Source organism: Oryx dammah, unplaced genomic scaffold, assembly GCF_014754425.2.
Source record: "Oryx dammah isolate SB20612 unplaced genomic scaffold, SCBI_Odam_1.1 HiC_scaffold_19, whole genome shotgun sequence".
NCBI lineage: Eukaryota > Metazoa > Chordata > Mammalia > Artiodactyla > Bovidae > Oryx > Oryx dammah.
Genome location: NW_024070203.1, coordinates 32,916,528 through 33,053,316, shown reverse-complemented (window position 1 = coordinate 33,053,316; position 136,789 = coordinate 32,916,528). Strand labels below are relative to the sequence as shown.

The window sequence follows — 136,789 nt, the reverse complement described above, 5'->3', positions numbered from 1 at the left end:
TCACAAAAAGTCAGATACAACCGAATGACTGAATAAGTATTCCACTGTGTGTATGTACCACATCATCTTCTCTGGCACCCTTTTAATTGTTTCCTGTTGTGTTGTTTTTTCCAGGCTCAGAAGCAGCCATCCGATCTGTGGTCCACACAGTGTCGCCAGAAGTCACCACCACCATTTTCCTGTTTAAAGATGAAGCCAGGCTCCAGCTCAGCACTTTGCTCCCTGGGTATGTGGACAGATGAGCCATCCTGCAAGTGTGGGACTTTGAGTGACCTCCTGGCCTCTTCCCATGAGATGCCCCTAGTGCCATCAGCTCTGGTTGTAACCAACAGCCATAGCTGCCCATGTTGCGAAACGTCCTTTGTTCCTGAATTGAAACCACTTGTCTAGCTTGAGCGTGCATGTCTGTTTCTTAAGCTAATTTTCAATTTATTCACACTGCTGCTGCTGCTGCTGCTGTTAAGTCACTTCAGTCGTGTCCGACTCTGTGTGACCCCACAGATGGCAGCCCACCAGGCTCCTCCGTCCCTGGGATTCTCCAGGCAAGAATAATGTTTTTATAATGAAAATTTCATTAAGGAATTCCCTTTCTTTAGGGCTTCTTTGGTGGCTCAATGGTAAGAATTTGCCTGCCAATGCAGGAGGAATGAATTCGACCCCTGGTCCTGGAGGATCCCACAGCGGTGGAGCAGCTGAGCCTATGTGCCACAACAACTGAGCCTGCTAGAGTCCAGGATCTTCAGGAATGGGGCCCGCACTACCTAGAGCCCACGCTCTGCAACAAGAGGAGCCACTGCAATGAGAAACCCTCACCCCACAACTGAAGAGTAGCCCCCTCTCACCACAAGCAGAGAGAGGCCCATGCGGCAGCCAGGAACCCGTGCAGCCAAATAAATAAATTTTAAAAAGAAGTTCCTTTTCTTTGAACCATTCAGTGTGCCCTGATGACTTTCATGGTTAAATTCAAGCTTCCTTGTTGAGCACGAAAGAGATGAGTGGTCTCCCTGCTCAGCTTATCATCCTGAAGCTCTGAAGCTCTTAGGCCCCTGACTCACTCCTTCTGTTCTGTAGGAGTCATCACCTTCCTGCCTCAGTGCCCCCATAGGCTTGTCTTCCCACTTCTTAAACTGTCTTTCCTCTTTCACATCCAGTAAGCACAGCTTGTCCATAAAAACTAGCTAAAGAATCCTATTCTCTACACACCTTTATCTTTAAATCAGATTCAAGTCGTCTGTCCTCTTGTGGTCTTCTTTGCATCCCATAGATGTGATCATCGATTTCTTGTCTTTTTCCTCTTGCCAGACTCTAATGTCTGAGAAGGTCAAGATCTTGTCCCACACTTCACAGACACTCAGTTTAGCTCACTAGTGTTTAATATGCTAGAGGATCAAGGAAAGTGAAGTTACCTTTGGCATGAGCAATCATCTAGCTCTCAGTGGAGAGAGTACCATTTGAATTGAGCCTAAATGCATGAGAAAATATTTTAAGCTTTAGACCTTGTAGAAAGAAAAGAGTCAGGTAGATTCAGATATAGGCACATAGAAATTTTGTTAGAGCAGTTATTAGACCATGAGGGTGAGAGGAGTCACATGTTGGCACTAGATCTTGGGGACCCTTCACTCCAGTGGAAGATGTTGGGGAGACATTTGTAATCCTAAGACCATGGTATCATGAGCATGTGTTCTGCCAGAGTTACCAGATAATCCAATATGGCAGACGGGGAAGAAGAGATGGTTCAGATGGACCATTTATAGCTATTCAGTTAGTCAGTTCAGTCACTCAGTTGTGTCCGACTCTTTGTGACCCTGTGGACTGCAGCGTGCCAGGCTTCCCTGTCCATCACCAACTCCTGGAGCTTGCCCAAACTCATGTCCATCAAGTCAGTTATAGCTATTAGTTCAAGCAAAACGAAATACAGACTTGAAATAAGAGGGTGAAGCACTTTTTACAACTCTCAATTGGACTATAGCTAAAGTGTGTTAGAATCATGACGTTTTTGATAACTATTCTGATTTCGGATTGAAGTAAGTTCTTGAGGAGTCCAACTTGTGTGATTTTTAACTGATGTTAACTATTTAAGCATAAACACAGTCCTTGTAGGATACATCTTGATAGTGTCCCCTGCCATTGATTCTGGCACAGCATGCAAACAAGATACTAGAAAGCTTTTCTCTTGAACCTAATGGATAATGATAATTCAGTCTATTTTTTCCTTTAAACTCACTTAGAATAATTTACTGTGCTCTGAAAGAAGGATCTCCATTCAGAAGCCTAATTAACTTCTAAACTGTATGAATAATTTATTGCTCTAACACATTGTTCTTGCTTGCTGTTGTCCAGTGAAGCTTGAAAATGCATATTTTAATGTTACCTGATTTGTATGGAGACTTGGAGTCACAGGGCACATCCAGCATGTGGAAGTGGGAACGGAACGCAGTGGATCCCCAGGTCAGCTGCCTCCTCGGTGCTCCTTCTCAGTGACTTTGCTGTTCAGTCTCTCAATCGCTGTCCGACTCTTTGCGACCCCATGGACTGTAGCCTGCCAGGCTCCTCTGTCCATGGGATTCTCCAGGCAAGAATACTGGAATCGATTGCCATTTCCTTCTTCAAGGGATCTTCCTGACCCAGGGATCGAACCCATGTCTCTTGGGTCTCCTGCATTGGCAAGCAGATTCTTTACTACTGAGCCCCTGGGAAATAGGATGCTGCGCCTCTGTTAATTTTTTATTAAGGTTCATAAACCCATCTTCTGTTTTATTCCATAGGATGTGGCTGAGTTCATGCTTGTGAAGGTGAAGCTTGTGTAAAAACCCTGGCTGGTTATTCGTTCTCTGTTAAGTTGAGGGCTGTCTACTAAGCCTGTGCTAAGACCCTGGGGATGTGGAAATGAGCTTACCCCTGGTGTGGCCTGTCTTCATGGAGCTTGGAATCTAGTTAGGGGAGAGAGATGGGGGTCAGAGACTCGCTCGGGTAGAATAAATCCACAGCCGTGTGTTGCTATGAGAGCCAGGAGTAGGGGACTTGACAAGCACTCAGGGAGGGCTTACCAGAGGAGATGACACAGAGGAGACCCACAGCCTGGGTAAGAATTCACCAGGCAAACAAGGAGGGACTGGTAACCAGGCTGAGAAGACAGTTGTGCAGAGTATGGCAAACACAAGACTGAGAGACCAGGGTGGAGTGGGAAGAGGCAAGAGACGATGGAGAGAAGGCTGGAGAAGCATGTTTGGGCAGGATTATGAAGAGGCTTGGGCTCCGTCAAGGAATTAATTGTACCTTTGTTATAAAGTGAAAGCTTTAAGAGCTTCAAGAAGTGTTTGCACAGGAGAGGGGCACAAGGATATGGGACCAATAGGCTGGTTCTTATGTCACAGCACTGGAGAGGAGGCTTGGTCTAGACTGGAAGCAGTGGGTGGGAGGAGACTGGGATGCATTCAGAGAGGTGTGGAGGCAAAAATCAAAGTGATATGGAGCCAAATAGAAAAACGGAGTGAGGGAAGAGGTGGTGATGCTTCTTTTTCACTTGCACACGTGGCTACATGGTGGTTCCACTGACTAGACAGTAACAGCTGAGCAAAGCAGGTGCCGTGAAGAAGGATGATGACCTGGTTTTAGACACACTGGGTTTGAGGCACCATGGTAGGTATCCAGGGAATATGGAAGAAGCTGTTGGGTGTATGAATCTAGATCTTAGGGGTTAATCTGGAGATGTATTTTGTGCGCCTGCTGAATAGAGATATTAACTGAAGCCATGGGTATAAATGAAATTATCTGAGGAGACTGTATTTGGAAAAATATAAAATGACACCAGTGATGATTTTCTGCCTTCCCAGGTGGCTTAGACAGTAAAGAGTCTCCCTGCAATGTGGGAGACATGATTTTGATCCATGGGTCAGGAAAATTCTCTGGAGAGGGGAATGGCTACCCATACTGGTATTCTTGCCCGGAGAATTCCATGGACAGAGAAGCCTGCTGGGCTGCAGTCCAGGTGATGGCAAAGAGTTGGACACGACTTAGAGACTCACACTTTCACTTTCAAAATGACATGAGTGATGGCTTTCTGCTTTCAACATATGAAGAAATAGCTACTAATTCATTAATGTCTAAATTCTTTGAAATGATTTAAACAGATTTCAGATTCTTTCAAGTCACCATTTACATTTATCTATTTGTAATGTATGCCTAGAAATGTCAGGATTTTCAATAGCATAGTAAAAATAAGGTTATAGGAGAAGGTAGGCTGGCTATGTTATCAAGTTGAGAAGAGAGTGAAAACTGAAGTTAAATCTTTCCTTACGTGACAAGACTAAAGCCATAACATACGTCAAACAAACCAAACTGGAAATATCATATGCAACACAGTCCAGTATTTTTGCCTAGAGAATTCCATGGACAGAAGAGCCTGGTGGGCTACAGTCTCTGGCATCACAAACAGTAGGACACAACTGAATGACTAACACTTTAGAATTAGTATAAAGTAATAACATATTTTTTGAAAAATTTTGTTAGAAAATTTGTCAAATTATATGGACAAACAGTTTAAAGACGTCTGGTTTATAATCAGATAGAACTCTCTGGGTTGTCTTATTTCCCTGCTGAGAACAAAATCTGCTTTTGTGCATTTTCCACATTCATTAGTAGTGAATTCAAACACTAGTGGCGTATCCTACCGTGTATCAGATTGAAGTCCAGCAGAAAGCATTCAACCTACCAGCCATCCCGGTAGGTGAGTCTGGAACTAGGGAGATTTATTCCAGGGGCACATTGGAGGAAACAAATAGGCTGTGATTAGCAGGTTCTTAGTAGTCTGTGCTGGAAGAAGTTATGCGTTCCTTATGAAGGACTTAGTATAAATTGCTCACATAAAATATTCAACTGTGAAAATTAATATTTGTTGATTCTTTTCATTACTGTGGAATACAATTCTATTGATGAGAAGTGTAACTGTATCACTTGTTCCAGACATCACGGTATGATATTGAATAAAACATTGCGTTCTCTTTTAACCCTTCCATTGTCCCTGGCCCTGCTTGTAGTAGGCTCGGCGTGTGAGTTACCCTCCCAGCAGACAGCTCTATTGATTTTGTGACCTTCAGTTTGGGGACCACGTACCTATGCAGACCACACAGTGTGCATGGCTGATGGTGGTGGAGGGAATAGTGTTAGTGAAAAGTACCTCTGCTAAACTTCAGTTTTATTTATGGTGATAATTCTAATAAAGAATTTGTTCAAACGAAGGTTAAAAAGTGGGAAAGAGGAAAAGCAGGCCTAGGTTGTTCATAAACCAGCAAATTCACTTTTACAATCTGGACGAGGCATTAAGTGGTGACTTGGCTTGCATCCTGAAAATATGGTATGTTTTCCAAAAAGAACGCAAATGAAGAATTACACAGCTCAACTTAATTGGGAATCTATCTAAATTAAAATAGATCTGAAAAACAGTCTTAGTTAGTAGTTTGAAGGTTTCTACAAGGATGTCCTTTAATGTTAATATACAAAATAGTAAAATTAAAAGCTAGTTAGCCACTTCCTCAAGCCTTTGTTCCAGTCATGCATGTTTGCATAAAGAAGCAGAGGAATCATAATGCATATAATCACATCCTTTAGTTTAAATTTTTTTTTTATTTTTTACTTAATTAATTTATTTTAATACATCCTTCAGTTTTGTTTGTCTTGCTGGAGTCCTGTGATGAAGGGTATGGTCAGCTGTGAAGAAAGGAATTTCCACACAGGGATGGAAAGCAGTGAAACAAGTAGAGAGTTTATTGGGAGGAAAAGGGTACAGTGTGTATGGAGAGACACATGGGTGAACTCAGAGAGTCGTGCCTAGATTTTCTTCTTTCTGTCTTGGCCTGTCTTTGTCCTGGTCCTGACCAGCCTGCTCTTTCTTGCTCTCCTCAGTTGTCTGTTCATACTTGAAGATACTGGGCAGGTGGTCTCAATGTCTCCTGCCCTCTGTTAGGCAGGTCTGTTTTCTCACAAAATTTTCCCTTGGTGGGAGTTTTAGTTTGGATAATTAGGTGGGAAAATGGCAGATTTCTTCTTCCAACATACTAAGAGGGGATTTCTCTCAAGTCCAGCTTCACCCCAAATCCATTACTTTTCTTTTGTCAGTTTGTCGAGCTTCTTTAGAGAGGCATTTATACTAACAATAAGGATTATATATGTATATTTTCCTATTGGGCTTGCCTGGTGACTCAGCGGTAAAGAATCTGCCTACCATGCAGGAGACTTGGGTTTGATCCCTTGGGTTGGAAAGACGCCCTGGTGAAGGAAATGGCAATCTGCTTTAGTACTCTGGCCTGGAGAATCCCCATGAACACAGGAGCCTTGCTGGCTATAGTCCATAGGGTTGCAAAGTGTCAGACACGACTAAAGCAACTGGGCAACATATATTTTCCTGTTAGCAGCTGGTGTCCTTATAGGTGTGCCAGGTACAGTTAGCTGTATTTCTCCACCAAGGGCTTTGTGAGCCCTTCTGTTTGCAGCCCCTCCTCCATGCCTGCCCCCACCCTCAAGGGCGAGGTCTCTGCCCAGATAGTCAGGTGCTTCCTGCCTCAGGGCTCTCTCTAAGCAGGAGCATCTCATCCATTTCATCTGTCATCCTTGTCCCATGAATTTTATGTTTTTCCAGAGTTTGCTGAAATCTTCTGCCTGTTGGTGACCTCCTCCATTCTGGCCTTTTGATTGATATGTGTTTATTTATTTGCATTGACCATCTGGGCTGTTATTTCCGTGGAATCTCGAAAGAGAATGAGGCGAATTGGTGTACACAGCTCAGTTTCAAATCAGAATATTTTTTCCCTGTAACTTTGAAATTGTTTGTTGAAATAAGACCTTAAATATTAAAGTAAAATTATTCTATTAAGGTATTTCTCAGTTCAGTTCAGTCGCTCCGTCGTGTCTGACAGTTTGCAACCCTGTGAACTGCAGCACACCAGGCTTCCCTGTCCATCACCAACTCCCAGAGCTTGCTCAAACTCATGTCCATTGAGTCGGTGATGCCATCCAATCATCTCATCCTCTGTCGTTCCCTTCTCCTCCTGCCTTCAGTCTTTTCCAGATCCAGGTCTTTTCTAATGAGTCAGTTCTTCTCATCAGGTGAGAAGTATTGGAGCTTCAGCACCAGTTCTTCCAATGAATATTCAGGACTGATTTCCATTAGGATTGACTGGTTGGATCTCCTTGCAGTCCAAGGGACTCTCAAGAGTCTTCTCTAACACCAAAGTTCAAAAGCATCGGTTCTTTGGTGCTCAGCTTTCTTTATGGTCCATCTCTCAAATCCATACATGATTACTGGAAAAACCATAGCTTTGACTAGACAGACCTTTGTCAGCAAAGTAACATCTCTGCTTTTTAATATGCTGTCTAGGTTTGTCATAGCTTTTCTTTTCAGTCTGGAGAAATTCAGGATGACTCTGCCTGTCACCCCACATCCTCGTGTAACTAGTTTAGCAGCAGCAGGGTACAGAAACTAGGTCCACGTTGGTGGGACTTGATGGAAGCCCCTGTGGGACAATCCTGTGACAGGTTCCCCCCCCCCCAACTTGCATGAGAACAGCCTTCTAAGGGAGGCAGGAGGCCCACACAGGCAGCACAAAACCCATGTCTTCATCTTCCCTGTGAACAGAAGGAATGAGTGGAAAATCCTGGAACTTTACCAAAGTTGGGCTTTTCTCTGGTAGATAAGCCGTATCTTTAAGTGTCATAAACTATTTTTTAAAAAAATCTTATTGCCAAGGAAAGGAATCTCTGCACATTTGGTGGAGCCACATGGCTTGAAATGCTCAAGCAGGTTTAGAGCTTGATGCACAGGCAGGAAATTGCAGGAAGGCCTCTGCCAAACTGCTCAGGATTCTGATGTTTGGTCTAATAACTCCCGATTGGTGTTGGGGACCCTGACAGCTGGGCTGTTCTTCTCCAATGGCACGTGCAGTTTGCAGATTGCTGAGATCTGGGCATCCTTGGTTTATCGGCTCCTTGTGTTTATCTTGCACGTGCACACTGACCTCCTCAAATCATAGTTTGTGTTTTGCATGCTTCTTTTTTTCTTTTTTGTGTATGTACTTTTATTCTGTTTTTGATACATATTTACATAGCCTTTTATTTTTATACAATTGAAACAATATTGCTTTAGTGCCCTATTTTTTTTCTTTTTTTTCCTCTCTCTTTATTGGAGAAGGCAATGGCACCCCACTCCAATACTCTTGCCTGGAAAATCCCATGGATGGAGGTGCCTGGTGGGCTGCAGTCCATGGGGTCGAGACTGAGCAACTTCACTTTCACTTTTCACTTTCATGCGTTGGAGAAGGAAATGGCAACCCACTCCAGTGTTCTTGCCTGGAGAATCTCAGGGATGGCGGAGCCTGATGGGCTGCTATCTATAGGGTCGCACAGAGTCGGACACGACTGAAGTGACTTAGCACTTCGCCCTATTGGAGTATGGTTGCTTTAGAATGTTGTGTTAGTTCTTGCTGTACAACAGTGTGAATCAGCCATATGTATACTGATATTCCCTCCCTCTTGAGCCTCCCTGCCACCCTCCCCCCTGGATCCCACCAGTCTGCTCCTGCAGCTGCTAAGTCACTTCAGTCGTGTCCGACTCTGTGTGACCCCACAGGCCCACCAGGTCATCACAGAACACCGAGATGAGCTCCCTGTGCTCTACAGCAGCTTCGCACTAGCCGTCTTTTTTGCGCATGGAAATGTATTTATGTCAGTGCCACTCTCCCAATTCATCCCACCCTCACCCCCTCCATGTCCACACGCCCATTCTTACATTTGCATCTCTATTGCTGTATGCTTCTTTTGGAATCTTTAGTGATTCTGTCTGTAAAAAAGTTTAACAAGTAAAACATCAAGAAGAAGACCTTGGTATTCTGTGTCCAGAAGGAACACTGGTTGTGCCTGCAAACACATTGATTTTGTTTTTGTTGGCTTGGAGAGAACAGACTCCTAACTACATCCTGCTAGGGGTTTATGGAGTGGCGTGGATGGACCCAGAGCCGGCCAGCCCGGGAGATGACATCATTGCCAGGCATTCACCTTACCAAGGCCGAGGCATCTTTGAGAGGCTTTCTCTGGGAGTCTTAGCTGAGTATGAAGTTTTCTCTCCTTCTCAGAAGTCTCTTTAATTTCCAGTGGGTGCTTTTTGGAACATTCACCTAAAATTCAGGTCGAAGATTCATTTTTCTCTCCTTCTCAGAACTTTTTTCTAAGAAAACTCATTCACAGTTTTCCTTTCTTAACAACATGTATGTTTCTGTTCCAGGAGAGAGGTCAGTCCTTATATTAATTTCCAGGCAGAGGATGTTGCCAAAATATTATTTTTTTGACCAAGTATCTTTGACAGACGACATCAGCAGCAAATAATTACACAACCCTCCCCCAATACAGGAAGAAGTGCTCTTTAGGTCTATGTTGGGAGTAAAGCAATCAAAGGAAAACTTCTGCAAGCAGAAATCACCAGAAATATTGCAGAAATGTTCTGAAGAGTAACTTCAGGAAGTTGGACAAGAGAAAGAAAAAACAGAACACAGACATACATTTTTGCATCCCTGCTAAACAGACTCCCAAAACAATATAGCTCTTTTAGTGCTATCACTGAGATAGTAGTATAGGGGGTATATAATAATTATTATTATCATATCGTGTCCCAATTTTATAGAAAAAGATACTGAGACTTAAAGAGTCATCGTTAATCTGTTGGAGACAAGCAGTCACAGAATTAACAAGTAGAAGTAATCTCCTATTTGGGGAACATAATAGAGTGTATGACACAGACTAATGCTGAAATAACATGAATTTGGAACATTTTGTCACCATTTACATAAAATTAAGAAAAAGTTTTGACAGTGATTTTTCAATATTTATATACCTTGATTCAAAATCAGTAACAATGGAAATGCTGTTTTGTTTTTTTTTTAACCTTGATTTGTTTTGCTGGATAAACAGTTAATTCTGGTCTACTGTCAGGAGACCTGGGTTTGATTCCTGGGTCAGGAAGAACCACTGGAGAAGGAAATGACAACCCATTCCAGTATTCTTGCCTGGAGAATCCCGTGGACAGAGAATCCTCGCAGGCTATGGTCCATTGGATCGCAAGAGTCAGACACGACTTAGCGACTAAACCACCATCACCCACTGTCTCAGAAAGTAGATACCATCTTCCACTCTCTGATTACTGATGCAATTTCCAGCCTCTTAAAGATGGTGAGAGAATGAACAACAGTTATTGTTCTGTTGTTATCACATTGAACTACACTAGCTGTAAAATAATGAAGTGAGCTTGTAGCCTGGCAGAAATGAAACATGCATAAATTGTCCAAATGATGTGGCTTTCCCCAAGGTTGAGCCACAATGTGCTATGAACTATTTCCCCATCCATCCACTGTTGAGATTCTGTTCCAGTATTCCCTGAGATAGGGTTAGGTTTTGTGGTGGGGAAGGAATTTCATGCACACCTTCCCTAACCTAACTGCCCACAAGTTCTTCTACAGTCATTGCTTATGAGTTTGGTGAATGGGGTGGTGTGGGAGAAGGTGAGTATAAGGAATCAAAATAGAAAGAGTCAGGGGAAAAGATTTATCTACTCAGCTGTGCATCGTGTGTCTAAACCCATAAAAAGAATGGCCCTGGTGGCTGCCAGAGTGAAGCTACAGGCAGAACACTGATGAGAGAGCATGGTCAGATGACCTCACTTCATTTTGAGGCGGAAACACTTGTTGTGAAGGAGGACTCAGTGAGAGGCTGATGTGGCTGACTGTTGGCATCTTTTAGACATGTCTGAGGGTCTCTGCTCCCACCCTCCAGCCTCCAGAGGTGAGTGGCATGGGGCTGTCTTTCCTCTGTGCTGTGGAGACTGCTGTCTTGTCCCCCTTCATCCCCATGTTTTCTGTGGAAGATGCGTTCTCTGGTGCTTGAGACCCATCAGTCCCTAGCTGATCCCAGTGCAGCCATAGTTTCTCTGGTCACAGTAGGGGAAGTGGGATGGCCAGACGGTGCAGGGATATCCGGGGAGCAGAGAGGAGGAAGTCCTGTGTTCTGGGTCTCCACTGCTTTTGACTTCCTCCATCACCTCCTTGTGGAAGCTGACCAGGGAGAGGAAGCCTGGAGGCACCCTGGATAGCATAACCAGGCCCTGGGAGGGGACTGGCCTGGAGGGACCAGCGGCTGCAGCAGCACCAGCTGGGACTCTAGTTTAGTAAAACCTCAGCTGGCTGAAAGCTGAAGTGCACAGGGCTGCCATCCACCGCATCCCCGTAACCAGGACTCCTCTGCAGGCTCCTGCATCATGAATGTTTTATTGTGCTGTTCTTTTTGATGAATACACCATCCATCTTGATTTCCTATCTGTTTAAAACCTTATTTCTGTGAATTTTTCTTCAGCGTTTGTGATCTCTAAGCAAAACAAAAAACTCAAAGGAGCAAGGAGAAAATATCAACTAGTGAGAGATGAGTACTCTTTAAAACAAATCCTTGCATAGTTGACATTTGCTTTGTTTTCACCCTTTCTCCCCAAAATACTTTTGTTGTTGTTGTAATTGAACTTTTTAAATTATCAAAGATTATAAATGTACAATATTGAGAAGTATAAGACAATACTTTTAAATGTATTTATGTTCATAATTAGGTGAAAAAAAAATTACCCCTTAAACTCATCATTACTCAGTGGTAGCTAAAAGTTATTTTTCATTTTTCAGATTTCCGCATAATAACAAATTGTCTAACATCCTGCTGGGAGCTCTTTTCACGTGGACTCATTAAAGAGATTGTAAGTGAAAGCAAATGCATAAGTACAAAAACCTATGATTTTCTCCAAAATAAATAAATCCCGGTCTATGGTGTGCCTTCATCTCCTTTCGCCAAGAGAGGTTATTGTGAGTCCAGTGTGTTAGGGAGAAAGCTTTTGTTATGAGCTCCAGATTCATGCAGGACCCAGATCGTCCGCTGCACTTTCATGAGTTCTCTTAGAAGTGACTTTCAAAGGGAATGGTGAAGACAGACATTTTCCTCGGTTCTCAGCAATTTCCTTGCTGATAAATCTAAAGATTCCCAAGACTTCCTTTTTCTTTAACTTTTTATTAAAGAAGAGATGAGAGAAGTTCCGAAGATAGCCCGACCCTCTGGCCAAGCCTCGAAGCTTTCCTCATCTCTCATGGGGATGTCAGTTCAGTTCCTTTCTTCCTTCATTAAACAGACTGAATGAAATCCCCATCCAGACCCCTCGTCTCACAGCTCTGCCAGGTGACTCTCACTCCTCTGCTCTGATCTGTCCTTCACCCCATCTGTGTGTACATTTAGCATTGTTGGTGTCTTCTTGTTTGTGATTTTTCCCTGCACACCAAAAAACCCACTAATTATCAGGTGACAGTCAGCGTCCTGCTCCTGATGCTAGCTGCTGGGTGCCACGTGGAATAAGTGAGCATAGCGGGCGTCTCCCACCCGAGGCCACTCTGCCACCCTTGCCCTTAAGATGTCATATGCCCAGATCCAGGACCATTAGTACATGGAGGTGAAGGTAGTTGTTGTTCAGTTGCTAAGTCGTGTCCAACTTTTTGAAACCCCATGGACTGCAGCATTTTTGAAATTTCCTGCTGGGCAGTGAAGAGGCCCAGTGAGTCAGTCTTTGCGTGCGGTGACTGTTGACTGGACACTGTCAAAAGGCAGATGCCTTCTGTTCAGCACAGCTGGCGTGATAAGGAGGCAGGAGCACCTTTAACAAAGTGTGTGTTCGTTTCATCTTAGTTTTTTATCTATAATCAATGAATACAGTGCTTTACAAAAATCACATGAACACAGAAATGTAGGACTTCTCTGGTGGCTCAGTGGTAAAGAATCTGCCTGCCAATGCAGAAGTCACAGGTTCGATCCCTGGTCTGGGAAGATCCCACATGTCTTGGAGCAGATAAGCCCAGGCGCCATAACCATTGAGCTTGTACTCTGGAGCCCGAGGGCTGCAACTACTGGAGGCTGCACGCCCTAGAACTCATACCGTGCAACAAGAGAAGCCAGCATAAAGAGATCCCGTGCACTGCAACTAGAGAGCAGCCCCACTCACTGCCACTGGAGAAAAAGCCCTTGAAATAATGAAGACCCAGCACAGCCAGAAATATATAAATTAAAAATTATAGAAAAGAACTTAAAAATACAGAAACGTATCTACTCTGTTGAGAATATGTCACCAGGTGAGCCTCTGTTTTATCTGTTGATTGGTAACTAAAACTGGAGTCAAAACAGAGAGAGAAGGTAAACTAGAAGAAATCAAGTACTTTAACTCAGGAGATCTAAAACAAACATAGATACTCACTTTTAAGAGTTGAAAGCCTTGCATACAAGCCCAAGCATCTGGGTTCAGGGCTGTAGCATGACCATGACTTCCTGTGACCGGGGGAGCTAGTTGAGACTGTGCTCAAAGTGGCCACGTGTGAGCAGCCCAGAGGACTGCACTGACAGCCGCGCCTGTTGGTTACAGTGGAGGAATTCAACGGCAGTGTGTAATTTTCTTTGTGCCTGTAAAATGCCTTTCTTTGTCCTCATTCTATGAAGTGTATTATATAAAGTTGCATTTGGAAGGGCATCATGTCAGAAATGATTTTTTAGTGATTTAGTGAAAAATTTGGTCAATTTCCTTTTTATCATCTGCATTTTTTATTTAAGGAATTTTTTCTTTTTATCATCATAAACTGTAAAAACTGAGAGAATGTTAGAGGATCATTTAATCCAACTCCCAAGTTTCAAAGGAAAAAAATCTTGAGGAAAATTATGTTTCAACAAGATCATAGGACATTGTGACCAATATTAAAGGCTCCATTTATAACTTAGTATCACTTAGTGCTAATAATTAATTATATTTCCCAACTGTAGGTCGAATAGCATAAATATTCATTGCTAGGAGAAACATCCAAGAAATCCATGTTTTCTTTCATGTAAGATAGGACCACAGATATCATTAAAGTATGAAAATTTGTTTTAATCTCACTTTGTATATTTTAGATAATGCGAATTTTGGGTTAAGCAAGCATGTGTTTTCAACAGCTTTATTTAAGCTATCAGATCTTTCTTAAAGAGCTGAGTATTACTTCTTAAGATATTATTTGATTCTCATTTTAAGCTCTTAATATAAATTAGAAATTTTCTATCTACCTTTTTATATATTCTTATATTTAATATTATTGCCTGGAGAATTCCATAGACAGAGGAGGTTAGCAGGCTACAGTCCATGGGGTCGCAAAGAGTTGGACATGACTGACTAGCTAACACATCACTTCATATGTAGTTTTAAATATGAATCAATGAATATAAATGCATACATACATGCTTGTGTGTGTATGTGTATATGTGCCCATGTGTATGTATGAGTGTGACATTTGGGATCTTTGGAAGCTTACTTCTATGGTAGCTCTTGATGGAAATTTGTTTTCTAATGCTCCATTTACTGACAAGTCAGCATATAATCAACTATGAATTTTTATGCTTTTCTTCATGTAATATTCTAAGATATATTATAAATAGTTTGTATTTTTTTGTATATAATTTTAATTTATAATTGTAGTCAGAAACTCAGACTTGTTTGTAGAATGTGTCTTTAATTCTTACAAAAAACAAATGTAGGTTAAAAACAATTTGGCAAGAAGGTGATTATGAATATTATTAAATCTGGCATCTAGCCCAGGAAAAAGACTTCAACTGATAGAAGACTCCAATTTATTTCCATCTGGAGAGTGTTCAGGAGTGCTTGGAAAACAAAAACTGCTGCTTATAACGTCCTAAAACTGCTTGCTCTGGCTTCTTATAGTTTAAATTCAGTCATTATGTGTTCAAGGTTACAAGGGCACTGACTACTGTTCAGAAAGGGACAAGTCAAGAATCATGTTGCCTGATGGAGAGTAGGATGTAAAGGTTTTAAATACAATGAGTAAAGAAACTAAAATCATTAAAAAGGAAACTAAGACATTTAAAAGGAAGAAATAAAATGAGGGGAAAAGTGAAGTAGAAGTGGAAATATGTGTTAAAACACTAACCATGTCATATAGAAAAATTACAGGTGAAAGGGAAGGATTTATATCAAGGAATGTCTAATATCCAGATATCATCTTAACTTACTGTTATTATTGAGCATTTTTTTCATAGATAAACCACATACTGAAAGTTCATGAAAGGTCAAATATAGTGTAGAAAATTGTTATTGTTCAGTCACTAAGTCATGTCTAACTCTTCTGCGACCCCACAGGCTGTATAGAGCCCACCAGGCTTCTCTGTCCATGGAATTTCCCAGGCAAGAATACGAGAGTGGGTTTGCCATTTCCTTCTCCAGGGGATCTTCCTGACTTAGGGATCGAACCCATGTCTTCCGCATTGGGAGGCAGATTCTTTACCACCGAGCCACCAGGGAAGCCAGAGCAATTACTTTGAGTAAATATCTGCTTAACATAAGCAGGTGGAAAAAAACACACTGTCAATTCATTAGAAGCTACTAATTCATTCATAAGCTACACTGTCAGTTCATTAGAAGCTTAGGGTATGTGCTAAAAGTACTAGAAATAGTGTCTCAGTAAGTAGGAAACTGAGCCCATAAGAAGATATGATATGCAGGAAGCAAAGGTGGAAGCGGGAGCAGAGCATTTTTAAACACGCTGATAAATATGAATGAACTGAGATTAAGCGCTGATCAAGTTTAAGCGAGGGAGACATGAACAGTTAGACCACATGAAAGAAACACTGTCAGGACAGAGTTCAGTTCAGTTCAGTTCAGTTCAGTCGCTCAGTTGTGTCTGACTTTTTGCGACCCCATGAATCACAGCATGCCAGGCCTCCCTGTCCATCACCAACCCCCAGAGTTCATTCAGACTCACGTCCATCGAGTCGGTGATGCCATCCAAGACATCACTAAATCATTGCCATGCCTCTTTTCTGTGGTGGAGAGTGATACTAACTCTGGATTTTGGTAACTCAGGATGGCTTCCTAAAAATTATGGTAAGATACTAAAAAATAAGAAGAGAATAACACTTCCATGCTAGGAGGGGAGAAAGAGTTCATAAAGAAAACTGTGTCAACATAAGCAAAGGGAAATGTCGATCGTTCAGCTGTGTCCGACTCTTTGCGACCCCGTGGACGGTAGTTCGCCAGGCTCCTCTGTCTGTGGAATTCTCCAGGCAAGAATACTAGAGTGGGTTGCCATTCCTTTTTCCTGGGGAATCTTCCCAACCCAGGGATCAAACCTGGGTCTCCTGCCTTCCAGGAAGATTCTTTACTGTCTGAGCCACCAGGGAAGGAGAGATAATTTTAAACTGATTAAGAACAGATATTGCATTTGATCTTGGCCAAAAGGCTAAGAAGCAATGAGGGAGAGAGATAATTTTAAAGATAAAATGTCTGATGTAAAAACACTCAGGTTTGTGTAAGTAGAATTTACTTAGTGGCTTTTTTTTCCTTGAAAATATGCCAGTAAGCATATTTGGTTTAATGAAGAAGGATCAATAACTGTTTTTAAAGGCAGTCATCCTCTCAGCTACCTTTTCTTCATCAAGTCCCTAGAAGTTTAATTCTGACACATATCGGCTTGTCTTCCTTTCCACCTCTGGTGTCAGGCACTCACGTCCAAGCCTTTCTACCTGGGTTATTAGTAGCTTTCTCTGTGCTCTCCCTTCCCGTCTGCTGGCCCTTTATTTCTCTGCAGCAGCTTACACTGCAGCCTAACACGCTGATGGCCAAGCAGTACTGTAGTCTTACAGGCTGTGTCCTGTCCTGTGTCCCTGTGGCTGCAGCGGGAGCATGTGAGGGAAGGTCTTTGTGATCTTCATCTCTGTCCAGTATCCATCATTTCACTAATATGCATAAGGCATTAATATTGTCAAAATCCATTAAGTTTTTATTGCTGAAACAGGTTAAGTCAATATATCTCTACTCTTCAGTGTATATCCATCTCAGGAATTAAAGACTCCCCCAAACTTAGACCCCCAAATTAGGCATTTTAACACTCTGTCTGCGAGTGTGTGTGCTAAGTCTGTTCAGTCGTGTCTGACTTTTTGCAGTCCCATGGATTATATACGCCTACTAGGCTCCTCTATCCATGGGATTCTCCAGGCAAGAATACTGGAGTGGGTTTTCATGCCCTCCTCCAGGAACTATTTCCCGATCCAGGGCTTGAACCCGCATCTCTTATGTCTCCTACATTGGCAGGTGGGCCCTGTACAACTAGTGCCCCCTGGAAAGCCCTTTAACACCGTAATAAGTCTTTAATTTCTGCTTGACATTCCCAGAAAAGGTGAAACTCCATTCATGAATCAGTCTACACCTTATATGGAAATTGAAACTTACGTGTTTTCAAGAATACTTGGTGAATCAGTTTGCAGTATGTTTGGCTGAGAGTAACTGAGAACTTGATGAGATGGCTTAACGCATGGTGTGTGTGTGTATGTGTGTCTGTGTGTCCATGTGTGTGGTTTATTCATATGCCCCTCATAGAGCTGGGTAAGTCTACTTAGAGTTGTTGCATTACCCAAGGTGCAGTGATATTTTTTCCTTATTCAGTCCCTTTCATGTTGGCCTCTTTTTCCTCCTCATAGTAGTTGCTTCTTGGCCACAAAGTAGCTCCTGTAACCCAGCTTCATGCCTACATCCCAGGTGCAGTACTGCAACCAGCCTGGATCAACTCACCAGTCAGTGTTTTCTGCACTGAACTGTTTCTCAAAGCATCAATTCTCTGGTGGCTCAGCGGTAAAGAAACTGCCTGCAGTGCAGGAGACCTGGGTTCAATCCCTGACTCAGGAAGATTCTCTGGAGAACGGAATGGCTACCCACTCTGGTATTCTTGCCTGGAGATTTCTGCCTGGCGGACTACAGTCCACGGGATCACAAGGAGCTGGACACGACTGAGCGACTAACTCACACTGTAAGTAGCAATATATCAATAATTTCTTGTTTCCACTGACATGTTTGAGTAAAGAATTGTTTTTCTCCTGGAAATGTTAATATCATGAAAACTTTTTCTGTGCTCTGAAAAGAAGGTACAGAAATCAATTTTTTTCCTGGTAACTCCTGGGGGAAATTACTTTCAAAAGACCCAGACATTATTTTCAGACTTTCAATGTGTCGAGACTGAAAAATCCTTTTGGAGGAATGGTGCCGGCTTTTGTTTCACTTGCATTATTTTGTATTTAATGGGTGCTTTTGGGAGGCAAGGTGCCTGTTTAGACGTCTGTCCTGTGAATGGCTCCTTCGTTTCACACCCAGCTAGTCCTTTCCCTTCTTACTTTCTTGCATTAGTTTCTGTTTTTTTTTTTTCCTGTTTGCTCATCTGCATCAGCTGATGTCTAACTGAACTCTGACCACCTTTCTGGTCCTATTCATTTTTCAAGCTACAATATGCTAATGGTTTCTTTCTGCCAGTCAGTTGGCACTGAAATTGCCATCTGCTTATCCTTTGTCTCTTGCAGCCATGCACTTGTATTGCTTGTAGATCTGTGTATCGAGATTTTTAATTGGCCTTGAAATGGCCCATTAATCATTCACTACATTTATAAAAGAGGATTCTTTTATTTCACTGGTGCATAGACTAAATATTTTAAGATGTACCCTTTTTGTGTCATCCTAACAGATGTTCTATCTATTTTCTTTAGTTCTTTTAATGTCCTTTTAAGCCAAGATCACAATTACCCAAAGATGAATTTCCTTCCCTAGACTGGCTGAGCACAGGATAAATAAAATTAAAAATTAAAAGAGCTTCAAAGAGAGGTGTGAATCCTAGGGTGGGCACTTTGGCGAACAAGCCTATAGTCATCAACAGTGTGAATAATAAAAATACTCTTCTGGGAGAGGCATCATGGTCATAGATTTTGTAAAATCCCCCAAAAGAGTGAGTTTTAATAAAATAGCATTGAGGGTGGGGCTCCTGGCCACTATCATGAGAGGAAAAGATCCAGAATTGTCAGCACACCATTCCAGTCTAATTCCTCCAGCCCATACTTCCCGCTTTCCATGTTTAGATCTTTTGGATTTTCTCACCATTATATCAAAATTTCTTCAATGATCTAGCAAGTTGGTCATTTTAGTGGTTTTTTTCTTTCTTTCTATTTTTGGTAGGAAGTAGAGTCCAGGAAATTAAAAAAAAATATTTTGTGTATGAGACCACATTGACTAATAAGAGTTTCATCCTGACTTGGCTTATGAGTTTTAGTTACCATTAAAAAGTTGAAATTGCATTTCCCAAGGCAGAACACTGATGCCTTGACTAGATGACTATTTACCACCTGCTTTCATTGTGTCATTAATCCGCTTTTTAACGTAGAAATATTTTTGTTCATTGGAAGTGATTCCGGTAATTCTAAGAGCGAGTGTAATGTTCCGGAAAGAGCAGCAGGCCGGGAGTTGAGTGACCTAGATTCTCACACTGTCTTTGCTGTGGATTAGCTGTGAGGGTTGTTCTCCAGCCTCCCCAGGCCTGAATTCCTTCATCCGTGGAGCAGGGACCATGTCAGCTCTTCTGGGACCTGATTCCTAATATCTTGCAGGCATTCCTAGGGGCTTTCGGGGAGCTGGGACCTGAGACTCTTGTCTGCCATCAGAATTGGAGATTTTTAAAAAGCTTTATTACTTGCACACAAGGTGAAACTTGAAACAAGTACACTTTGCTGAATATTATTTATCTTGTCATTTTCTTGTATTTCCAGAGGGTGTGCAAGAGCAAGGAGTGGCAGGGATTGTGGGAAGATGGAGCAACAAAGACAACGGATCTCTCAGGTCGTCTCAGAAAGTTCTCTGGGAAAGTCATCACTTAGATATTATTATTGATCATAGAGTCCTTGTTAAATGGCCCCTGTGGATTTATTTTCTATATTAATTCAGGAGTCATGAACAGATTTTATAACTGTCTATGTAGCTATTGGCTATTCACAAAAAAATTCAAGTGTAAAAGATCTGAATATTTGGAAATCCTTAGAATTTGACTTGAATGTGATTTATTCAAAAGGATCCTGTCATTTGTTGGATGGATGGACATTCATTCATCTTAAGGAGCATGTTTGTTCTTTCTGAAATAAATAGGGCAAATTGTTTTAAATTTTACTGTGTGAGAATCTATAGAAAATTTTGTCAATGATTCAATTATGATTTGTATTTAAATGTCTATCATTTAAGTAGACATTTAAATAAATAACAACTGTGAGTATTCAATCATATGAGCAGCTCCCATAAGATTTAGGAATAATTCCTTCTTATCGATGACTGCTTTTATGCTTGCAAACCAGATATGTATTTTTCTGGTTTCCCTAGTGACTGGGTGGGATGTTGAGCATTTTTCGTGCCTATTTGTCATCTGAATAGTCTGTTCATGGCAAGGTCATACCTTTTGTCCATTTTCTTTGTAAATTGTTTGGTCTTCTACTGTTGAATTTTAAGGTTTCTCTGTATATACTAGATATTAACTGTTTGTTGTGTACGTGGTTGGCAAACATTTCCTCTTAGTTGGTAACTTGTCTTTTCATCCTCTTAACAAGGTCTATCACAACACAAAAGGTTTTTTAAAATTAAAATAGAATTGTAAAGTAAAATAAAAAATAAATTAAAAAAATAAAAAAATAAAATTAAAATAAAATTTTTTTAATTGAAGGATAATTGTTTTACAAAATTTTGTGGTTTGCTGTCATACATCAAGAAGAAGCAGCTATAGGTACACCCATGTCCACTCCCTTCTGAACCTCCCTCCCTTCTTCCTCCCCATCCCACCCTTCTAAATTGTCACAGAGCCCCTGTTTGTGTTTCCTGAGTCATGTAGAAAATTCCCATCAGCTATCTATTTTACATATAGTATTGTAAACTTCCATAGTATTCTCTCCATACATCTCACCCTCTCTCACTCCCCCTCTCCCTGTGTCCATAGGTCTGTTTTCTATGTCTATTTCTCCATTGCTGCCTTGAAAATTAATCTATGAGTATCATCTTTTTAGATTCCATATATATGTGTCTGTATTAGATATTTATATTTGTCTTTCTGACTTATTTCACTCTGCATAATAGGCTCTGGGTTCATCCACCTCATTAGAACTGACTCAAATGTGTTCCTTTTTATGGCTGAGAAGGCAATGGCAACCCACTCCAGTACTCTTACCTGGAAAATCCCATGGATGGAGGAGCCTGGTAGGCTGCAGTCCATGGGGTCGCAAAGAGTCGGACATGACTGAGCGACTTCACTTTCACTTTTCACTTTCACGCACTGGAGAAGGAAATGGCAACCCACTCCAGTGTTCTTGCCTGGAGAATCCCAGGGACGGGGGAGCCTGGTGGGCTGCCGTCTGTGGGGTCGCACAGAGTCGGACACGACTGAAGCGACTTAGCAGTAGTAGCAGTAGTATTCCATTGTGTGTACAAACCAGTTTATTTATCCATTCATCTGTTGATGGACATCTAGGCTGCTTCCATGTTCTGCTGCTGCTGCTGCTGCTAAGTCACTTCAGTCATCTCCGACTCTGTGTGACCCCATAGACGGCAGCCCACCAGGCTCCCCCGTCCCTGGGATTCTCCAGGCAAGAACACTGGAGTGAGTTGCCATTTCCTTCTCCAATGCGTGAAAGTGAAAAGTGAAAGGGAAGTCACTCAGTTGTGTCTGTTAGCGACCCCATGGTCTGCAGCCTACCAGGCTCCTCCGTCCATGGGATTTGCCAGGCAAGAGTACTGGAGTGGGGTGCCATCGCCTTCTCCGCTTCCATGTTCTAGTTACTGTAAATAATGCTGCAATGAACATTGGGGTACATGTGTCTTTTTCAATTTTGGTTTCCTCAGGATATATGCCTATGAGTGGGATTGCTGAGGGTGGTTTTATTCCTAGCTTTTTAAGGAATTTCCCTACTGTCTTCCATAGTGGCTGTATCAATTTACATTCCCACCAGCAATGCAAGAAGCTTCCTTTTTCTCCACACCCTCTCCAACATTTATTGTTTGTAGACTTTTTGATGATGGCCATTCTCACTGGTGTGAGGTGATATCTTCTAATAGTTTTGATTTTCATTTCTCTAATAATAAGTGATTTTGAGCATTTTTTTCATGTGTTTGTTAGCCATCTGTATGTCTTTTTTGGAGAAATGTCTGTTTAGGACTTTCCCCTGCTTTTTGATTGGGTTGTTTATTTTTCTGGTATTGAGTTGTATGAGCTGCTTGTATATTTTGGAAATTAATTCTTTGTCAGTTGTTTCATTTGCTCTTATTTTATCCCATTCTGAGGGTTGTATTTTCATCTTATTTGTAGTTTCCTTTGCTGTGCAAAAGTTTTTGGTTTAATTAGGTCCCACTTGTTTATTCTTGTTTTTATTTCCATTACTATGCAAGATGGGTCATAGAAGATCTTGCTTTGATTTATGTCACTGAGTGTTCTGCCTATGTTTTCCTCAAAGAGTTTTATAATTTCTGGTCTTATGCTTAGGTCTTTAATCCATTCTGAGTTTATCTTTGTGTATGGCATTAGGAAGTGTTCTAATTTCATTCTTTTGGATGTAGCTGTCCAGTTTTACCAGCACCAATTATTGAAGAGGCTGTCTTTGCCTCATTGTATATTCTTGCCTCCTTTGTCAAAACTAAGGTACCCATAGTTGCATGGGTTTATCTCTGGGCTCTCTATCTCATTCCATTGGTCTACATTTCTGTTTTTCTGCCAGTACCATACTGACTTGATGGCTATAGCTTTGTAGTATAGTCTGAAGTCAGGATAGTTGATTCTTCCAGCTCCATTTTTTTTTCTCAAGACTGATTTGGCTATTTGGGGTCTTTTGTATTTCCATATGAGTTGTGAAATTTTTTTGTTCTAGTTCTGTGAAAAATGCCATTGGTAATTTGATAGGGATCACATCGAATCTGTAGATTGCGTTTGGTAGTATAGCCATTTTCACAATATTGATTTTTCCTACCTAGGAATATGGAATAGCTCTCCATCTGTTTGTATCATCTTTGATTTCTTTTATCAATGTCTTATAATTTTCCATATACAGGTCTTATGTCTCCTTAAGTAGATTTATTCCTAGATATTTTATTCTTTTTGTTGCAATGGTGAATGGGATTGATTCCTTAATTTCACTTTGTGATTTTTCATTGTTCTTATATTGGAATGCAAGAGATTTCCATGTATTGATTTTGTATTGTGCACCTTTGCTGAATTCACTGATTAGCTCTAGTAATTTTCTGATAGTTTATTTTGGGTTTTCTATGTATAGTATCATGTCATCTGCAAACAGTGAGAGTTTTATTTCTTCTTTTTTAAACTGGATTCCTTTTATTTCTTCTTCTTCTCTAATTGCCATAGCTAGGACTATGTTGAATAATAGTAGTGAGAGTGGATACCCTTGTCTTGTTCCTGATGTTAGAGGGAATACTTTTAGTTTTTCACCATTGAGAATAATGTTTGCTATGGGCTTATTGTATCGTATATGGTCTTTACTGTGTTGAAGTAAGTTCCTTCTCTGCCCATTTTTTGAAGTGTTTTAATCATAAATGGGTGCTGAATTTTGTCAAAGGCTTTTTTTTCTGCATCTTTTGAGATTATCATATGTTTTTTATCTTTCAATTTGTTAATATGGTGTATCACACTGATTGATTTGCATGTATTAAAGAATCCTTGCATCCTTGGAATAAATCTGACTTGATAATGGTGTATGAGCCTTTTAATGTGTTGTTAAATTTTGTTTGCTAGACTTCTGTTGAAGATTTTTGCATCTATATTCCTCAGTGATATTGGTCTGTAATTTTCTTTTTTTGTATTGTCTTTGCCTGGTTTTGGTATCAGGGTGATTGTGGCCTTGTAGAATGAGTTTTCAAGTGTTCCTTCCTTTGCAATTTTTTGGAAGAGTTTCAGAAAAACAAGACTTAGTTCTTCTCTAAATGTTTGATAGAATTCCTCTGTGAAGCCATCTGGCCCTGGGCTATTGTCTTTTGGGAGGTTTTTTATCACAGCTTTGATTTCAGCGTTTGTAATTGGCCTGCTCATTACTTCTGTTTCTTCCCGGTTCAGGCTTGGGAGGTTGAACTTTTCTAAGAATCTGTCCATTTCCTCTAGGTTGTCCATTTTATTAGCATATAGTTGCTCATAATATTCTCTTATGACCCTTTGTCTTTCTGTGTTGTCTATTGTAACCTCTCTTTTTTCATTTTTCATTTTGTTGATTTGATTTCTCCCTTTTTTTCTTGATGAGTCTGGCTAGTGGTTTGTCAATTTTATCTTTTCAAAGAACCAGCTTTTAGTTTTATTAATGTTTGCTATTGTTTCCTTCATTTCTTTTTCATTTATTTCTGCCCTTACCTTTTTAATTTCTTTCCTTCTGCTGACTTGCTGACTTTAGGGTTTTTTTTGGTTCTTCTTTTTCCAGTTGCTTTAGATGTAGAGTTAGGTTGTCTAGTCAATGCTTTTCTTGTTTCTTGAGATAGGATTGTATCATTATAAACTTCCCTCTTAGAACTGCTTTTGCTGAATCCCATAGGTTTTGGGTCATCGTGTTTTTATTGACATTTGTTTCTAGGAATCTTTTGATTTCTTTTATTTCTTTAGTAACCTCTTTGTTATTTAGTAATGTATTGTTTAATCTCCATGAGTTTGTGTGTTTTTTGCAGCTTTTTCCCTGTAGTTGATATCTAGTCTCATAGTGTCATCATCAGAGAAGATGCTTGATAAGATTTTCTAAAATTTATTGAGGCTTGATTTGTGGCCCAAGATGTGGTCTATCCTGCAGAATGCTCCATGTGCACTTGAGAAGAAAGTATATTCTGCATTTGGATGAAAAGTCCTGAAGATATAAATTAGATCCATTTGGTCTAATGTTTCATTTAAGGTTTGTGTTTCCTTATTGATTCTCTGTTTTGATGATTTTTCCATTGGTGTAAGTGGGATGTTAAAGTCCCCTTCCATTACTATGTTACTTTTGATTTTCCCTCTTATGCCTGTTAATGTTTGCCTTATGTATTGAGGTGCTCCTATGTTGGGTGTATATTTACAATTGTTATGTCTTCTTCTTGGATTGATCCATTGATCATTATGTAGTGTCCTTCTTTGTCTCTTATAATATTCTTTATTTTAAAGTTTACTTATTCTGAAATAAGGATTACCACTCTGATTTTTTCACATGGAATATCTTTTCCCATCCTTTTACTTTCAGTCTGTATGTGTCTCTAGGTCTGAAGTGGGTCTTTTGTAGACAATATATATATGGGTCTTGTTTTTTTATCCATTCAGTCAGTCTATATCTTTTGGTTGGTGCATTCTATCCATTTACATTTAAGGTAATTATTGATACGTATGTTCCTATTGGCATTTTCTTGATTGTTTTGGCTTTGTTTTTGCAGGTTTTTCTTTCCTGTTGTGTTTACTGGCTATATAAGTCTCTTTAGTATTTACGAAAGCCTGGTTTGGTGGTGCTAAATTCTCTTAACTTCTGCTTGTCTGTAAAACTTTTGATTTCTCCATCAATTTTGAATGAGATCTTTGCTGGGTATAGTAATCTTTGTTGCAGATTTTTCTCTTTCAATACTTTAAATATATCCTGCCATACCCTTCTGCCCTGCAGAGTTTCTGCTGAAAGATCTGCTATTAATTGTATGGGTTTTCCCTTGTATGCTACTTGTTCTTTTTTCCTTGCTGCTTTTAATATTCTTTTTTTGTGCTTAATCTCTGTTAGCTTGATTAATATGTGTCTTGATGTGTTTCTTCTTGGGTTTGTCCTGTAAGGGACTGTCTGCACTTCTTGGAATTGTTGACTATTTCCTTTCACATGTTGCAGAACTTTTCAACTATAATTTTTTCAAATTTTTTCTCAGTGCCTTTCTTTTTTTCTTCTTCCTCTGGGACCCTATAACTTGAATGTTGGTACATTTAATATTGTCCTAAAGGTCTCTGAGGCTATCCTCAATTCTTTTCCCTTTATTCTGCTCTTCAGCAGTTATTTCCACCGTTCACTCTTCCTGCTCCCCCCTCATTCAGAGGAATAACCTCAATTATTCTGCTCTTGGTTCCTTCTAGAGTATTTTAAATTTCAGTAATTGTGTTATTCATCTCTGTTTGCTTATTGTTTATTTCTTCTGTGTTCTTTGTGATCATATTAACTGTGTTAAATAGTTCTTACATTTTCTCCATCCTTTTTTCAAGTCTTTGGAGCATCTTTACTCCAAATTATTCTGAATTCTCTTCCAGATAGGTTGCTTATTTCCTCTTTGTTTATTTGATCTTGTGAGTTTCTATCTTGTTCTTTGCTTTGTGCTGTATTTCTCTGTCTTTTCTTTTTTTTTTTCTTAACATGCTCCTCTTGAGGTCTCATTTTCCCAGGCTTTAGTGTTGTATTCCCTCTTCCTTTTGGTTTTTGCCCTTGGAGGGAAAGGTTGACTGAGTGGTTTGTGTTGATTTCTTGTTAGGGTGACTTGTGCCTGTGTTCTAATGGGAGGAAATCAAGCAGATCAAGCAGGTAATTATAGACATCATGGGGCATGTACACACACTTCTACACATACAATTATAACCAAAGTATTCTAAAGAAAAGAGTACAGGACATTGACTTGGTGAACAAGGGAAACCAAAAATGATATTAGCCAATTAACAGCAGAGCTAGCTAACGCTCAATCTGGAAATCTGAGAATGAGCAGAGGGCCAACTGGGGAATACAGCAAAGAGAGCTCAACAATTTAACTTATTTGGTGAAAAAAGAAAGAGTGAAGGAAACAAGGGAGAAGACAAGAAGAGGAAAAAAAAGGAGAGGGGAGGGAACAGAGAAAATGAGGGAGTGAAAAAGTGGATAAAAAAAGAGAGAGAAAAAACAATAGAAAAGCAAAGATAAATAGACATATGTGAAAAAGATTTATATATATTCATGAATAGCTACAGCCAGTAAAGAACTATAGGAAAAACAGTTGAATATATAAAAAACAAAATCAAAGAACTCATAAAAAAAAAGGAGAACAAAAAGAAAAAAAAAATCTTAAAATGATTGTTTTTTAACAAAAAAAATAAAAAGGAAAACCCCACAGCACCACAAAAGGCTAATATGAAGGTAGAAATATTCAGGGGGAATAAACAGTGTGCTTTATTAAAAAAAAAAAAAAAGGTTCTCAAAGTCGTAGTTCTTGGTTGTGGAGTCTGCCCGTGTTGCTGGGGTTGGGTGGTGTCCTGTGTTGTTTTCCTGGTTGGGGGAGCTTGTGTCTGTGTTCTGGTTGATGGAGCTGGATCTCATCTCTCTGAAGAGCAGTTCAGTGTCCAATAGTAGGTTTTCTGGTGTCTATGGGTTCAGTATGTCTTTGGGTAGTCCTTCTGGTTTTGGTCGTGTTAGACACATCTATTTCTGCAGCTGCTTCAAAGTGGCCCTCTCAGCATACCTTCACAGCCGCCAGCCCCTCACTTGTCTCTGGGATCATTGCTGGTGCTTCTGTTCTGCCCTGCACTGCTGGCTGAAGCCTGCTAGGTAGGGTCTTGGGTGGATCTTTTCTCAGCTCCCCAACTGTGCCCTCTGCATCAGGGAGGCTTGTGTGCACTTGTTCTGTCTCACCAGCCTGCCCTTTTTGTCGTGGGGCTTATGTGTTCCCCTCTCAACATACACCCCCAGCCGGCCCTTTGCACCTCAAGGCTTGTGTGTGCTGGCAGGGTTTATACACCTCCCCACTCTCGGTTCCCCGAGCCTGCCGTCTGGTTGGGGCCACAGTCTGTGAGCTATTAACGGGCTGAGAAGTGCAGCTTTCTCTGTTTTCTGCCCTCCAAGTCCCTGCTTTGTTCAGTTTTCCAAGATTCCACAGCTCCCCCTTAGGCCTGCCTGCAAGAGAGCTTCCCCGTTCATGCGAACTCTTGTTTCAGGCCTCCCTCCCTCCCTCAGGGCACAAGTTCCTTTCCAGAAATTCTCCATGTTTTCCCTTTTTCTGTCTCCATCCTCTCTCCCATCTCATTTCAGGGAGCTTAGCCTGTCCCCCTGGAGGTCTGGGGTCTTCTGCTGTTGCCTAGAGGTTGCTTTGTAGGGGTTGTTCCATATCTTGATGAATTTTTGATGTATTTGTGGGGAGGCTGGTGATCTCCCCATCTTACTCCTCCATCATCTTCTTCTGCCCTGCACAAAAGATTTTAATTTTGGTAAAGTCCACTTTATCATTTTTATCTTTGGTGAACTGTGATTTAATGCAAAGCGTTTGCCTGGCCCTAGATTCCAATGATTTCTCCTATTTTTTTTCTAAAAGTTTTCTGTTTTATATTTAAGTTTTTTGTCCTTTTTGAGTTAATTTTTTTTAGCTCTCATTTTATTTTTTATTTTTTTACTTTATTTTACTTTACAATACTGTATTGGTTTTGCCATACATCAACATGAATCCCCCACAGGTGTACACGTGTTCCCAATCCTGAACCCCACCTCCCCCGCTCCCTCCCCATACCATCCCTCTGGGTCATCCCAGTGCACCAGCCCCAAGCATCCTGTATCCTGTATCGAAACTAGACTGGTGATTCATTTCTTATATGATATTATACATGTTTCAATGCCATTCTCTCAAATCATCCCACCCTCTCCCTCTCCCACAGAGTCCAAAAGACTGTTCTATACATCTGTGTCTCTTTTGCTGTCTCGCATACAGGGTTATCATTACCATCTTTCTAAATTCCATACATATGTGTTAGTATACTGTATTGGTGTTTTTCTTTCTGGCTTACTTCACTCTGTATAATCAGCTCCAGTTTCATCCACCTCATTAGAACTGATTCAAATGTATTCTTTTTAATGGCTGAGTAATACTCCATTGTGTATATGTACCACAGCTTTCTTATCCATTCATCTGCTGATGGACATCTAGGTTGCTTCCATGTCCTGGCTATTATAAACAGTGCTGTGATGAACATTGGGGTACAGGTGTCTCTGAATTCTGGTTTTCTCGGTGTGTATGCCCAGCAGTGGGATTAATTTTTGAGTAAGGGGTGAGACTTACTTTGCTGTTCATTATTTTGCTTATGGATACCCAGTCACTCCAGCATCATTGTTTGAAAGGCTTCCATGGAGTTGTTTTAGTACCTTTGTCAAAACCAGTTGGGCATATTTGTGTGGTTCTTTACCCTGTTCCATTGATGTACATGTCTGTGTCTACCATTCATCAATACCATACAGTGTTGATTACTGCAGCTATAGAATCAGTCTTAAAATCTGGTGAGCTGGTTCCTCTCACTTTATTCTTCTTGGTCAAAATTATTTACCTCTTCCAGTTCCTTTGCATTTCTATATAAATTTTAGAATAATCTTATCTATTCTTCAAATAATGTCTTGCTAAAATTTTGATAAGAATTGTGTTAAACCTAGTATCAACTTATGGAGAAATGACTTCTTTATTATCTTGAGACTTCCAAGCCTTGACAATGTGTCTATTTATTTAGCCTTTGATTTCTTACATCAGCATTTTTCAGTTTTCAGCAAATAATTTCTATATATGTTTTGTTAAGTTTATATATTGCCTAAACATTTTAATGTTTTAAACACTTGTAAATGGTATTTTAAAATGTCTGTGTCCATATGCTCATTGCTTGAATATACACATGATTGATTTTTCCTTTCCACTTATCTTCTATCCTGCAATCTTGCTGAGCTTACTTTGAAGTATTTTTATAGATTTCTTAGGATTTTGTACACAGACGATGATATCACCTGCAAATAAATAGAGTCTCTTGGTCATAGTGTATAAATCTTTTCCAATTAATGGATTTTATATTTGTATACTTATTTCTTAGCTGAGTAGTGGATACAAGGATTTTCATTATGAAAGAATAATGCGCTATGCTAATGAATTTTGTGTCTGCACTCATGAGAAGTCCTAATTCTGTATCTTCTTTTTCTGCTTATTTTTCTTCCTGTCTTCATGTCCTCAAGAGTCAGGAAGATGCCTTCCTCTTTTATTCTCTAGATGAGATTGTATAGAATCAGTGTTTATTCTTTTTATTTATTTTTAAACTTTTTAGTTTGTATTGGAGTATAGCCAATTAACAATATTGTGATAGCTTCAGGTGGACATAAAAGGTACTCAACCATATATATCATTCATTTTAAATTGTTGGGTAAAATTCTCCAGTAAAAAGATTTTCCTGGAGATTTATTTTTTGTGTGTTTAAAAAATTACAAATTTGATTTTCTAAGTAGCAATAGGACTATTTCAGCTATCTATTTCATTATTAGGTGAGTCATGGTAATTTGTATTTTTTGTGGAAATAAAGTAAGATTAAATCTTTTCATCCTAGCCAGCAATAAATTTTTGATGTTACCATATACCTTTATTTCAAAGATAAAAAAGATGCTGAGAAAGAATAATGAAAATCCTCGTGTCCACTTCTCAGCTAAGAAATAAATAGAAAAACATGATTAAAGGCTGTGCATTCTACTTGCTTTTTCTTTGCTCTCACTTCTAGCATTATTACCACTACCCTGGGTTTGATGTTTATTATTCTCTTAGATGTCAAAGTCATTGATTTAAAAAAAAATACTTTTTATGATTGACCAATACAGTCCCCAGATTTATGCTGCTTGAACTGCTGGACTTGACTGGCACGTACTGACGAAAATGACATTATTTGGAGTTGTTTCCAAAGCTCTCCTAGTGTTTACTCAATTATCAAGGGACACGTGTAAAGTTGGAAAGAATGTGGACATGTCAAGTCAGGCTCAGGGAGAACCACAGCTGACTGTTACATGGAATAAGGTAAGATCTCAACTAAAAGTACCGCAGTGTTAGAACACTGGCAGATGGATTGCCTGGCTGAAATGAAGTAATGATTCTTAGATTGATTTATTGCCGTTGTGATTTTTTCTAGCAAGTAATACTTTTTACACTGAATAGATCTGCTGCCTTCTCCTTTCTTTCTCTCTCTCTCTTTTTTTTAAGTGACTGTATCTGATTTTGCCTCAGGGCTTTTGATAAAGTTTATTCTTTCTCATTTGCTCAATGATGAAAGCTTCATAAGCGAAACTAAATTCCTCTAAGGAAAAATTCCTTTTGTCTTACATAAATTAAGAGTTTTAGTGACTGGCAAGAGACCATTTTGAATTAATAACTCAGAAGTGGTTTGAAAGTGAGTCATGAGCTGAAACAAGAGAGGATAAAAATCTTGGTACTAAAACAAATTGACTTGAAAAATAGGACTCTGTGTGTTCAAAACTTAAGTGACTTTAAAGAAATAATAGCTCCTTACTATATGTCTTACTTCCTTTGGGTCATATAGTTTCAATGTAACTGCTTCTTCCATTTAAGTTTTTCATCAAAATGAGGTGATTGGCCTCAGATTCTAGTGTTCCTAAAATATACACAAACCTGTATACATTTGAATGGCAGTTTTTATGAAAATTTTGACAAAATAAAAATGTGTGAAGTGTTACAAAGCTGTTTTCTGAAACAACTTGGCTAATTGTTATAGTTAATACAGTTATACAAAACTTGTGAGTACATAGAAAGAATGAATAGAAGCAAATCAGAAATGTGAAAATATTTTTGATATATTTTAGTTGGTGGATTTTGATATATTTTAGTTGGTGGATTTGTGAGCAGTTTTCTCCTGTTCAGGTTTTACCCTTATTGATTTCAGAAATTCTTTTTCAGAAGTAAGTAGGGCATGAACAAATGTTTATAGTCATTGAAATGTAATTTTAAAATAATCATCATACTGAACAATCACACTAGTGAACTTTTGTGTGTCATGTTTATTTTGATTAGAGACACCACATTTCCTGGAAACCGCCCCCTTTTCTCCTTTTCTCTCTCCCTCCCTCCATCCCCTTTTCTCCACTGGAACCATACAGCTCCTCATCCACTGCCTGACACACAGTACACGCTCAGGGGATATTTGTTGAACAAATGACACTATATCAATTAGACGTTATTCTGAAAGAAGTCATCTTTCCTCCAGGGACCATTCTGTTTCACCCCAGGCAGGGTTCCATCCCCTGGGGCAGTGAGTTTCAGGTCCTCAGTGGACCAAGGGTCAGTGAGGACGCCCTCACTGAGCAAGGGCGATGTGAGCGTGTGACTTGACTCCCTCTGGTCTACCTGTGGCCAGTGATTCTTGGAATTTCTGGAAAGTGTTTAAGCTCCTCATGCACAAGAGGGAGTGTTCTTGGACAGTTTCTGCTCCTAGTCCTAACCATTCACCTCACTGCCCTCCTTCCCTTATACATTAATAGTGGATCAAAACTATATTAACGGTAAACTCTTCAGTGCAAATTATGTTAAATGGGTTTCAAACAGCAAAAATAATAATGCCATAGGAAACAGGAAAAGCAGGAATTTGCAAATGTGTATTGTATATTCTTAGGGATTGAAAAATGGTAGAACATAAGATGTATTTATAGCCAAACAAATGTGGAACCAGAGATTTTAAGGATGAATGAAATTCAGCACACACGACTCTGGCCTGGTATATTTAATCCCAAATTAAAATTAGTAATTAAGCTTCAAGGTAAGGTTTGCTGCTGTAAGCACAACTATCTCAATATTTGGAAGCATTTATACTTGGCCAGTGTTATTGGCATTGCTTTATATCTTATCGTCACTCTGGTTATAGTGTTGTAGACCTCTGCGAGTTGATTATTAGTGGTGACTGTTTAAAAAGATAGATTGTCGTAGATTTATACAAAATGAAATCCTTTTTCTCAGTCAGTCAGCTCAACCTGGAGGTAAGAGAGTCCATTTACAGGCAGACTCCTGGAGACTGAACCCAGCCTCGGCCATGTCCTAGGAATGCAGATACCTGAGTGCCATGTCCCCACGTGGAGCCTGTCTGCACATGTGAGCTGACACTAGAATTACTTTTTTGCAGATAAGTTTAGGAGTTTTTGCCTTGCTGACAATCAGCAGTTGAAATAAATGAGTTCAACTACAAGCATATGGAGTGCTGTTATGGGCCTTGCCTGTTTTTCGGTTTTCTTAGAAATAGGCAGATTTCCTAAATAGAGTTTTGCATATTTATTTTTTCCTTTTAGTTTTCCCAGATCTTATGGGTCTATAAAAGATATTGAGTAACTTTTCTCATTATAAATACAGGCCTGGTTATAAAATAGGTTTCTTTACTCAAATTGCACCCTTTGAAGATGTCACTGTTTTGGTATCATATAGGAAGTCATATACCAATAGGTTCTCGTCTTTCCACTGGCAAATTCTTCTGAGACATCAAACTTGTGCATATTATATTTCTTTGGGTCTTTTATATTAAAAATATATTTTTATTAGTGAAATATCAATCTTCACATATTTATAATAATGTATGATAAAAATGAATTCTTTATAGAACATTATTATTTGAATTATGACAGTGTAGCTGCTGCTGCTAAGTCGCTTCAGTCATGTCCGACTCCGTGCACCCCCACAGATGGCAGCCCACCAGGCTTCCCTGTCCCTGGGATTCTCCAGGCAAGAATACTGGAGTGGGTTGCCATTGTCTTCTCCACAGTGTAGCTAGTAACCAGCAATTATTTATTCTAGTAGGATCAGAAATTCTTTATCAAATGGTAATTCTTCATGTTACAAAATGCTGGTCTTATTCTGTTATTCTCTATGAATTCATGTGTTGTCTGATTTAAAATCTGTGAATTCTGTTCTGAGACAGCCATGTGTTTTCAAAACTTTAAATTTCAAGATCAGTAACTAGCATTTCCAGATTTTGGAGAGTTTAAAAATTATAAATATTTATTCATGATCATTTTTATTTCATGTTTCTTAAAACTTAAACTTCTTGAACCATCATCATGAGAAAATTTACTATGTCAAAGATGATCAATTCTAAGTGAAAAGCGTCCTTTGTCTATAAAATTGAAGTTGACAGAATTCTCACACTTTCAAGAACTATAGAAACAGCATGAATTATTTTTCAGTGAAATGTTACTGAGAGTTCAATTCTTGCTTTAAGACATATCCATAGGGTTGTAATAATATTTACTCTGTTTTAATGTTTAACATTAAAGCAAGGTGGCTGAAGAGATAGGCTTTTCATATCTTGCCCAAGATGACAAATTGCTAATGTGCTTGAATCCTATTTGAATCAGGGTTGTAAAAGAGGAAATATTTCACATAGCTTTACCAGATTCTGGAACGCTTTAATTCCCTAAATAATGCTTGGTGGGAGCTTTACTTTAGGATAATTGCCCACTTGTCCGCAGTGGACAGTATCATGTCGACAGTGTATAACGTTGTTATTGTCTTAGAAGTTTTTACAACACCATTTATAGCACACCATTCTTAACTTCAAGGTCGGTTTGATATTTTCCATCATGGAATCGACTTTCAAAGCCATACAGGATGGCCAAGCTGGGGCTGGCTTTGCTGACTCATCCACTCTTGATGCTGGGCAAAAGGTTGAGAGCAAAATTAACAACACACAAAGGCATGGATTTTCACAGTAAGATATTTTGATTACGCAATTGTTGTCGCTTCAGTTCTCCTTACTTTTCAATGATCTCCTTGAATCAGAACAGGATGGTGGAGACTGTGGCATGTTTCCAGTCTGTGTGCAGGGACCACCTTGGACTGGAGGCCATAGAAGTTGGGTTGGCCTCAAAGAGAAGGAAACTTGTTCCTGCAGAATCTGCTGCTGCTGCTGCTAAGTCGCTTCAATCATGTCCGACTCTGTGCGACCCCAGAGATGGCAGCCCACCAGGCTCCGCCATCCCTGGGATTCTCCAGGCAAGAACACTGGAGTGGGTTGTCATTTCCTTCTCCAATGCATGAAAGTGAAAAGTGAAAGAAGTCGCTCAGTTATGTCTGACTCTTCGCGACCCCATGGACTGCAGCCTACCAGGCTCCTCCGTCCATGGGATTTTCCAGGCAAGAGTACTGGAGTGGAGTGCCATAGCCTTCTCTGCAGAATCTAAGTGGCATTAATTTATACCACAGGTCTGTTCTGATGCTCCCACCCCAGGGAGCAGGTTTTGAGGTGCTAGCCTCTGCCAGACAGCCTCTGTCAGACAGGCCTCTGCCCAGTGGTTGGTGCTGCCAGCCCTTGTCAGGTCTAACGCACCTGGTTGTATGCCATTGCCCACAGGTGAGCATCAGGCTTTGGGAGGCACTGTTTTTATTATAGTTGGCATATGAGCATCTTGAGACCAGTGAAGCTGTTCGATTCCACAAATGCCTCAAGTGTCCTGATGGAGGCACCTGGTTCAACCAACTGTGGTTGTTGCTGTTCTGTTGCCCAGTCGTGTCCACCTCTTTGTGACCCTATGGATGCCAGGCCTCCCTGTCCCTCACTGTCTCCTAAAGTTTGCCCAAGTTCATGTCCATTGCATCAGTGTTGCCATCCAGCCATCTCATCCTCTGATGCCCTTTTTTTCTGCCCTCAATCTTTCCCAGCATCAGGGACTTTTCTTTGATGAAAGCTTGAATCGGCTGTTAGTGTCAATCAATAGTTGATTGATGTTCACATCAATCAACTATGATGTCTTAATTTTATATGAAAGGGAATGAAAAATTATGACAGAGAAAACCACATTAGTGTTTGATTCATGCATTATCTTAACCCCAGTTTCTGAAAATTAAAACTCATTCCGTCAGCTCTGTAGCCCTGCAGGAAGGGAGACACATGGTTGAGCAAATAAAAAGTGACAAGAGGCCAATTAGAATCCGGATGTCAGTCAGTTATCCCCAAGGTCCAGGCTCAGAGGGCATTGGTGCTGTTCATTCTGCAGAAGCAGAATGCAAAATAATGAGCTCAACACTTGAAAGCATGACATTGAATTTAGCATCAGTTTCATGCATTTTATAGTTGTGAGTCTTAGTAGCTGTGTTTTAGGCATGAAAAGATAAATACATGACTTCCCTGCTGGCTCAGACAGTAAAGAATCTGCTTGTAATGCAGGCAACCTGGGTTCAATCCCTGGGTCAGAAAGATCCCCTGGAGATAGGAATGGTAACCCATTCCAGTATTCTTGCCTGGAGAATTCCATGGACAGTGGAGCCTGGCTAGCTACCGTCTGTGCAATTGCAGAGTCAGACATGACTGAGTGACTAACACTTTCACTTTCACCATAGTATATACGTGTGCTGCTGCTAAGTTGCTTCAGTCGTGTCTGACTCTGTGCAACCCCATAGATGGGGCAGCCCACCAGGCTCCTCTGTCCACCGGATTCTCTAGGCAAGAATACTGGAGTGAGTTGCCATTCCTCCTCCAGGGGATCTTCCTGACTCAGGGATCTAACCTGGGTCTCCTGCACTGCAGGCAGACTCTTTACCATCTGAGCCACCAGGAAGCCCATTATATATATGAAATAAAGGAGCAAGAGCCATTTGTTGCCTGTTTTTCAATGTACCTTGACTTACTGCCCTGGCTTCTACCACTCACATCTCTTCAGTTACTCTGTGTCAGTGTTCTCTCCCCTGAAAACCAAACTTTATCCTGTCTTTCAATCCTTCACTATTTTCCTTTCGGTAATTTCACCTTTCACTTTTTAATTTCCCTTTTTAGTTGTTTTCCTATCTTTTTGGTTATGAAAAGAGGAAAAATCTGTCTTGGGCTTACCTGTCTTTAACCCCAATACTTACTTGTTAATGAGCCTTTTAAGCAAAAATAAAACGTTTCTCAGGACCAGAGATTTCAAAGAGTTGCTGTATGGTGGTAAAATCTAATAAAATTGTTTATTTTTTCAGTGTTTGTATTTTATCCTGACTGTGAAACATACCGTAAAAGCAAATATCTCATCCATACTTACCACTGGGGTGAAAAGGGGGAGGGGGTTTTCTTGTTAATAGTTGTCATGTGGTAAGGTCCAAATCTTATGTCCATGAAAGATTTTCTCTGAATGGTTTTTCAAATATGCCAGTGTTCCTTGCACATGGATTACTGGCAGACATGAACCTGTTCCTTTTGCTGGGTGAAGTCTGTCCTTGTCTGTTACCTCCTGGGTGTACCTGTGTCATATTCTTCATTCTCTGTTATCATTTATATTTTTATATTTCTGTTTCTTCTTGTTCTCCTTAAATTTATTTTTAGTCCCATCTCTGTCCCCCTTTATCTAACTGATCACAAGGTAGAGCTTGAATGACTACTGTTGTGCATAGAGTTCTGTATTCTATACTCTGCTTTTGAAAATTGGATGACTATTACATTTTTAGTTCTCTGTAAACTATCATGTGAAGTAGCTTAGATTATTTTCTTCCTGTAATGTGGATGTAGAAAGAAATGTTCTTCCTCCTATAAAAGCAAAAAGTGGATAAGGCTGTAAGAAAAAAAGGAGACAATTTATTCTCCCCACTTGCTTAATTTTCTGTGCCATTTCAGTTACAGAGATAATGTATCTTAAAGATAGAGCATTATAGCCATCCAAAATGCGTGATATTTTAATTGTAGAAGAATTTTAAAAGAAAAAGTTATGAGTCATTAAAATCTTTCAGGACGCATTTAGAGTCCTGAGGTAAGTGTTTAGTGAAAAGTATTTTGAGGCAAATTTCCTTCAGGTGAAGAAACTAACTTTTCTTTCTGGAGTTTTAGTGACTGTCAGTTAACCACAGGGCTTCCCAGGTGGCTCTGTGGTAAAGAATATGCCTGCCAATTTCAGAAGACGCAGGTTCCATTCTTGAGTCGGAAAGATCCCCTGGAGAAGGAAACGGCAGCCCACTCCAGTATTCTTGCCTGGGAAATCCCATGGACAGAGGAGCCTGGCAAGCTGCAGTCCATGGGGTTGCAAAAGAGCTTGACACAACTTAGCAACTAAACAACAAAAATTAACCATAGTGTTATACCATACTTGTTTCTGATCTGAGAGTCATGCCGGACATGTCACTGCTCGGATGGTAGGTTTTAGTGTGTCACTGGCTTCTCTGAAGCTGAAAGCTGTTGGGGAGGGGACATCTCCCCCCTTCCCCCTTGAGTCCTGTGGCTGAACTAATGATCCAGTTGACACCAGAAAGGTTCAGTTCAGTTCAGTTCAGTTCAGTTCAGTCGCTCAGTCGTGTCCGACTCTTTGCAACCCCATGAATCGCAGCACGCCAGGCCTCCCTGTCCATCACCAGCTAGTGGAGTTCGCTCAGACTCACGTCCATCGAGTCAGTGATGCCATCCAGCCATCTCATCCGCTGTCGTCCCCTTCTCCTCCTGCCCCCAATCCCTCCCAGCATCAGAGTCTTTCCCAATGAGTCAACTCTTCGCATGAGGTGGCCAAAGTACTGGAGTTTCAGCTTTAGCATCATTGCCTCCAAAGAAATCCCAGGGCTGATCTCCTTCAGAATGGACTGGTTAACAGACAGAAAAGAAACAAATTTTGATTCAGGCAGCTTTTATACTTTTTAGACAAAGACACAATAAATTGGTGAGGAATTGACAGGATAAGAGACTTCGGTTTTGGTATCCAATTATGGAAGAATCTAAACAGAGTTTGGGCTTGGGGGAGTCAATTAAAAAAGTCACAAGTCTTGTTTCTGGAGGCTTCTTCCCTCGAAATCTCCATCTCTGGGTGCAGAGAAAGAAACTCTCAAATGAAAGATTGATTTCCTGCTTCAGAGAGACAGAAATGATTCTTCTTGTGTTGACCACTTCTAGCTAACTTTAACTCAGAATAATCAATATTGTACCCCTGTACATGTGGGGTGACCTACCCTGGGCCCCGATGAATTCCTCTTGAGGCAGAAAAAGTGTGATTTTGTGTCACATTCACAAGGGCATTGTGCTTTTTTGAATGATTCATATTTTCTCTCTAAAAGTTACTAAATGATCATATTTGTACTAAAATTCAGAAGAGTCTCAGAAAGCTTTTCCATAAGGACATTTTATCACAAAATGGCATTCCTCAACATTTCCTCAATGTTTGTGGTAGAGGCTTTTGTTTCTTTTAAATCATAATTGCTACATTATCTGTCCTTCAGCCTGAATCAGATGGGCAGGTACAGCCCTGGGGAGAGGGGAAACATTCAGGAGCTTCTGCCTTCTCTGAATGGTCCAGCTGAATGAGAATTCTTATTATTATCCATCCTTTCCAAGCAAACATTAAGGCAAACAGCCCTTATGAAATTAGATATGGATCGACATTGTTGTCTTTGGGGCATGAAATAGCTCATTTCAAGGTCTGTGAATCTTTTCTCTCGATTCTTTGTACGTCAAAATAGCAACAAAAATACCACTTTGAAGCATGGCTAGACTTTGTTTCCTCTTATTATTCCATGAGTGTTTCTGTTTGGCAGCAATAGAAGGGTTAGAAGTTAAATGTAAACAGTTAACCTTTACAGTCATCAAAGTCAGGAGACCCCGTGAAGACAGTTTCCACGCTTGCCCTGGGCAGGGTTCTCTAAGTCAGTCCTTATTTTGGGCAGTGCTGTGGTCAAAGGCATCTGTAGGCTTCAAGTTTGTGCCTGCGCTCAGCAGAAAGGAGGTCGGTCTGTGCTGTCACCGTCACCCTCAGGAGCAGTGCCTATCACGTGCCATCTCAGAGTGTACAAATCTTGACAGTCATAACCATGCTGCCTTTACACCAGTTTAATATTTGAAAGGTTTCCCAGGTGCCACTAGAAGTAAAGAACCTGACTACCAATGCAGGAGGTAGAAGAGATGTGGATTTGACCCCTGTGTATGTCGCTGAGTGTTAGGTTTGGGGAGGAAATTTGTCAAGTGAAGTGATATACCAAAGATACTAGTAGAGAATTTGCTTTATATTGTTGCTCGGGGTTAGCTGGGGCTTCCCTGGTGGCTCAGCGGTAAAGAACCTGCCTGCCCACGTGGGAGATGCAGGTTCAATCCCTGGGTCGGGAAGATCCCCTGGAGAAGGAAATGGCAACCCACTCCAGTTTTCTTCCCTGGGAAATCCATGGACAGAGGAGTCTGGCCAGCTACAGTCTGTGGGGTCATGAAAGAGTCATACACAACAGCATACACACACACAGGGGCTAGTTATAACTAAGAAAGAGGAGTGACAGTCAACAATTTAAAAAGTTAAAAAAATAGGGCTAGCATCCTCTTGAGTCACGCGGGTGAATCAATAAGTTTCCGAGAATGTATTGATCTCAGACTTCCCTCTGATGAGGTTGGAGCTCACGACTGGTACTGTTTCAAACATCAGCTCTGTGGCATTAATAAGTTACTCAATATGGTACCTGTGCTGTGCGCAGTTGAAAGACTCTCAGTATTCTCAGAGCTCTAGGGTGGGCCACAGTGCAAGCAGCAAGTGACAACAGGGACGGGCATGTTTAATGTTTAGCTAAATTGGTTATGACCTGAGAAACAGATCAATACCAAAGGACTGAAATGAACAAAACCAAGATTATACTATCAGGGAAAGCTCAGTGTTCTGCTTTTTAAAACCTCAAGCTACCATGTATTTTCTGAACTCTCACAACTCATGGCCATTAATTTCACCTTTTTAACTTTCTGATTTCCATTAACCATTATTGCTCGTGCTGTATAATTTAAGCTTAACCATTCAGAATACAACAATTTAACAATACGTTCAAAGATAAAAATAAAATTACCTTACATTAAAAATGAGCAGAAAAACTGTTTTAGAAATTAGGGGTGAGTTTAGCATGAAATTACGGGAGCTAGTAATCACATTAGCTTCCTAGGGCTCCCCTGACAAGAACCACAACTGGAGGGCTGAAGACAGTAGAAATGTCCCGACCTCTGTTGGGAGGGTAGAAAAGCCTGATTCAAGGAGTCAGTGGAACCCTGCTCCCTCTGGAACTTGTAAGGGCGGATCCTTCCCTTAGTTTCTGGTGGTTTGCTAGCAACCCTTGGTCTTCCTTGGCTTGTGGCTGACATGTACCGTCGGCCTCCATCACCCCGAGGTGTATTCTCTGTGTGTCTATATCTGCATTTTCCTCTGCTCACAAGGACACCAGTCATAGTGGATTAGAGCCCAGTTTATGGACTCAGCTTGATACCATCTGAAAGGATCCTGCTTACACATTATGAAACCCCATGGATGGGTGCTGGAGATGAGGGCTTCCACAAGCATTTCTTGAGGACACAGTTCAGCAAAAACAATAATCAAACTTTATTTATTAACATAGCACATTATCCACTTATCTTGTTGGAAATGCAGAACAGGGCACAAAGCAATAAAGAGAAACAAAACACTTTGGCAAAATAGTCTAGACATTGTGACCTCAAATGGGAAGGAAGCTTTTCAGAATAAATTTCTGATACGTGTTCTTCAAACCAAGCCTCGTATTTACTTTATAAATAAATCTAGACAGTTCCAAATCCCATGGAGTCACCCAGAGAGTATAAAAGGAGGGAATGCAGAACTCTTATTGTCTGAGGACAGCAACATTTCAAAATTAGAAGAAAAAAAAAGCAGTATGAAAAAAGCAACTTTTATAAGATAATATCTCACAGAAATTTAGATAAAAATTCTAAACAAGGTATTGAAAATCCAAGTTGAGCAATATATATATATAACATGACTAAAATAAGTTCACTCTGTGAATATAATTGGTACCAAAATTTTAAATATTCATATAATTATGTCATGAACAGATTAAACAGGAAAAAAAGATCATTTCAGTATTTGTAGGAAAAATATTCCATGAAAAGTGTAACATCTCTCTTGAATTTAAGAAAAGTTCTTAATGTTCTAGGAAAAACAGAGCATCCTAACTTAATAGAGAAAAATCTACTACAAACAATTAATTAAATGTTAAAAACATTTCATTTAAAAGCATAAATAAGACAAAGATGGCAGCTATCATGAGTCATAGTCAAAGTCATACAGGCAGTGCCCATGTCCTCAGTTCTACATCCATGGATTCAATCAACCACAGCTCATAAAAGAAAAAAAAAAAATTCCAGCAAATTTCAAAAAGGAAGGACGTCAAACACTGCCTAGAATTAAGTTTTTAATTAGCATTGTACTAAAAATTACTCTTTCCTTAAAAGTGTTCTTCCAGATAGCTTCCATTTGTGAATTATAAAGAAAGTAGTTAAAAGTTTAACTTTTTATTGCACCTTGGCAGATGTAACTCACATACTATTTCATTTAATTAATTCTTATAAATTATTTTTAGCACTCTGGACTTATTGGAACACATCATTGGGCTAATATGTTTAAGGGTAATAATTTAAGAATATATGTAGTCAAAAACTAAATGGGTTGGGAAAGCTTTGGTTCCTTGAGAAAGCTGTCTTCCTTATGTGATTAGTTTGCTAGGGTTGCCATGACAATATACCAAGACTGGGTGGCTTAAATAGCATAAACTTACTCTCCCACAATTCTGGAGTCTGAAGTCCGAGACCAAGGTGCTGGGAGAGTTTGTTCCTGCCAAGGGATCCCACCTCGCCTTGTGGACGGCCGTCTGTTCCCTGTGTCCTCACGTGATCCTCCCTCTAGCCCGTGTCCACACTTCCTTTCAGGACACTAGTCATATTGGATTAGGGTCTGTCCTAATGGCCTTATTTTTACTAACTACTCTTTAAAGTCTGTGTCTCCAAATGCAGTCTATTCTGAAGAGCTGGGGGTTAGCACTTCCACATATGAGTCTGCGGAGACGTGGCGGGGACGGGACACCACTGCAGCTCTCAAGACCACAACAGTGGCACCAGTTCTTCTGTGTCGCATTTCAGTCTGCTTTGGTGGACCCAGCAGGAGAAAGCGCTCGGTGTGTGGTACTCAATTATTTCTTGAAGGAATGAACAACAAGGGTCACTTTAATAGTGTTCTTAAACTGTAGCCTTTCATTTAAAAATGCATGCATCTGTTTCAATGAGTCAAGAGATATAATCAACTAGTATATGTCAATTAAGAGCAATAGGTCCTTTATAAGTTAACATGTCAATATTAAATCACTCAGGCAATTTCTAAGGCCAGTTCATGCAGTTTTAGGTGAAAAGATGTGTGTGGTTTTTTTTTTTAATCTTGACAGAACTTTGAACCATTTTGTAAAACTTAAATAGAAAGCGATTGTTCAAGTCTGGGATTGAAGAACTTGGTAACCGTTGCTGACTATTCAGAGCTTCCCAGCTATAGAGTGAGCGTCCGTCTTCCCACCACGTCCCTTTGGCTGACCTGGCTTCACTGTTGAGGGCAGGTCACTGTCACTAAGCCCAGGCTCTACTGTCACACGCATCTTTCTTTTTTCACCAGCAGGTTCTGGTATCAAAGCCCTGGAGTGTTCAGCCCTGCACGGGTCCCCCAGCTGTGACTGGTGACGGCATTCAGCAGGCCCAGGCTGCTGTGTGCGTGAAGGCAGTGCGCCCATGGGATGATGTGAGCTGCCCTGAGATTCTCAAGGCCCATGTGCGAGTGTGGTGGACAGCGCTGGAGGTCAGTGCCCACATCATTGCTTGGTGTGGATTTAGGTACATGCATTTCTTTATTGCCAGGGTCAAAGATCATGCTCTTTGCACAAAAGTACACAAAGAAACACAAACACTTTCTTCTCCCTTGAGAAGGCAGGATGCTGATGGAGGGGACCCTAGGGAGGCCAGAGCGGCTTTCCCCCAGCCACCTCCACTCACACCACCCTTGTAGGGGGAGACGGACCCAATGGTGGATCTGGTCTCCTATACTCACTGCATCTCCCATGCCTACACCAAGGACCAAACACCATTTATTGATACTGAGTAAATCTTCCTGGGGGTCAGGGAGAGAGAAAACATACCAGGAATCCAGCTGATTTAGACTATCCATGCTACGTAAGCTGTCTAGCCATGTTCATTGGAAATTTGGGGAACGGGAGTCCTGTTAGCATTAGTCAAAGACCTTGTCTAGTGATATCATGTGGTTTTTGATACCTACTGTATCACCTTTTGCAAGCCTTCCAAGTTGCTTCGTAGACACCTATTTTGTCCTCACAGTATCTTTAGAGATGTGAATTCTATTATCCTTCAATAAATGGGGAAAGTACGGCTCAAAAGAAGGAGAGAGTGGGACAAATAGAGTAGCACTGAAACATATACACTAACCTATGTAAAATAGGTAGTTGGAGGGAATTTGCTGTATGATGCAGGGAGCACAAACCCTGTGCTCTGTGACAACCTAGATGGGTGGAATGGGGTAGGAGAGGGGTTCAGGAGGGAGGGGACATATGTATACCTATGGCTGCTTCATGCTGAGGTATGGGCAGAAACCAACACAATATTGTAAAGCAATTATCCTCCAATTAAAAATAAATAAAGTAAAAAAAAATCAAATAGCATGAAGTGAGTGGTGACCTGGGACCAGGAAGAGATGGATCGTCTGCTGATGCCTGGAAATGAACTAAGGGCTGGATGGCCCTTAGTGGAACGTGCTGGGGCTTTCTCACATGGGCACCTACCTATGCTTGTGGCCCCACCACGGCCACGTGCCTGCCACCCGTGGAGGCTGTGGACTCTGGCAGCTCCCATGTCTTTGGGCAGCTCCCATATTTTCGGGCAGCTCCCACGTTCTCTGAGAATGAAATCGTAAGCCCCTCGTGGAAGCAGTGTTGGGCATTCTCAGGGGAGAGGAGGAAACTGTCAGCTGCCACATGCAGAGCGCGGATGCAAGCACTGGCAATACAAGAGACGTTCTCGCAGAGCCACAGTGACCCCTGGGCCCTGGCCTTCCTCTCCTCTGTGGCACTGTTCTACAGACAGTGATTGAGTCCCATGGGAGGACGCTGTACCTGTCCTCACCTCAGTGATGGTGGCCAAGGATACTGCAAAACCTCCAAGTCTCCAAAACATGAAAGCAGCGAGGCAAACCGCAGAGAAAGGTGGAAGGCTTCCCCGTCCCTCCTCAGACCAGTTGTGTGCCCACTGGGCGGAGGGAAGTCAGGTGCACAGCAAAGTGGGGGCCACGCGAGGACCACGGTGTCCTGGGTGGAAGCAGGGGCTCAAGGCCAGGACTTGGAACCTAGGGTCCTACTGTGCCCACCCCACCCGGACTGTTTCTAGACGTCGGTCCCTCCTGTCCCGATGGAGGATTCATACATAACACCAGCCTTACGGGACCTTTATGAGTCTTTCAAGGTAGACATTGTTATCCTTGTTTTAATATAAGGAAAGTGAGGTCCCTGGATGCTAAATGCACATCCTGAGGACGTGCAGCTGGGATGGACAGCTGTGTTCCCTGAAGTCCTCTTCTCTGTGCTTCATGGGAGTTGGCTGCCCTGGTGGCTCCTGTGGGGCAGGTGCAGGGCACAGAGACAAGGGCACCTCCCTCTCGGCTGGTCCCAAGGCTCCTCTGTGCTGCCACACCCTGACATCTCAGGACCAAGAGGAGAGGGCTCTCGTTGCTGACACTGTGATGTGCTTGTTAGGAGCAATATTTGTTACAGAAAACCCAACGTGAAGGTTTACAGATAAGGGGAGGAGAGAACCTTGAATATGGGAAACACTCTTATTATTAAGATCTGAATTTGTTGTCCTGAGCAACAGCAAGAATGCCCTTCTCTGACAGTGGATCCAAAGATACCTGGGAATTCATCAGCCAGTGGTAAACATCTAGTGAGCTGAATGGAATATGCAGCGTGTTCTTCTATGGCACCATCATCCTCAAAACTGCTTGGTCACAGGGCATCACTTCTTCCTTACACAATGAGCTCAGAAGTCTTTTCAGCAGCAAAATCCCGTAAGGATGTAAATATGCCATATGCAGTTCCAATCATAACATAAGGAATCTGAAAATGTTCATGATGAGAACCCTGTAAATGGATGTGAGTTTGCTTCTTCTTGTGCTTTTTGAATAACAAGCATGAACTTTTCAGAAAAACAAATTATAAGGCATTTTTTAAAATGAGGAACTTTAAATGAAGGTGTTTAGTGACAGCTCAAAAGTGGACCAGTTTCTTACGGCACAGGCTTGTTACATCTCCCAGTGAACAGCAATGTGTTATTCACAGCTACATGTAAGTCAGGGGCTGATGAGTCCTTTGGATGCTGAGAAATTATAATAATTTGTAGATTGTTGCTCTGTAGTTTCCTTAGGTCTTGCATCTTAATGGTTTGAATTAACGGGTCCAGAGGTCCTTGTCTAAGTCCCGCTTTGTCCACCCCCAGACCTGAAGTGGTGACTTTCTTCCTACAAAGGACTGTAGAAAGGACCAAAAATTGCTACCTTCATGAATCAGATTGCTGGGTTCAGTCCTGTTCACATTCTTGCTAAAGGACTCTTCATTTTCCTCTGATCATATGATTCTCAGATGAAAACTAGTGCAGGAATGGTGTTTAAGTGACTTAACTGTTTTAACTGACTTTACCCTAGGTAAAAATGTGGACTCTGTTTGGGATCTGAATGTCTCTCCAGGCAGCCTTACTGATTTATCCTTATTAAAAGGAAAGGTATTATTAAACTGGTTCTCAATTATATATGCTACTTTTAAAGAAGCATTTTTTCAAGACTGTTTCTTTTTTTTTTAAATTTTTTTAAAAAATTTATTTATTTATTTATTTTTAATTTTTACTTTACAATTCTGTATTGGTTTTGGCATAGATTGACATGAATCCACCACAGGTGTACATGCGTTCCCAAACATGAACCCCCCTCCCACTCCCCTCCCCACAACATCTCTCTGGGTCATCCCCGCGCGTCAGCCCCAAGCGTGTCATATCCTGCATCAGACATAGACTGGCATTTTGATTCTTACATGATATTATACATGTTTCAATGCCATTCTCCCAAATCATCACACCCTCTCCCTCTCCCTCTGAGTCCAAAAGTCCGCTATACACATCTGTGTCTTTTTTGTTGTCCTGCATACAGGGTCATCATTGCCATCTTCCTAAATTCCATATATATGTGTTAGTATACTGTATTGGTGTTTTTCTTTCTGGCTCACTTCACTCTGTATAATCGGCTCCAGTTTCATCCATCTCATCAGAACGGATTCAAATGTATTCTTTTTAATGGCTGAGTAATACTCCATTGTGTATATGTACCATAGCTTTCTTATCCATTCATCTGCTGATGGACATCTAGGTTGCTTCCATGTCCTGGCTATTATAAACAGTGCTGCAATGAACATTGGGGTACACGTGTCTATTTCAATTCTGGTTTCCTCAGTGTGTATGCCCAGCAGTGGGATTGCTGGGTCATAAGGCAGTTCTATTTCCAGTTTTTTAAGGAATCTCCACACTGTTCTCCATAGTGGCTGTACTAGTTTGCAGTCTAAATTGCAATGTATTTATGCATTTAGAATAGGAACATTTTCCCCAGGATTTGTTGTTGTTGTTGTTATATTTATAATTAAATTCAAATTTGAAAGTCACCAATAATCAGTACTGGGTCTCTCAGGTGGCACTAGTGGTAAAGAACACACCTGCCAATGCAGGAGACCTAAGAGATGCAGGTTCAGGAAGATCCCCTGGGTCAGGAAGATCCCCTGGAGGAAGAAACAGCATCCAACTTCAGTATTCTTGCCTGGAGAATCCTATGGACAGAGGAGTCTGGTGGGCTACAGTCCATAGGGTTGCCAAAGAGTTGGACATGACTGAAGCAACTTAGCATGCATCTAATCAGTATTAACCAGTAGGCTATTATTCATGGAAACAGAACTAAAGAAACAGTCTTGATTGCAAATAGAAATGCCTTATGACCCAGCAATCCCACTGTTGGGCATACACACAGAGGAAACCAGAATTGAAAGAGACACATGTACCCCAATGTTCATTGCAGCACTGTTTATAATAGCCAGGACATGGAAACAACCTAGATGTCCATCAGTAGATGAATGGATAAGAAAGCTGTGGTACATATACACAATGGAGTATTACTCAGCCATTAAAAAGAATACATTTGAATCAGTTCTAATGAGGTGGATGAAACTGGAGCTGATTATACAGAGTGAAGTAAGCCAGAAAGAAAAACACCAATATAGTATACTAACACATATATATGGAATTTAGAGTGATGGTAATGATAACCCTGTATGCGAGACAGCAAAAGAGACACAGATGTCTAGAACAGACTTTTGGACTCTGTGGGAGAGGGAGAGGGTGGGATGATTTGGGAGAATGGCACTGAAACATGTATACTATCATGTAGGAAACAAATCGCCAGTCTAGGTTCGATACAGGATACAGGATGCTTGGGGCTGGTGCACTGGGATGACCCAGAGAGATGATATGGGGAGGGAGGTGGGAGGGGGGTTCAGGATTGGGAACTCATGTACACCCGTGGCAGATTCATGTCAATGTATGGCAAATGTATGGACTCTGTGGGAGAAGGAGAGGGTGGGATGATTTGGGAGAATGGCATTGAAACATGTATACTATCATGTAAGAAACGAATCGCCAGTCTAGGTTCGATACAGGATACAGGATGCTTGGGGCTGGTGCACTGGGGCTGGTGCACTGGGATGACCCAGAGAGATGATATGGGGAGGGAGGTGGGAGGGGTGTTCAGGATTGGGAACACATGTACAACCATGGCAGATTCATGTTGATTTATGGCAAAACCAATACAGTATTGTAAAGTTAAAAAAAAACAAACCCTAATGTATCCAAGCAGTAGAAAATAATAATGCAGTAGGGTTGGGGTAACTAGACTTTATTATTCTTTAGGTAAAAAGCATAAGACAAAGGATGGACAAGGAATCATAAATATGTCACTCAGAGAGCTACAAGGGGGGTTTGTGTGGGTGGCGGGGCTGGAGGACCATAGGGAGTTAAGGAATTGGACTTTGTTTAATTTATTACATGCCAGGAAGATTTCTTTCTACCTTTTTTAATCTGTAAATCTGAAATTTCTTTTCAATGACACTGCAGACAATTCTAAAAGAGCAAGCTGATTTTTCTTCTTTTGCTATTATGCCATTCATTTGCTTCTTATCTGGTATATATTTCTCTATGTCATCCCATTTATATATATGTAAATTATATATAATTATATATATATATATAGTTTAGTGTTTAATGGGTATATTGAATATACCAAAATTTATGTGACCATACTTTGTATATCAATGCTTATCTTTCCATTGGCTGGATTATTCTAAAATTCTAAAAGTAAAGTGGATTCAAGAATATAAGTTTATAGTTTTTTTTTACTTTTTAAAAAAAATTTTAACACTCTCCCACCTCCCTCCCCATCCCATCCCTCAAGTTCATCCCAGTGAATCAGCCCTGAGCACCCTGTCTCATGCATAGAACCTGGACTGGCGATCTATCTCACATGATAGTATACATGTTTCAATGTTATTCTCTCAAATCATCCCACCCTCGCCTTCTCCCACAGAGTCCAAAAGACTGTTATTTACATCTGTGTCTCTTTTGCTGTCTTGCATATAGGGTCATCATTACCATCTTTCTAAATTCCATATATATGCATTAATATAATATTTTATACATAGGTTCAGTTCAGTCGCTCAGTCGTGTCCGACTTTGCAACTCCATGAATCGCAGCACACCAGGCCTCCCTGTCCATCACCATCTCCCAGAGTTCACTCAGACTCACGTCCATTGAGTCCGTGATGCCATCCAGCCATCTCATCCTCTGTTGTCCCCTTCTCCTCCTGCCCCCAATCCCTCCCAGCATCAGAGTCTTTTAAAATGAGTCAACCCTTTGCATGAGGTGGCCAAAGTACTGGAGTTTCAGCTTTAGCATCATTCCTTCCGAAGAACACCCAGGGCTGATCTCCTTCAGAATGGACTGGTTGGATCTCCTTGCAGTCCAAGGAACTCTCAAGAGTCTTCTCCAACACCACAGTTCAAAAGCATCAATTCTTCGGTGCTCAGCTTTCTTCACAGTCCAACTTTCACACCCATACATGACTACTGGAAAAACCATAGCCTTGACTAGACGGACCCTAGTCGGCAGAGTAATGGCTTTTGAATTTGCTATCTAGGTTGGTCATAACTTTTCTTCCAAGGAGTAAGCGTCTATATATGATATACTTTAAAAAGTTATCTGATGTATTTGTAAAATAGTAAACATTATAGTTCCAGGAATAACTACAAGAGTATCCATTTCTCTGCTGACAATGGATGATACAGCTGTTTGGTTTTTCCAACAATGCCATGAAGACACACTTGATGATTTCCTGTTTGCCTTTCAGTTCAGTTCAGTTCAGTTGCTCAGTCGTGTCCGACTCTTTGCGACCCCATGAATCACAGCACACCAGGCCTCCCTGTTCATCACCATCTCCCGGGGTTCACTCAGACTCAAGTCCATTGAGTCCGTGATGCCATCCAGCCATCTCATCCTCAGTCGTCCCCTTCTCCTCCTGCCCCCAATCCCTCCCAGCATCAGAGTCTTTCCCAATGAGTCAACTCTTCGCATGAGGTGGCCAAAGTACTGGACTTTCAGCTTTAGCATCATTCCTTCCAAAGAACACCCAGGGTTGATCTCCTTCAGAATGGACTGGTTGGATCTCCTTGCAGTCCAAGGGACTCTCAAGAGTCTTCTCCAACACCACAGTTCAAAAGCATCAATTCTTCGGCACTCAGCCTTCTTCACAGTCCAACTCTCACATCCATACATGACCACAGGAAAAACCATAGCCTTGACTAGATGGACCTTAGTCGGCAAAGTAATGTCTCTGCTTTTGAATATACTATCTAGGTTGGTCGTAACTCTTCTTCCAAGGAGTAAGCGTCTTTTAATTTCATGGCTGCAATCATTGCCTTTAGTTTGCAACAATTTGCCTGGCTGCTTGCTTTAGGGATGTCCCTCTGGGACTGGGCTCTTGTGTTCAGTCTGTATGAGCCAGGCCAGGTCTGCGTTCTGACAGAGCGGGGAGTGATTTGTCCGGGTTTGTTACTGGATGGAAATGAGTTTATCATTTTACCTCATAGTTACATGCTTGCCTTTTTTGTACCTATATTTGTTTATATTTATGTAGGTTTTTCCTTCTCTTTCACAGGTACAGCTGCTGCATTTTGACCATGAGATCCTTTCTCTTTTTACATGGCCGGGTCCTCAGGTCCTAAGGTGAGAGAGGATTTTATTAGTATGAAAATGTCTTCCCTTACTTTCTTCATTTACTGTTATTTAGCGCTTTCCTCAGAGGTTGACCTTATTTCTTAATCTAATTATATGCACATATGTTACATACCTTGACACAATAATGATAAATGTATACATCTATACTGTGGCAAGTGGAAATACATGTGGTTACTTCTTTCTTTTTTTGGTTACACCACATGGCATGTGGGTTTTTATCTCCCCAGACAGGGATGGAACCCTCACCCACCCTATTGGATGTGCAGAGTCTTAACCACTGTACCACCAAGCCTTAACATTTACTTCTTCTCAGTTTTCTTTTTCTTTGGCCTTTTCTTGAAGTGGTCTTTTCTATTTCATTATTTAGTGCTTTTTTTAAAAAAATCAAGTAATGGTCTTTTTTACTTCGGATACTTGTGTAAAATGTTTTCAGTTTTGTTTTATCCTAAAATACATATTTTTTTCTTTCTGAAAAGCAAAGTCTGTCTTACTTTGTATAGGATTCCTGATTGTGGTCTTTCTTTTTTCATTGATTTTTACCTTCTTATAGTTCAGTTGAAAGTTTAGATACCAGTTTTTCCTGCTTATATAGGTTTTTCAAATTCTTTACGGCAATTATTCTCCCAGGCTCGGGCAGGAAGGCAGCTCATCTACCCAGGTTCTTGACCTTCTGAGAAGCAGACATCTGACCTTGGATCCTGGAAGAGCTGAGCTGCCCAGAGCCCTTGTCCAGGCTGGGAGGGTGCTCTGAGGTTCTGTCCCCAGGGTCCAGCACAGCCCATTCCGTCTACACGGGCACATCTGGCCTCCAGGTCCTTTGGGGCTGGGAGCTGGGGCAGGACCCTCCTCCAGATACTGGAACCTTGAGGTCATGTCCACTCCTGCAGTTCCAGGGGCCCTGTAATGAGCCATCCGTTTGTCAGACAAGGACCTTCCTTCTTGCCTTTGGATGAGCTGTGTCCTGAAGAAGGTCCTTGGGGAAAACATGAGGACTGGAGCTGTCCTGCGTGACAGCCTGAAGCAGCGGGTTGGCTGTTGAAGGTCACAGAGGTTCTTGTTTAATCATTTCCTGCACACTGGGGTCTTGGCTAAAAATATGCTGAAGCAAGTGATGAGAAAGCCAGTTTTGCTCTGAAGAGAAGGTAGAACCTAGAATTGAGTTGTAAAACACATTGTTTTTTAAGTTTTAAGATTAAAGCTGCTCTTATACAGAACCTCAGGAATTACCCCTGGGAAAAAGCAAGCACACTGACCCTGGGCTGACCCGTCCTCCCTTCTGTCTGGTGTCTGTGAAGAGACTAATCCGTGGGCTCAGAGCCTGCTTTTCCTCAGAGCCTATTTCCTTTAAAAACAGGTAATTTGGATTTATTTTTAATATTGCACTGAGGCCACAGTTACCATGATGGGCTTCTAATTGATCCTGTTGCTTCCCTGTGGAGAAACACGGCACGTGACCCCGTTCTCTGGAGACGGCTGTCTTCTCCCCAGTAAGTCTCCATTTTCACTAAATAGACATTCATTTTTTGTGTTCCCAGTTCGGACTTGCTTCACAGTTCTGATTCTGTGCATTGGTTAGTCTCTCAACACATTGTAATTTATCCAAATCTTTATTGAAGTGTGCCATCCAGAAGTGAGCTCAGTTAGCAAGGCATGTAGACAGTGGGCTGATTGTCTGACTGGCTGGATTCCCTTCCTAACCAAAGGTAGGTCCCCAGGCCCTCAGTTTTAAAAGCAAAAGTCACTCTGTCAACTCCCCCAGATTCAGGGAACCCATCTTTCTTAGGCATCCTCTATGTTCTGTTCTGGCATTGCCGCCTTCTTGCTTTTGCCTTGTGGGTTTACCTCTCTGCTGGGCTTCTGTATTTTGACACATCATTTTAAAACTGTCCACTGTCCCCTCTCTGCACAAGCTGCAACCAAGTGGGTGTCCATGCCTGTGTGCCCAGTTGTGTCTGATTATTTTATAATTCCATGGACTACAGCCCACCAGGCTCCTCTGTTCTTGGGATTTCCCAGACAAGAACACTGGAGTGGATTGCCATTTCCTCCTTCAGGGGATCTTTCTGACCCAGGGATTGAACCTGCGTCTCCTGAATTGGCAGGTGGATTCTTTACCACTGAGCCACCTGGGAAGCCCCCAAGTGTGTGTGACCTAATGTAATTATATATATCTAAAGATAAGCTGGGTGCTAGGATGACTCCTTCAAGGACCAGCTCTAGATGTTTTCTGTTGAGTTTCTTTGTTGTGCATCCAGCTGTTCAATCGACACGAGTCTATATTATTTCAAAACAACCAACCAAGTGACTCAAGCCTATTTAAACATTAAACTAGCTTGCAGGGATAATTATAGATGAGTTGATTGCTTGACTTGGAGTTACTCTTACTTTGGCCAGCAGAAAAATAGTAATTCTAGTAGTAATAATGCCATAGTAAATTGTACACCATTCATGTGGTAGTATTGCCACACATATATGTTGGGAATCAGTGGGTTCTCACTGAAAACATGGAACAAAGCATGAGGAAGAAAGAGGTGTTCAGGGCAGAGCCTGGGCTGTTGAAGATATAAGTTACAAGCATTCAAAGTAATGACTGATTCGATTGACTTTTAAAGTAAAGGAAACATGAGATCCTCACAAGGAATGTGTAAACCTAATTATCAAAAGGTTATAGCAATCAAGATTAGCAAATGACAGAATCAAAGAAAATAATAAGAAAGCTACAAATCTTATTTTACTAGCATAAAAGATAATACCAAGTCTCTCAAACGTTCACTGTAATTTAATATCTTGCATCACTTCATTTATAAGCTTCCCATTATGTTTCTAGGTTCTTTTCCTCCCTTAGTTCTCTTGCTTACAGGTTTTCAGAGCTAGAGATGACCTGAGAGATCATTTGACTAAAAAATGAAACAAAACACTCATTTTAAGAGGAAGAAGCTGAGTTTGGAAAGATCTCAGTGACTTCCCCTCAGCTGACTCAGGAGAACCAGGGAAGGAACTCAGACATCCCAAGTCCAAGTCCAGTTTTTGGTTTTGTTTCTGCTTATCGTGCTCTGAATCTCAGAGCTTAGCTTCTCTCCGCTTTCTGCGATTTATTGCATGTCTCTCTTACTGTGGTAACTATGGGAACTCTTCCTCAGCTTCCTGACCTTCATACTTGGAGTCCTGTGCTAACAGACTGTGAATGCAACACTTGACATTTTATCATCGATTTAAAGTAATTTTCAGTATCATCTAATCAATAGAGAAGGGTCTTTACATAATACTGTAAGATTACAGATGCAATTACGTAGTATTCGAAAGTCCTTCTTACCTGCCTGTTAATTTCAGCAAACTCTGTAATTGGCACATTTGTTTGTGCCATACATCAAATAAATCAAACTCTACTGATAAAATTGATTTTAGATAGAACATAAAACAGTTCCTTGAGTGTCAAACAGAGCATAGTTTTCTCTCTACTCATTCTAGAAACAAACAATAGCGCCTAATACAAGTGGTACACTTCTAAGAGAAGACCAGTGATGTATAGAAACAGTATGCTATTTGATGAAATAAAACCTCCTTCAAACGAAACAGATTCACAAAGACCCAGCAGATGTATATTTTCTGCTGGGATTTATAGAACCATCTGGTCTTGGAATTTTGAGCCCTGTACTTTGCATTCGGTTCTGTCTTTAAAACATCCAGTAATTTTAAATACAGTCTATTTTATGCACAAATGTAAATATATTTATGTTTACTCATGATTTTGGTTCAAATAAATTGTGCTTATGTTTGGAAACTACTGAAAGTTTAATTTTTTCCATAAGAGGCTAATCTTATTAGCATAATATTTCATGATGTTATGGCTGTTTCATGCTCAACTTATAAAAAGCCTTCAAAGTTAAGAAGTAAGATTTCAGCAATTCTTGTAAAGCTTTTAATGAACCAATTTAATTACAAGAGTGTTCCCAGGTTTGTCTTTGAAAGCTGTTGCTATTTTTAATAGAACACTGTAAGGACATCTCCTACTCTCCTTGGATCTGCCGATACTAATATCTTCCATGAACAAGTCGTTGATATCAAGGTGAGAACAGACGTCACAGCAGGACAGAGGGCATGAGACAGCCCTGAAAGATGCAAAACATGATGTGTTCAAAAGATGATATAGTTAATGAATCAGCCTCTGCTGATAACATCCACTTTTGAAATAGCATAAAAGATTTGCTTGAAAATAGCCTCTCCTAAGTTCTGAGGATATTAAGTTCTCTTCCAAATATAGAGTTTATTATAATCCTTAACATATCAGGGGAAAACATCCTATATCAAACCTAGGTTATTAATAAGCAGTGTTTCATTAAATTGTTTAAATTAGGAATTGTCTCTTAATCCCCCATATTTGTTTTGTTCCTGTTAGTATTATTTAGAATTATTAAGTATTGATGTTGAAAGTTAGTGAGATTTTGCTTCGAATATTCTCCCATTAAATATAAAAGTACTTACCTGTAAACCAGGATGTGTGGCATGCAGATCCCAAGGAGAATGACTGACATGAAAGAAACTAAAGATTTTTGGTTCGTCAATGAACCAAAAATTAAGTTACAGAAAGCTAATAAGACACAGGTAGAGCTGAAGTTTCACTGTGTTAAGGGAATTGTTAAAAACAGAAAACTCCTAGTTTTGTCTATAAGCAAATTTCAGCTCTACACCATTGCAGGAGATATACATAAGCTAAATACTGAGAATGTTCAAATATAAACATGTAAGCAAAAGTAAGGCCGATTTCCAAAGAGACAGAAACATGAGCGGCTATAACAACATGAAAGAAAGCCAAATATAAGGAAGAAAATCATTAACTGAGATGAGAGAGCCTAGTTTCATTTAATAATCTACACATGATATGATTTGAAACTCTGACCTTTGAAACAGCTTAACATCCACTCAGCTCGCTTTAAAGGAAGTGTATTTGAGCATTATTAATGAGATCAGTTTATGAGAGGTGTATCCAATTGTGCACCCTATAAACTAAAATTCACTTCACCTACAAATATTCATGGAGGATTTTCAAAAGTTGATTATATGCTACATCACAAGAAACACTAAAATTGTTTAGAACAGACTTCACATGGCTAATACTCTTCAATTCAACTAATCCAAAATTAAATGATTACATTTAAACTAAAATTGTTATTTAGAGATTATGAAATCATTTGAGCAAATATTTTGTCAAGCAGATAATGAAAGTTAAGTGGAATACAGTGTTTAAGAAATAGTAATGACAACATTATGTATCAAAGTGTGTATATCAGAATTTAAAATTTATGAATTGAAGACATTCATAGCAATTCTTTTCCTTGGGGCTATGAGGATTATGAACACTTTGTAGTGTTTTCTTCTTGGTACCTTATTTTCTAGTTTTAATATAAAGAGCCTTTATTAGTTTTTTAAACTTCCTCCAAAATTAGTAGTGATTATTTTACTTTGTAATTTTTAAGAGCTATACTTATAGAAAAAGGATAGAATTTGTGATGTGTTATATATTGACAATTCCATCCATGAGAATGCATTTGTGTTCTTTTAAGCTATGTTGTTTGCAGTAACTTGTTGCACTGCAGTAGATAACTAATACAATTATAAAGAAAAGAAAATGAAATGTCATTAACAATATGAAGAAACATCAGTGGTTTCCTGCTGTGAATGCTTCACTTCAAAATAATTTGGGGGAAGCTCAGTATTTCTCACTAATTCAAATGAAACATCATCTAAAGATATGAAATGCTTATATACTTAATTATCTCATAAGACCTTCATATGTTTTGTTTTTATGTCATATATAAACAATATAAGTCCACAGCATTAGATAAACTTGTAATCTGCTGCTGCTGCTGCTAAGTTGCTTCAGTCATGTCCGACTCTGTGTGACCCCATAGATGGGGCAGCCCACCAGACTCCCCCATCCCTGGGATTCTCCAGGCAAGAACACTGGAGTGGGTTGCCATTTCCTTCTCCAATGCATGAAAGTGAAAAGTGAAAGTTGCTCAGTCATGTCTGACTCTTAGCGACCTCATGGACTGCAGCCTACCAGTCCATGGTATTTTCCAGGCAAGAGTACTGGAGTGGGGTGCCATTGCCTTCTCTGAAATTTGTTATCAATTCCCCCCAAATGTCGTTTTTATTTTTTCTTTAAATTATTGTTTGTACTTCTCCCTATATAAGCAAATGAAAGGTGCTAAAATGTAAGAAACAAGTGTGAAAAATAAAAGTAGACATTATTATATGTTTTTGTCCATTTTTATGGCCTGTTATTATTGGTATATTTTTAATACGTGGAATGCAGCAATGTATTTTCAATACATTGGGACACTGATGTTCCACAGTTGCAGAGTTTTGATCAATTCATGGAAAAATGCATGAGGTACAGTAGTCCAGCCTCCCCACTAGGAACTTGTGTTCCCACCAAGGAATGTTAATTCTCTCCAACAACTGAAGCATCCAGGGATATTCCTAAAGCAGTCTGCTGTCTTCAGAATCTCCTGATTTTGTTAAATGAATCATTAATCTCCGTACCTGTGTCCTGAAGTATTTACTTACTTACACATATCTGTATCTGGGCCAGACTGGATGTGGTCTGAGTTTGGGGGTGACTCTTTGGGACAGTTGAAACCTACACACTCATTAAACTAGTTGCCTTTTTTCAACTCTCACAACCAAGACTGATTTAATTTAGTTTCTACTGGTTTAATTTTAAACAGCAAATTGCTGCACTTTAAAAAGCTTTGCAAAGTTTTCTGTGCTATTTTTCACTATAAAGAATTGTGAGTTAAAAAAGATGCATACATCCAATTTTGGAGAAAAATTTTTTTAAACTGATTGGAATTACATTGCAAAACAGTCTGCAAACACATTCTCTTAAGTTCTAATTCATTCAACAACCTTGTTTGAATGGCAGTTGTGGTTTATGAACAAGAACATATTTATAACTGTGGCATTATGCAAAAGTTATTTACAAACTGAAGAAGTCAGTTATCTTTTTCTCTAAAGTTTGTTCCCAAAATAAGAGCCACATTTGAATTTATTCTGTATAAGGCATTCTTGCTAAGTGCTTAACTTGCATTAACTCCTTTGATGTGCTCAACAACTTCATGAAATAGATTATAATATGCTCCTCACTTACAGAAGAGAGCAAAGTCCCAAAAGTTTAAATAGCTTCTCCAGTGTAATATGTTTTTAATGTGAAGGACAGGATACAAATCCAGATAGGCTGATTCCTGAAATCATACTCTCAAACTCAGAAAATTAAAAAAAAAACTGGTTATTAAAAAATAATGAGTTGGTTTTTTTTTATTTCATTTCATTGAAATATTTGTTTAGTGTATAGGAGCCACTAATCAAGAAGACAGAGTAGAAAGACATGCGCTCATCTTCTCCTGAGAGGACTCCAAAATTGCAACTCACTTCTGAACAACCATCAGTAGGAGAATGTTGGATCCCACCAAAAAAAGATAGCCCACATCCAAGGGCAAAGGAGAAACCCCAGCAAGATGCTAGGAGTGGTGAAATCTCCTTTAGAATCACACCCCATACCCACCAGAGACACTCAGAGGGCTCAAACAAAACCTTGTGCATACCAGGAGACCCTGCAGAGATGAGGCCAGACCTGCCTTTGAGTGTTTGAATGTCTCCTGCAGAGGTACCTGCAGTAGCAGTCAGCAGTGGCCTGCTGGAGGGGCAGGGGCTCTGGGTGCAGCAGACCTCGGTGTGGCATAAGCCCTTTTGGAGGAGGTCACCATTAACCCCACCATAGAGCCGCCTGAACTTACACAGAACTGGGGAAACAGACTTTTGGAGGGCACAAACAAAACCTTGTGTGTACCAGGACCCAGGAGAAAGGAACAGTGACCCCACAAGCGACTGACTCATACTTGCCCGTGAGTGTCCAGGAGTCTCCAGCAGAGTCATGGGTCAGTGGTGGCCTGCTGCAGGGTCGGGGGCAGAGAGTGAAGTAGTGAGTGCCTGGGACCTTTTGAAGAAGGTTGCCATTATCTTCATTACCTCCACCATAGTTTGCTCTCAAGGAGATCAAACCAGTCAATCCTAACATAAATCAGTTCTGAATATTCATTGGAAGGACCGATGCTGAAGCTGAAACTCCAATACTTTGGCAACTTGATGGGAAGAACTGACTCATTAGAAAAGACTCTGATGCTGGGAAAGGCTGAAAGCAGGAGAAGAAGGGGACGACAGAGGATGAGATGGTTGGATGGCATCACCAACTTGATAGACATAAGTTTGAGCAAGCTCTGAGAGTTGGTGATGGATAGGGAAGTTTTGCGTGCTGCAGTCCATGGGGTCACAAAGAGTTGGACACAACTGAGCAACTGAACTGAACTGATACTTTTGTCTCAGGTTAAACAACAGGGAGGGAACACTGCCCGACCCATTAACAGAAAATTGGATTAAAGATTTACTTAGCATGGCACTGCCCATCAGAACAAGACCCAGTTTCCCCCACAGTTAGCTTCCTTTCTCCCATCAGGAAGCTTCCATAAGCCTCTTTTCCTTATTCTGCAAAGGGAAGAGAGAATGAAAACCACAATCACAGAAAACTAACCAAACTGATCACACGGGCCACCGCCTTGTCTAACTCAATGAAACTATGAGCCATGCTGTGTAGGGCCACCCAAAGCAGACTGGTCATTGTGGGGAGTTCTGACAAAATGTGGTCCACTGGAGAAGGGAATAGCAAACCACTTCAGCATTCTTGCCTTGAGAACCTCATGAACAGCATGAAAAGGCAAAAAGATAGGACACTGAAAGATTAACTCCCCAGGTCAGTAGGTGCCCAATATGCTACTGGAGATGAGTAGAGGATTAACTCCAGAAAGCATGAAGAGATGCAGCCAAAGTAAAAGCAACACCCAGTTGTTGATGTGACTGGTGTTGGAAGTAAAGTCCGATGCTGTAAAGAACAATATTGCATAGAAACCTGGATGTTAGGTCCATGAATCAAGGTAAATTGGAAGTGGCCAAACAAGAGATGGCAAGAGTGAACATCAACATTTTAGGAATCAGTGAACGTAAATGGACTGGAATGGGTGAATTTAACTCAGATGACCATTATATCTGCTACTGTAGGGAAGAATCCCTTAGAAGAAATGGAGTAGCCATCATAGTCAACAAAAGAGTCCAAAATGCAGTACTTGGGTGCAATCTCAAAACTGACAGAATGATCTCTGTTCATTTCCAAGGCAAACAATTCAGTATCACAGTGATCCAAGTCTATGCCCCAAGTCTATGCCCCAACCAGTAATGCTGAAGAAGCTGAAGTTGAACAGTTCTTTGAAGACCTACAAGACCTTCTAGAACTAATACCCCCAAAAGATGTCCTTTTCATTAGAGAGGACTGGGATGAAAAAGTGAAAAGTCAAACCTGGAATAATAGGCAAATTTGGCCTTGGAGTACAAAATGAATTGGGGCAAAAGCTAACAGAGTTTTGCTGAGAGAATGCACTGGTCATAGCAAACACCCTCTTCCAACAACTCAAGAGAATATTCTACACATGGACATCACCAGATAGTCAATACCAAAATCAGATTGATTGTATTCTTTGCAGCCAAAGATGGAGAGGCTCTATACAGTCAGCAAAAACAAGACCAGGAAGTGACTGTGACTCAGATCACAAACTCCTTATTGCCAAATTCAGACTTAAATTGAAGAAAGTAGGGAAAACCACTAGACCATTCAGGTATGACCTGAATCAAATCCTTTTTGATTATACCGTGAAAGTAACAGATAGATTCAAGGGATTAGATCTGATTGAGTGCCTGAAGAACTATGGTCAGAGGTTCATGACATTGTACAGGAGACAGTGATCAAGACCATCCCCAAGAAAAAGAAATGCAAAAATGCAAAATGGATGTCTGAAGAAGTTTTACAAATAGCTGAGAAAAGAGGAGCAAAAGGCAAAGGAGAAAAGGAAAGATATATTCATCTGAATGCAGAGTTCCAAAGAACAGTAAGGAGAGATAAGAAAGCCTTCCTTAGTGATCAATGCAAAGAAATAGAGGAAAACAATACAATGGTAAAGACTAGAGATCTCTTCAAGAAAATCAGAGACACCAAGGGAACATTTTATGCAAAGATGGGCACAATAAAGGACAGAAATGGTATGGACCTAACAGAAGCAGAAGATATTAGGAAGAGATGGCAAGAATACACAGAAAACTACACAAAAAAGATCTTCATGACCCAAATAACCATGATGGTGTGATCACCAACCTAGAGCTAGGCATCCTGGAATGAGAAATCAAGTGGGCTTTAGGAAGCATCATTATGAACAAAGCTAGTGGAGGTGGTGGAATTCCAGGTGAGCTATTTCAAATTCTAAAAGATGATGCTGTGAAAGTGCTGCACTCAATAAGCCAGCAAATTTGGAAAACTGAGCACTGGCCACAGGGCTGGAAAAGGTCGGTTTTCATTCCAGTCCCAAAGAAAGACAATGCCAAAGGATGTTCACTCTATCCCACAATTTCACTCATCTTGCACACTAGCAAAGCAATGTTCAAAATTCTCCAAACCAGGCTTCAACAGTACCTGCCATGAACTTCTGGATGTTCAAGTTGGATTTAGAAAAGGCAGAAGAACCAGAGATCAAATTGCCAACATCTGCTGGATCATGGAAAAAGTAAGAGAGTTCCAGAAAAACATCTATTTCTGCTTTATTGACTATGCCAAAGCCTTTGACTATGTGGATCACAACAGGCTGTGGAAAATTCTGAAAGAGATGTGAATACTAGACTGCATTACCTGCCTCCTGAGAAATCTGTATGCAGGTCAAGAAGCAACAGTTAGAACTGGACATAAAACAACAGACTGGTTCCAAACTGGGAAAAGAGTACGTCAAGGTTGTATATTGTCACCCTGCTTATTTGACTTATATGCAGCGCATATCATGCAAAATGCCAGGCTGGATGTAGCACAAGCTGGAATCAAGATTGCTGGGAGAAATATCAATAACCTCAGATATGTAGATGACACCACCCTTATGGCAGAAAGCAAAGAATGAAAGAGCTTCTTGATGAAAGTGAAAGAGGAGAGTGAAAAAGTTGGCTGAAAGCTCAACATTCAGAAAATGAAGATCATGGCATCAGGTCCCATTGCTTCACGGAAAATAGTTGGGGAAACAATGGAAACAGTGAGAACTATTTTTTTGGATTCCAAAGTCACTGCAGATGGTGACTGCAGCCATGAAAGTAAAAGACGCTTGCTCCTTGGAAGGAAAGTTATGACCAACTGAGATAGCATATTAGAAAGCAGAGACATTACTTTGTCAACAAAGGTCCATCTAGTCAAGGCTAGGGAGGGGTCAGGCTTTTCCAGAAGTCATGTATTGTCGTAAGAGTTGGACCATACAAGGCAGGGGTCCAGCCCCGGTGGATCCAGGGTGATTCGAAGGTGGGGACGGAGTCAGCGTTCTTGGAAAAATACATATTTAATTACAGATATATAGGGAGATTAGAAACGGATAGTGTAGTAGGAAAATTAGTGGACAAAAAGAGGCTGAATAACTTGGTTTACGTGGAATAGCATCCATGCTCCAGATGGGAATTCAGCCAGAAAAATGGGGAGCAAGAAAGAAATGACATGGGGGAATCAGTCTTTCCAGAAACTGATCCGATTTCTTTATTTTTAGGTTTGCTTATATACCTTTTGTTACATATAGGGATGAATACAGAGTCACGCGGGAGTCAGCAGTCTTGATCTTTATCAAAATCAGGTGCTTCACATAAATGTATTAAAAAAAGGTCTTAGGGGTTTAACATCATCTTCTGGCCATGAGACCTGCTGACATCTTACGACCCTTTCTTTCTGATAACCAAAAAACTTATTTTTTCCAAGGGTGTTTTTTCTTAAGCCAGGTGCCACCCTTCAAATAAAGTTGAGGCTGTAGTGAGTTATGATCAAAAAAGGAATTTATTTAACCCAAGGTTAACATGATTAATCTTAAAGATTAATACTTATTTCTCCTATATGCTTAAAGGTTAATACTTATTTCTCCTATATGTTAGTTATATTCATTATAAGGATGGGGAATATGGAGATTTAGCAGCAAACATCAGCCCAACAAATGAAAATCCTTTCACCAATGTTCCCCTTAAGATCTATTTAGTCTTAAGATAGTGATAAAGTTACATTTTTACATAGCAAGGACACAGTGATTTATAACAAAGTACAGTGATCTATTACAAAAGAGAAAATTCATTAACTCAAGAAGTCTAGTATTGTTAACCTTAAACACTACTATATTTCCTTTTCTATATTCCAAATACATTGATTAATATATTCCCAGGTGCCTAAGGATATGGAGGCCTGGTGGCAATCACTGACTCAACAATGAGAAAAGCCCTATGCTAATTAAGACTCTCAAAATACTCCAAAACTCTCTGTGCTGTTTATGGTTGAGAGGTAGTAAACGATCATGTGTGTAGTGGCAGGAGTATGGATAATCCTGTCACACAAGCTAGTTTGCCAGCAGAGAGGTTTGACCTGAGACACCCTCCCACCCAGAGCAGGGAATTAGCAGCAATTATTGGCACAACAAATGAAAAAACCCTTCACCAATATAATTCCTTACCAACCCACTATACTAATAATTTCTTTTTTTTTAATGTATTTATTTATTTTTTATTTTACTTTACAATTCTGTATTGGTGTTGCCATACATTGACATGAATCCACCACAGGTGTACATGTGTTCCCAAACATGAACCCCCCTCCCACCTCCCTCCCCACAACATCTCTCTGGGTCATCCCTGTGTACCAGCCCCAAGCATGCCGTATCCTGCATCAGACATAGACTGGCGATTCGATTCTTACATGATATTATACATGTTTCAATGCTTTCTAACTCCCCAAAGGAATTTGCCTTTAGTAAGTCTAAAACATCTCATGCCTCTCAGGTTGGGAGGCTGTAAACAATCACATGTGGCCTGATGAACCTATACAGGAGGGCTAGATAACCTTCAGAGGAGTGCGTAAGCTGAAACACTCTTGTCATGCCCAGGAATTTTTATTGACTTGGAGCTGCACGTTAACTCCTTCTCCAAGAGAAATGGTGATGGGGGAGAGCCCCCCATAAAGTAAAACAGACTGGTTTTGGGGGTAGATGCTCAGGAACAGGGGGTTTCCTGAGGCTTGATCACGCCTTTGCGTATGCCAAGCCTCCTTCCTCATGACCTTTGCCATGGGCGGAGTTCCTCACACTGGCCCCTGGCAATACAGAAGCCTGAGCACCAAAGAACTGGTGCTTTCAAATCGTGGGGCTGGAAAAGACTCTTGAGAGCACTAGATAGCAAGGAGATCAAACCAGTCAATCCTAAAAGAAATCAACCCTGAATATTCTTTGGAAGGACTGATGCTGAAGCTGAAGCTACAATACCAGGCCACCTGATGTGAACAGCTGACTCATTGGAAAAGACTTTGATGCTGGGAAAGATAGAGGACGGGAGGATAAGCGGGGGACAGAGGCTGAGATGGTTGGACGGCATCACTGACCCAGTGGACATGAGTTTGCGCAACTCTGGGAGGCAGTGAAGGACAGGGGAGCCTGGCATGCTGCAGTCCATGGGGTCACAAAGATTCAGACATAACTTAGCGACTGAACAGCAACAAATATGCCAAAGGGCATATCTGAGGGTGGCCTGCCTTGAACTCCATCACGTGTGTGTTGTGCAGACCCTGTGCTGTGTGGCAAGGGTACACTGTCAATTAGATCAGAGCCTTCCTCCTCTGTCCATGGCGGGTGATGGGACAGGTGTGAGCAGAGGGTGCTGAGGAGGTGTGCTGAATTTCCACCTGGCCTGGCCTCAGCAGTTCAGGAGAGGTACTCTCGAGAAGGTGATCTGACATGTAAGTCATATCCTCAGGTGAGATCAAATGAAGCTGGAGCTGGATCATAGTCATAAATGGTGCATTCAAGAGAAGTAAGGCGGGAGAGGTAAACAGGTGTGACCCAGGGAAGATCTAGGGCTCTATCTGAGAGGCGAAGGCTGGAGTCAGCGAGGCTGCACTGAGGGGGAATGTACCCAGCGACATGCGCAGCACCCCACTTTCAGAAGACAAGCCCGACTGCGGTGTCTCCGTTCACACCTGTCAGTGTCTGGAAACAACCTGTCTGCTGTGTCTCATGTCCCCACGTCATACTTAGACCCGAAATCTGACAATTGTTTTGAGTCAACCTGAATTCAAGTCATCTCTTTTATCTTCCACTCTCGACCCATTCATTCATTTATTTAGTTAACAGATAAGGTGCCTTTATTCCCAAGTTGCACATAGAGATCCAGGTGTTAATCTTATTATTTCTATAATCCTCATTCTGTTCTGTGGTGTATCAGTTGAGAGGCTGGACTTTTGAGTCAGTCATTCTGGATTCAAATCCTGGGTTTTCCACCAGAAGGCTGAAGCACCTTGGAGAAGGTGATGTAACCCCTCTGGGCTTTAGTTTTCTCAAGTTAACAATGGTGATAATAATATGTAACACGATGTATTGTAACATTTCAAATTGTTTCAAATTAAAGTTTTATATTAAGCCCAAGAGCTCATGTGTATGTGCATGTATGTGTGCACAGATGTATACATATTTATATAAAATATGTATGCATAGGTATAAAACCAAAGCGTTTACCAAATTATCATGCTGTTTAAATTCAGATGCTGTTTGCTTAAGAGTCAAGCAGGCAGCTATCAAGGATGCTCTGACTCTTCAATAATAACTAGGTGTAAATTCCAAGGTGAATTAAAACAAATAGATGCCAGGAATAAAAGATTTCAGCTGTCACTTTATGCAAACTGGTCCTAGAGTGTTGTTCACCAAGTCCCCCCGCAGAAGGACACTCAGTGCTGGGTGGCATGTGGGGATCTGTCCCTGTGTGCCTGTCACATGAAGAGGCCACTCTTAGCTGGGGCTTTTATGTAGATGACTCTATACTATTGGTCCTTTGAAATAAATTCTCGAGTTCTGTTTTTCTAAAAAATACATGAGAGACAATAGAGAATGAGTGCTGACCTACAGCACCATTTCTCTATTTATTTTCCCTTTTTATATGACAGTTGCTAGGAGAGTCACTTACCTTTACTGGAAATGCTGTGTTTATCTACCGGCCAATTTCTTCAAAGAACCATGCCTTACTCATTTTTATTTTCCCTACAGCATTTAGTCTAATACCTCAATGTAGAAAATTCTACATAAATATTTATTGACAAAATTATACAGTATTCAAAAATAGAAAAACTGAATTTCATTACATGATTAAAACATATTTTAGCTGTATTTTTTGTTTTCATTTCTATTTCTTATTTACCTCACCCAGATCTGCAAATATTTATGAATTATTTATTGTAGATAAGACACTGGATTGAAGTAACAATGTAAAATAGGCACCTGTAGGTTCATTAGTATTTAGACATGAATATGTAAGTTGCTATCTTTCAAATTCTTTTTAAAAAGTGAAACTCAGCCTATTGTTTAGAAGAAAGATAATCATGTTTATCAAATTATTTTAATTCATGCATAAGGTATTTAAAGGAAGGGTTAACTGGCAACCAACATGGATTTCTTTTTTTTTTTTTTTTTGTCCAAGCCACGTGGCATGTGGGATCTTAGTTCTCTGACCAGAGATCTAACCCACACCACCAGCATTGGAATTGCAGAGTCCCGACCATTGGACCACCAGGGAAGTCACAACATGGAATATTTTTGAAGTTTTAAACAATTGAGAAATGTCCATTTTATTCCTTTGAAATCTCTCAGGACCGCTCTTGTGATAACTGGATGCTTCTTTCTACTTGAAAAGTGAAAATGAAGGAGTTCAGTTGTGTCCGACTCTTTGCAACCTCGTGGACTATAGCCTACCAGGCTCCGCTCTCCATGGGATTCTCCAGGCAAGAATACTGGAGTGGGTTGCCATTTCCTTCTCCAGGGGACCTTCCTGACCCAGGGATCGAACCCAGGTCTCCCACTTTGCAGGCAGACGCTTTAACCTCTGAGCCACCACGGAAGCCCTCTTTCTACTTACTTCTCTACAAAGTTTCTCCTCACCCTCGACTTGGAAGCTTCTGAAAGCAAGAGCAGGTTCCTGCCTGGATATCTCCATTTCACTCAGTAACCGCTCCACAGATCTTGCAGTGACTAAATTCCCTGAATAACTGCTGCCCCACCCACCAGGAGAGGCGGAAGGAAAGCACGCTCCGTAAAATGTTGTCTTTCCCATCTTGGAGGCTTCCTTTTCATATGCTGTGTCTGCGTGCGTGCATGCTTGGTTGTGTCTGAGTCTTGGCAAACTTTTGGACTGTAGTCCGCCAGGCTCCTCTGTCCATGGGATTCTCCAGACAAAAATACTGGAGTGGGTAGCCATTTCCTTCTCCAGGGGATCTTCCTGACCCACGGAGTGAACCCATGTGTCTTGCATGGCAGGTGGATTCTTCACCTGCTGAGTCAACAGGTAAACCTTTCCATATGCTATTCATGAGTTAAAATCAGTTTAACTTAATCCACATCATTATCTTTTCTTTCAAACTCTATGCTGAGTTTCATGTTTTCAACAAGAATTTGAAATACCACAGCACCCATAAGGCCCATTTTTTCCCCAGGAATCTCCCTCACCATGTCCATCTTCTCTCCTTCCACCTTGTGTAAACATCTGATCAGGCATCCCATGACCTTGGCTTCCCATGGGTGGAGAGCGGTCTGTGTAGTGGTGAGGAGCTTCAGAAATGTTTTAAAATCCTGGTCTGAATCCCAACTGTGCCAGTGATTAGGGATATGAAATGGACATGGTTTCTAAGCTTCAGTATTTCATCTGAAAAATGGATGCATGAAGCGTCTCAGTGCCAGTGGGGGGATCTAGTGACACAGCGGGTCCCCAGCACTTAGTCCAGGGCCTGGGGTGCAGCAGATGCAATAACGTGGTCCCTGAAACGGATGGAGAGCGTCAGTTGCCCTCAGGTAACTGCCTGGATCCCCGTCCCCCCCACACGCACAGGTCATTGCTGCCTTACTTGTCTTCCCGGCACAAATGCTCCATCCCCTGCTTGCTTGTCAACTGCGTTTTCTGAGGGACTGTGAGCTGCCTGCTGGAAGCACCCTCATATCTGTCCCAGCAGAGACACAGCACGTGACCGCACCCAGAGCATCGTTGTTGGGTGTTGAGCCCCATCTCACACATTCGGTTGTGCCTACATTAATGGGTGCCTGAGTTCCCACACTCAGTGCTTTTAGTCTTGGTTCTATTTTTATACAATTATCCAGACTCCTTTGTGTTAAATCCTCTTTGATTAGACACTGTGGATTTACAGGAGAGAGTGCTATGAAGACAAAGGTGTCACATAATTTTACTTAAAATTGCCTATTTTTATGGATATTACCCATATCAATACTTGTAAACTGGAATTGATTTTAACCCAGCACCACAGTAAAAGCTGTGATTCATGAGGTCTCTAGTCCCCAGTGTCTTAAGGGACTGAGTTTATCTAGTGGCTAAGAAACTGGCATTCGTACCTTCTGTTCTCTTTCAGCGCTTCCTTTTTCTGAGTTCGCTCTCTGATGTCAGCTCTACAACATGTCCCCGATTCACAAACTGTTTCACAAGCTCATAGGACATGCTGTTTCTTGAAGCCATTCTCTTACTGAACCACAGACGATGTACAAACAGAACCATTTTGAAAGTTAACAAGGGCTTCTTCATAAGGTACATCTTTTAACAAAATTTGGAAAAAACTGAAAACTTGAGCCACAGATAGCATGTCAAGTAAATCAAATCTCCATACATTTTTAAAAATAATACATCATAATCGTAGATGGATGGAAGTTTCATTTCAAGTTCCCAAACTCATTTTATCCCTCTGTCTCCCGAGAATGTTTAAGCTCTAGGAAACATACCTTAAACTCAACTAAAGACTTTTATTTCCCTTTATTAACAACACTGAGCTAATTTGCATCTGGTACAAAATTAGATTTTTGCCAGACACAGTGTCCTTAATTTAGTTCTTGCTCTGAATTTATAATAGAGTGAGTGACTTTCCCACATGGGTACTACATAATGTGTAATATTTAATTTGTCATCGCTCTTTCACTGTGTGAAATGAAATGAACAACTCACTGAGATCTAAATAATCCACCAAATATGTCTGTACTACTATATGACATTCCTTTTATTCCACAAGAAATGCTGTTATCATTTTCAATAAACTATGTGAAGCAAGATGTGACTCTGGCTTATCTTCTCTCTTGCCATTTAATTTTAATTTCTAATTCCAGTCACATGTTTTTCTTCTTACAATCACACAGAGCAGCAATCCCTATGCCTTGTATGTCCCAAATGCCTGAGGAATATTTGCTGATTTTATTTTTGTCCTCATGTAGCTTCCATTTTCCCTCACTTTGTCTGCTTCTTGTGTAAACAGGCAACAGGATAACTCAAACGTGGATGAAGATGATCAGAATGTGGTGCTTCTGGAAAAAGCAAAATTCGCTCAGGATTTCAGCAATTTTGCAGCAGAAATTAAAAAAACCATTAAAACTCTCAATGAGCAGGTTTGTTTTTTCCCCGAGTGCCTTGCCTTATCATATAGGTTGGAACACCTAAACTTTAAAGAAACATGCATATTATCATATGTGAAATGAATCATCAGTCCAAGTTCGATGCATGAGACAGGGTGCTCGGGGCTGGTGCACTGGGATGACCCAGAGGGATAGGATGGGGAGGGAGGAGGGAGGGGCGTGCAGGATGGGGAACACATGTACACCCATGGCGGATTCATGTCAATGTATGGCAAAACCACTACAATATTGTAAAGTAATTAGCCTCCAATTAAAATGAATAAATTTAATAAAAAAATAAAGAAACCTGTCCAATAACTCTGCAAAGATATAGCACAATACCAGAATACTAAGCACATATAGGGATGTTTCCTTGTAATAAGGGCTTCCCTGGCGGCTCGATGGTAAAGAATCTGCCTGCAATGCAGGAAACCCGGGATCAATCCCTGGGTCAGAAAGATCCCCTGGAGGAGGAAATGGCAACCCACTCCAGTATTCTTGCCTGGAGAGTCCCATGGAGAGAGGAGCTTAACGGGCTACAGTTTACGGGGTTCCAAAAAGAGTCGGACACGACTGAGCGACTGACACTTTGACTTCACTAGGCCATGCTGACTAGTAGCAGGTACTCAACAACTATTTAAAAATAAATCATGACTTGGATGATCCTCAAGACATCTAATCTGATCAATGGTTTGTCTCAGACATTTTCTTGGGTGCAATAATTTCTTTCACATATAAACGATCTTGGTCAAGTATTAGAAATTGTTTTGTAATTTCCATTCACATGCTGCTGCTGCTGCTGCTAAGTCGCTCAGTCGTGTCCAATTCTGTGCGACCCCATAGACATCAGCCCACGAGGCTCTGCTGTCCCTGGGATTCTCCAGGCAAGAACACTGCAGTGGGTTGCCATTTCCTTCTCCAATGCATGAGAGTGAAAAGTGAAAGTGAAGTCACTGAGTCGTGTGCAACTCTCAGCGATCCCATGGACTGCAGCCCACCAGGCTCCTCCGTCCATGGGATTTTCCAGGCAAGAGTGCTGGAGTGGGGTGCCATTGCCTTCTCCGTTCCATTCACATAACAGCATTCAAAAGAATCTGAAGGGATCTTTCACCAGGATGGGAACACAGTGAAGCATAGCTGGAGTGAGAGACACTTGAAAGGCCATTTGAGAGTCTGGGCTCTAGTCTTAGTAACCCATGTTCTTGATTGATCAGGTTGCCATAACCCACACTGAAGTCTGGGCGGCTTATACAACAGAAGTGTATTTTCTCACAGTTATGGAGGCTGGAAGCTCAAGGTCAAGGTGTTGACAGGGTTGAATTTTTTCTGAGGCGTGTCCTTGGCTTGCAGATAACTGTCTTCCCTCTGCATCCTCACGTGGTTGTCCTGCTGTGGGTATCTGTCTCCTCACCCCCTCTTCTAACAAGGACACAGTCCTACTAGATTAAGCAGCATCTCATGTGTTTCGTAGTATCTGACCCTTCATGACCCCATGGACTATTAGCCCGCCAGGCTCCTGTGTCCCTGGGATTCTCCAGGGAAGTGTACTGGAGTGGGGTGCCATTTCCTCCTCCAGGGGATCTTCCCGACCCAGGGATCGAACCTGTGTCTCTTGTGACTCCTGCGCTGGCAGGCAGGTTCTCCACCACTACACCACCAGGGAAGCCTGCACAGTAGCTTATGTTCTTGAAATATTCACCTGCTCGCAGTCCCCATGGTTTGGCCAAAACTTGTTTCCATTTGTCTGAAATACCTTCCTCCCCCAGACTCTCCGCTTGTTCTCCTGAAAGCCATAGTCAGAGTTCCACTTATTACTCAAATGCTCCCCCTCCCCGCCTCACTCTCCCCAACTTCCCTGAAGCTCCCCAGTGGGTGAGCCACTCTGTTGTCCCAAGGCAGCACTTGGAGTGGCCAGTCTCCTGCCCCTCTCAGACATCCACAGACCCTCATCATCCAGCTGCCTTCTGGTGGTGGTTTGTCTCCCACCAGATTTCAATTCCTTTGAAACTTAACAAATGTTTGTTAAATGAATGCTGTCTGTGGTACCCTGGGAACAAAAAATAAACTATTGATTAGCTGAATTTGTATTCATGCTCTCTGAGAAGATTTTCCAAAGAGATCATTTTATTCATTTAATTTTTTTAAAATTTATTTTTAATTGAAGGATAATTGCTTTACAATACTGGCTTGATTTCTATCATACATCAACATTAATTGGCCATAGGTGGTCATAGGTCCCCTCACTCTTGAACCTCCCTCCCACCCTTTTCCACCCCTCTAGGTTGTTACAGAGCCCAGTTTGAGTTCCCTGAGTCATATAGCAAACTCCCACTGGCTATCTATTTTACTTATGGTAGTGTATATTCTTCCATACTAGTCATTTGATTTTAATTTCTTTTCCTTTGTAAATTCACTGCTTCAGATACTAGATCTGTATTTGATACATTGCCACATACAAGAAGCTGGTTCTTAGCTTAGACAGTGAACGATTCAGATTCATTACTTTTTGGGTGAAAATGAAGAAACAACCTTGTGTTGGCTTTGAAGTTTCTTTTGCCTTCTGGCTATGTGCCTACAAAACAGACCATTTCATCAAGTCATGTTATTTACTGACTTTGTTGCTGCCGTTTGAATTTCTGGTTTCCTTTCCTTCTCTTCTTTAGATGAACGAACTAGGGCTAGGAGGCACAGATGATGGTGGTGGTGGGGGGCGGTGGCTGGAGGGAGGGCAGTGCCCTGGAGGAAGGAGACTGCACTCATTGGTCTGCGAGGGGTTTCCTTTGATTGAGTAAGCCATGTTTTCAGGCTGGCAGTATGGCTGTGTGACAAGGGAGCGGTCGTTTCTGTGCTGGTCCCCTGTGCACAATGCCCATGGGCGTGAGGAGCCACACGCTTGGGGTGGGAGGGTGTAGACACTGTGGTTTGGGACTGAAAACAGCATTTATCCAGCAGTCAGTCAATTATGCTCACAACAGGTGTCTGAGAAGATGCATCTCAGTGTGACTTGTTTATCTTCTGGACTGAATATTACGGTCTTCAACCCATATATCAAAGGGCAGAGGGAGGGATAGTTGTTTGAGGCTCTGGTAAGGATTTTTATTTTTAGTTTCTGAGATGATGTTAACACAGACTTACTGGTCTGTAATGACTACAGTTGCCCCTTGAACAGTGTCCTGTGTAAGGCATTTTTATTTTCAAATGAAATGTAATCCTCCAGTAAGCTCAGTTCCAGGAAGTTTCAGCTCACATAGAAATCCCACATTCCACCTTAAGAGATCTCCCTGGTGGCTCAGACAATAAAGAATTTGCCTGCAATGCAGGAGACCGGAGTTCAATCCCTGGGTAAGGAAGATTCTCTGGGGAAGGAAATGGCAATCCACTCCAGTATTCTTGCCTGTAGAATTCTGTGGACAGAGGAGGCTGACAGGCTACAGATCAGGGGGTCACAAAGAGCTGGACACAACTGAGCAACTAACACTTACTTACTGCACTAGTAAAGCCATGGTTAGCTGACTGTCCTCAGCACTGATTGGCTTGATGGAATTTGCGAAAAACAATGTAAAACCTATTTGTTCTTCATGAATATCCAAAATGAGGGATGATGTACTACGTATAAATAGTGCTAAAATCTGTAGCTTAAATATAACTCCATATGCTGTATTTTTATCCCTCATGTCAGATAATTTGCTGACTTTTGTTTGAAGCAACAGAAATAAATTGACGTTTAAATTTGCATTTCAAACATAAACTAAGAGAGAATATATAATTTCTCCCAAATTTATGAAGCTTGTTTTCTGCTCTATTAATATACTTTGTAAAACAAATGAGAATGTCTTTTAATTAATTATTAATCAAAATGGTTTAACTCTTAAGACTCAGCACATGTATCTATTTAAAACAATACATATATAAATATATATAGGTTTATTACAGTCATAAAAAGACTGTACACACTTATATATAATACATGTAATATATGTAAACAAAATTTAAAATAGTATCTTTTCTTATAACTTGCACCTAAATATTGTTGTACATTTAGAATTTGTGCATGTGAGAAAGATCCAGTGTAAAAACTTTTAAATAATATTCTTATCTTGGGAAGGAAAATACACTATTGAATTAGTTATTCATCATTTATCTAGCCATCTATCATTCATATTTTGGTCAATAAAGTCTTGAGACCACTCTTAATTCCATGCACATAAATATATCTTAAAATATGAGAAATAAATGGAGATCATTTAAGAAGGATCTCTGATTCAACATTTAAAACAAATTCTCTTGTATTTTTCCACCCCTGTGTATCACATTATATAATGAAAAGCAGTTGCTGACTGCTTAAAATACCCCCAGGCATGCCCAGGCTGGGAGGGGCTGGAAAGGGAATGTTTGCTCTTTGACTTACTGAGATTTGCTAGAAAAGTTTGAATGGGTGGAGATACCAACTTTTCAGCTTTTAAAGGAAAATACCATGTCAGACACACAGGTGAGTGAAGGTTACATATATTTCCCACCTGAAGTGGTTACATTACTTTGCAAAGGCAGGAATTAAGTTTAATTAGAAGGAAACTTGGATTTTTGGAGAGCTAGAATTCTCTAACAAGTATGTGCTTGAGAGGGGAAGGTCATCTAGAGCAAAAGGATAGTACCTAAGCTAGGTGTATGAGTATGATGACAAGAGTTTAGTGCTAGAACTGAGAGAACAGGCGGGGTGCACACAGAACATTGAGTCTGGGTTGAAGACCCTATGAAGAAGTGGAGTCCAACCTGTGACTGATGTACCATAGACACCCCAGACCAAGAAATGAATGAAAACCCTTGGTTTTCCCAATAAAGACATCACAAACCATGCTATAAACAGCTCATCGCAGAGTGGGGAACAGTTTCTCAAACATAAGGATTAGCACCCCTGAGGATCTGAGATGATAGAACATTCTGGAAAAGAGTGAACAATTCCAACTTTAAAGGTTTAAATAAATAAGAGGAGGAATAGAGCTGTAGCCAAACAGGATACAATAAATTTGAGACAGATTTTGAAAGAAACAAATATGGTGTCTAAAAATGAAAATAAATAATAAGTTGGCAAAATAAATATCAGTTGGCTTAACCAGAAGATTTAAACAATGTTTAAGAACATTTTAAACTATAATATAGATGGAAAGGAATTGTGCAGAATTCAACAGGGCATGATAGAGTTAGAAAATGTTAAAGAGATTTTACAATATTACAATAATGATGACTAATTTTGGACTACTTTTAAACAGGGTGAAACTAAAGAATTAAAGAATATAACATAACCATGTGAGAGGCATTCAGAGAGGAAGAATTCTAAAGTTCTTATTTTCTTGTAAAGTGTATAGAGGTATTGATTAATGATATTTTCTAAATTGAGCGTATGTTCAGAAATTTAAGTGTAATGACTGGAATAATAGATGTGTATGATTTTCATTCACAAAAGCATGGTCAATTCCAAAGAAGGAACAAAACACTGAAGGAAAAATACAGAACTCTATTACAACTGCCCTTGAAGAATAATACAGGGCAAATATGGTCATTTAGTAGGGAAGAAAAAACAATTCATCAGAAATATACAGCAATCCTGCACCTGAATATGCATAAAACATCATAATGGTCACATTAAAAACTGCCAGATTCACAGCATGAAATTTACGAACGGTAATTCCTCCTTCTTCAGATTTTCATTCACTTCTCTCAGAAACTCACATACATCAAGCAGACAAAAGTTAGGCGAGATTTGAGCAACGCAGTGGTGGGGGCACACTGAAGTACACCTCTCTAATTGCTAATGGCCTTGGACTAGACCTGTCTATTGAGGTGTTACCGCTGTTATGAATGTCAAGGAACTTGAAATGGTGTCTTTCAAAATCAGAAGAGAGAATGACGGCTGCATTGTGAGTGCCTGTATTATATTAACTACCTTGTCTATACAGTCACGGCCTGATGCTGTGCAGCCGTTAGGCAAACATGCTCAGTCACTCCCTCATGCCCAACTCTTTGCAGCCGCATGGACTGGAGTCCACTAGGCTCCTCGGTCCATGGGATTCTCCAGGAAAGGATACTGGAGTGGGTTGTCGTTCCTTCTCCAGGGGATCTTCCCAACCCAAGGATTGAACCTGCATTTTCTGCATTGCAGGTGGATTCTTTACCCCTGAGCCACCTGGGAAGCCCATAGACTTGATTTAAAAAGCTTTAAAAACAAGGACTGTGGATGTGGTGGCTGTTGGCACTGGTGTAGTAACAAGGCCTCCCTCTCTGTCCCCTCCTGTCTGTTGTCTCAAGGTCTTCGTAAAACTGTGTTCATACCAGGAGATATCTATGCTCAAAGCTTTTTGTCCTTTTTAATAAAAAATTAGGACTAGCCCAGAGGCCACCTGTCTTCAGCAGATTTCTGACCACGTTGGCTGGCAGCATGCCAGCTGACCACCCACCAACAGGGGAACCTTGGGAGATGCTGGTCAGCCTTCTTGGTTTCTTGGTGGGGACAGATGTCTGGGAGAAAGAGGTTGGGGGTGAGTGCTGGTCAGAGGACCTTCAGTGTCTGTCCCGGCCACATGAGCTTCTTCCACGGATGAGAATTATTATGAAATTGGTGAAGAAATTATGCAAGAGATTGGGTCCTACTGAACATTTCCAGCCAAGAATCGATCAGGTGTAAAAGTTAAACCAATTATTCTGGCTTTTGAGTGTCCCTTCGTTATATTGAGAAGATGTATCCTGACAGATATATGTGTATCTCGTCTCTTTATTATAGAAATAACGGTACGTTTCAGCTGTCTTGGTTGTTTTTTTTTCCCTCAAGAATGTCAAACGAGCAGATATTGATGAGGCAGTAAACTGGAATTGAATGCCAAAAAAGGAGCAATTGATTTTTATATAAAAGTAGATTAGTGCTATCGAGCCGAACTTTGTTCGATGCATTATTCATGTCGAAGTTATTTATGCTTGTGCATCCTGAAAAAGTGAGTGGGAAAACCACTGAAAATAACTCCTTGACACAAACACATAATGTATGACGGGATTGCATCTACTCTGATAATCCATCACAACACTTACTTAATGGTTGAACAGCATACAATTAAATCTCTGGAAACTTAGATTGAATATTGATCAACCCAAATTAAATGCAAAAGGATACTTAGCAAACATTAGGAAGCCAAGTATAGTCTAACTTTAATGATGGTAACTACTCCTTTAGGGCCTGGGAATAAACAAATCAACCTCTCCCCCAGCGAGCACTCTGCTGCTTTCCAGGTTTCATATTCATCTTCTGGGTGTCCTGCTCTCAATCTGCTTCCCAGGTTCTCTGGGCCCCAGGAATTCTGGCTCACACTGGAGATTCAGGTCAGAATTAAGTCAAGGGAAGTCCATTAAGGCTGGGCTGTGCTTGTTCAGTCACCCCGAGATGTTTGACTCTTTGTGACCCCATGGACCACCGATCTCGTCTGTCCATGGGATTCTCCAGGCTCTTACACTGAGTGGGTTGCCATTTCCTACTGCAGGTTATCTTCCTGACCCAGGGATTGAACCCGTCTCTCTTGTGTCTTCTGCATGGGGAGGTGGGTTCTTTACCACTGCGCCATGTGGGAAGTCCCCATAAAGGATAGCCTGCCAGTATTCCAGCCAATTTTAGAAATTTAGAAGAACCTTTAAACTAGAGCTCAAGTGTGTGTGTGTGTGTTGTTTTTCAGTCTCTGTCATGTCCACCCCTTTGCAACCCCATGGACTGCAGCACACCAGGCTTTCCTGTCCTTCACTCTCTCCTGGAGTTTGCTCAAAACTCATGTCCATTGAATTGGTGATACCATCCAACCATCTCATCTTCTGTCATCCCCTTTTCCTCCTGCTTTCAATCTTTCCCAGCATCAGGGTCTTTTCCAACGAGTTGGCTCTTCACATCAGGTGGCCAAAGTATTATATGTGCATATGTGTGTGTGTGTGTGTAGCTCTGAATCATTGGTTTTCCATTTCTCTGTGTTAAAATTGGGTGAAATAGACCTATCCTAGAGGAAATGAGACTACTCAATATTTCTGACTCTCAATACCCACTATAGAGATGGAAATACCACTAAGAAGTGATTGAGAATAATTTTTTAAACAATATAGGCATTTTTAAAGGTAGACTGTAAGTGGCAAAAAGTCTTTGAAAGGCGATTTTGACAGAGTAAGAAAGAAAGAACACATTTTCCAAAACTTGTTTTATATGGGAGCATAGTTGACTTGCATTGTTGAGTTAGTTCCAGGTGTAGAGCTCAGTGATTCAGTTATACTTGTATACGTATCTATTTTTTTTTCAAGTTCTTTTCCCGTTAGGTTATTACACAATGTTGAACAGAGATTATTGTGCTAAATAGCAGGTCCTTGTTATTTTATGTGCAGTTGTGTGTATATGTTAATCCCCAAAGCTGTGAGTTGAACCAAGTTAAGAGCGTAAGAAAGAACGTCGTTTAGACATAAAAAATTGAGTCATTGGTGAGGAGCCAGAAGCGATGGGTGTAGACCATTTGTTTTATGATTGCAATAGAGAAATGAAAAGTCCCTTCAAATTTAGGAGGAGAAAACAGGTAAACAAGCTTTCATCTGTTTCTGTTCGTAAGGTTTACAAGGAGACCATTGAATGTTTGCTGACCCTTGGGAGCATAATGGGGGTTGGGGGAGAGAGCAAAGGAAGGCCTGGAATTGGGAGTAGATGGGCATATTAGGAAGAAAGTCACTGAGATGATGGGAACACAGAGGGGAATGATTAATTTTAATAGCAGGAAATAAAGATGCTTCACTGAGATGGAAGTAAGGAATAAGAGGGTGTCAGGAGGAGTAAAGGCTCTGTCAGTTTTACAGTGGTGTTCTTGGTACTTTGACAGATCTCCAAGAGAAGTGGAAACAACCCTCTTCAGGCTCCCCAGCAGAGAGCTGATCATGGTCTGATCAGGAAAGACTTCCCGGGCAAAACATGTAACCCAGGACTCAGCCTAGATTTGGCAGCTTGGGGTCTCCTGGCCTCCTGGACACCCTGGCATCTGTCTGGGGTGCTCCAGTGGGTCCTTGCCATGAGGTTTCCATATTTGACCTTTGGGAAGCACACTCTGTGCTCTCCTCTCTCCGAGCCCCGCCTGGACTCAGCCGTCGGGAGTTTCCCCTGTGTCCGTCAGTCCCGATGGGGGAAGGGCCCGTCTGAAGTCCCCTCTCTGGTGCTTATGAGGGAATGTGTGAGAAGAGCACACCAACATTCTTTCCTTCCAGCACAGCCCCTTTTCTGTTTTTAAGCTTTTACTGAATTCTAGGCTTTCTTGCCCACGAACTGGCCTGTGGTGGGCTAATGCCTATGGACCCAGGTTCATGCTGTCTTAGCCTGCCTGGCTCAGAGGACCTGCACCCACTCAGCCTGGACCCTCTTGATCAAGCTACTGACAAAGCCCAGAGATTCTCTTGTTCTTATTCAGTAAGAATAAGACTTATAGTCTCTTGGGTTTCAAGAAGGTCAAATCAGTCAACCTAAAGGAAATCAACTCTGAATGTTCACTGGAGGGTCTGATGCTGAAGCTGAAGCTCCAATACTTTGGCCACCTGATGCAAAGAGTCGACTCATTGGAAAAGATCCTGATGCTGGAAAAGATGGAGGTCAGGAGGAGAAGGGAGTGACAGAGGACGAGATGGTTGGATGGCATTACTCACATGAGTTTGTGCAAACTCTGGGAGATAGCGAAGAGCAGGGAAGCCTGCTGTGCTGCATGCAGTCCATGGGGTTGCAGAGTCAGGCATGACTGAGCGACAACAACAATAACAAACCTTCTGCAGCATCTGCTTTGGAGACTCACATTCCCAAGAATAGCATATCCTGAGTAGCAAACGTCTTGCTTGAAGCTGGCTTGTCCTTGATGCGGGTGCCATAGCTGAGCCAGAAGTTCTGTGCCCTTTAGAAGGTCTCTGAATAAGACTTAATCTGTTTCTGCAACCAGGACACGGAAACATGATCGGCAGCTCAGATACATCAGCCACTTACCTCTTAAGACCATTTCCAAGTTCCAAAAAAAAAAAAAAAAAAAATTCTGTGTTACCACCCAGGACAGCTTTTCTCGTGTTTCCAAAGGCAGATACAACAATGAAAGCCAAGTCATATTTGATCATTTAAAATTCTTAACAAGTTTGTTAGCTGCCAGGAATTCTGATAGATTTGTAAAATATATATTGATGTAAAATTGGAAAAACAGGACTTCTAAAGAGCTTGATAAAGATTATGATAGTACATTTAACTGCATTACAAAATACACAAATAGATAAGCTTCTGATTTTTAGGTCAATTTAAAAAATTCTTGTATAGTCTACTGGAGAATCAATAATTTAATTTCAAGAGTGATTTTGACTAAAGTGTAGGTTACATTTCAAAAATAATTTTAAAAAATACTTTTATAAGGAAGTTTACTAACATGCTTAGAAAGAAAGAAAGAAAGTGTTAGTTGCTCAGTCTTGTCTGACTCTGTGACCCCATGGACTGTAGTCTACCAGGCTTCTCTGTCCATGGTATTTTCCAGGCAAGAATACTGGAGCATGTTACCATTTCCTTCTCCAAAGGATCTTCCCAACCCAGGGATTGAACGGGTCTTCCTCATTGCAGGCAGATTCTTTACCATCTGTACCACTAGGGAAGCCCACTTAAGATGCTTAATTGTTTCCAAATATCCAAGTATCTCTGCTCTACTTAGAGATTCAAAACATTCTAAACTTTGGTTATGGGGGTTACATTTGCCTGTGTGTACATATATACGCACTTGCAAATCACTTGCACCCATTTCACTTTGGAAATATGCGACTCTTCTTTTTTATAGAGAACATCCAGACTCTCTGAAGGACAGTAATAAAAAAAGAAAACTTTCTCAATGAGAGTAATGCTACAGGTTTAGTCTTTGCAAGGACTAAAAGCCTCATTAAAAGCATAGAAGCCATATGTATGCTTCATTCTTAATTATTTTGCTCCATTATTCTAATCTTCATTGCATACTCATCAAATAGAAATTTCAGTATTTGGCATCTGAGGCACATACACCATTAAGATTTTTAACAGCACATTCAATTTTGCTTCTTATGCAATTATTTAAGAGGTCAGATATTATTTTTCACTTCCTAAAAGATTTAAGAAATAGCTAATGTTTGTGCCTGGAGCCAATAAGTATTTTTTTTTTTTTTTTAGCATTTCTGAAATCCAATATGTTCCAACACATCCTTAGAAATTTGCAATTAAATGGAATTGAATTTGGCATATGTTTTTATTGGACACCATAGAAACTGTAACTCACCAAGATGGCATTTATAGAACCATGTTTGTTGATATATATGCTCAATACATTATACTCATCTGCATGAAAAATACATTTTAAAATAGTTTTTTACTTGTCTGAATGATAGTTTATTGAATAACTCAATGTTAAAAATCAATATAGAAGTGATTAAACATACTTACTGATTAATTGTGATTTATCATACATGACTTAAATTCAATCATTTGTCAATACTCTAAAAGGAAACTCCATATGGTAGGAGGTAAGAGAAGCCATTGTATCTTCATAAGATTTTTTTTTTAAGTATATTTTGATAAAAGTTCTTTTACTTTCAAATTACATTTATTTTTATATAGTTGAAGGAATAACATTAGCTTTTGTTGTTTTGTGAGACACTAAAAATACGTTATCAGAGTACAGAGTGTATTCTTCATGGACTTTAGATGCTAATTAGTCAAGAAGGGAGAGTGAATATCTTCACAAATAAAGTAATAAATCTGCATAAGTATTTTATCTTAAAATACATATGGTCAAGGAAGAACAAGTTTCTTTCTATGAGTTCCAAAGTCAATATTTCCAGGACCACTTAGAGTAAAGGCCAGTAAACTGTTCTGTAGGAAGCCAGGTAGTTGATGGTTTAGGCTGTGTAGGTCATGAGGTCTTTGTCACAACTTCTCGGCTCTGTTCCCATGAGGTAGTCAGAAGACCCACTCAAAGGTGTGTTTCAATAAAACTTTAGTCAAAAAGTAGCTCATCTCCAAATCTCCCAATACTCATATCTATCTTTGCTTTCTCTTTTACCATGAAACATCTCAAAATATATTATTTTTACTGCCTCTATTTTAGTTTTTTTTTTTTTAAGTGCATTATCATCTGGGTTTCACCCTCACAATTTGGAGGATGTATATAAACTTTTTCAGCCCATTCCACACTTTTCCAGGGTTGTTATTGGAACCTCCTTCAGAATCTGGCACAGTTCACAGTTTCTTCCTCCTGGACTTATGTCTTGTCCTTGGTGTTTTCTAATGCTGGGTCCTCTTCCTTCACTTTCCTCTAAACTGTGGGAGCCATTTCAGGTTCAGCCTCACATCACTCTGTGCTTACTCATCAGTTTCTCCTCGGGTAGCTTTATTCAGCGTTGCATCCTTACCGACCCCCACGCTGGTCCCTCCTCGATGCTCATCTGGACTTCAGAAGTAAATTGACAAGACCACTACTTTTCCTGTCTCTACTGCTCCTGCTATGACTACAACTGCCATTTTTTTCAGGCTTCACCTAATGTTCTGTGATCCTAACTCAACTGTCTTTAACGTTCATATCCCAGGGAGGTGAGAACCAACCATGCACCTGGTTTACAAATGAGGTCTTTTACTTAAGACTTCCCAGGTGGCACTAGTGGTAAAGAATCTGCCTGCCAATGCAGAAGACGAAAGAGACTGAGATTCAATCCCGGGGTCAGGAAGATCCTCTGGAGTAGGAAATGACTCCCCACATCAGTGTTCTTGCCTGGAAAATTTCATGAACAGAGGAGCCTGGAAGGCTATGGTCCACGGGATCACAAAGAGTTGGACACAACTATGAGAATCAGCATGCACAAGAGACTTAGGCAAATGTATCGCTAAAAAGGGAAACAGCCAGTACTTCAAGTCAGCTAATTCTAAGGTTTGTGTTTATAGACTATTAAAAAGTGAGGAGAGCGAAAAAGTTGGCCTAAAGCTCAACATTCAGAAAACGAAGATCATGGCATCTGGTCCCATCACTTCATGGGAAATAGATGGGGAAACAGTAGAAACAGTGTCAGACTTTATTTTGGGGGGCTCCAAAATCAATGCAGATGGTGACTGCAGCCATGAAATTAAAAGACGCTTACTCCTTGGAAGAAAAGTTATGACCAACCTAGATAGCATATTCAAAAGCAGAGACATTACTTTGCCGACTAAGGTCCGTCTAGTCAAGGCTATGGTTTTTCCTGTGGTCATGTGTGGATGTGAGAGTTGGACTGTGAATAAGGCTGAGTGCCAAAGAATTGATGCTTTTGAACTGTGGTGTTGGAGAAGACTCTTGAGAGTCCCTTGGACTGCAAGGAGATCCAACCAGTCCATTCTGAAGGAGATCAACCCTGGGATTTCTTTGGAAGGAATGATGCTAAAGCTGAAGCTCCAGTACTTTGGCCACCTAATGCGAAGAGTTGACTCATTGGAAAAGACTCTGATGTTGGGAGGGATGGGGGGCAGGAGGAGAAGGGGACAACCGAGGATGAGATGGCTGGATGGCGTCACAGACTCGATGGACGTGAGTCTGAGTGAACTCTGGGAGCTGGTGATGGGCAAGGAGGCCTGGCGTGCTGCGATTCATGGGGTCGCAAAGAGTTGGACACGACAGAGTGATTGAACTGAACTGAACTGAATAAGTGATTCAAATATCTCATTTAACATTAATCTCCGTTTGTAAAAATGTTCTAAGACGAAATCCCATCTCAGTTGGTAAAATTCATAACTGAAGTTGGAATAATTTAATATTTTTAATTTAGTCTTCAGTACACAAAGAGTTAGACAGGTCTGAACGACTAAGCACACACACAGCGCAGCACTAGGTGAATTATTGCAATGTCTGGGAGAATTACAAATCATCCTAAATTATGAATTAGCCTAAAATATGTGTGTGAGTATGTGTGAAAGGAGTGCAGGAAATGCTGATTATGCTAGAATATTTAATGAAGAATTCTGGGTTATTCGGAAGAAGAACAAAAACTCTTTGGGCCAGTAGAGAAGAGAAAAAAGAAATGCCACATAACATATTGGAAAACTGTTATAAAATCGGGTGAAATAAACTTTCAAATCAGCTTCAGTTATCAAATGGATGTGGGGATGAAATAACGAATCTCCTGAAATAGAGTCTACCAAAATAATGAATCCATTCCATTTACTAAAAACAAGTTTGTTGTGTTTTAATGGCAGTGGGGCTGTAATTTTACCAATTCATTCTCAATCCCATATTTATCTCCACTTTAGTTCAAACAGGACATTTTTTGAGAGAGTCAAGGTCAAACTAGCATCTCCATTCATTTTCTGGAAGAATCACACACACTATCTTGGTGTCATTAACAACATCTTCTCACATCTGAACAACAGGATCACAGATGTGGGATCAACAAGGCTGTTAATGGAATTGACACATTGTTGATATAGATGTTATGAGATCGGGGAAGTGACAAATTGTGCATCTCTGCTGCTGCTGCTGCTGCTAAGTCGCTTTAGTCGTGTCCAACTCTGTGCGACCCCATAGACGGCAGCCCACCGGGCTCCCCCATCCCTGGGATTCTCCAGGCAAGAACACTGGAGCGGGTTGCCATTTCCTTCTCCAATGCATGAAAATGAAAAGTGAAAGTGAAGACACTCAGTCGTGTCTGACTCTTAGCGACCCCATGGACCACAGCCTACCAGGCTCCTCCATCCATGAGATTTTCCAGGCAAGAGTACTGGAGTGGGGTGCCATCGCTTTTGCTGACATGTATTTACTGAATATCCTCTTCAAAATAAAGAGCAGAAAACTAACAGATAAGCAAGTTTGATAGCACAGAGGGAGCTTACGACTTAAAAAAATCAGAGAAATTTTCAGCTGGAGCTGGTAGTTTCAGAGGCAGCACATCTCAGAAGGTGACCTGACTTCTTCCACCCAGACGTGCTGCAGGCACTGACCCAGGCTGCTGAGCTGCCCAAAGGCTCAGCAGAGGCCCAGCACTGTGCCCCCTCACATCTGCAGACCCAAGTCACCTTCACCTCCAGGTTAAGGTGCAATGGCCCATTTGGCAAACATCATAACCAGTGATTCTGTTGTGAGGTCTCAAAAGATGTAACCGGTCAAGTGGTTTTTCAGTAAGTAAGTAACTAAAAGAAATATGATGAGAAAAACTTGATATGTGTAATCAGTACATTTTAATTACCAATATATATTTTAAGTCTATCACTTGTTCAGTCTCTGTCCCAATAATCATTTTTTTTCCCAATGGATATGAAATGATTGTATGAAGTAAAAATAAGACATTGAAGGAAGAAGTTTAAAAGTCATTGATAAAAATGCTAAAATTTGTAAAGTAAGAGATCTTAGAAGGGAGACCCATTTTGATAAGGAAGTGATAGAAAGACAAGATGCAAAGGAATAAGGAGAATACTATTTATAATTCAGTAAAAGAGATATTTATGTGCTATAAAAACAAAGTGAAATGAAATTTCCTCAGTCCTGTCCAACTGTTTGCAACCCCACGGACTATACAGTCCATAGCATTCTCCTAGGTTAGAATACTTGAGTTACCACTTTCCCTTCTCCAGGGGATATTCCCAACCCAGGGATTGAACCCAGGTCTCCCGCATTGCAGGCGGACTGTTTACCAGCTGAGCCACAAGGGAAACCCAGGAATACTGAGTGGGTAGCCTATCCCTTCTCCAGCATATCTTCCTGACCCAGGAATAGAACTGGGGTCTTTTGCATTGCAGGCAGATTCTTTACCAACAAAGCTCTCAGGGAAATCCCCCCAAATATTAGTCAATTATTGCAATGGACTTTTTAAAAAAAATGTTGGTATGCTTTACTCTGGAAATTTCTGTAGTGACAGCACTGAAATAGTAGAGTGAGTTGATCTTAATTTTGAAGTCTATATGAATCCCTATTCCAGGAGACCCTTGGCTTATGGCTCCTATGGGTGGATGAATTCTTTCTAACATCACACCTGCCCCTGGTAGGACTGCCACTTCCTCTCTGCCTGGTGGGGATGGTCTTGCTTCTTCAGTCTCATTACAGAGCTTTCACTCTGGCAGGTTTTGTGCTTATTAGGCAGCAAAGATAAAAAGTGTCATACAATGCCAGAAGTGAAACAGTTTTCTTCTGTGAGTTACCATAAAGGCTCATCTGTGGTCATTATAATGGCTTTAATACATAGTAGGAAAAAAAAGGAAAAGAGATTTTTAGCATGTATCAGCTGAAATTCTCCTTAAGAGAGAAGTTGAATAAACATTAGTTGGCTACGATACTATCTAAAGGCCAATTAAAATCCACCCTGGATAACCATATGTTTCTCTCACCTCCATTCTGTTCACATACTCAGGTGAGATGCACAGGTGCTGGACATCACCTCTCACAGGTTTGTAATCTTGTAATCATTTCTCCATACCTGTCGCCTGCAAGAAACTGTCATCTTTCTGCTAATAAACACTCCCTCTTATCTTTATCTACCTTTGGTCTCACCTACTGCTCATTTCCTTAGTAGACATCTCACAATGCTTGCTGACTGAGTTACAAACCGACTTAACTAAAAAGTATATAGATTGTAGCATTGAAGTATAAAACATATTCACCTGCGGTTTACTAAACAAGGCTGTTAGATGTTAGATGAGTTTTTCCTAGAAAAGGAACCTCAGTTGCCTAAAATTTTTATACTGTGTAAGAATAATGAACACATATAAAATGCCTTTTCCTTAAATTTTTAAGAGTGTTTTTAAGGGCATAAAAGTTTTTAATTAAAAAAAAATTTCACAGCAGAGTTCTAAGACTTAATAATATGGATTTAGTGATTCCAAAATGAACACTTAATTTCATATTATTGCTACACTGCTTATTTATTTCTAAACAGATGCTCATATTTTAGAATTAGATTATTTATTTTCAAATAAGGGTTTCCCTGGTGGCTCAGGCAGCAAAAAAATCTGCCTGCCAATGCAGGAGATCCAGGTTTGATCCCTGGGTAGGCAAGATCCTCTGGCAAAGGAAATGGCAACCCATCTAGGAAGTGGCCTAGAGAATCCCATGGACAGAGGATCCTGATGGGCTACAGTCCACAGGATCACAAGGAGTCTGACACAACTTAGCAACTAACACTTCTTTCACTGTAGATGGGAGAAACACCAAATATTTTTGGTATGTTCATTTATTTTTATGAATAGATGGTATGAATTCCTTTTGGTATGCATTGCTATCAGGGTTTGTTTATGTTATTTGAGAATGCAAAACGGTGTGGGTCAGGTCACGTGAGATTGTTGCTACAGCTAGACCTGCTGACCTCCTGCACCCGTGGGTGCTTGAGTGCATCCTCATGGCTGGCTCTGCGCTCGTCCAGCAGAGGAAGACACTCCCCAGAGGGCAGGCCATTGCTTTATTTGTGAGGATAAATTATGTGTGTCTTACTGGAATTCTGTAGAAAAATGTCTTACACACCTGTGAGTAATAACATTACTCTGGAATAAACCCTGATGCTGAGAAAGATTGAGGGCAGGAGAAGGGGGCGACAGAGGATGAGATGGTCAGAGGGCATCATCGACTCAATGGGCATGAGTTTGAGCAAACCCGGGAGATAGTGAAGGACAGGGAAGCTGGGTGTGATGCAGTCCATGGGGTCGCAAAGAGTCGGACATGACTTAGTGACTCGACAACAATATCTGGAACAAAATGGACTTAATTATTTTTCTAAGTGCAATATTTCAAACCTGTAACTGTTTAGTATCAGATTTAGGTGTTCAGTGATGAGTTCTGGGAGTGATAAATTAGTCGCTGAAAAAAATAGATCACTGAATTTTAGAGATGATGAATATCTACTTTGTAAACCACAGAGAAGAGGACAAGTCTGTATGGAAGAGATATGCAGTGTAGGACAGTGGTGAAGGGAAATCACTAAGTCGAAACTCATACTGAAACCAATCCTAACTTAACCTAACCAATCCCAACCTAACCTAACCAATCCCAACCTAACTTAAACTAACCAATCCTAACGTAACCGAATTTATCCTAACTTAACCTAACCTGACCTATCTTAACCTAACCAGTCCTAACCTAACCTAATCTTGCTGAACCTATCCTCACCTGACCTAACCTGACCCAACCAAAGGAAACGACAGAGTGACCGAGGGTGACAAGTGAGACTGTAGCGTAAGCCGCAGGCAGTGAGCTGAAACATCAGGAATGGTGGGTGCCATCCAGAAACATTTTGAGGACTCCAAGGTTTTTTTAAGGATTTGACTTCAATAAATAAAAATTCTCAATAGACGTGAAAAGAAAACATAGAGAAAATGTGTTTCTTCAGAAAGTACAAGTGACTGTTTAGTTTTGTATTCTGGCTATTAATTATTCTATATGTAAAATAAAGTCAAATAAAATCTTTCCTTAAACTTGTATATTTCATGTTGTGAATTCTGACATATTCTTTCATACAATAAAGTGAATTATTTTGATACACTGGTAGGTAGTACAATGCAAGTGGAGATTATTCTTTTGGAAATGACAAAAGAGAATTTTTGGCTGCTTTAAATTGCTATATTGTCATCAGGCCAAGGATGTAAAGGACTCTGTCAAAATAACAACTCTCACCTGAAGCAAACATTTCAAAAAGTACTGCAAAAAACTACAGATGAGCTTGGCATCTTCAAAAGCAATGACATAAAAAAGGTGGAGACAAAGAAAGTAGGTGATTGGTTTGTGAAAACCCATGCGTAAAGCACTCTCAGATAAGAAAATTTAGATCTTCAACCTTGAGGAATATGTGCTGCATTTAATAATTCATCAAATAATTTTTCACTGGAAATAGTTTTCAAAATAACTGAGATTAATGTGAATAAAAGATGTGTGCATGTATGAATTGATAAGTGGAAGAAGATGGACAGATAGAATAGGTATTTGAAAAAAAAGTATACATTTTACTTAATGCTAATTTTTACATGACAGGGAACTTCCTAGAAAAGGTCTGAGAGCTTATATACCCTTTTTAATATGGAGTGATAAATGATAAAGATGTGACTTGACAGAGGAAAAGGGTTTTTAGGCTTCTGCCTGTGCAGGTGTGCTCCATCATGTCTGACTCTCTGTGACCCCATGGACTGCAGCACTCCAGACTCCTCTGTCCATGGGGATTCTCCAGGCAAGAGTACTGGTGTGGTTTGCCATTTCCTTCTCCAGGGAATCTTCCTGACCCAGGAGCCTAAAAAGGGCTTCCCAAGTAGCGAAGTAGTAAAGATCCCGCCTGCAAATGCAGGAGACTCCAGTTCAATCGCTGGGTCTGAAAGATCCCCTGAAGAAGGGAATGGCAACCCATTCCAGAATTCTTGCCTGGAAAATCTATGGGCTGAAGAGCATGAGGTCACAAGAGCTGGACACGGCTGAGAGACTAGACCACCACAGAGGCTGTAAACTGTGGATAAGTAGGTATATTAGGAAAACTATATGCAGGATAAAGACTCTCTTCACAAGGTTTGCTTGTGAAACTTTACCTTGGTGCCAGCTTCCTGTCTTTTCGTGACCCTAAAACTTCCCTGAGGGAGGGGTTTATGGAGGTCCTCTTTTGTCAGAAGTCTCTGCTTTCAGTCAGATGAGAGAACCTCTGGGGAGGCTTCCTTCCACATCTATTGTTGCATCTCAAAAATACTCAGCTCAAAATAATCCTTCTCCCAAAGTGGCATATTTTGGGGTGGCTTATTCTGACCCCTTTTACAGTTAGCTAGCTGAATAAAGCCCAGAAAGGATGAACACAATGAAATCCATGCTGACAGATCATAACTAAACCTTCTGAATGAAAAACGCAAAAAGAAAGCAAAACTTGGATGCATCTTAGGAGAAATGGCACTTTACCTGCAGGAACAGCAATTTGAACGTTAACAGATGATTCATCTGAACCATGGAGGCATAAATGTAGCAGCTCACGTGTTAAACCCCGAAAGAGGGAGCTGCCAGCTCTGATTTCCATCCAGCAAAGATATCTCTAAATATAAAGGGAAATCAAGACATTCTCAGCAGAGCAAAATCAGATCACTTATTACTAACAAGCCTACCCTTAAAGAATGGCTGAAGAAGTTCTATGAACAGAGGAAGGGTTAGAACTTTAGAAATGGAAGAAAACATGGAAATGAGTGAAAATAAGGATAACTCTGATTGACCCTTCTTTTTCAAGTTCTCAAATGATACTTTATACTTGAAGCAAATATGATAACCACCAGGATGACAGGATGTTGACTGAATGCAAAAGAAATACTCAAGAAAAGTATAATTAAGATGTGGGGAGCTTTCAGAAACCTAAGTGGAATAAGATTTCCTCTTGAAATGACAAAACATCGATTTCAATAAAATTGAAAACAGGAAAAGTATAGAGAAAATAAAATGAAATAAAGAATTATTTCTTTGAGAAAATCAACAAAATTGGAAAACTGTAGCAAGATTGACAAAGATAAAAGGAGATAAGACAAACATCGCCAATATCAAGAATGAAGCCAGATCTCTCCAGGTTCTGTAGCCATTACAAAGATAATAAAGAAATTCTACAGACAGCTTTTCTCTCCATAAATTGCCAACTTAGCTGAAATGGACCAATTCCGCAAAAACCATGAACTACTAATACTCAACCAAGGCAAAATAGCTGAATCTTGCTATAATGGTAAAAGAAATTGAATTTGTAATTTAAAAGTTCCTAAGAAAGAAGTCTTCAGGCTCACATGGTTTTACTGAAGAATTCTGCTAAAATTTTAAAGAATTAAGACCAACTTTACAAACACAAAATAGAGGAAAAAGAAAGATTCATCAGCTCATTTTATGAGGTTGATATTACCCTGGTATTCTTGCCTGGAAAATCCTATGGACACGGGTCCCAGTCCACGGGGTTGCAAAGAGTCAGACATGACTGAAGTAACTTAGCAGACATGCATGCAAACTAGACAGAGTACAAAAAAATCCCACCAAAAATGCAGATCAATATCTTACTTTTGAAATAAGATACAAAAATCCTCAACTAAGTATTAGCAAATCAAATCCAGCAATTCACTAATACATTAATTTATTTTGTCCTGTGGGAGGTACTATCACTATTTATTTCCATTTTACAGTTGGCAGTTATGGCCTGAATGTACACATTGAGTTCATGTCTATAACTTTGAAATTGGCAAAACCTGGGTTCAATCTAGAGTGTCTAACTCCAAACAAAAATGTGTCTCATTAACAATTATAATAATACCATACATTCCTTATTTTCCTTTTTATGGCTTAAATTGCTAGTTGTCAGAACAATATTTTCTCTCCTCCTTCTTTAGCTGTAAAACCCTAGTGTTAACGTATTGCTCTTTTATTAAAAGATTTCATCCTTGTTCCTAGAAGTGGCCTTGTTAAATAGGTGATGATACTGAAGTAAAATTTTCCTCGAGATTTCAGCCTAGCTTCCTGAGGTCCTTTTTCCTGCATCTTCTCTCCTCCTTTTCACAGCCTGTTAGGCTTACAGGATGACTGAGTCCCTGGTACCTGTGTTGGAACTTGAGATAATTTGAGGATGCTGTTTGTACTGAGGCTGCTGTATTCTATCAGAATACAGGTTTGGAGACTGCCTCTAGGATGACAGTCAGAAGTTGCCATAGATATGATTGGATGTCCTACTTTCAAATTCTTTAGGAGAGAAAGAAATCACTATCTTGCATAAACCATGGTTATTTTGATTCCCAGATATGTGAAATCTAACTTGATCTCAATGATGCTTCTCCTGCATTCTTCTAATTAATTCTAATACAGTTAATAAAAAGTCACACTAATCTTAATGATATTCAGTTCTTCTCATGGTAGAAATTTAGACATAATCCTTTTGCTATTTATTTATATCCAATTTGGCATCTTTATTTGTCCTGGAAATAATGATGTATTTTTGAGATTATTTTACAAGCCTATCATCTTTTTACTATTATTTTTAAAGATTGACGTGCATAGATGTTTTGAATTAAATTCTGTGAAACTCATACTTGTCAGGCTTTAGAAAAAAATATTTCTTTCGGGCTTCTCACAGACGTTGGCATTGCCAAGGAAGTCCTGTGCCTGCTGCCTGCCTCTGCAGACTGATTCCTGAAGACTTGTACTTGCTGAGCTTGGAGAGCAAAGACTGAGCCTGTCAATCGTATCAGCCCATCTCTGACTTGAGAGAGATGTCACGTGACATTAGTATTATGCAGGATTCACTTGCCATCTCATTATTTTTCTCTTATTGCACAAGTATTGATGCTTCATTGGTATTTCTTTTTTTACCCAATTTTCATCTTGTTAAAAGGAGCAGTTTCTGTGTTTCCTCATGTTAATTTTCTTGGAATATTTTTATAAGACTCCATATTTAAGAGAGATGTAGCTGGATCATTTAATGGGGAACTTTATTCAATGTACCTTAGGGCCAGCTATATAATGTAACCAAATGCCTTAGATCCTTTAAGGGGAAGAAATATTTTGTAAAAATAAAGAAGCAACCACCACCACCAACAACAAAAAAACCCCCCGAAAAACAGAGAAAGTGGTGTACTTCACAAGTCTCTAGGGCAGAACTTACATCTTTGACTGTTGATGTTAAACTAGTAAATGCTTTTCTTTATAGGATGAGAGACTGAATATTATAATAGTTTTGAAGTTGAAGTGTATTTCTTTCTGCTGGTTAGTGAGGGATTTAAATATTTATAGGGATATTACATTGATCTGTGGCACAGATAGTGAAGGATAGGGGAGGCTGGCATGCTGAAGTTCAATGGGGTTACAAAGAGTCAGACAGGACTTAGTGACTGAGCAGCAGCAGCAGAACAAATATTGTGTTAATAACATTAGCATTGTAAGTTTGTCTTCTGGTTACGTCTAGACACCACGCATACACTGACAGGAAAATATGGGGTCCCATGTGTGCAAGCATCTATGACATTTCAACTAGATCATGTACTTGTCCACCCTCAAAGCCCAGTTACCCGCTCAGGGCATTTTGCAACGTGAAGGAAGTTGCATAGTTTGTTTCTTTTTCGTGGGATATGCAGGCTGACAGGCACCTCAGCCACTCACCCTGCGTGGGGAGACCACTCATTTCTTGTATCCAAGGTGCTGAGGTCTGAACGTCTGAGTCCCTCCAAATCCCAACATTGATATCCTAGCCCTTGAAGATGCTGGTGTCAGGAGGTGGGGCCCCTGGGAGCACATGAGGTCCTGAGGTTGGAGCCCACGTGAATGGGATGAATGTTCTTAGAAAAAGACCCCTTGGTAGTCCCTTGCCTCTTGCGCCCTGTGAGGACCCAGTGGGGAGGCTTGGCTGTGAACTGGGAAGAGGGTCGTCACCACATCTGACCAGGCTGGTGATTGAATTTGAACTTGGCCTCCATTAGTGTGAGAAAAATTTCTGATATTTGCAAGCCCCCTAATCTGTGGTGTTATAGACAAACAGACTCAGGCAAGAGGAAACAATTGATGTGATAAGCAATAGCCTCCATCATCAATGCTGTAGATGGAGCCCCCTAGAAAGAGGTGTGAGTGCGCTGCCAGCCTTTAAACTGCTTTGTGTGGGGGTGACAAGCGGTGTTGACTGAAATGCACATTTATTCTGACCTATTCTTTACTCATAACACGAGCCTCCCTGGAGAATGCAGCAAAAGGTTAGAAAACAGCAAGTTCTCCATCTAGTCAGTCTGCAGTTGCCTAAGACAAAAAGAAAAGGCAATAACACATAATGCCATGAACAGACCACACTCCGTGTCACCCTCAGAGCAGCTGTCACACTGAAAATTGCACCCAGCCACGTGAAGACTTGTTACATAAACAGAGTGGAAACCGGTTCCCAGGGCTGGTGACTCATAGCTGACCGAGCCTTTTGTGATGAACGTGAGGGGGTGTGAGACACGGACTCTGTTCTGGATGGAAACTCGGGGAAGGGATGCAGTCGTATACATCTTTATTTCCCCTCAAAATATTCCTTTCATTCTGCCTGATTCAGTGGCCCCAGGTTTGTGGTTAAACTTGCACGTATGTGTGGAAAGTGCTGGCTGTTGATACATGTGATACTCAAATTTATATTTGATATTAAATGACTTCCTTTGAATTTCCTAAAGCTATATCAGAGTGGTCATAACTTCACCAATTTACAGGTAATTGTGAGAACGGCTCCAACAGTAAGCAACTTTCTAGGCAGCATTGTGACTCTGTGGGGCTTTCCAGGTGGCTCAGTGGTAGCGAATCCACCTAATAGTACAGGAGCCGCAGGAAACTCAGGTTCGATCTCTGGGTTGGGAAGATACCCTGAAGCAGGAAATGGCAACCGACCAGTATTCTTGTCTGGGAAATCCTGTGGACAAAGGAGTCTGGGGGGCTACAGTCCATGGGGTCATGAAGAGTCAGACAGGAATGAGCACACACTGAAACTCTGTAACTGCTGAATCCCTGCATCTCTCCTCAGCGTGGGGTCAAGGCTTCTGACTGTTGCAGGCCTGCTGGTTAAGCTTTATGTTAGACATGTATAAATGACCACTTCTGGCCAAGGATCGGGTGGAGACAGACAATAAAAACATGAGGGAAGGTCCCAGGAGTATGTGACCACAGGTTTCCAGGAGAGTAACTCAACGCCAGGGAGCGATACACTAAGCTGACCTTCTTGGACCTGGTGCCAAATGAAAGCCAGCACAGGGAGAAATCTCTGTTTCATCATGGGAGAGGAATTCTTCTAGCTCTGCCTAAATACTCCACCTGGATAATCTGCTGGAAAGAAGTGATGAGATGCTCCTGATTTGTCCTTTGGGTAACTGACCACATGCTCCCAGTTTCTGGCTTCTAGGGCATGTGTACGATCCTAGTTCTCTCCCAGGAACCTAGAGAAATGCCACCACCATCTCGGGAGAAAAGGCCACACGGCAGAGCTGTCACATTCCACGTGGCCGTGAATCAAGGCGTTCTGTTGCCCAGGCATTGGCTATGTATGACAGGAAGCAGAGCATGGCACCTGAGGATCAGATTAGCTCTATTGTACAAAAGACTGTCTGGGGATGAGACGTCTGCAGGGAAATCAAAAATGGAAATTTTCTGGCCTGAGGGAAATGCCTCCCTTAACCCAGTCACTTCTCTCTGTGGTTTTCAGTTTGTGTCCTGGTGACCCAGTGTTAGTGATGAGTTCTCTCCCAAAGGAAGCAAAGAAGTTTCGAGGTCGTTTCGTGGTGTTCCTCAGTGGACATGTATTTGAGAGGTGCTAAGTCACTTCAGTCGTGTCCGACTCATTGTGACCCCATGGACTATGCACCCACCAGGCTCCTCTGTCCGTGGGATTATCTAGGCAAGAATACTGGAGTAGGTTGCCGTTTCCTCCTCCACCGAATCTTCGAAACCCAGGGATCGAAACTGTATCTCCTGTGGCTTCTGCATTGCAGGCTGATTCTTTACTACTGAGCCACCAGGAAGCCCATTTGAGAGGTAAATACATTGAATTGACAGGGTACTGGAAGAAACAACAGTCTGGGCTCAGCTGGTTTCACCAACAGCACCAGGGAAGTGGATGTCCATGTACACGGCACAAGTGATCACCTAGTCAGTGGGCCACCTTCTCGAGGGATTTTAGACACTGGTCTCGATTCCTAAATCAGGTCAAAATAATGTCTTCATCTAGCTCCACATACTCCCTGACTCTCGCTGGCCAGGCTCTGGCCTCACCTTGTGTCTTCATGAATCCAGTGCTTGCTTCTCTGTTTACAGCTCATGTAGATGCTTTTCGGTATTTGACACACATCACTGTGTCTTCCATTTGAACCTATTTTCCCCCTGAGATTCTGTCCAAAGAAAAATTCAGTTTTTCCTTGTATACAATATTGCCATGAACTTCCTTTCTTTTTTCCCTTGTTTGTCTTTTCTTCTTGTCTTTAAAATGTTGCTGCCCTGGCTCTCGGGCACGTTTATCTTGGCCATCCACTTGCTCTGTCTGTGATCTCAACTGTTTCATGGCTTAAATATACTATAAGTTGTGACTCTCCAATATATCCCCAAGTCCTGAAACGTCTCTGTACATCCCAGACCTGTATATCAGCTTGTGCCCTTGATGTTTCCAGTTGGGTTTTTTTTCCCCCAGACTTTAAACCTTTTATTTTGTATTGAGGTATCTATGAATCAGTTCAGTTGCTCAGTCATGTTTGACTCTTTGTGACCCTATGGATTGCAGCACACCAGGCTTTCCTGTCCATCACCAACACCCAAAGCTTGCTCAAACTCATGTCCATCAAGTCAGTGATATCATCCATCTATCTCATCCCCTGTTGTCCCCTTCTCCTCCTGCTTTCAATCTTTCCCAGCAACAGGGTCTTTTCCAATGAGTCAGTTCTTTCATCAGGTGGCCAAAATATTGGAGTTTCAGCTTCAGCATCAGTCCTTCCAGTGAATATTCAGGACCGATTTCCTTTAGAATGGACTGGTTTGATCTCCTTGCAGTCCAAGGGACTCTCAAGAGTCTTCTCCAACACCACAGTATTGGGGTATAGCCAGTTAAAAATTCCAGTTGGGTATTGAATAAGCATTTCAAACTCAACACACCCCATGTAGAATTCCCACAAGGGTGCTTCTCAAACCTGAAGTTTTGAAGTAATACCCCAGCAGTAATTGATTTCCTCCTGTTAGTCAGTGCCCAGAGTCAGGCCATCAGCATGCCTTAACTTACTCTGTGCCCAGGAGATGGCCTGAGTCCGAGTGTCTCACCATCCACATTTATTTCACCACCATCCACTGCCTGATTAATTGCATCCCTTTCTCACTACTTTCATTCTAAATCTTTAATACCCGTTTTTCACACAGTCATCAATGGAGAGATTTTTCTAAAATGTGATCACCTGGTCACAGCTCTGATGGCTTTTGTCCCAAATTTATCTTTGCCTAAAAGTGTCTGTAAGACCTGGCTGTGGTTATCTCTAACTTTTCTTTCTCTAATTTACTGTGTCCCAGCCTGAGTGACTGATTTACTTTCACACACTGCACCCAAATCACTAGCTTCTCCTTCTCTCCAGGTAGCTCTCTGCTCTGATTTTAACAGATCTGTTTTTTTTGAAAAGGGCTTACCTGACCAACTAATGAAAGGAGTCCCTACTTACTGTTCCATGATCTCATTTAATTTTCTAACTCCTAGCAGGACACTAACCCACTAGCACATAAGCCTCGTGGAAGAATGTCCTGCGTTTGTTGGTCGTGCTCAGTGTCCAGGGCAGCGCCTGGCAGGACTACACATCAGTGATGTGACTGAGACGACAGACCCTCCAGGACTGAAGGGAGCCCAGCGGGGTGTCAGGAACTGGCTAAAGAACCTGTGTTCCTACCAGATGGGAAGAAGAGGAATATTACTGCAGAACACAGTTAAGCAGTAAATAGACTTGTTTAATTCAATCACTGGATGGTGCACTTCAGTTGGTAGGTTTCAGATAAAAGTCAGGTAGGTCTGTAGACACTGTGGTCCTCGGTAGTTAGGGAGTTTTGTTCTTGTAACCACTGGGCTTCCTGCTCTCAACCAGCGTCTAGAACAAGAATCAAGCCATCATCCTGGTCAAATATATCTGTGGGTGATATAAAAATACTGAAAAGGAAATTTTGACTTCTTTGGAATGGTAAATAATTGTCAGTGGGTAAGCATATTGAATATGAATTCCAGAATAACTGAAATGAAATATGAAACATGAAGAAAATCAAGCCCATTTTCTGAATATTTTGTGTTCTGTTTAGAACAATTGAAAACATTTAGTATTGCTTTATTTATTATCTCCTGAAGTAGTAAATAGCTACCAACTCCAGTATTCTTGCCTAGAAAATCCCATGGACAGAGGAGCCTGGTGGGCTACAGTCCATGGGGTTGCAAAGAGTTGGACATGACTGAACATGGATACCATATCCCATTTATGCTTCAAAGAACTTGGAATGTTAGAGGCCTAACAGATAAACTTATTTTTCTATTTGAAATGTGTAACAAGATTAATTACCTTAACGCTTATGATTGAAAACTATAAAGGAATGTTCACAAAGATTTTAAGCTGTTTTGTAATATTTAGAAGAACTTGTAAGATATCAACTTTATGAGCATAACTCATTAGATTTATAAGCCTTATTTAATAATTGGAAGCATTTTGCTTGTTAGACAATTAAGTACTTAGGAAATTGGATATGTTAAATTTATAATGTTTACAATGTATAAAGGATTTTAATTATCTAAGATATAAAATTCTTGTAAATGACTTAATAAATTGTACTATATTTATAAATAGAGTGATGTTTATAAACTAGATTTAATAACTTAAAACTATTTTGACTTATATTTCTATAAATTAAGTAAATTGAATAATAATTTAAAAATGTCTTTACTATAAATAGAAACTACCTTAGTGAAGTTAGAAAGACCCATAAGCTCACACACACTCATACTTTCATCAGATTTGATCTTTACAAGCAAAACCCCTGAGGGGGATGGATACATAAGTCTTACCTCCTCTGCTTTAAGACGGAACATGGACATTCCCATGAGCTTAATCAATAAACTCTAGTCCTTCTTGTCAGTGGACTTTCCCGGTTTATTCCTCCTGAGACACTTTGCTTGTCCTTTACCTTCCTTTTCTCAGCTAATTTCTTCCTGTCTTTCTCCAAAGAATCCTACAAAATAGAATAGATGTGCTTCCCATGTGTTTCCTTTGCTTTCTGCACAAACCTCAAGCCAGTCCTTAATGTCATTGTTGTAATGGTTTATTTAGCTGTTCCTAGACCCTTAGTGTTGGAGAAGGCAATGGCACCCCACTCCATTACTCTTGCCTGGAAAATCCCATGGACGGAGGAGGGGAAGGCTGCAGTCCATGGGGTCGCTGAGGGTCGGACACGACTGAGCGACTTCACTTTCCCTTTTCACTTTCATGCACTGGAGAAGGAAATGGCAACCCATTCCAGTGTTCTTGCCTGGAGAATCCCAGGGACGGGGGAGCCTGGTGGGCTGCCTGGTGGGCTCGTCTATGGGGTCACACAGAGTTGGACACGACTGAAGCGACTTAGCAGCAGCAGCAGCAGACCCTTAGTATACTGACAAGGGTGCTGTATTTTTCACAATTATAACATCTATGTTTTGCACATTGTTTTCAATTTTTTTGAATAATTTTTCTTTACTTTCCCTAGCCTGATTGGAGTATGATTGATGTGTAAAAATTGTACATATTTAAGGTGTCCAGAAAGAAGAGTATGTAGGGTAACTGCTCATTGACACTGATCTTGGCCCTGAGTTTTTGTATTTGACACCAAAAGCACAGGCAAAGAAAGCAAAAATAAACAAATGGGACTATATCAAACTAAAATGTTTTTCCACGGCAATGGAAATAATCAACATTTATAGAATGTGAGAGAATATTTATAAGAATATTAATTAATATTTAACTTACAAAAATAATAATTAAATTTAATTAATTTAATATTTACAAGAATAATCCAATAAGAGGTTAATATCCAAAATATACAAAGAAATCCTATGACTTAATAGCAAAAGAATCAAATAACCCAATTGAAAAAGTGGGCAAAATACCTGATTAGACATTGTATCCAAAAAAGATATATAAAGGATAAAAACCACGATGAGATACAAACTTGAACGCAGTATGCACTAAATAAACATTGTAAACTGAAGATATTTTGTGGGTAAAGCCATGTAGCTAGAGCATAAATGCAATAATTTTTCACTCTAGAGACTCTGCTGCTGCTGCTGCTAAGTCACTTCAGTCGTGTCCGACTCTGTGCGACCCCATAGATGGCAGCCCACCAGGCTCCCCCATCCCTGGGATTCTCCAGGCAAGAACACTGGAGTGGGCTGCCATTTCCTTCTCCAATCTCTACTCCTTCTAAATTAATTTTCCTCCCCTAATCAATATCTTAAAAGTCTCTGATATAAATATAGTATGAAAAATTTCCCTCATGATTGGAATTGGAAAGTGGATTTTGAAATATTTCCCTATTTGTTAATATATCAGGATATTCTGGAATAGGTTCAAATTGCCAGTGGAGCGGGAGGCAGGGTGGTTCCCAGCAGTACCTGCAATGCAGGATCCTCAGGAGACAGGGGTTCGATCCCTGGGTTGGGAAGATCCCCTGGAGACAGAAATGGCAACCCACTCCAGTATTCTTGCCTGGAGAATCCCATGGACAGAGGAGCCTGGCAGGCTATAGTCCATGGGGTCACAGGAGTCGGGCATGACTGGAGCAACAGTGTGCATGCAACAAGCCAGTCAGCCCAAGTAGAGCACTGGGAAATAGATCAGGGAGACACTGCAGCCAGTTGGAAGCTGAAGAATGCACACGTGGATAACACATTTTCAATTTCTAGGCTGACAGCTTCCCCAGCATCTTCACAGATGCTGATCAGTGCTGTATTCAGTGGTCACCAACTTTTTTGGCACCAGGGACCAGTTTCTTGGAAGACACTTTTTTCATGGACCAAGAGTAGGGGTTGGTTTTGGGATGATTCAAGCACATTACATTTATTGTACATTTCTGTTTGGGTTTCCCAGGTGGCACTGATGATAAAGAACCCGCCTGCCAATACAGGAGAAAAAAGAGACACGGGTTCAATTCTTGGGTCGGGAAGATCCCCTGAAGGAGGGCATGGCAACCCACTCCAGTATTCTTGCCTGGAGAATCCCATGGACAGAGGAGCCTGGCGGGCTACAGTCCATGGGGTTGCAAAGAGTTGGCTATGACTGAAGCGACTTAATACACACATTGATTCTGTTATTATTATATCAGCTCCACCTCAGATCATCAGGTATTCGATCCCAGAGTTTGGGAACCCTGCTGTATACAGAATAAGACCACCATCCTCCAGGGGCTGACAGTCCAGGTAGAGGAGGTAGGCTCCACATGGAATATACAATGTGGGTCAGTGCAGGTTAAGTGACCAGCAGGGAGCATACATTGTGAGGACTGCAGGAAAACCAAAACACCCCATGTGCTGGGCAAAGGAAGATGCACTCCTGGAGAATGTGCCTCAGCAGTTACTGTAGGAGGGTCGGTGCCTGGTACATGGCAGGAACAGGAGTCGTGGAGTGAATGAACATGTGGACGTGGAACTAAGCTGGGTCTTAAATAAATGATTAGTCAAACACATTTGGCTAAACTTTATGAATAAAAATTTTTCATAAACCCTACAATCCTTTAAATGAATCTTAGGATTGATTAGTCTAGTCTTCCCTCCTACTTTCCTCTCGGGCATCTGTATTTTAACAGACACATTTGAAAGGTTTTGCCTAAAGAGTGATTATTGTGAAATATTAGAGATGGGTGTTGGATGAGTTTCTGTGAAGAAAAGGTTTCAGAACTATTCACAGGTCTTCTTAGGAACTACCTGCTATAATCTGAATAAAATATTTAAAAAGCGGTATTAGAGAGGTTGTCTTGGCAAAACTCTGTTAGACTTTGACCTGCTTCGTTTTGTACTCCAAGGCCAAATTTGCTTGTTAACCCAGGTCAAAGCAGGTCAAAAGCTAACAGAGTTTTGCCAAGAGAATGCACTGGTCATAGCAAACACCCTCTTCTAACAACACAAGAGAAGACTCCACATACAGACATCACCAGATGGTCAATACTGAAATCAGATTGATTATATTCTTTGCAGCCAAATATGGAAAAGCTCTATACAGTCAGCAAAAATAAGATGGGGAGCTGACTGTGGCTCAGATCATGAACTCCTTATTGCCGAATTCAGACTTAAATTGAAGAAAGTAGGGAAAACCACCAGACCATTCAGGTATGACCTGAATCAAATCCCTTATGATTATCAGTAGAAGTGACAAATAGTTTCAGGGGATTAGATCTAATAGACAGAGTGCCTGAAGAACTATGGGTGCAGGTTTGTGACATTGTACAAGAGGCAGTGATTAAGACCATCCACAAGAAAAAGAAATGCAAAAAGGCAAAATGGTTGTCTGAGGAGGCCTTACAAACAACGGTGAAAAGAAGAGAAGCAAAAGGCAAAGGAGAAAAGGAAAGATATACCCATTTGAATGCAGAGTTCCAAAAAATATCAAGGAGAGATAGGAAGATTGTCCTTAGTTAGCAATGCAAAGAAACAGAGGAAAACAATAGAAAGAGAAAGAATAGAGATTTCTTCAAGAAAATTAGAGATACCAAGGGAACATATCATGCAAAGATGGGCACAATAAAGGACAGAAATGGCATGGACCTAACAGAAGCAAAAGATATTAAGAAGAGGCAGCAAGAATACACAAAAGAACTACACAAAAAAGATCTTCATGACCCAGATAATCACGATGGTGTGATCACTCACCTAGAGCCAGACATCCTGGAATGTGAAGTCAAGTGGGCCTTAGGAAGCATCACTACGAACAAAGCTAGTGGGGGTGATGAAATTCCAGGTGAGCTATTTCAAATCCTGGAAAATGATGCTGTGAAAGTGCTGCACTCAATATGCCAGCAAATTTGGAAAACTCAGCAGTGGTCACAGAGCTGGAAAAGGTCAATTTTCATTCTAATCCCAAAGAAAGGCAATGCCAAAGATTGCTCAAACTACCACACAACTGCACTCATCTCACATGTTAGTAAAGTAATGTTCAAAATTCTCCAAGACAAGCTTCAGCAGTATTTGAACCATGAAATTCCAGATGTTCAAGCTGGATTTAGAAAAGGCAGAGGAACCAGAGATCAAATTGCCAACATCTGTTGGATCATTGAAAAAGCAAGAGAGTTGCAGGAAAATATTTACTTCTGCTTTATTGACTATGCCAAAGTCTTTGTGTGGATCACAATAAACTGGAAAATTCTGAATGAGATGGGAATACCAGACCACCTGACCTGCCAAGAAATCCGTATGCAGGTCAAGAAGCAACAGGTAGAACCGGACATGAAACAACAGACTGGTTCCAAATCAGGAAAGGAGTATGTCTAGGCTGTATATTGTCACCTTGCTTATTTAACTTATATGCAGAGTACGTCATGTGAAATGCCAGGCTGGATGAAGCACAAGCTGGAATCAAAATTGCCGGGAGAAATATCAATAACCTCAGATATGCAGATGATACCATCTTTATGGCAGAAAATGAAGAACTAAAGATTCTCTTGATGAAAGTGAAAGAGGAGAGTGAAAAACTTGGCTTGAAGCTCAACATTCAGAAAACTAAGATCATGGCATCTGGTCCCATCACTTCATGGCAAATAGATAGGGAAACAATGGAAACATTGAGAGACTTTACTTTTTTTGGGCTCCCAAATCACTGTAGATGGTGACTGCAACCATGAAATTAAAAGACACTTGCTCCTTGGAAAAAAAGCTATGACCAACCTAGACAGCATATTAAAAAGCAGAGACATTACTTTGTCAACACAGGCCCATCTAGTCAAAACTGTGGTTTTTCCAGTAGTAATGTATGGATGTGAGAGTTGGACTATAAAGAAAACTGAGTACTGAAACATTGATGCCTTTGAACTGTGTGTTGGATTCCCTTGGATGGCAAGGAGATCAACCCAGTCAATCCTAAAGGAAATCAGTCCTGAATATTCATTGGAAGGACTGATGTTGAAGCTGAAACTCCAATACTTTGGCCACTTGATGCAAAGAACTGACTCATTTGAGAAGACCCTGGTGCTGGGAAAGATTGAGGGTGGGAGAAGGGAACGACAGAAGATGAGATGGTTGGATGGCGTCACTGACTTGATGGACATGAGTTTGAATAATCTCTGGGAGATGGTGATGGACAGGGAAACCTGGTGCTGCAATCCATGGGGCTACAGAGTCAGACATGACAGAGTGACTGATCTGAACAGATTAGAGAGGTTAAATATTTTATTCGGACTACAGCAGGTAGTTCCAGTAGTCATGTAAGGATGTGAGAATTGGACTATTCAGAAGGCTGAGCACCAAAGAATTGATGATTTTAAATTGTAGTGCTTAAGAGTCCCTTGTACAGCAAAGAGATCAAATTAGTCAATCCTAAAGGAAATCAGTCCTGAATATTCATTGGAAGGACTGATGCTGAAGCTGAAGCTCCAATACTTGGCCACCTGATGCAAAGAAATGACTCATTGGAAAAAACCCTGATGCTGGGACAGATTGAAGGCTGGAGGAGAAGGGTGACACAGGAGAAGGGTAACACAGGATGACATGGTTAGATAGCATCACTGACTTGATGGACATAAATTTAATTTGAGCAAACTCCAACAGATAATGGAGGACCGAGGAGCCTGGTGTGCTGCAGTCCACGGGGTCACAAACAGTTGGTCAAGACTTAGAGACTGAACGACAGCAACAGCAAAATTAAAGAGGTTTATTGGCAGGAGGCTTTGTTTTCACATTAGCATTACCATATGTAAAAGATGCCAGGGTGATAAAATAAGATAAAGGGATTTGGCAAACACACTCTTGTGTTTATTTTCCATCTTTTATTTTTGGTTATTGTACTTTTGCTACTTTTAATATATTTGCAGTATCTTAGACTATGTATTTGCAAATGACAGCTTGAGGAAATCTTTCCATATAATAACACATCCCAAGCAAAATTATCAAAAGTTTAAATCAGCTGCTGAAGTCTTCAAGTTATTAAAATGGATGCAAAATCAAGATGAACTTTACCCTGTTAAAAAAACTAATGGATTAATTAGAGTCCTCAAATATACAGTGGTTTGAAGGAAAATTAGAATTTTGATGCTGTGTCTTCAGGGACTATTTCATTTGTGGAGGTCAAAAGATTTAATCATTTGAATTCATAAATGCTTTTAATAACATTTTGCAGCAATAATGGAAAACAGGATTTAACAGCAATGCTCACATTGTGCTTGACGCAGCATCAGGAAGCAAGTCATCCTCTGTTTAATCTGCAGATACTCTGGTTTTCATTAACTTTACAAGTGTTGCTTGATTGAGTCAAATCAATACATCCCCAACAAGTAGCGTTAATTTATGTAAGAGGAAAAAGGTTTAAAAGATAATTTACTTTTCAGATTAATTCAGGTTAATACATTGTTTACAAAAATTCCAACTAGTCTTTGAAAATAATTACAAGAATTTTGTAATGACTAACATTCTGTCAACCCCTTTCCTTGTCTTAAGCCATGATATGTTGAAAATGGTGTCATTTACATATGTGGAGAATGTATTAATATATTCCAAAACAGTTGGACTATATAGTGCAAATTTTAAAATAATTGAAATTCACCTCTATTCAAGAACATCAGGTTCAACGTTAACTATGTTAGCTATGAAAATAATGATAAACGACAAAAAAAAAAAAAAAAATCTTCAAACCTGTGGTTCTTTGGTGCCCAAGATTATTGTGTGTTTTATATTTCCTGTTTTCCTGAATCACATATTTTCTCAGTTCTATTTCATAATTTGAATTTTCAGCTTTCCCTCATCATGCCCAGCCTGCTCCCTCTTTTTAGTGTGAAATGCCTGCTTGTCCCCAGCACTTACCTGTTCTCCATGTTCACCTAATATTAGAGCCACCATATTGGCTCCCCATGCCTTTCATCATATCACTCATTGCTGGTGGTGGTGTTATTGTTGTCTTAAAAATTATTTGGATAATTCAATGTGATTATGGGGCTTCTCAGGTGGCGGATCCCATCTGCCAATGCAGGAGACTCAGGTTCAATCCCTGGGTCAGGAAGATCCCTTGAAGGAGGAAATGGCAACCCACTCCAGTATTCTAGCCTGGGCAATCCCATGGACCTAGGAGCCTGGTGGGCTACAGCCACGGGGTTGCAAAAATTCGGACACGACTGAGTAACCCCACACAAATACATGTAATTATACAAAATGTGGATTTTGTTCAGTTATTACCACACCTTCCAGTGTTATATAAAATGTTAATATAATAAAAAAAATGTGCCAGACTGTTGCTGTTCAGTCACTAAGTTGTGTCCAACTCTTTGAGACCCCATGGGCTTTTAGTCAATAGCAGCTGAATCTTTATAATAATCACTTTCTGCTTGTCCCTACAACATATTGCAAATTTAGATTACCATCTTCTTTACTACACTTAATTCTGTTAATTTTTTTTACATTTTCCAAAAGTCATACTTACTCTCATAGAAAATATATATATACTATTTGTCACATTGTTGTTATTGTTCAGTGACTAAGTCATGTCCAACTCTTTGAGACCCCATGGACTGCAGCACGCCAGGCTCCCCTGTCCTTCACTATCTCCTGGAGTTTTCTCAGATTCATGTCTACTGAGTGAGTGATGCCATCCAACCATCTCATCTTCTGCTGCCCCCATCTTCTTTTGCCCTCAATCTTTCCCAGCATCAGGGTCTTTTCCAACAAGTTGACTTTTTGCATCAGGTGGCCAAAGTATTGGAGCTTCAGCATCAGTCCTTTTAATGAATATTCAGGGTTGATTTCCTTTAGGATTGACCGGTTTGGTCTCCCTGCTGTCCAAGGGACTCTCAAGAATCTTTTCCAGCACCACAGCTTAAAAGCATCAATTCTATGATGCTGTCTTTATGGTCCAACTCTCGCATCCATAAATGACTATTGGAAAAACTATAGTTTTGGCTATATGGACCTTTGTCAGCAAAATGATGTTTCTGCATCTTCATATGCTGTCTAGGTTTGTCATAGCTTTTTTTCCCCCGAAGTGCCAGGCTAATCCTGCTTTTTAATCATCCACTTTAGCATTGCACTTAAGCATTCACTTTAGATTTCTTGTGCTCTAGACATCTCTCCTCCTCCTGGTCAGTCCTGGGCTGTGTGCTGGGCCCCCTGTTTTGAGAGAGTCCACGGCTGCTCCCCCTCTTCCTGTCAGACTCTTTAAGTCTCCAGACTTGAAGGGAGGCTGCCTCCTCTCAGGGGTCTGGCAGCTTTTCTTCCCCCCAGGCTAGTGCATTAAAACAATTGATTTGTTTTGTGATGAAGAGAAAGATACTTAGAATGGGAAAAAAGTAAACTCGCCAAACACCTTAAAAATTGGAAAGTGGAGGTAAAAAGAAACTTGGAAAAGTTATTAATCAGGTTAATGATTCTTGAACTGGGGAAGGGAGAGAAGACAAGTTCAGAGCAAAATGTATGTTGTGATTCTGTGCGACGCAGCACCCAGCCATGCAAGCTATGTTCGGAAGAAACCTTACAAACGAGGTCAGATGGTGTAAAGAGAAGGGACAGACATTAATGATATCTTCCTGCAAAGACCTTTATGGAAAAAAAAATACAGAATGAGTTCTCTGACAAAGAGAGAAATGCATTCAATGGACTTCAGAATCACTGTGTACTCACATCATTTTTATAATAAGGGAAATAAAGAGATTCTTTTCAGAAACCTGTGATTTGGAAACAACTACATAATCCACTTATTTGATTATTTCAAGCACACTTAAAAAAATTATTTATGAACAAGATTCAAGCACAAATATAAAATAAACCAAGCATCTACAATTTAGATCAAAGTTCAAAGATATGTTATTCATCGAGAACAAGTTAAAATTGGTAAAATTCATTTTTATATCATTAATCTATATCTATCTATCCATCCATCCATCCACCCAGTTTTTACATAGTCAAGTTACAGAAATCATTAACTACTGTAAAGCTACTACAGTGGAAAAAAATATGTGACTGAAATCGGGTCTATAAGAAGCAATTTACTATGATTTGGCTCATTCACTCATTTCTTCAGGAAACATTTACTAAGTGGCTTATATATGACCTTGGCAAGGCAGTGAGAATTGAATAGTAAAAGGACACAGTTTTGTTTTGCCTTATGCTTTTTTATTTTGTACTGGGGTATAGCCAATTAACAATGTTGTGATAGTTCAGGTGAACAGCAGGGACTCAGCTGTATATATACATGTATCCTTCCTCCATCAAACCCCCCTCCCATCCAGGCTGCCGCATAACCTTGAGCAGAGTTCCCTGTGCTACACAGTAGGTCCTTGTTGGTTATCCATTGTAAATGTAGCAGTGTGTATACATGTCCATCCCAAGCACTCTAACTATCCCTTCCCCTCATCCTTCCCCTCTGGTTACCATAATTTCATTCTCTAAGTCTGTGAGTCTCTTTCTGTTTTGTAAGTAAGTTCACTTGTATAATTTCTTTTTAGATCTCACATATAAGGGATGTTAGGCAATATTTTTCTTTCTCTGAAAAGGCAGAATTTTGTCGTTGTAGGTCATATTCTAGATAGAAACAGAGGCAAAAACCTAGTAAACAATCATGAACAGATTCACAATGTGGTTAGGTTATAAATGGAGCAAACCTGGGGCTGAGATAGAAAATATTTGGGGTGTCAGGACGTGACCAGCACCTAGTCAGGGAACCAAAAACCATGCTGAGGACATTTATACTCAGAATTAATAAGGAAGTTTATTAAAAAATAATTCAATGATCACTGGACTCAGAGTAATGGGTTAACAAATAATGCTAGTAAAAAGTGAGTGTTATCAATGCAGAACATTCTACATGTCATTTCAGATTATTGAAACCAAATGCTTCATCTCTTGCCTGCTGGCATGGTAAAAACAAAAATGCAGCTTCATTCTAGAACATGTTTCCTTGTTGGCATTTATATTCTGGCCAAGATGGAAGCTATGCTATTATTAAGAATACTGGATGGCTGGGAAGCCTAATTATAGCATTGGAAAAGAAGTTTGGATTAGCAGCTTCCACTCACATACACTACACTTAAAAATTTTTACAACTGTATGACGAGGTCTCCACTGGTAAAGTCCAGGATTTCAAGAAAGCCAACCACATTAGCAAACTGAAGCTTAGATTAAATGTTGGAATATCGGCCTGAGAATTTTAGATTTGATATGCTACGTCGCTTTAGTTGTGTCTGACTATTGGTGACCCCTTGGACTGTAGCCTGCCAGGCTCCTCTGTCCATGGACTATTCCAGGCAAGAATTCTAGCGTGGGTTGCCATTTCCTACTTCAGGGGATCTTCCCAACCTAGGGATCGAACCTGCATCTCCTGCATTGACAGGCTGGTTCTTTACTGTTGTGTCACCTGGGAAACCTTAGATTTGATTGCTCTTTAAGCATTCTTCGGCTTCTTTATGTAGACGTTTCAATTCTTTTTAAATGGATCATATTAACAATTTTGTGACAATTTTATCCAGGCTCTGGAGCTTATATTGCAGTGGTCCCCCTCTAATCCTGCTGCAGAGGAGAATGTGGGTCCCCCTTGTTACACAGGTGGAGGCACAGGTTCAAGGTCCCTGCTTGGCCTCCTGATACATGAGCAGGAAGCACCATTGCTATTGCAGGGTGTGGCCAAGATGTATAAACTGGCTCATGTTAACTGAGTTTCCTCCACTTTCAAGACTTTGGCAATCATCTTTGCTTGGATTAGTATACAAACAGGCAAAAAATCAGGAGAAGCAAAATGTGTCATGATATCTGAGAAGAAACTTGCTTGTCTATTATGTTGTGATGTTGAAGTGAGGTGAGTTGGAGAAATGGACACTGAAAAACAACTGTGGAATGGAATTAAGAATGTCTTTCCATGGAAAGTGAAGTGAAAGTTGCTCAGTCGTGTCCGACTCTTTGTGAAGCCATGGATTATCCAGTCAATGGAATTCTCCAATCAGAATCCTGGAGTGGGTAACGGTTGCCTTCTCGGAGGGATCTTCCCAACCCAGGGATTGAACCCAGCTCTCCAACACTGCAGGTGGATTCTTTACCAGCTGAGCCACAAGGGAAGCCCAAATTCCATGGAAAAGGAATTTAATTAAATTCAATGAACCTTGATTGTGCATGTTCTGTGCTAGACTGTAGGTGAGGAAAAATCCAAATATAGGAAGAATAAGACATAGCACTTGCCTAATTCAACTTAAATTGAGTAAGTGTAATAAAACACTCAAAACATGACATTATACATAGGCTTGAAAAATTGTGTAGAGGATCCTAGAAGATTTGCATTCAAATCATTGTATCTAATGCTTTGGAAAGATTTTATTTATCCTGTCAGCAGAGGTTATAGAGTAAAGAATGTATAAAAAGAAATCAAATAGAGTGACTAACTGTCACAAAATCATGGTGAAAGTTAGGCACTAAAAGAATATACAAGACGGGGGGCACAGTTAAAAAACTGCCACCAGGATGAGGTAGAGAGCAAAGGACAGGGAGTACGTCAGAGCAGGTAAAGATAAACAGTGTGGGCATCTCACACAGCCCAGTTTTCTAGAGCATCCTTTCTTCATTTCAATAAGGTATTTTTTATTTTGCAGGGGAAAGTGATACATGGAAACACCACTGTAGGAATCAGGAGTGGGTCTAATCTCCATCAGTATTATACTGATATCAGTTGTCACCTTTTCCTGGACCTTTCCAGCAAGATACAGCTGTGTAATGTTTCAGAGTCAAAATGTCTCCAATGTCACAGAAAATTTGAAAGATCAAAGTTTAATTCAATTGTCTAGCTCCACGAACACAAATTGTCCACCTTTATTCAACTGGTGCTGTTTTATCTTGAGATAAAACTGTGTGTTTTCCAAAAGAGGGAAATTTGTTTCCAAGTGTGAATTTGATTAAAATTCCATAACCTTCTAAACCCTTGACAAGTGCCATTAATCAATAACTTTTTATAATCTGGAGATATGAATGGTCCTTCTTGATACCCTAACCTATGGGGAAAATTTTTATCAAATACCTTAGACATTAAACATCTTTTTGTAAAATATAGTTCCAGGTTTTAAATGTGTCTGGCTATGTACTGGATCTAGAATTGAGTAGTTTTCATCTGCTGGGCCTGGGGCAGAGAGGGCTGTCAATGGAACTTAACACTCTCAGGAAACCACAGCTACTTAACTTCCCTCAGCAAGGCAGTTACCCTCCAGCTTCAAAAATGGCCTAGCCTCAGCAAGAGAAAGATATTAACATGTTTTTACTCAAGAGGACAATCTTGTAATCTCAGTATTTTAGTAGAGAAAAGGACTTTAAAAACCCAACTCATTCAGTTCAGAAAACCATACAGGCTCATTATAGACCACAACCTTCGTCGCAAACTTCACACGCTGCAGAGCTGACTGATCATTAGAAATGATTAGTATTGCTCATCATTTAAAAAGCAATACTTTAATAAATCAATTGGAGCTGTCTATTTAAATATAATGTTGCTCATGTACTGTTTGGAAAATCCATGACTTGACTCTGAACAAAGATACATATTTAAAACCCTTAATGAAGGTATGTATTCAAAACTATAGAACATTTGAATGAGAAAAGAACTGAATATTAAAACTGGAGGAATAAAACTGCTGAAGGGTATACTGACAGTGAAGTGTTTGATTTAGTGAACTGTGTATCAGACTGCATGTGTGCATGCTAAATTGCTTCACTGTGTCTAACTCTTTGCGACTGCACGGACTGTAGCCCGCCAGCCTCCTCTGTCCATGGGATTCTCCAGGCAAGAATACTGGTGCAGGCTGCTATGCCCACCTCCAGGGGATCTCCCAACACAGGGATTGAACCCATGTCTCTTTTGTCTCCGGCACTGGCAGGCAGGTTTTTTTTTTAACCAGCTGAGCCACTAGGGAAGCCCCTAGGATAGACTATCCTCTCTCACTTCACAGAACCTACTGTGTAATTCTAATTCCTAATGAGATTAAGATTTCCTGCAAAAAGCTAGATGGAGGCTGCAGTGGGAAATGATTAAAATTTGTGAAATTTCTAGCTTAAAACCTGGCATACAGCAAGCATGTCCTACATGTTATTTCTCTTCCTCCTGACCCTGATAAACTGTGTTCTATTTTAAATAAATTAGAAGCAGAAGAGGGCAATTTGGGGGTCAGTGACTTAATTCTAAAGGTAAAGAGGAATTATATGTGCAAATGCAAAATAAACAACTCAGTAATTTTATAATCAAGTTATTAGTAGAAAATATACAGGCTTAGGAAACATCCAGGCTTGACTGACCTGGATTTGAATGTCTGTCACATATTTATAAATTTTGTTGATTGGGGTAGATTAATTTACCCAAGGTTTTTGCTTGGGTAGATTTTTGCTTAGTTGCAGTTTATCCATATATATAGGCATCTTGATGATGCTGTCAACATCACGGAGGAGTCGTTGGACAAATGCTCCCCAAGGGGTCCAGTTTGACTCCATTCTGTTGGTTGATGCTACCGAGGTGTACCAGAATCCTGGTATAACTGTAGAAATGCAAGATGAGATGGACAGACTGCAAACAAGTATACAGAACACAAAACAAGTACACCAAAGTGAAGGTCAGGTTAGAAAGTTTAGCTCCAAACCACGGAGACCGACTTGAAACACAACTATTCCACTTTTGTAAAAAAGTGTTGTGTCTCAGGTTCTCTATTAGAATTTCCTGACTTGGTGATATATTCTGGTCAACCAGAAGAGTAGTACACCCCTCACTAATCATGTGATTGATTTGGCAAACATTTCCCAAGGTTGCTATCACTGAAAGTGGTGTCACCCTCAATGTAAAAAGAGAGATCAGTATTCAGAATTACAGTGCCTTAAATGAAATTATAACATGAGTGCTCTGTGTAGCAGGGAAATCAGTATTCCAAATGGTAAGGTTGTCAACAGTCACATTTCATGAAAGAAGAATGAAATATGCATCATATTTTCATATCTGGAGAAATTGTGCATCAAGAACACTCATGACTGGGTGGATGTTTATGGCGGCAAAGGTCCAGGCTGCATGGTGGGAGGTGGATGGGCGAGAGGTGCCCCAGGAGCGGTAACTTTGCCTAAGCGTTATCTCGAAGATAGGTGGTGCCTTAAGTACTGGTGAGGATGACAATCAGCTGATAGACAATCTGAAGGAGGCTCAGTACATCCACTCTGAGCTGGTGGTGCAGGCTTTCCAAGCTATTGACCGTGCAGACTATTACCTCGGATTTAGAGAATGCATATGGCGTGGAAGCACAGCAACATCCACCTCTCTGCTCCGTGCATCTCTTCGGAGCTGATGGAGGCCCTGGACCTGCAGCATGGCCTCTCCTTCTTGAATCTGGGCAGTGGCACTGGCTACCTCAGCTCCATGGTGAGGCTCATCGTTGGCCCCTTGGGTGTGACCCATGTGGTGGAACTCCATTCAGATGTGACAGAGTACGCAAAGCAGAAGCTGGACTTCTTTATCAGGACAAGCGACAGCTTCGACAAATTTGACTGCTCTGAACCCCACTTCATTACTGGCAATGGCCTGGAGATTTCTCTGGATTGTTCTCAGTATGACCAGGTGGACTGTGGGCTAGGCGTGCAGAGGGAGCAGGCGCAGTACTCGAAGAGTCTCCTCAAGGTTGGGGGCATCCTGGTCCTGCTGCTGCAAGAGAAGGGACCGAGAGAACGCGCACTGGCCCTTCCGCTTGGGAAACCAAGAAGCAGGTTTCTTGGCTGTCTCCTCTGCTCCGCTGATCTAGCCCTGCCAGTCAGTCAGGGAAGCCGAGGCTCGTCCAGTTACGTGACACCCCTGGCGGTTCACAGTCTCCAGGACCTGGCCTGCATCGCCATCCGGGGCACCATTAAGAAGATCATTCACCAGGAAGAAGGAAACGGAAACGGGGAACAGACTGAAGGACACTCCCAGGTTTAAACGAAGGAGAGTTCGCCACTGCCAAGTGGAAACGCTTGTCTTTTTGGACGAAGAGGTCTTTGCCAGTCGGATCTCCAACCCCTCTGATGACAATGGCTCTGGAGACCTGGAGGAGGAGTGGCGGGAAACAAGAGGTGACCACCCCCCCAGACGCCAAGCCTGGGACCCCGGTGAACCTCCTGCGTGAGAAGGTCCTGGGCCTCCCTCTGCCAGATCCCCTGAAGTACTACCTGCTTTATTACAGAGTAAAGTAGGTCTGTGGTCCAGGGGAGGAGGCCCAGCCTCCCTGGAGCACCACCCGCAGAGGTGCACTGGGGAAGCAGGGGCTCGGCTCTGCATTTCTGGTCCTTGACTGTCCTCCAGAACACTCCTCCCTCTGTCCGATTTCTGTGAACATAGTTTACAAGGTAAGATGCAAGGGAGAGTGTTTTCTCAAATGGGCGAGTGCCCCTGGAGGAGGCGCTGACTTCCCTCTCTCAGGAAACACTGAGGTCTGTGTGCAAGGTGGCTGGGAGACTTCTTTACGCGAGGTACACGTGTCTGCATCAGAAAGGAAAACTGAAATTGAAATTAACCCGTGTTGCTTATAAAATATGAGAGAGAAAGCACAGGTTTTTACGTATATAAAACCTTTTCTGAGTGGGACACGCCGATGTCTAAGTTTGAATTTTACAGTATCTACCTCCTAGTTACTGGCACTGAGTTTCACTAAATCTTGCAGTTATCTGGAGTGGGGAGACACAGAAAAGCTCCCTTATTTTAAGTAAAATAACAAAATCTTACATGAGTTGTCAACTGTAATTTAGAAAAAGAAAAAACTGATGGGGGGAGGAATGAAAGTATGAAATTGCCAGATGTCTTTGTGGAATTGTAGAAGAATTCCATGGAATTTTTTGTGACACCTTCATTACCTTTGAAAGAATCGATGTTGAGTAATACCCTCAAAGAAAATCCTGAAGAAGAGTATCAGTGTTGTGCGTAACAAAGAGGCTACATTGCTTGTGCTGCAGTGACAGAGATGATCGTTGATTCAGCTTTGAGTTGATGGTGTCTGAGGCTCCATCCTCAGAGCAGGTGGAAGGTACTGGCTATAGGAAGTGGGCTGGGAAGGATGTGGTTGGCCCGTGGAGTTTTCTTTTCAGTTGTCTATTTTTCTGTAATCACATTACAGTACTGACTCATAGATTTTATCTTTTGTAATTCTGGAGAAAAAGATTTGTTAGTTTTGGAATTTTTTTTAAGAACAAACATAAATGATCAGTAGCTCTATTGCACTAGAGTGGTTTCTCTCACAGTGTTATGCGCAGTCCATCTTCTCCCGGCCTGGGTGTTGAAAGCTTCCTGTCTTATCACATCCCCGGGCTCCATGCAGAGGCCATTTTGTTAGTCAGGTGGCAGGATGTTTACAGGTGACACTGCTTCTTCTGAAACATTGGTTCTTGTCAGACTTTTCAATTTTATCCAAAGGCTAGTATGAAATATTAATAGTAAATCAAAATCAGAGTGCTTATGGAAGATTAATTATTCAGATTTTACGATGAATTTTATCCCTTAGCTTCCAAGTGTTGCTGGAGTTCAGTGCCTTTGTGGTTTCACTAACTTCATTGAGTTCTATTATTTTTTCCATTTACGCTTTTTTTTTTAATTAACTGAATCATTTTATCACAGAATACTGTGTGCATGAGCAGCTGGGGAAATGTGTACAGTACCCTGAATTGGTACAGTTAAGCTATTGTAAAGAAGGTTTCTTCATGGCTTTGCTTACCTGCCTTTCACTGGAAGTCAAGCCTCATTTTCTCAGAGACAGAATCATGAGGTGAACTTACTTGATAAGGCTTCTATTTGCAGATCTAATTGACCCTACTCTAACTGACTTGTAGAGACCTCTGCAACACATGGACATTTTTGGACATAATGTTAAGTAATGATACCTGAAATCTGTTATTATTAGATGGCTTGACTATATTTTTTTTCTATCATTGTATATGTGTTTCCCTATTTTTTCAACCATGTTTGCCTTTATGCTGGATTGTAAAAACTCTTCACAGTGCATAAGACATTATTTTCCCCTATATATGTTAACCCTTTCCTAACATTCCTAACATTTCAACAGTATGTGAACCGAGAACTTCAGGATGTTCAAGCTGGATTTAGAAAAGACTGAGGAACCAGAGATCAAATTGCCAACATCTGTTGTATCATCAAAAAACCAAAAGTTCCAAAAAGACGTCTACTTCTGCTTTATTAATTACTCCAAGGCCTTTGACTGTATGGATCACAACAAACTGTGGAAAATTCTTAAAGAGTTTGGAATACCAGACCATCTTACCTGCCTCCTGAGAAATCTATATGCAGGTCAAGAAGCAACAGTTAGAACCAGACATGGAATAATTGACTGGTTTCAAATTGGGAAAGAAGTACATCAAGACTGTATATTGTCACCCTGCTTATTTAACTTATATGCAGAGTATATCATGCAGAATGCCTAGCTGGATGAAGTAGAAGCTGGAATCAAGATTGCTAGGAGAAATATCAATAACCTCAGATATGCAGATGGCACCACCCTTATGGCAGAAAGTGAAGAGGAACTAAAGAGCCTCTTGATGAAAGTGAAAAAGGAGAGTGAAAAAACTGGCTTAAAACTCAACATTCCAAAAACTAAGATCATGGCATCTGGTCCCATCACTTCTTGGCAAATAGATGGAAACAGTGACAGATTTTATTTTCTTGGGCTCCAAAATCACTGCAGATGGTAACTGCAGCCATGAAATTAAAAGACACTTGTCTTGGGAAGAAAAACTATGACCAACTTAGATAGCATATTAAAAAGCAGAGACATTACTTTGCCAACAAAAGTCCATCTAGTGAAAGCTATGGTTTTTCCAGTAGTCATGTATGGATGTGAGAGTTGGGACTATAGAGAAAACTGATTGCCAAAGAATTAATACTTTTGAACTGTGGTATTGGAGAAGACTCCTGAGAGTCCCTTGGACTGCAAGGAGATCCCACTAGTCCATCCTAAAGGAAATCAATCCTGAATATTCATTGGAAGGACTGATGCTGAAGCTGAAACTCCAATACTTTGGCAACCTGATGTGAACAACTGACTCATTGGAAAATACCCTGATGCTGGGAAAGATTGACGGCAGGAGGAGAAGGGGATGACAGAGGATGAGATGGTTGGATGGCATCACCAACTCTATGGACATGAGTTTGAGGAAGTTCTGAGAGTTGGTAATGGACAGGGAAGTATGGCATGCTGCAGTCCATTGGGTTGCAAAGAGTCGAAAATGACTGAGCGACTGAACTGAGCCGAACGTTTTGTATTTGTATGTTGTTTGTGACTTTTACACCAGAATCTGGTTAACTATTTATTTATATATGTATATATCCATACATATATATATATATATGAGAGAGAGAGTATATGATATGTGAAATAATTTGGTGTAGATCTATATTATAAACATAAAGGGGAGTCATCAGTGAGCTTCCCTGTGTATGAGCACACTTTTCCAGAGTTCAGTATGAGGCACTGCTTTCTTTAAAAAAAAAACAGATGAATTATATATAGTCTGTGTTGTCTGCTAGCTCTACATTGTAAACCATAGACATTGGCTGACTTTTATGTTTTGATTAGTCTGTAATTTTATATGTGGTTTTCGTTTTGAAAGTAGTTAAGCCATAGACATGTGCAAAACAAATAACAAATTTATAAATATTAAGTATGTCATATAGAAATCTTCTGTGTACTTAATATTTTTGCCAGTCTGGAGCTTTCAGGAGATTAATGCAAGAAATAAGAAACAAAGACTTTAATGAGCTGATATACAAAAGATGTCAATAAAGATATTTAAGACGCACACACACACATGAAGACTCATAACTTCAGCATACAAAGGCTCACTTTTCTCTTTCAAAATAAGGAGTCGAGAGAAAGATATGAAAAGTTGGTGTGATGGCTATATAGACATCAGGGACCCAGGCTTGTGACATCATATTTACATAGCATCATTCTTGGCATCCTTCTCAGCATGATTCTTTATACAGCATCATTCTTAGCACCAGTCTTAGTGTGATTCTTTGCATCATTCTTAGTGTTATTATTTATACAGCAGCCAGAGTGATCTTTATTTTCTTTTAAAACTAAAATACACTTTATTGAGATGCATTTGTTTTTCTCTAATATCCTTTTTCTGCATCAAAATCCCTTCCATAATGTTATATTTTATTTAATCACTGTGTCTTCTTAGGCTACTCGGGCCTTTGCCAATTTCTCAGGTATTTGGTAAAAGGTCCTTCAGTTTGTGTTTGTCTGGTGTCTTCTCAAGGTTAGCCTGGGGTTTTGTGTTTAGGGGAGAAAGCTGACAGAGGGAAGTGCAATTTTTAATACATCATGTGTAAGGTATGTTCCAGCAACAGGATTTATCGTAAACGATGTTGACCTTGATCTCCTAGCTAGGGGGCATTTACTGGTTTCTCCACTGAAATGTTAACTCCCTCCCTTCTCCTTCACACTGTATTTTGGGAGGCAGATTACGACAGATGCAGACCACAGTTCAAGGTGTCCTACCTCCTTGTGAGGGGGAGTATCTATATAAATTTTTAGGTATTCTCTATGGGCTGCTTTTGCTTCTAAACCATTTCAGTGGGCAGGGCTAGGATATAAGCCTGCGTATTAATTGTGTGTGTGTGTACATATCCCATTAGTACCTAAATCAAGCTGATAGTTCAACTATGTCCTGACTCCAAGCCAGGCATCCATGGTTCATTCTATCCAGCCCCCTTGGTTATCTCTCCAGAGCCATCTTCTAAATACAAAACTCAGAAAATTCCTCTTCTCTGTTTGAAATCTATGGGTCTTCTCACCTTAGAATAAAAATTCAAACTCATAACTCTGGTCTACAAGGTCTTGTGCTACACAAATGTGCTGAATTCATCATTTATTTTCTTAATGATTAAAAACCATTTTTACTATCTGTGGGAGAGTAAAGAACTTCCCCATAGTCATTTATTAAAGATTGTGATGAAAAAACAATCATATAATAAGCACTATGTTCATTTTTTTGAACTGCAAATTTAAATCCAAATATATTTTGTTAATATTTAATCAATTAACATTTAGTCAATTATTATCAATCCCATTGGTGTTGTATTCATGTAAAAAAAATATTAAATTTGAAGTAAAGTTTCTCAAACATTTGGAATCAGTTAGTTATATTTTTTCAACACAAGAGACAACAAAATTAAGAAAAAAGCTGTTTCGTTGTTATTGTTCAGTTGCTAAATCTTGTCCGACTCTTTGCAACCCCATGGACTGCAGCATACTGGAGTTTCCTGTCCTTCACTATCTCCCAGAGTTTGCTCAAGTTCATGTCCACTGAGTTGGTGATGCCATCCAACCATCTCATCCTCTGTTTCCCCCTTCTCCTCCTGCCCTCAATCTTTTCCAGCATCAGAGTCTTTTCTAATGAGTTGGCTCTTTGCATCAAGTGGCCAAAGGCTTGGAGCTTCAGCTTCAGCATCAGTCCTTCCAATGAATATTCAGGACTGATTTCTTTTAGGATTGACTGATTGGATCTCCTTGCAGTCCAAGAGACTCTCAAGAGTCTTCTCCAAGCCATAGTTCAAAAGCATCAGTTTCGTGTGTGTGTGTGTGTGTATGCGCCTACACACACATTCATATCAGGAAGCTATACAATGGCAGTTCTTGACACTCATATCTACATAAAGCTCAAGAGAGGGCTTGAACAATAAATAAGGTTTAATGTGTCATTAGTTTCTCTAACAAATCTTTATTAGGATGGACATTTTAAATTCAGAGTTACATTTTTAGGAAGAGAATGCTGGGACCTTTGTTAAACAGGAAACAGGAAAGTGGAATCTCAGAATTGCCTTTTAAAACTTTGAAGACATTTTTCAGATTAGAAAAACCGAAAAGTTGGAAGTTTAAAATTTAAGCTTGGAAAAGGCAAATAAAGGATTTCTTATCTTTTCTTTGGTTTTGTTCACCCCTGGAATACATTTCTGATTTTCTGTTGTTGAATTTAGATGTGGTTTTTAAAAGACATAATAAGTGGGTAGATGGACATGAGTTTGAGCAAGCTTTGGGAGTTGGTGATGGACCGGAAATCCTGGTGTGTTGCAGTCCTTGGGGTTACAAAGAGTTGGACATGACGGAGCGACTAAACTGAACTGAACTAATAAGTTGGTAAAACTCAATTATTCAACTGGCAAGATTTTCCACTGTTTATTTTTTAAGAAATGATGATAAGCTCTCAATATTGGGGAAAAAAAATGTCATCTCAGGACTAAGTGAGAAAGTCAGGCCTTTCAATGTAATACAATATGCTAAAATATGCCTTCCTGAAGGATGTAAGAAATCATGTCACTCATCTTGATAATTTAAGTGTGCATTTGTGCCCTGGACAGAGAACATACCTAATGTTGACGCTATGGCCATTCCTGGATGTGACTGATGAACAGCTGATGGTTGTGTCTGTGACTCTCCAACTTCAAATGCGTCACTGCCTCTTTCAACCATAAAGTGTGTTATGACCAGTTGTCTATGAATAAACAGTCTGAAGATTGGCAGTAAGGCATTTTCTTGCTGTACTTAGGCTGATTCTAAACCGCAATTTCAGCCTCCTCCATGACACATGAAAAAGTCGCTCGATAAGTAAAATACCTTTCTCACTCAACAAAAAGCAGAGTCAGTGCCCTTTCTGAAATTGTTCTGTTCTCACGTGTATGCTGAGAGCTGGTCCAGCTTTGCCTGGCTTCTTCCAGAGGCCTGAGTACAATCACTCTTCTGCTAATGTGCAGTCTCCACAGTGTAATACAATACATGGGCTGGTCAACAGTCACATGGTTTCTGCCTCAGTCATAGGCCCTTTTCACTAACTTTGGTACTAGTTTTTAAACTTTTCTGTAATAGACTTACTTGGATACTTTGAGCCATGACTAGTATTCCTTTAAATGACATTTCTCTAGTTTGGGTCTCTTCTGTGTCTTCCGGGCAAAAAAATTCATTTCTTATTATAAAACATGCTTTTGATCATGTTATAGAAAGCCAAAATTTTTGGAAAAACAAAATGATACACATTTTTCTGGCCTTATGCTATTTTCCGACAAAATCTATGAAAGGTAATATACAGGGAACTAAAGATTTTTGATATCATATAAAAACACTTTTTAGATAATTATAATTGTGTTTTCTATTCAGAGTTTACTTCTTAAGAGTCTGGGTGTGACCAAAACATTTAAATATTTACTTCTCACTTGAATTTGAAATCACAGTCCATGACTCATATTCTCCATTTATATTGTTATTTTCCGTTTTTATTTTTATACTTTATGTGTTAGCATTTTCTTCACATTATTTTTTGTGAAGTAATTATTACTTTTTGCTATAATTAATCCTTTTGAGTCACTGATCCATAAGCAGTGTTTTAATAACAATGTGTTAATGTTAGAAAATAAAGCTATGGTGTGTGACTCTCATGAAAACAAGTTGCCTAGGAGGAATGGCACCCCCGATTCAAGGTTCACTTCCTGCTCATGCTCATGTCTACCGTCAGGTGCAAAATGTAAGAGTATGTCAAAAACCATGATACAGATAAACCATGTTTTATGCAATAACTTAAAAAAATTAATGAAGTAAATGAACCCAGAGCCTGTTATACAGAGTGAAGTAAGAGAGAGAAAAATATAGTATATTAATGTGTTTATATGGAATCTAGAAAGATGGTACTAATGAACCTTTTTGCAGGGGTGCATTGGAGATGCAGACAGATTTATGGACAGGGTCAGGGGGTGGGTAGGAGAGGATGAGATGAATGGAGAGAGTACAGTGGAAACATATATACTACCATATATAAAATAGATAGCCAATGGAAATTTCCCAATGACTCAGGGAACTCAAACTGGGACTCTGTAGAAACCTAGAGGGCCGGGAAGTGGGAGGCAGGAGGGAGGTTCAGGAGGGAGGGGACATATGTATACCTATGGCTGATTCATGTTGATGTATGGCAGAAATCAAACCAATATTGTAAAGCAATTATACTTCAGCTAAAAATAAATAAATTTTAAAAATAAAAAAGCTTTGTTGTTTGGAAAAAAATTAAAAATAATGCAGAAATCCCTGATAAAATATCAATGTCTTAAATTAGGGTCAGTATTACTGATTTTTATTTTTTTTGCTCAGATACCTATATAGCAAATACAGATAAACTATCTGCACAATACAGACAAAATCTCTAGGTAAAACAATTAATAAGATATAATCAAAATTGAGGAATTTTTATAAATCAAATTGTTTCTGTATTCTCTTCTGAAACAACCAGAGTAATTGAGAACCAATTGATTGACAACTGGAGATTAAAAGCAAATTAAATTCTAAGAAAATTCATTGCAAAAAATGCGTCCACTAAGTGTTTTCTGATGGGAAGGACTTGCATTTTGGGTCTATGAACTTCTGTTTGATGATAGTCACCCTTCATTATGGGCTTCCCTGATAGCTCACCTGGTAGAGAATCCAGCTGCATTGCAGAAGACCCCAGATCAATTCCTGAGTTGGGAAGATTCCGTGGAGAAGAGACAAGCTACCTACTCCAGTATTCTTGGGCTTTCCTAGAGGCTGAGATGGCAAAGACTCCACTCCAATACAGGAGACCTGGGATCAATCCCTGGGTAGGGAAGACCCCCCCTGGGGGAGGGCATAGCAATGCCCTCCAGTTTTCTTTCCTGGAGAATCCCCACGGACAGAGGAGCCTGGCAGGTTACGGTCCATAGCGTTACAAGGAGTCAAACTCGAATGAGCGACTAAGCACAGCATATCCTTCATTACCTGTAAACTGTACTCACATGTCAGTTGCTGCCATCATATGTAGTGAAGGATATTCTGTTCTCTATTTTTCTTTCAATTATAAAAATAATAGCTTCTACAATTACATTTTTCGAAACTCTGTCATGACATAAGTGGTTCTCTGTTTGATCATACACAAGCATTTGAAATAGAGAATAAAACTTTCCTGCTTTGTTTAAATTCTCTTTTACTTGGACTTATTGGTACATGAATCAGTGATACCATCCAACCATCTCATCCTCTGTTGCCCTCTTCTCCTATATGAAGTCATTCATATCCAGGTGAAAATATATTTAATGTTTTATATTTTGGTTTGGGATTTTGTTTGAAACATGTGTGAGCATATTCAAAACTGTGCAGTAATGAATCATACATTTGAAATTTAAGCCCTAGGCTTCCTACATCAAAGGCAAATTTCTTTCAATAGCATATAAAATGTTTATGATTCCTGAGCAAATGAAATCAGTTAAGAGATTATGCGTGCAACATAGTTAATGTGCCAGAAAAAGATTAAAGACAAATACAACATGGCATGAAATCCCACATCACGGAAAGCATGAGGCCGTGTTCAATCACTCTTTCCGTTAATAGCAAGAGCTAGGGGGCTTGCCTCCTGCGACAGGAACGCTTGGGCAACTGTCACAGTGATTAAACCACCATCTCCCCACCTCTAGCTCCACTCCCTAGGAGGCCTGGGAACACCTTAAACACGAGCTGTCAGTTGGCAGCTCAGATTTGAAGTGTGAGAAGTCTGCCCAAGAATATGATGTCAAAGCAGTCCGGTCACTAGCAAACGGGAAATTCTTTTTTTTTTTTTTTAACTAAAGAATGTAATCAGATTAAATTCAAACGGTTGGCAAGGCAAGAGTACTAAAGACAGCTTCTATGTGAAATATTTCACCTGCTATTTTCCCTTTCCATTAGTTTGATGTCCTGAAGACATCTCAAGTCAAAGTAACTCAAAAAAGCAATTAACATTATATATCATATTAAAGAAGAAACTCAAGGCAAGACAGACATAGTGATATTGGTTGAAAAAAAATGTACATTAAGACACGGACATATTTTGAACACATCATACTTCAATGTTTCAAAAGAAAAGTGATTTCAAATTTGTGTTTTTAGCAAGTGATCTTTACGATAAGATGGACTAATTCAGAAGAAATACTTGCCATTGCCGAGAGAGAGAGAGAGAGAGAAAGTATTGATTTGATTTCTTAAAAAGAAACATAGCTTCTGTAGCTGTTTAAATGTTTCCAGGAAGTCAGTGAGGAAGGCTGAGTTGGGAGACTGTCTGGCTTTTATTTTGCTGATTTAATTTCAAAACCCTTCTCTCCCCGTAGATGATGAATGGGAAGCATCTATCAGGTAGATGGAAAGTAATAGAGCTAGAAATGTGGTTTTCAGCTTTGTTCAGAAAGATACTGGTGACTTGAGAGAGTCATTATACACGAATATGAGTCCTGAAGGAATCTGTTTTGTCACCACATTCGAGAGATGGGGACGAGATGGTGAAGAAATATGTCCCTATTACAGAAGCAATGTTACCACAGGAGTGAATCACTTTAAGTGGATGGAATATAAATTAGTAATATGTCTCGTGGGGAGGATACAGTCCTCAGTGCCTCGTAAGTAAGTGGGCTTCTTGTTAAATAGCTGCAAGGCTGCTACTCAATGAAACAAAACTACATAAAAGGGGGAAGTAATTGATAATCAGCTCAGGATAATTTTAAAGAAGATGCATGAGCCTGTTGGAAGGAAACTAAACTTGATCCATTGTTTGCTGCAACTTGTTAATGAGAGAAAGATGACAACCTTGGATTTCAAAATACAAAGAATCAGTAGTAATCATGATAAAGATTTTTATTTCTTTAAGTCAACTTGACATATAGAGCAGCTTCAGGTTCATAGCAAAACTGAGTGGAAAGTGCAGAGTTCCCATATACAATCTGCCCCATGGACTTAGCCTCCCCACTATCAACACACAGCACAGAATGGAATATTTGTTACAATTCATGGATCTATGTTGACACGTCTCTACTACTTAATTCTGACTTTTTGTTCATACTAACATATATACTCGGTCTACGTGATTTATTTATATTTTTTACACAACTGTAGGTTCACATGCAGTTGTCAGAAATATTACAGAGAGAATCCACATACCTTTTACCCCATATCACCCAGGAGGGTCACCATGCTTGACTAGAGTGCAGTCATACAATAGGAAATTGGGGTTGATGCGACACATTGGCTGTATGTGAATGTCATCATTCTATATGCAGTCCAGTGTGTGTGTGTATGTGTGTACATTTTATTCTATGCAATTTTATCATATGTGCAGATTCATAGAAAACCACTTCAGTTGAGGTAGAGGACACTTCATCACAGAATCCTTTGTGCTGCCTTTTATAAGCCATTTCCACCCCACTCCCCAGAGGCTAGAAACCACTAACGCCTTGCTCATGTTTGTAAGTCATGTCATTTCAGTACTTTTATTTAAGTGAAATCATAAAGTGTGTAATCCTTTTGGATTGCTTTTTTCACTCCATGAAATCCTCTTGAGATCCATCCCAGTCTTTGTGTGTATTAACAGTTTCTTCCCTTCACTGCTACATGGGCTTCTGTGGTTCGTGGCACACAGTGTGCTTAACCATCCAACTGCTGAAGGACATGCGTGTTGCTTCCAGCGCTTGCCTGGTAACATAAAGCTCTTAGAAGCATTCATATCCAGGGTCTTACATGTGAAGATATGTTTCTATTTCTCTTGGATAAATGCCCAGTAGTACAATTGCTGGGTCCCGTGGTAAGGACAGATTTAGTTTGTCAGGAATTGTGAAACCATTTTCGGAGTAGTTACACAGTCTTACGTTCCCAGCAACCATGTGAGTGACAGAGTTTTCCCACACATGATGTTGTTAGCCTCTGATGCTGTCACTTTAAAAAAAATTCTCCATTCTGATAGGCATGTAGTGACCATTTGTTGTGGTTTATCTTGCGTTTACCTAATAGCGAATGATGTTCACCAAATTTTCATGTGCTTAGGTACCATCTATAAATCCTCTTCAGGGAAATGTTTTTTCATACTTTTCATTTTATCTGAGAATCTTTTCTGTTTTATCCTTTACATTTAGATTTACAACCTACCCATGATTGATTGCTTGTCTGATGTAGAATAACAATTTTCAGAAGGTTAGTAGATAATTTTGTGCAAATTTACACAAGTTAAAATCACATACATTCTTATAGACACAGAAAATTTCTAGAAGGATACAAGGAGCTATTAAAAGTGAATATTTCAGTAAAACTGATATCATCAGGTATGGGATCACTCTTTTTTCTTTACATAAATTGAGCAGAATACACAATGGTAGAATGCTTAACATCTGTCTCTTGCCAAATAGACTTCTAAAATCATTATTTTGTAGGTTAAGAAAAGATAGTGATGAAAATGCAACAGGAAGAGTCTCTTAGGAACCAATACTATCTTTTTTCTTTGCCATTGTTGTGCCAAAGACAAAAATTAAAAAACATGCTGAGAATCAGTACCTTGCCCTTAAAATGCCACGTGGACTGTCCAGAGAAACAGTGTGATTCTTATCAGCTACATTGGGCTTTTTAATAAATTGATACTGAAAACAAACAAACAACAAACAAACAAACATGCTGAGAATATGCCATGTAATAAAGCCTGGAGGAATTGGGAAGCTCCTTCAAAATTCTGACTGTGATTTCCAGTTGACAAAACTAATTAATCAAGTCCAGCTCAAGTTCAGTTTGATTATTTTATGGCTTGACTTGGTGTTGAAGGTATCTTTGGAACAAACCTGTAAACATTTCTGTGCCTGATGACTTTCAAAGCCAGTACTTTAATGACTCAAAGCACAGCAGAATATTTTTACAATACAATCTGAGACTATTATGGCACTTTAGTACAATTCAAGTTAGGACTTTCTTTCCTTATTCTGTTATGTAGGAAAAGAACAGTGAGTCAAGACTAGTCAAAGTTTTCCTGAAGAAAGCTTTACAGAAAACAGTAGAATGAAGAAAACATAAAAAAGAAGTGATTTTTCCCTAGCTAATATCTAAATGTCCTGTTCCGCTGTTGAAATGAGGTACTTGGCTGAGTATTGACCTAAAGATGAATTGTATCAAGAAGCAAATGAAAGCACTGATAAGATGTTGATGTATACTTACTGCCCTAGTATTCAGGTAAAATTTCAGGTTTACTGTATATGGAATTGAGGTTTATTATCTCATGTTTTGAGGTCCAATTTTAAGGTCTTATTTTTGCATGAATGATGGCAATGACAAGACTTTCAGCAAGTTGAACTTGCTGCCTCCCCCAAGTGAGGTCAGCCTACCGAGTGTGGGGGTGGCACCCACGCTCACTGGAAGAGGTAGGTTGTGATCCTTGATGAGGGTGCGGTTAGCGTTAGGGTTCAGCCAGTCAGTTCAGTCATGTCTGACTCTTTGCAACCCCATGGACTGCAGCATGCCAGGCCTCCTTGTCCATCACCAGCTCCTGGAGCTTGCTCAAACTCATGTCCATTGAGTTAATGCCATCCAACCACCCCATCCTCCATCATCCCCTTTCCTCCTGCCCTCAATCTTTCCCAGCATCAAGGAGTCAGTTTATTGCATCAGGTAGCCAAAGTATTGGAGTTTCAACTACAGCATCAGTCCTTCCAATGAATATTCAGTACTGACTTTCTTTAGAATGGACTAGTATCATCTCCTTGTAGTCCAAGGGACTCTCAAGAGTCTTCTCCAACACCACAGTTCAAAAGCATCAATTCTTTGGCACTCAGCTTTCTTTATTGTCCAACTCTCACATCTATATATGACTACTGGGAAAAACCATAGCTTTGACTAGACAGATCTTTGTCGGCAAAGCATTAGGGTTAAGTGGTCTAATACTTTGGGATGCTACTGGTGAGAAGATGTCACTCACCTGGGCTCTAGGAAAAGTGCCTTTTCAGCAAAGGTGTCCAGGTTAGTGTTTTATTTTGAAGAGCTCCTCTGAACCATAGCTGATGATGTTGGTTTAGTGATGGGTGCCTCTTTCAGGGAGTAGCTCCTCTGCTGCTGAAATTAGAAGTGGCCGCAGAGGGAGGAGTCAGCACTCCTGTGTAAGCACAGTGAATCAGGGGTGCTCCTCACCTCCAACCTCAGAGTGACGATGGCCAGGTGAAAGCTCACCAGCCCCCAGCTGGCCCAGAGCATGGGCCAAGGCTCTTCTCTTCGTACACCGCTTCGTAACAGAAGCTGAAGGAACATGTCTGCTGAGACATGAATGATGGTCATTCCTTTCACAGTTCTTAAGTTGGGTTCTCAAAGAAGATTCCTGGTGGCCTGGTGGGGAGGATCATTTTACTGACCTCTGGGTCAGAAACTTCCCTGAAGTGAGTGAGATGCACGTAAACTGATCTGAGAGCAAACAGTCAACCATGTCAAAGTGTGTCTCATCTGGATTTCTCTTCTGACTCTGGCAATGGAGATAAAAACATTAATGAAAGCTTTGACATTTAAAAAATTAATTTATTTAATTGGAAGATGATTACTTTATAATATTGTGATGATTCTTGCCATATATAATGTGTATCAGCCAGGCATATGTTTCCCTTCCTTCTGAACCCTCACTCTCTAAAGGAACACATTTGAGTCAGTTCTAATGAGGTGGATGAACCTAGAGCCTATCATACAGACTGAAATAAGTCAGAAAGAGAAAGACAAATATCACATATCAATGCATATATATGGAATCTAGAAAGATGGTACTGATAATCCTACATGCAGGGCAGCAAAGGAAACACAGACATAAAACTTATATTTTGAGAAACAAAAGAGGCCAGACAGCTCTGTCTGCAGCAATACTTGGGACCTGACTCGGTGATTGACTTTCTTCTCCCCTTGCCCTCACCCACATGGCACCAGAAAGGAGAAAAAATTTTGAGGCAGATATAAAGACTTGCTCATCTTATGACCGTAATTCAAGCCCCCCAAATAAAATTTGACTTTGTAATATTTTACTACCAATTTCTACAATGCAAAGAAAGATGACGATCCCACTCTACATTCCTGGCAACTTATGTGACCATCCTAAGGCCATGGGGCAACAGTTTCATAGTCTAAACACAGTCTTGACTGACCCTTCACTCTTGGTATCTGTTTTCCTGCTGGTATTCAGAACTGCCAGATATCCTATAATTTAATACTTATTCTTACTGGCCTTCAGTCAATTAGAGCAGATATTAACTCCTTGTTTCTGATACCAGTTTACTGTAATGATCAGGCTATTCATTGCAGACCACGACATTCTTTCGTTTTAGCTTAAGCAAGGAGAGATTTAAGTGATGTGACCTATCAAACTTAAATGGAATGATAAAGTAATAATTTATAGAAGTTGGAGAGAGCGTGCATGTAGGTGTAAGAATTACATGTAAGAAAAAGGATAGTATTCCAATGACTATGCCTCTGTAAAGGGAATGAATCTTTGACATAAATAAGCAGAAACCTGGAGAAAATCTATTTTATCATTGCATTTATGTTCTAAACATTTTTGCTAGGAGCTTTTATTGCATGGTTATCTATAGGACTCTTCTGACTGGTAGCGTGGTTGAATGGCTAAGAGTTTGGGAAATGGTACAAAGGATCTTTTTGATAACCTGGCTACTGCACTAAAGTCTCTTAAGGACTTCAGGGCAGCCAGAGCATTGCATTTCTAAGGCTTGCTATTTATTCCAGAGGCATTTTCTTCTTGGGAGAAATCACTGAAATGGATGACCTTGGATATTATCAACCAAGACTGCCAATATCAACCTTAGTAAGTTTCATTTTGTTCTTTTACTACTAACTCAGTGGGTTATGACTTGGAATCAAATATCTTCTCCCACCCTTTTCTCATCATAGATATGGATCAAATAATTGTACATACACCTGAGTGCTGCCAGAAAGCATGGGCAATGTTTCGTTGCTGGTAGTGGTAGGGTCTATTAACTCTTCATATATAAGAATTCAAAATGCCTTGATAATTAAAGTCTGTCACCACTCCCAGGATTGGAAAAGGATTAGCTCAAAACACTATTTCTCTTTTCAAGGATAAGCTATTGTGAAGAGCAATAATTTTATTTTTAAAGAATTTGAAAGTGAAATGTAAAAGGGGCTAGCACTTACACGACAAATCACTGAAGAGCAGAGAAAGGTGTAAGAATTTGATTTGTGAAACATACGGTCTTGTCAAAGCAGAACTGACACCTGTCTGATTGTTTTCAACTAAATAATTCACAAAAATTTGATAAGCAGATGAGTTCAAAAAAATACTGAACATCTGTAAAGGCTCCATATAAGCTGTGGGCTGTCACCTTAAAGTTCAGGTGTGAATGTTGGTGTGTACAGTGTTGCTGGGTGTGGGTAGAAGGGTTTCATGTCTTTGAGATGTGAAGAAACCTCCCCACAAACCATGCAAGTGGAAAAGGAGATCACTACATTTGGCAGAAGACTGGTGAGGACCCTGACTGCTGACGGCCAAGCCCAAAATGAACCTGCTTGTTTTCCAGAATCGGCTTTAAGGAGTTTTGATCAACTGTTGGCTCCCCGCCTTCCCCGCTCCCCGTGTATCAGGATTAATCTTACCTAGGAGAGCTCTGAGAAGCTTCCCTGCTGGCTCAGATGGTAAAGAATCTGCCTGCAATGTGAGAGACCCAGGTTCAACCCCTGGGTCAGGAAGAGCCCCTGGAGGAGGAAATGTCTACCTTCAGTATTCTTGTTTGGGAAATCCCATGGACAGAGGAGCCTGGCAGGCTATAGTCTGCAGAGTCACAAAGTCGGACAAGGCTGAGCAACTAGCACAATAAGAAAGATGGAAAAATACATTGATGACATTTTTAGTCAAATTTGTTTTGATTCTATTTGGACCAGTTGCTTCACTTTGTATGTTATTCACCTTGAACTGTATAATGTTGCTTTGCAAAGAAAACCAGACTAATAGTAAAAAGGTTGCTTCTCCTCAGTAGGACATGACTCTGTGTTAGACACGGGTTTATTTTTCAGCAGTTCATTTGCATTCTTGTGTGATAAATACAGTATAGTTTCTTTGTTTAATATGATTTCAGGCAGCTGTAGAATCATATGCTGCTGGCTTTAGAATACAAAAGCCATACTCATGAGGCTTCACAGTGTATTTTACCTTGAATCTTTGGTCTATTTCTCCTTGAATCTCTGTTGCCATGTAATTTGGTATGTGTTCTGCTCGTGCACATGGTTAATAGATATCGTTATGCAGTCAAGAACTGAATGTACAGCCAGTTCCATCTCAGTGGCTGTTGATTTCCATTTGGAAGGAAGGAAAAGTAATAACCTTGCTTTCCAACATCTCCAGGTGAGTCTAAGCTGAGCACTGATGTGAAACCGTTTAAGAGGGATCTATTCTAATACCAGATTTTTAAAAAATGTCATTTTCATGACATTTTGATGGTATTTACTCATTATGCTTTAAAATATTCTGTGATAACTGCTATGAGAAAAGCATCTGGAAAAGAATGAGTATATGTATATGTAGAAATGAATCTCTGTGCTGTACACCTGAAGTAACACAGCATTGTAAATCCCCTATACGCCAATGTAAAACTGAAAATTAAATTAAAAAACTAAAAGTAAAGGCAGAGGTCTGAGATCACAGTGGGCACTGTCATTGTTTCTATAATCTAGGGGTGAAATCAGTGAGTAAGTGGGGAGCCACGATGAGCTTACATTCCTCCCCACCATGGAGGCTCCTCGAGGTTTGGTCTGTGCAGAGGGACCTTCGGAAGAGGCAGCAGTCAAAGCCTTGCGACCCCTCAGGCAACACAAATTAACTGAATCAGAAGCCTGATGACAAGGATGAGTGTATAGTGGTCCATCAGCTACACAGCAATGAGCCCAGACTGGCGGTTAACTCCAGTAACTAAGCCTAAGTAGATGCTATAAGGAGCATTAACTTGGGGCTCTTCATGCTGACATCACATATGGCACTGCGGAGAGATGGATAGAAAATTGCCATGAGGTCCAACAGTCGCTTCACAACATTTCTGTCTGGAATATAACAAGTCTGGATGTGACACATTTGTATGAGGGAGCATAAGAGAAAAAGATGGAAAGATCTACAAAGTACATGGCAGGTCTACAGACCTTTCGGTGCAGAATTTCTCAGTGATGTTCTCTGACTTTTGAGCCAATGAAACTCAAAAGCAGTGTTTCCTCTTCCTCTGAAATGCTGTGATTAGAACAACACAAAACTAGGGATCCATGTAATGTAAGTAATCACTTGAGATAATTTTGTAAATAACTGATACCGCTTTTTACATTTTGAAAATTGTCTAATAAGAACAATAGACATAGAACAAAATAGTAGGATAGAAAATAGCTTTATGGTGCTACTGCTACTGCTAAGTCGCTTCAGTCGTGTCTGACTCTGTGCGACCCCATAGCCGGCAGCCCACCAGGCTCCCCCATCCCTGGGATTCTGTTATTATTTAGCATCCAATTAGTAGAAACAGATAATAGAGAATTATAACATCTTAAAATGTTTTAAATTCTTTTCAGTATAAATATAGGTCTTTTATGAAATTATTTGAAAAGAAGTGGTAGAAGGAAATGATTTTTCCTCTCTGTGAGTTCTTTTCCAGCATAAGTCTATGCCTTTAAAATTATTTTTCAATACTAATGTGTAGTAGTTGTTGTTCTTTAATTTCCCGAGGAAAATAAAGCTGTTTCTCCAAGGACACTTAGGGTCATGTGCAGACGGCATGAATGAAGTCACCATGAACTTGCACAGCATCTATAGAAGGTCACTGAGAAATGGGACAAATCAATGCTGAAATAAGGAACTGAAGCAAAATTGAAAGAGACAATCTGATCCTAAGGAAAATATTTCCTTAATGAGTGTCAGACTATACTCCAAAATAAAATAAAGATTAAATTAGAAAATCTTATCTCATTTGTGATGCTAAATCATTCATACCATCACCTTTTCTGCTTATCTGTTGATCATCTCAGGAATTTTCTTAAGTTAGTGAAAAGAAAAAAGAAGCCAAATCATTTCTTGTACATTAGAGAATTCCATTTGTATTGATGTTTCCTTGAATTATAAATTATGCATGGTACATGTCAGCTATGCTCTGTAATTTCCACTTAAAACTCAATAATCTTGTATAAGGAGATATTCTCAGGCTCATTTACTTTGATGGAATATGTAATCCATAAGGAAACAGACTCTCTTGTCTAAGCTATCTTCATGATGTAAAAGTTATAAGATATTAACATCATCAAACAGTATAAAATACTTCTGGTTGTTTCTCATTTAAGTGCAGTAAATATTAGAGAGGTGGGAGGAAAAAATAGATGTAAAAACTAACATTCATTGAAAGCAAGGTACATGTAGATCTTTATTAGCTGTTATCTCACTAAATTCTAGTAATAAAGCAAGAAGTGGTATTTTTAGTCAGTTTTGAAATTATGTGGGGCTTCCCTGGTGGCTCAGATAGTAAAGAATCTGCCTGAGAGTTCAGGAGACATAAGAGACATGGGTTTGATCCCTAGGTCAGGAAGATTCCCTGGAGAAGGAAATGGCAGTCCACTCCAGTATTCTTGCCTGGTGAATCTGTGGACAGAGGAGCCCGGTGGGCTACAGTCCATGGGGTGGCAGAGTTGGACATAGCCGAGCGACTGGCACACAAGCTCCCCTGTCCACGGGATTCTGCAGGCAAGAATGCTGGAGTGGACTGCCACTTCCTCCAGGAACCTTCCCAACCCAGGGATCGAGCCTGCATCTCTCGTGTCTTCTTCCTGTGTCCTCACATGGCCTTTTCTTCATAAACACCCCAAAGGAATGATCTCTGTTGTCTATTCTCGTGAGGGTATGGGTCCTATATGATTGGAACCTTATTTAACCCTAATTATCTCCCAAAGTCCCAGCTCTTAAGTGGTCGCACTGGAGGTTAGGGGGTATTCCATACACTGGATAATCGCCATCCTACAGGGAACAGCAATCTTCTCATGGAAAGGTATGTGGTTCCCAGATGTATTTTTCCTTTCTTTGTCTCTAATGCGTCTGCCAGCACTGCCATCTGTGGACATTCAGAATGCTTTATCTGCCAAGAGGATACTCCAGGAAACACTGCTCTGACCGGGAAACTTCCTTCACAGGGAAAGAATGTGCAATGGCCCCTGCTGTTGAGTTCACTTGTCTTATTTCGAAACCCCACCGCTCACAAGCTATGGCCCAGTGAATCTGGGAGGGGACCCTGGAAGGCTCCACTATGGCCGCACCTGAGAGGTGGCATATGGCGATTTGGATCCTCCAGGAAATGACTCAGAGAGAGTTTTGTGTCTGACATGGATCAGAAAGTTGCTCTTTTTAGATATTTCAGCATCTGTTGTTTTCTTTAATTTTGCTGTTACCTGGAGCCCCATTCTTGCAGTTTTGACTCCATATTATGGTTTAGGGCTTTTTTGCCTCCTCTATTTTCTGATGCATAATTCAAAAGGTATAATAGGAACCTGGGTGGTCTTTCATTGATTAAATTGACTCCTTGCTTACCACTGGGGGCTTCCCCAACAGCTCAGAGGGTAAAGAATCTGCCTGAAATGCAAGAGGCAGAAGACACGGGTTCAATCCCAGGGTCAGGAAGATCACCTGGAGAATAAAATAGCAACCCACTCCAGTATTCTTGTCTGGGAAATTCCATGGACAGAGGAGCCTGGTGGGCTACAGTCCACGGGGTCCCAAAGAGTCAGACGTGACTGAGCAACTGAGCATGCACACTTCATTGACTTCAGCTCTGTTCACAGGTTTTGGAATCATATGTATTTAGAATTATTATTTTAACTGCCTTAGCAGTCAGGCACATATATCCTCAATAAGAATTCTTCCTGGAAAATAAAATGTGCAATAGACAGATTAGAGATATGGGGGCAAAACAAAACAAAACAAAACAAAACAAAAAACGTTGTTGTAACCAAGCTAAGCGAGTATGTAAGATTCATCATCTTTCGTGCCATTGTTCACTTTTATTAAATGCATTGGGTGCCTCCCCAGGCATTCAGCTTCTCCTAAAGAAGTTATTATTTCTTTACTCTAGTTGACAGGAGATTGATCAAATCTGCTTGTAGAAATCTAAATGATATCTGTAATATCAGTGAGTTGGTCATGTTATTTTGAACCTGTCTAAAGCATTTTTGCAGAACTAAAGTCTTATAAATGAAATTTTAAGAAGTAAACCTCATGATATTTTCAACCAGTAAATATATCATGTTATCTTAAAAGAATGGAGTACAAACAATTAAGTCTAAAGTGGTTCACATGGTTTTCTTTCACATGTTTTTTTCCTTAATTGATTAATTATATATATATATATATATATATGCACACACATCCAAGGTGGCTATATTATATATATATATATATATATGAAATGTAGCAAAATATATTCTATAGTATATCATACAAAAAAGTATTTGGGAGTTTTTATTTAGTTCCATTGAGACACATGCTTTCAAACTGTGATGCTGGAGAAGACGCTTGAGAATCTTTTGGATAGGAAGGAGATCAAACCAAGCAATCCTAAAGGAAATCAACCCTGAATATTCACTGGAAAGACTGATTCTGAAGCTGACCAATGCTTTGACCACCTGTCACAAAGAGCCAACTCATTGGAAAAGACCCTGATGCTGGGAAAGATTGAGTTCAGGAGGAGAAGTGGATGACGGAAGATGAGATGGTTGGATGGCATCGTTGACTCAAGACATGAATTTGAGCAAGCTCTGAGAGATAGTGGAGGACAGAGGAGCCTGACATGCTGCAGTCCATGGGGTTGCAAAGAGTCGGACATGACTTAGCAGCTAACCAGCAATATCAACAACAACATTGATTAATGTTAATTTTTATTAGCAAAAGAAACTATACAGAAGGCTAGAAATTTAAGTTTAGAAATGTTGATCCCCTTCATCACTATAAATTAACAGCACAACACAAATCACTAAAGAGTACACAATTATTTGGTAATGAATTGTAATCATAAGTGATTTCCCAAAGAGTAAATTAAGTATTCATTAGAAAAAGTAATCACTATTAATTGCATTAATCATCTTAATTAAAAGGCAGAAAATGCATTTTTATAAGAATCTGGGATTACTTTAGTTTCAATCTTTGAAAAGTCTCAATTCTCTGGATTTTTAAAAAGTAAAAATAAAAAGTAAAATGAGTATATGAATGTTTATTTACCTCTCATTGCTGCAGTGTTTCAAGACAGTGAAGTGATTCTTCTTTCTGTGGTCTGTACTCATGTGAAGTTGTAGAGCCTAGAAAATAAACTTAGTATTTCCAGAAAATAATCTAAAATCTTTTTCTGCCTCACATAATGGTTTATAAGATACATCTTTCATATTTTAACATTTAAATCTGTCCAGTGAGTGACATTCTAATTTCCTCAGTACAAGGTCATGACATGGACCGTGATGGTTTCTGGGCTGCCGGACACAACATGATAAGACGTTGTTTCTGGCCAGGTCTGGGAGGCTGTCTCAATGGGAGCTGGCATCTGCATTGACAGACGAGTGAAGCAGATTGTCCTGTGCGGTGAGGGCCTAAATAGAAGGAAAAGGTGCAGGCAGGGAGGCTGGGCTCTACTGACTGTGAACCGGGTATGGCTGTTCCTACTCTCCTGGCCCCAGGCCTTCAGATCCAGACTGGTGTCTACACCCTGGGCTCTCTCGCTCCCAGGGCTCGGAACCACACTGCCAGCTCTCCTGGTCTCAGCTCGTGGACAGCAGCTCTTGGGCCTTCTCAGCCTCCAGAGTCCTGTCTGCTGGCACATTATTGGCTTGGGATTAGCTCTCCAATATGATTAGATTTAAAGACCGATGCTCCTTCCATTAGTCAAGGGAGCTCTCAGATCTGAGCCAGTTTACAGATCCAGGGCCTCTGGAATGCAAGGGTGGGGCTGGGCTCCCTTGAGAAAACTTACACGATCCCTCTTTCTCCATCCTTCCCCAGAGGGACCTGTGACTTTTTACCAGGGAAACTATCCTTGAAAGGAAATGATCAGGGACTATTGGACACTGGATATTCTTCTTTCCTTTTTTTCCTTCATGAATTCATCTAATTTGCTGAGTTCATTTGCCTTACATTTTAAAATCAAGATAACATTCATATAAGATTATACTGGCCATTTTAAAGGGAACAATTCAGGGACTTTTAGTACATTCACAGTGTTGCACAACCACCACATGCATCTAGTTCCAAAATGCTTGTATCACCATTTGCCCCCGAACCTCCGCAGGCTCACAAACACCCATCGGCAATCTGTATGGATTTTGTACAAATGGAATCATGTGATGTTCTGTGTCTGCCTTGTTTCAGTCCTCAGGGTGATAATTTTGAGGTTTATCACATTGTAGCATTTTAAATACCTCATTTTTATGGCTGATTAATATTCCATTGTATACACTACAGTGTGTGATCCACTCATCCAGTGATGGGTGAGTCATTTCCTTTGGGTCATCTCCACCTTTTGGGTACTGTGAATAGAAGTGCTATGAATGTGCCTACACGGGTATTTGCTTGAGTAGCAGTTTCATTTCTTTTGGATCTGTACCTAGTAGTGGATGGCTGGTTCATAGGGCAATTCTACATTTAATGTTTAGCAGTACCACCCTCTGTTTCCACACAGGCTTCACTATCTTACATTCCCACCTGGAACACCTTGAGTTTCAGTGTCTCCACGTCCTCCCCAGCACTGCTTATTCTCATTGCTCTGAGCTGGAGTAATGTTTCCATACTAGGCCAACTGCTTGCAGCTCTCTATTTTGCCATCTCCTCCAGTTTCCAGCACCCAGCGGGGTCCTCTCCTGCCTTTTCTGAGCATGTATCCAGGCCTGGGCATGCAGTCTGCACTCCTGCTTTCACTGGTGTATGTGATGGTTGTTCTGAGTCCTCATTTC

The 136,789-nt window shown here is 40.4% G+C and overlaps 2 pseudogenes; one reads left to right on the top strand and one right to left on the bottom strand.

Moving 5' to 3' along the window:
* Nucleotides 1-16,205: 16,205 nt before the first annotated feature.
* LOC120879139 lies at nucleotides 16,206-16,343 on the bottom strand (annotated as a pseudogene).
* A 52,070-nt stretch (nucleotides 16,344-68,413) lies between these two features.
* Nucleotides 68,414-113,198, top strand: LOC120878799 (annotated as a pseudogene).
* The last annotated feature ends 23,591 nt before the right edge of the window (nucleotides 113,199-136,789 follow it).